The sequence below is a fragment of the Onychomys torridus genome, chromosome 2, assembly GCF_903995425.1.
Source record: "Onychomys torridus chromosome 2, mOncTor1.1, whole genome shotgun sequence".
NCBI classification, from domain to species: domain Eukaryota; kingdom Metazoa; phylum Chordata; class Mammalia; order Rodentia; family Cricetidae; genus Onychomys; species Onychomys torridus.
In genome coordinates this window covers 154368998-154505216 of record NC_050444.1, presented here as the reverse complement: position 1 = coordinate 154505216, position 136219 = coordinate 154368998, and the positions used below count along the sequence as shown (strand labels likewise).

Genomic DNA, 136219 nt, shown 5'->3' with positions numbered 1-136219 from the left:
GTATGGATATTTTCTTTCCATGTATGTCTGTGCACTATGTGTGTGCCTGGTGCCCTGGGAGGCCAGAAGTGGGCACTGGGTCCCCTGGAACTGGAGTTACAGACAGCTGTGAGCCACCACGTGGATGCTGGTCCTCTGGAAGAGTAGCCAGTGCTCTTAACCACAGAGCTGAATCATCTCTATGCTCCAGCCTTTCCACATTAGTTTTTGAGGCAGGGTCTCTCCCTGAACCTGGAACTCAACATTTTAGCAAGAGTAGGGGACCAGCAAGGCCACCCACCCCATCCATCTGAGTAAAGCAAGCCCTTTGCCATGCTTTGAGCCTCTGCACAAAGGTTCCGCCAGGGGCAACCGCCATGACATAGAGCCCCAAGGCTGTGCCAGGACTGCTGTAACATTTTCTTACATCTGAGCTCACGTCACCCCCACGACAGCCCAGTGCAGTGGACAGCATTGTCGCCCTCTCCGAATGTGAACAGAGGCCCCATCAGAAAAGATGTCGGCCTTTGGATATGGCAGACTGGGGTCTTCTGGGGCCCTCTCTGGCCTCTGTGTCTTCCTCTATAAAAGAAAACACTCACAGTACCAAGTCTGCGTGATTGCAGATGGTAAAAATGATGGGTGGCAAATGGCTCAGCCTATGGTGGCCTGGCACAGGACAAGTCCCGCTCGCTCATAGTTAGTTTCTCTGCAGATGACCCTTGTCTGATGGTTTTTCAAGAGGGGCTTCTGACTGTGCTGTTTTATTAGACACTTGGAATGTCCGCAGTGTGAGGGACAGCCTGCTCCCCCTTGTGAGTCCTATGAAAGGACTTGGGTTCTATCTTAAGGTCATGGGAAGTCATGGAAAGCTCCAGAATGTGATGATGGCATGACCTCACTTGAGGAGACTCCCTGTGGAGACAGGAATCCTGGCGGGAGACCAGGGTGCACTTGAGATGGAGGCGGGCATCCTCCCCGCTGTGGCTGTGCCACGGGACCGGCAGGCCTGGCCTTGCGTCACTCCCTCACATTGCCCCTTTCCCCAGGAGAGTCCTGCTTCTTCTCTTTTTTTAGGGGTGGGTAACCAGCTGGCTGGTGAAAGAGAGGCAGCTGGGGATGGCGGGGATGGCGGTAATGGCGGTGATGGTGGGGGAGGCTGACACAGCACTTGGTGGAGTGAGCCACATTCTGCAATTTGCCAGGCATCCATGGTTGGAATGCACTCTGAGATTCCGGCGAAGGCTGGAAGAGGTGATGGCCACCAGGTGGCACCAGGTCCCCATTTTCGAGGCACAGGAAGCCAGTGTTCTGAGTGGGGCTGGGTCACCTCAAAACTAAGGTGGAAGGCCTGGAACAGAGATGATTCAGCTCCGTGGTTAAGAGCACTGGCTACCCTTCCAGAGGACCAGCACCCACGTGGTGGCTCACAGCTGTCTGTAACTCCAGTTCCAGGGGACCCAGTGCCCACTTCTGGCCTCCCAGGGCACCAGGCACACACACAGTGCATAGGCATACATTGGGATAGCTTGCTGCTGTCCAAGCTTACTTAGCACCTTCTTGTAGCACCCAGGACCCTCTTGCTCCTCAGAGCTTGGGTTGCGATCCAGGGACTCCACTTGCATCAGGCCAGGTCAATGCCAGGTCCCCCAGATGAGACAGGCTCTCTGGTCAGAGGAACAACTGAAAAACCAAACGGGGCCCCAGTGACCTGGCTGACATCACTCAGCACTTCGGGCAGCAGAGGCGAGTCCCTCTAGGCCTATCTTATTACTTTAATGTGTTTGTTCAGTGAACCTGGGCTATGGGCTCATTTTTAAAGTTTAATTAACTTTTTAAAATTTTGTGTTCATGTGTGGATATACACGTGTGTCTGGGTGCCCATGGACGTCAGAAGTGTCCAGGTCCCTGGAGCTGGAGTCACAGGCGATGGTCAACCACCTGACGTACAGGTGGGAGGTGGTGCTTGAGGTAACGGTTGGATGAGCTTACAGAGGAAGTGTGGAGATGAAAGAACTTTCTGGAACAGTTCCTGGAGACTTTGGAGCCCAGAGCCCTCTCTGACCCTTCACTGAGCAGAAGCTTCAGGCAAGTGCTATGGACCTTGCTGCCAGCAGGAGGCACCAGGAACCTAAGGAACGGGGCCTCAGCCCTTGGGAGGATGGTGGAAAGACTCCTGGGAGCCGGGTAGTCCCAGGATTCCTTCCTCAGAGACGGGAGCAGAGCCTAAGATCCAGCGTGACATGGCCTAGGATCTCAAAGTCAGCAGAGCCTGGATTTGAAGCCCCAGGCCAAATGTGCCTTTCGGTGCCTCCGTTTCCCTGCTTATAAAGGTAAGTGGTGAAAGTTCTATACATGATTGTTACAAGAACGAAGTGAGCCGACACAGTTGTGCATGTTTTTAGTCCTGGCGCTCAAGAGGCAGATCTTTGAGTTTGAGGCCAGCCTCGTATACAGAGTTCTAGGACAGCCAGGGCTACACAGAGAAACCCTATCTTAAAAAACCAGACAGAGAGAGAGAGAGAGAGAGAGAGAGAGAGAGAGAGAGAGAAACACAGAGAGAGACACACACACAGAGACAGACAGAGGATGAAATGAGCTAAGGCACACAGAACTGAGTCATGACCTCTGGGTCATGTGGCACCGCCTGCCCTGAGTCAGCAGGAGTGGGCGACTCCACTTCAGTTTCCACAGCTGTTGTTTCATGGACATCAGGGTGCAGTTTTGACTCCCTTGAGGCTTTCGTGCTGAGAATAGATGGTCAGTTTCCTTTGGTTTTCAAAATGAATAGTCAGTTTATCAAAGCCACACACCCACCAAAACCCTTTACGCCAGCAGTTCTCAATCTGTGGGTCACAACCCCTCTGGGCGTTGCATATCAGATATCCTGCTTATCAGATATTTACATTAAAATTCATAGCAGCAAAACTGCAGTTATGAAGTAGCGATGAAGTGATTTTTTGGTTGGGGGTCACCACAGCATGAGGATTGTACTCGAGGCGGCAGCGTTAGGAAGGTTGAGGACCTCTGCTTTCCGCTGTGAGTTCAGGTTAAACATCTTTTCTGAACACTGTCTTCTCTCAGGCATGTGAGGCACCCCGAGGAGTCAGAACAGTGGCAGGAAGGAGGTTCCTGAAGAGCAGTCCTGTGCCCTCCCTTTGGCTCTGGAGTACTGTCGCAGCTCCCTGGAGGAACTGCAAAGTCCCCAGAGTCTCAGGCTTCAGAAGGAAAAGGTGGAAACCTGGTCCCAGCCAGAGGAGGAACATTTCCCAGGGAGTTATTCCACTCGGTTCTGGCAGCTTGTCAGACCACGGTTGGAAGAGACAGGAACAGAGATAATGATCAGCCAGTGACTAGCAGGGCCGCACCAAGCAGGGAGTGCTTGGTTATACACACCTCTTACCCTCCATTTAAACCCGAGCCTCGCGTTAGAGGTCAGGACCCAGAGGATGGACTTTGCAGGGAGGAGTCCCTGCACATCTCTGTGTCTCTTCTCAGTGCTGGGGTAGGGTGGGGGGCATGCAGGCTCTGGCCTTACAGCTCTGGCACCCCAGCTCTCTCCCAGTTAGTCCTATTCTTTCAGAATAATCTTTCCAGAACTTTGCATGAAAACACACTAGCATTACTGTTTCTCTGGGGTTTTTTTTGGCTCACGAAGACCCTAGTGTTATATACAACTTCCATGCTTTTTTGTTCTGTTGTTTTGTTTTGTTGTTGTTGTTAATTTGTATGTTGAGGCAGGGGATCCCTTAGATTAAGAACCTAAAAAATTAAAGGAAAAAAAAAACACTTTGAAACAGGGTCTCTGTGTAGTCCTGGCTAGCCTGGAATTTGCTATGTAGGCCAAGCTGGCCTGGAACTCACAGAGATCCTCCTGCCTCCAAAGCTGTGCACCACCATGCCTGGCTTTTTGCCTCTTTTACGCTGAGTTATGGAGGAGGAAGCGGGCTCAGAGAGCAGTTGTAACCTGCCCAAGGGCACACAGCCAGCGAATAGGAGAGTTTGGATTCAGACCCAGGTCCACTTGTGTTCCACTTTGAGGCTCAAGGACGGACCTTGGTATGGACCAGACTAAAGAGTATCAAGGGTTTAACACATCACCAAGCTAACAGTGAGTGCTCACCAAACACACCACGCTTCTCCTTGGAGGCTTCCTTGACTTTCTTTCTGAGCAAAGGCCTTAGACACTAGCAGGCTGGATGATTGATACTCCACCCCAATGATGCCAGTGCTGAGGGGGTGGGAATTATGGGCTGACCTCCTGGCACAAAGGGGTTGCCTGATAGCAGAAAGCACCCAGTCCTCTCTCTGGGAATTCCCTGCAGTGCTGCCGCTGCATATCAAATCATATCATCTGTTTTTCCGGGGCTTAGGTTCAACCTGTCCTCCTGGCCCTGCACTATGTGGGAGACCATGCGCTTGCTGTGACTAGCCAGGGCTCAGTTCTGGGGCCTCCTGAGGTGTCATCTTGTTGATCCCTTCTGTACCTGGCTCTGGGTTGAGTGTGTCCTCACCCCATTCTACAACTGCCCTTGAAGGGATGCTTATTCTCCCCATTTATTGGATGCCAAAACTGAGGCTCTTTGACATGAATTGACATGTAGGTTTGAAATGGCCTTGTGTTAGGGAGGCGGAGGCCAATCCTCACGAGATGAAGGACACAGGCTGGGTTGTGTGGAGGCATGGGTGGAGGTGTGGGGGCCTGATAAGTGCCTTCATGCGGTGAGGGGGAGAAGGAGGCTCCAGGTGGAAGAGGAGCTCTTGATGGCGATTCTGGGGGGCAGGGCAGGCTCCAAGTTAGGATGGGCAAAGGGTATGATGGGACCCAGAGTCAGACTGTGGGAACCTGGGCTTCAGCCAGAGCTGGGGACCATGTTCAGCTTCCAAGAGGTGGGCAGCCCGTGGGGCCTGCTTGTCTGCCTGAAGATCAGGCGGGGAGAGAGGGCAATGGGGTCAGGAAGGACTCAGACCCAGTGTGAGGTGTGTCCCAGTGGGGAGATGCCCAGGGGTTATGCTCTTGCAAAGGTCATGAGTTCAGCACCCATGTCAGATAGGACTCACAAATGCCTCTAACTCCTGTTTCAGGGGATCCAATGCCCTTTCTGGTCTCTGTGAGTACCTACTCACACGTGCATGCAACACACACACACACACACACACACACACACACACACACACACACACTAAAAATAAAATAAACCTTAAAAAATAAAAGGAGTGTCCCTGGCATCCAGGTGTTCCCTCCCACCCAGCCCTTCAATATTCTACTGTTCCTCAGGACCCAGCTGAAACAATTACAGCATTTAAACGCTTTTGTGGGTATGTTGAACCCTTCCTCACACTGAGATCCCTCATCAGACCATCACCAGGGTCCCAGTTCCAGCATTTCTTCTACTCTAAGATTCTCTCTAGTTCTCTGTAGTTTGCAGGTGCTGAGCCTTGGCTCAGACTCTAGAATGTGGAGATTCTGTGGTTACCTTCAGGAAGGTAGCCAGCGCCTGGGTGGGTGAGTCAGGGCCAGGTCTCTGGGCATAGCCTGGGGCCTCCCTGCTAAGGTATCATTTCTCAGGGGCCTAGTCATAAATGGTTGACTGTCGGGCTGTCCCAGGAAACAAAGGAGAGGGTGGCTTCGGCTAGGGTGGGGTCTGAGAGTTCTGGGCCAGTGCAGGATTGGTAAAGGGGAGAGGCAATGGTCAGTTGCCCACATGAACCTGCAGAGGAGTGTGTGAAGGACATGGGATCATGTGGCAGCAACTAGGAGGGAGGTAGGCTGCTGAATGGAAGTTATAACTTAAGAGGTTGAGGCAGGAGGATTGCTGTTGAATATGAGGCCAGCCTGGGTTACATAGTGAGTTCTAGGCTAGCCTGAGCTACAGAGCAAGACTCAATGTCTTAACAGTCCTATTCCTGATAGAAGATATTTTTGACACATGCCACAGTGCAGGTGAAACTTGACATTATGCTAAGAGAAGTCTGACACAAAAGGGAAATGCCTGTGGGTTCTGCTCATGCCCGGTGGTACTGAGAGTTACCAGGTTCTCAGACCATGGGCTGGAAGTGTAGCTACAGGGCTTGCTTGCTGCGCGTGATGTCCTGGGTTCAAGCTGCACCACTACATAAAATTGGGTGCATGTCTATAATCTCAGCATGCTGGAGGTGTAGGCAGGAGGTTCAGAAGTTCATGATCAGTCTGAGCTACAGGAGACCCTTCCTTAAAAACCAAACAAAAATGTCAGATTCATAGACAGCACGTAGGAACAATGATGCTGGGGACAGAGAAGTCTATGAAGACATCGTTCCCTGCTGCTGCTGCTTCTCCTCCTTTTTCTTCTCCTCCTCCTTTTTTTTTTTTTTTTTTTTTTTTTTTTTTTTTTTTTAATACAGGGTTTCTCTGTGTAGTCCTGGCTGTCCTGGAACTTGCTTTGTTGACCAGGCTGGCCTTGAACTCAGAGATCCACCTGCCACTACCACCCTGCTGTGTTTGCTTCTTCAAGATAAAAATGGTTCTTGGGTGGTTGATGGCAATGGTTGCACAATAAAACTATTGAACTGCACCATCAAAAACAGTTAAGATAGTAAAATGTATGCTATATGTGTGTACGTGGGTGTACATGTTCCTTTATGTGTGTGCACATTTTCTTTTGTGTGTACACATGTATATGGAGGCCAGAAGTTGATATCAGCTGTTTTCCTCAATGCTCTCCACCTTATTATTATTTTTTTATTTCATTTAGGTTTTGGTTTTCCAAGACTGGGTTTCTCTGTGTAGCCCTAGCTGTCCTGGAACTCTCTCTATAGTCCAGGCTGGCTGTGAACTCAGAGATCTGCCTGCCTCTGCCTCCTGAGTGCTGGGATTAAAGGTGTGTGCCACTACCGCCTGGCTTGGCCACCTTTATCTATCTATCTATCTATCTATCTATCTATCTATCTATCTATCTATCTATCCATCCATCCATCCATCCATCCATCCATCCATCTATCTATCTATCTATGTAGATGAATTTGAGCTCACTGGTTTGGTCAGACCACCTGGCTTATTTATTTATTTATTTATTTATTTATTTATTTATTTATTTATTTATCCATTTATGTATGTGTATGTGTATGTGTATGTATGTGTGTATGTGTGTATGTATGTATGTATGTATGTATGTATGTATGTATGTAAATGAATCGGAGCTCACTGGTTTGGTCACACCGACTGGCCAGCGAGCCCCGGGATCCTCCTGTGTCTGTCTTTCTGGCATTGAGGGTGCACATTCTGTTGTGTGCCTGGCTTTTATGTGGGGATGGAACTCAGGTTGCTAGGGTTGGTGGCAATTGCTTTCACTCACATTGTTGACCCCAACCTTGGTTTTTAAGGCAGGGTCTCTCATTGGCACCTGAAACTCACCTGAGTATGAGGTCTGGTGAGCCTCAGGGGTCCTCCTGACAGGCTCCACTTCCCCAGTGTTGACACGACAGTGATTGATATCACTGTCAGCGTTTTACTTGGGTGCTGGCGAGCCAAACCCAGGCCTAAACTCATTTTTGTATGGCAAGCACTTTACTAACTGTGAAATCTCTAGCCCCTTGGCTTCTGGTTTGCTCAGATTACAGACATGTGCCACAACTCCCTGCCAAGTGTTTTTAATAGTGGATAATACTGAGATATTGAGATGAAACACTCTCCTTCCCAAATACCCCACGAGAAAATGTCAACATGGGCTAGAGAGATGGATCAGCAGTTAAGAGCACTGTCTGCTCTTGCAGGGGACCTGGGTTCAATTCCCAGCACCCACATGGCAGCTTACAACTGTCTGTAACTCCAGTGTCAGGAGATCTGGCACCTTTGTAAGACATATATGTTGGCAAAACACCAATGCACATAGAAATAAATAAACTTTAAAAAATAAATTAATTAGAAAAAAGAGAGAAATTATCGACATGATTATGCTGGAAGTAAGTTATAGTGGATTTACAGCCTGTCAACTACAAGTTTAAAGATTTATGGAAAGTACATGGAGTCAGTTACTATTTATGCACCTCATTATCTTTACTAGTCACTTAAACATTTTACTTATTTTTATTTGTGTGTGAACATGCATGCAATGGAGACCTGAGGAGGCTGTCATATCTCTGGAGCTGGAGTTATAGGCAGTTGTGAGCTTTCTGATTTGGGTGCTGGGAACTGAATTGAAGACCTCTGGAAAAGCAGAAAGTACTTTTAACTACAGTGCCATCTCTCAGCTCCACAGTACTTCCCTTTCTGTCTTTCTCTCTTCCTTTCTTTCTTTCTTTCTTTCTTTCTTTCTTTCTTTCTTTCTGTCTTTCTTTCTTTCTCTCTCTCTTCCTTCCTTCCTCCCTCTCTCCCTCCCTCCCTTTCTTCCTTCCTTACTTCCTCTCTTCCTTTCTCGCTCCCTCCCTCCTTCAATCCCTTCCTTCCTTCCTTCCTTCCTTCCTTCCTTCCTTCCTTCCTTCCTTTCTGTTTTGGAGACAGTTTCACTCTGTAGCCCAGACCTGAAATTGTGCTTTGCCTTCCAGTGCTGGGCTTACACATATGTGCCACCACACCTCCAGAAGTTTCCTTTTTCTTATGGTCCTGGGAATACACCCAGGGTCTTATGTATGTTAGGAAAATACTCTGCCACTGAGACGCTTCCCAGTCCCACATGCCTGTTCTTGAAAAGCCAGTTTCAGAGAGTTGGGCAGATTCTAGAGGCTTCTCCCGAAACACAGCTGAAGCATGTTGTTATTTAAGAATTTATGTTCAGATGTGTCTGGCCCATTGCCATCCCTATCATAGATGCTGCCAGGACACCAGAACTCCTGCATGTACACACCGGGTACTGTGTGGGATCCCGGGACTCAATGCATAGAAGCAGGTTCTGACTCCAAGGAAAGCCACATTTTGTGGGGACACCCACACAGGCTGCAGCATCACACTCATTACAACAGAGAGGGTGTGTTAGGAGGGAGCACTCAAGACAGATATTGAATGACTTCCCAACATGAGCTCCATCTCTGGGACCCACATGGTGGGAAAGGGGGGGCCTCTGAACTGGGTCTTGAAGGCCAGATAGAAGTAAGCCAGGTGGGAGACACAGAAGAACGCTGCTGGGACTGAAGAGCTGATAAAAGCTTTTGCAGGGCGATGGTGGTGCACACCTTTAATCCCAGCACTCAGGAGGCAGAGGCAGGAGGATCTCTGTGAGTTCAGCCTGGTCTACAGAGTGAGTTCCAGGATGGCCCAGGCTTTGAAATTCTGTTTCAAAAAACCAAAAAAGAAAAGAAAAGGAAAGGAAAGGAAAGGAAAGGAAAGGAAAGAAAAGAAAGAACAAATGAGACTAATTGGTTGGACTGAAAAGCTTAGATTCTGTGGCAGTTGACTATTGTTCCTGTGAGGACCAGCTTCTGAAGCTCGGGGATTGAGGGGAATCCATGGAATCAACAAACTGATCCCTCAACTTTGACTTTCCTGAGTGTGTAAAACTTAATTCTCTGGGGCTAGTGAAAAAGGGACACACACACACACACACCCCTTTAGGGTCTCTCTATCATCTCTCTCATCTCTTTATTTCTTTTTCTTACTTCTATCCAGATGTATCCCCTCTGTCTCTCTCTTGATGTCTTTCTTCTAACTAACTTTATTTTTTTTCCTCTTATACTTTATATATTCCAGCAAAATCTTTCAAGCAGTATAAAAATTACAGTGTGATTGCATTTTTTAAGTGGATGGTCACAATGACAAGTAAAAGACAACATGTTTTCCATATCCTTTATTAAACATTTTACTGTTACAGGTGAAAAACAAGTTGTTCCAAGAACCCACATGCATCCATACTCAAGCAACCTGTTATTGATTAACAGAGTGTAAGCAAGGAAGGTGTTTTTCTCAGCCAGTTCTTTTACTGGCAGGCTGCATTTTGTGGTTACAAAGAAAGGACCAATCACTTTATTATTTACCTCAAAAGGTAACCTTACAAGAAATCTTAGAAAAATCGCAAACTTAAACTTTTATATATGAAAAACAGTCAGCTCTACTTTAAATGAGTGCATACCAACTCATCAACAGTTTTTATATCAGGAAGCTGAGGGCAGAAATGGGTACAAGATATTAATCATCACCTTTGATCCCCAACCCATCCTAACAAGAAAGGCACGTCAGCTAATAATAACTGGGCTGCTTTGTTCTTGTTCCTTGACCTCAACAAGTCTCTCACTCAACTATGTGCTTTTTTAGATTTTAGATTGTTTCCTTGGGTTTTTCACCTCAAAGCTATTAACAAAAAACAGCTCAATCTAACCTCAAGTCATATTTAAAGCTTTGTTTTAGCTATGACGCACACCGAAACTTGTGAACACATCCTCTCAACATTAAGATTAAAAGAACATGACCTAACTTAGCTTCTGGGACACAATTGTTTTTCTTAATCATTAACATAAGCCACTGTCTACATGGCTCCTCAAGAGAAACTAGCTGTGTGACATTTCCTTGTTCTTATTTTCTATCCTCTGCAGCCCCTGTTTTATCAGGGGCAGAGGCAACACCATATCTTGACTTGACCTATATTAGTTTCCCATTAAGCTAACCTCTATCATAATCCCTTACTATATTTATTAAAGACACCCAATCATCAAAGTCCTATTTAAACTAACACTATTATTGTATAAAATTATTGCTTCAGTTAAACAGTACAGCTTAGGAGGAAATCATCTTCATAATAATCCACAGGTAAAAATGCCCAGTAGAATGGGATATTTCCATGAGATAATCACACTATATTAAAGGCAGTGGGGATACCCCCCCCATTTACACCATGTCATATACCAGAGAAAAATGGCAGTGGCAGACATATAAAGGAATAGCAGTAGGAGGAGACATTCTGGAGCCGGAGCCCTCGGGGGCTATCTGAGACTCATCCATCAGAGCTTTGCTTCCCGGTGGACCGACCTCCTGAACTTCAATTGCCACCTGCTGCTCCTCTGACATGGACACTAGCAGTTGACAATGATGGACACTTAAGGAAAGCCCATAATCTTTGAATTCTGATTGGTGAAAATTTGTAACTGTAGCTTGACATGGATGTTTGTGATTTTTGTGCTTAAATACTTGCTTCAACTGACATTCAGGGTCACAGTTGAGCTCCTGAGTCTGTTCTGTGGCCCTGATTGGTCAGTAGGAGCTTGACTACAATAAATTTCTGTCATCTGAATTGACTTGGTGTATGAGTTGTGTGGGCTCCACACAGACTCCATAGCACAACTCACCCGGACTCACCTTGTCATCCAGGCCTTGAAATACAAAGCCAAGAAACTGTCCAGCTACAAAGTTACAGGAGAAATGTCTTTATTGAATGTTGCATGACCTGGGTTTGTCTTTGGCTTACAGTGAGACTATGCTGAGAACTGCCAAAATAGTTCTGTGGATAGAAGAGCGCACCCATTTTAACTTTCTCTGGTTTCATAATAGAATCCTGTTGTGGAATATTGCAGTAACTAGGCAAAGATGTGTTACATTTGTTTATGCTGTGGAATATTACTTTAACTATGTGAAAGTGTGTTACATTTGTTTATGCTGCATTTGTTTAATTATGTAAAGATGTGTTGCATCTGTTTCAGTTTGCCTGCCTAAGGCACCTGATTGGTCTAGTAAAAAGCTGAATGTCCAATAGCTAGGCAGTAGAGGGATAGGCGGGTCTGGTGGTTAGAGAGAATGAGGAGGAGGAGAAATCTAGAAAAGGGAGAAGAAGGAGAGAACGAGGGAGAAAGAGGGACATGTCCAGGGCCAGAAGCCGGGCAGCCACTGGCCAGCTAGACACAAGAAGCAGTGAAAGAAAGAAAGGAAGTGAGAGAGAGGGATGGAGAGAGAGAGGGATGGAGAGAGAGAGGGATGGAGAGAGAGAGGGATGGAGAGAGAGAGGGGAAGGTAAAAAGCCCTGAGGCAAAACATCTTATAAGAGCTAGTGTGACAAGCATAAGATATGGCCAAGCATTCATAAATAATAAGAAGTCTGTGTGTTATGATTTGGGAGCTGGTTGGTGGCCTAAAAGAAGGAGCTAATTACAGAATCCTTCCTGATGAAAGCTGTCATGGCTGCAACTTACCTGCAGATGGTTTGGGTTAATATACAGGAGATACAAAACATAAATGTCTCAGCCATCTTTTTACTACTGTGATGAAACACCATGACCAAGGCAACTTATAGAAGACTTTATTTGGGGCTTCAGAGGGTAATTCCATGACTGTTGTGGCAGGGAGCATGGAAGAGCTCACTTTCTGAGACACAGCTATCAGGCAGAGAGAGAGAGGGAGAGAGGGCAATAAAGACAGACTGGAAATGGCTAACAAGGCCACACCTCCTAATCCTTCCCAAACAGTTCCACCAAATGGAGACTAACTATTCAAATACAGGAGCCTATGGGACCATTCTCAATCAAACCATCATACTAAAGATATTTGATTTATTAAAAACATACTGTGTATGAAATGTAAATATAAATATAGACAGAAAGTAGAAGGAGAAAGGCAGAGGGAGGAAGAGAGAAAGAGAGGAAAATGGAGAGGGAAAAATGTAAAAGAGAGGTATGGAGGAAGGGAGAGGAATAAAGCTAATGTTAGAATCTGGGGGATCTGGAGATGTGAATGGGGGTAACTGGGACACTGTTGTATAATTCTTGCACTTTGGGATAAATCTGAAACTGTCAGGAAAATCTTTATGGCAAAGTATAGACTTGATCATTACTATTTTTCAGGGACTGAACCCAGGGCCTGTTGCATGTGAGGAAAGAGCTGTACTGTGGAACCACACCCCCAGGAACTGTGCCACTGAACCACGCCCACAGGGTCTGTCCCACTGAGTCACACCCCCAAGTGCTGTACCAAGTGCTGTCCCAGCTCTGTTCCATTGAGCCATTCCCTCAGGGTCTATTTCACTAAGCCACACCCCCAGACACTGTGCCACTGAACCACTTCTCCAGGGTCTGGACTGTGTCTGCATTTCTCCCTCTGTGTAAGCAGGGATGTACATCTGGCCCTGGCCAGATGTGCTGGGACCTCCTATGCTTAGGAACTCCAGGGAGGGAATTCCAGCTGTGCCTCGCTGAGGCAGCCAATGAAAGAGAGTGCTTCAAGGAGCAGGGAGGGCCGTTGGGAGGGCAGAGCTTTCAAAAGGACTTGCAAGGACAGAGGAGTGACGGAGGAGATCTAGAGCAGGCAGGTCACAGCCTTAGCAGATGTCGGCATGGGAGCCACTTGGAGTGGGTGGAGCAGATGAAGGGAGAGCATTGGGGAGACATAGACCTCCCCACTCAGTCAGGAAGTTTGCAGAGAAACAGGGCAGGAATCAACTCTCTCTCTCTCTCTCTCTCTCTCTCTCTCTCTCTCTCCCTCTTGCTCTCTCTCTGTGTGTATATGTTTGTGTGTGTGTGTTTGTGTATCTGTGTGTGTGTCTCTGTGTGTGTGTGTCTCTGTGTGTGTCTGTCTGTCTGTGTTTATCTGTGTGTCTGTATGTATTTGTGTTTGTGTGTCTGTCTGTATCTGTGTGTAGGTGTATATCTATGTGTGTCTGTCTTTGTGTGTCTGTCTTTGTGTGTCTGTCTATGTGTGTCTATGTGTATCTGTCTATGTGTGTCTGTCTTTGTGTGTCTGTCTTTGTGTGTCTGTCTATGTGTGTCTATGTGTGTCTGTCTATGTGTGTCTGTCTTTGTGTGTCTGTCTATGTGTATCTGTCTATGTGTATCTGTGTGTGTCTGTATGTATTTGTGTTTGTGTGTCTGTCTGTATCTGTGTGTAGGTGTATATCTATGTGTGTCTGTCTTTGTGTATCTGTGTATGTGTGTCTGTCTATGTGTGTCTATGTGTATCTGTGTATGTGTGTCTATGTGTATCTGTGTATGTGTGTCTGTGTATGTGTGTCTGTGTATGTGTGTCTTTGTGTGTCTGTGTATGTGTGTCTGTCTTTGTGTGTCTGTCTATGTGTGTCTATGTGTATCTGTGTGTGTCTGTCTATGTGTATCTGTGTGTGTCTATGTGTATCTGTGTGTATCTGTGTGTGTCTATGTGTATCTGTGTGTGTCTGTCTATGTGTGTCTATGTGTATCTGTGTGTGTCTGTCTATGTGTGTCTGTCTATGTGTGTCTATGTGTGTCTGTCTATGTGTGTCTGTCTATGTGTGTCTGTCTTTGTGTATCTGTCTATGTGTGTCTGTCTATGTGTATCTGTGTGTGTCTATGTGTGTCTATGTGTATCTGTGTGTGTCTGTGTATGTGTGTCTGTCTGTGTGTGTCTGTGTGTGTCTGTCTATGTGTGTCTATGTGTGTGTCTGTGTGTGTCAGCATATGGGGATGATTCAGAATAGAAACTGGTGATGACAGAGAGAGCAGGCACAAGAGAGAGAGAGAGTGTCACATTCTCCTTAGGTAACCCGGACCAATCCTATGGTGTCAATCTATTCAAGCACCAGGCACCCCACCACACAGCTCCTGTCACATTCATATGCTTGCCTGTCCCATATCACCCTGCCAATGGTCACTGTACTCTCAAAAACAAAAAGACCTCCCAATTGTGGATAGCTGTGCACAGGCCTCAGTTTCCTCACCTGTTCAATGGGGACAATCAAAGAAATCACCCTTTCAGTGGCTGTGAGGGTTCTGTGAGAGAATGCTTGCACAGCAATGGTCTAGGCCTGAAAGGTCTAGGCCCTCCCAAAGGGCCACATGGCAGGGTCCAGGAGACCTTGGACTGACCATTTGGGGACTGTCCTAAAGAACAAAGAGGAAGAGGAGGAGGGGGCGGAGGAGGGAGAGGAGGAGGAGGAGGAGGAGGAGGAGGAGGGGGCGGAGGAGGGAGAGGAGGAGGAGAAGAGAGGGAGGTGCTGATATTTGCCGACCTATGCAGATCTGTTTGGGAGACCTGGGATTTGAGGAACTTAAAAAATGGGGTGGACTACAGCCCAATATAGACAACTTTACTGTTATACATGAATGTAACAAAGAAAGCAGTGATCCAAGGCAGGTTGTTTGAGTCCAGTAAAATATGATCAGAAAAATGTGTAAATAAACGTCAGTAAGCACATACTAAATATTCACAGAGCAGCCCTTTCCAGAACTTTCTCAGGACAGACCAATTTAAACACAATGCCTGGCACATGCTATGGATTATATCTAGGAAAGCAGGAAATCAATGCAGAGGCCTTATCCAGATTCACTGACCAGATTTGGTTCTATAGCTGTGCCCTGACATCCAACAAGAAACAACGTGTCTTATAAATGTTTGTCACAGGTGGCATGAAATCACATCCAAGAACATTCCAGAGAACAAAATACACTTGAGGTAAAAAGCCTCTGCCTTTTTTTTTTCCTGGAGCCTCCTCACAGTTCCCCAAGGCAGTGTTCACCATGGATCATTCTTGTGACTGACAGAAGGGAGGAAGAGAGAGAGAGAGAGAGAGAGAGAGAGAGAGAGAGAGAGAGAGAGAGAGATATTTCTGAGGAGGAGAGATGCTGCAGTCAGCATGGCCAGTTCAGAGGGAATTCTCAGCAGCTGGAGCTCCATTGGCAGCTCTGGCTGAACCTGGCCCTCCAGGCTTGGAGCCGACCAGACATGGGAAGGATCAATTCAATGATATTAAATGTAGCGTCAGGACTGTGGCACCGAAAGCCCTCCTTAGAGATGTAGTTCAATTAGACTGAAACAAAGCACAGACCTGAGTTCAAATCTCAACACTACCTCCATCCAGCCTTGCTTGGGTAGATGTTGTACCGCCTCTTCTCTTTACCTAGGAAACAAGGATAATGTCTGCATCTTGTAGGAGTAAACACACTATGAAAACAAATTGCCAGCCCAGGGCTCACATGGAAAATTGATTTCATTCCTGAAGTGAGAGGAAAAGAATGAAGGGGCTGGACAGACAGCTCAGCAGTTAAGAACTCAAACTGCTCTTACACAGGACTTGAATTCGGTTCTCAGCACCCAGGTGGGTGGGCTCACAACCCTCTGTAACTCCAGTTCCAGGGCATAATCATGCCCTCTTCTCGACATATGGGTACTGTACTCACAAAGTGTCCATACCCACAGACACATAATTAAAAACAAAAAATCATATCTTTTAAAAATTGAAAAAGGAGTTCCATAAACACCAAGGGCTGTAGAGCCTTCTACAAATTCCAAAATATTCTACCCCTCACTTTCAAGTCTTTAGACCACAATCTTTCCTATTTTACCAGTTCGCTGGAGGGTTCTGTATTGTCCTTCAAAGGGCCAGCTTCATTTATTTGGCACTCAGTGAATGCTGTGATCCAGCACAAGCCTAAATTGGAAGGCTTGAGTTTGGTCCCTAGAACACCCCTGTAGTCTCTAGCAGAAGAGGGAGACCAGCCAGACAGCCAACTCTCCAGGGCTTCTGCATGGAGACCAGCTCTGCCAACCACGGGCAAGTTCCTTCCTACCGGGCCTTGGTTTTTCCCACGTGACCCAGGAAAGATGGCATTCTTGCGATGGCATAGTGTAGGTGGGGGCAGGGCCTCCCTTTTGAAGTCCTAGGCCTTGGGAGGGGGGTTCATGTGGTGTGAGTGGGACAAGTCACGTGTACTTGGCCCTTTGTGACCGTGACGATCACCAGTGGCATGAGCTAGCAGTAGTACTTGGCAGGGATTAAGAGGATCAAGGCTGGCTGTGAGGTTGGAAGTGACTAATGCCATCATTCTAGTCCAGGGAGGGGACCTGTAGGAGAGAAGGCTTGCATGACAGTGGTTCTCCAAGGAAAGCTATGCTTCCCAGCCCCCCTCCCTCCTCCCGTGGGTGGTGCAAACATCCTACACAGACTCTGGTTCTAATCACTTCCATCCCCTGGGCTCCACAAGTTGAACTCTCCTTACAAGATCCAGGTACATCTCATCTTTCAGCACAATAGTCATAGGGTCATGATAGAGTAACAGAGCACCTGCCTGGCATTCACTAGGCCCTTGGTTTGATCCCCCAGCCCCACCAGGAAGTGAAGTTGAGCAGTGAACGCTCAGTGGAGAGCATGGGCACTCCATCAAGCTTGGTCCTCTGAGGACCAGCATCTTACATCCCCACAGAGAGACCTGGCTGGAGGTGCAGCCTCAGGAGCCCTGAAAGACCTGTACAGCCAGACTGCATCTTAACCAGATCCTCAAGGCTGAGGAGCACACTGTGTGTGCTGGAGTCCCAAGTCCCAGGCTCTGGCTTCTGACTCCTTCTGGGTCAGTCTGGGTTATACTGGGGTGTGGCTTCCTCCTTTGGAAAGTAGAGATGAATAATAGTTCGTGTGCCCACACAACGCGCGCACACACACACACACACACACACACACACACACACACACACACACGGGGGCAGCAAGCTGATGAGCTAATACAACCTAAAAATGGAAAAACTACTAAGAGCGTTGGGTCCAAAGTGGGGACTTCATAAATAACTCTGGGGCCAAGGAGCCCTGGTCACCCATTTCTGCTTACCCTGTTCAACCTCCCCTTCCCTCCCATCTCCCTGGTGGCCAAGGCAAAGAAAGGACTGGTGTGTGTAAGGGCTTTTACATGGTAGTCAGAATGGATGACAGTATGCAGGTGGGGCTTAGCACATTCCTGGCTTTCTAACCCTCAATAACTGTTTCTTCCTTTCTTTTCTTCTTTTGAGATGGGGTTTTCCTTTTTTCTTTTTTTTTTAAAGATTTATTTATTTATTATGTATACAGAAGAGGGTGCCAGATCTCATTACAGATGGTTGTGAGGCACCATGTGGTTGCTGAGAATTGAACTCAGGACCTCTGGAAGAGCAGTGAGTGCTCTTAACCTCTAAGCCATCTCTCCAGCCCAAGATGGGGTTTTTCTGTGGAGCCCTGGCTGTTCTGGAACTTGCTCTGTAGACCAGGCTGACCTCAAACTCACAGAGCTCCACCTGCCTCTGCCTCTGAAGTGCTGGGACTAAAGGCGTGTACCACCACTGCCCAGCCCTCGATGACTATTTTGTGGGATTGTCCTACTGCTTCATAAACAGCTCTGGAAGGTGTGAAGCTCTCTCCTTACTCCCTTGTTCAGCCACGAGGAAGCAGAGGAGGGAGGAGAGTGAGAGAGAGAACATCTCTAATACCAGATGGCTCTGCAATGCTCTCCCATCTGCAGTTACTAAGGCTGGACCTCACCGTCTCCATGGATGCCACAGCCAAAGCAGACGGTGCCCACTGAACTGTCCCTTGAGCTCATTTCTGTTCCCCAGTGAAACTGCCCTGGCGGGGATGAAATTATGACTGTCCCCAAGGAATTCAAATTTCCGCTGGCAGTTTCATGCCGGGAGAAGGAAAAGGCTGAAGGCTGGCACAGGCAGAAGGAGGCACTTGCCTCCTAGGAAGAGATTCTATGCCCTCTGGCAATTTGCCAGGCCCTCTCACAGGACAGAAAAACTGACACAAAGATGGCCAGTGATGCAGGGCCACATCCTGACTAGGACTTAACCTGTGCATACTTCTGTCCCTCTATTTAAATGACACACATCAGACCACCCACGCTACATACGTGAGGGTCAGAGGACAACACGCAGGGGTCAGTTCTCCTCTTTTACCGTTAGAAGTCAAATTCAGATCAGGCGGTGGTCTTTAATCCCAGCACTCAGGAGGCAGAGTCAGGCAGATCTCTGTGAGTTCGAGGCCAGCCTGGGCTACAGAGCAAGATCCAGGACAGGAACCAAAACTACACAGAGAAACCCTGTCTCAAAAAAGAAAGGAAGGAAGGAAGGAAGGAAGGAAGGAAGGAAGGAAGGAAGGAAGGAAGAGAGGGAGGGAGGGAGGGAGGGAGGGAGGGAGGAAGGAAGAAAAGAAAGAAAGAAAGAAAGAAAGAAAGAAAGAAAGAAAAAAGAAAAAAAGAAAAGAAATCAAACTCAGGATGTTCAGCTTGGTGGCAAGGGCCTTTACCCACTGGGCCATCTCTCTGGCTCCCCATCTCCATTTAGGAACTGGAAAAGGATGTGGGAGGTCACTCGACTTAATTCCTCTCCCCAAAGTGGCCACATGGGACACACATCCTTCCCCTGCTTTGCACTGCTGCTTCTGTGTTAATTTGCATATTGGGGACAAATGGCCGAGCCTAGCTTGTCAGGGATGCTGGGCTCCAGCTCTGATCCTGACAGTTCCAGTTATCCCGGCATTCTGGCTGCAGGTGGCATCTCACCGCCCTGTTCCTTCAGTCCCTGTCAGAGCTCTCTTAATCCTTACTGTTTCTGCCTGGCTGGAGATCAAAGTCCTAAGGAGGAATGAGGTGGTACTGGGCTCCACAGCTGCTGGGGAGCAGACAGAAGCCTCACCCTTGGGCCGCCTGTAGCAAGCACCTGTCGGAAGCCTGGGTTTGAACTTCAGGCTTGGTGGAGTTGGAGCTGAGCTCAGATGGACCCTGTAGGATTCCATGGTGGCTGGTAAAGGCCTCCTCTTTCCCAAGTGAGGAAGATGAGGCTGGGGACCAGTGTTTGTTTTTCTTCTTCTTCTTCTTCTTCTTCTTCTTCTTCTTCTTCTTCTTCTTCTTCTCCTCCTCCTCCTCCTCCTCCTCCTCCTCCTCCTCCTCTTCTTCCTCCTCCTCTTCCTCTTCCTCTTCCTCTTCTTGTTTTTTTTTAGACAGGGTTTCCCTGTGTAGTTTTGGAGCCTGTCCTGGAACTCACTCTGTAGCCCAGGCTGGCCTTAAACTCACAGAGATCTGCCTGGCTCTCCTTCCCAAGTGCTGGGGTTAAAGGTGTACACCATCACCGCCTGGCCCAGTGTTCGTTGTATATATATACAGCTGTTGTAATAAATCACCACACATTTCGTGGCTCTGTAGTAGTTCTGGAGGTCAGAATTCCAACTGGGGTCTCTCTGGGCTTACAAAGTCACTATCCCCTCTGAGCAGGTCCCCTCTCTCTGCTCCTAGAGACCCCTCTTCTGTTGCGGAGCCCCCACTCCAGCCTCAGAGTGAACACAGCTGAGTCTCACTGGTTCCCGTCTACCACACCTGGAAAGGGTCTCCACTCTCTAAAGCTGCTGTGGTCAGCTTTGTACCCTCTTGGTCATCTCTCCTGCAGCAAGGTTCTGAGTCTTTCTGTTTATTTGTTTTTTGAGACAAGGTCTCTCTCTCCATGTGTCCCTGGCTGTCCTGAAACTCACTTTGTAGACCAGCTGGCCTCAAACTCAGAGATCCACCTGTCTCTGCCTCCTGAGTGCTGTGATTAAAGGTGTGCACCACCAGCATCTGCCTAAGGAACTGGAGTCTTAATCCCAATCACAAAATCCCCTTTGTAGACTTCAAAGATTCTAGAAATTGGGAGGTAGACAGCTTTTTTGGGGATGAGAGTGGGGTGAAGGATCTCATGTGGCCCAGGCTGGCCTTGAACTCCATATATAAGCAAGGATGATCTTGAACTTCTGACCCTCCCATGGCACCTTCCAAACTCTGACATCTGTGGCATGGGCTACCAGGTCCAGTAGACATGCTGCTAGGGTTCGAACCCAGGGCTTCTTTTATGCTAGGCATGAATTAGATGGGCCATTATTCTGCCCAGGACAGAGAGGTTAAGCAATTTGTCCCTCCCCCCACTCCCCGGCCCTCCCACCCCTGCCCCCGCCCACCTTCCCAGGCTGGAAGTACTACAAGTAGGGGTCCCTTCCCCCACATTCTTCCACACCGGTTCTGATATCTACAGACTGGGTCAGGGCTCACGGCAAAGTGGTCACAGGAGTCTTCTAACTTGACAGTTAAACTTCAGAAAACTGAGACATCGTCATAGGTGTCCAGGAGAGAGGACAGACAGGCTGAAGACAGAGAGAAGCCCAACTGCCTAAGAGCCACAGAGAGTCTGCCTCTACCAGGCTGGCTAAAGGCAGGAGGTCCTTTGTGTGAGAGAAGCGGCTCCTTGCAGGTGGCATGGGAAGCCTGGCCCACTCCCCCAGCCAGCGTGCTGTCCGGCTGTGGAAATTGGCATCTGAGGTGTAACCTTGAGGTTGTTGCTCTGAGCTGTGGAGGGAGGTGGTGGTGTAAATGGAGCTGGTGGAAAGGGGGTCCCCCTTCTGTTCTTTTGCTTTGTATTCAGACAATAAGAGGAATCCTGAGACCTCTGTAAGACCCCTGTGTTTAGAGGAGACAGGCTTGAAGCCACTTAGGTTTGGTAGGATATGTTCAGCAGTACTCGGGTTGAGAAAACCCTGCTCAACTCAGAGGGTATTTATTGTCTCATGGTACTGAAAAGCCAGAGTTTCAGGCACAGCTTGATCCAGCAGCTCATCCAGACCCAAGTTTATGGCTTCAATGTCAGTTTTTTTTTCCCCAGGTGGAATTTCTCTTGGGCTCCTAAGACGGCTGCAAGAAGCACTGAGATTTAAGTTAAAAAAAAAAAAAAAAGTTTTGGTGGCTCAAAAAGCTTTGGAACAAGACCATGTTGGTGCCATTGAGCCTATGTCTTGCCTCAGGACATCTCTCCATTTCCCTATGGCTGCCTGTCTTCAGAAGGACCCGGATGTGTGGGTTGGCTTGATTTAAGTCGACCAGCACTGGGGCTGAAGTTGAGGGGTGGGTTCACGCCTCACAAAATACTAGGCTGGTGAACTCAGGATCCGCCTGTAAGATAGAGTGGGTGGCTGCATGTCCCTCCAGCTGTCATTTCCCTCGGGGGAAGTCATCCAGCTTGTTCCTTCTAAGCAGGGAAATTCAACCTTCTGTTGAATGTCACCTAAGGCTTGTGTGCTGACAGCTTGGTTTCTAGGGTGACAAAACTGTTGGGAGAGATGAGTTCTTCAGGTCCTCACGTGTGTGCACCTGCAGCCACAGTGGGCCCTGCCTCTTCATGAGTGGGTTTCCTGGCTACTTGATTATGAGGAGACATGACTGACAAACCTGTAGACACTGGCATGTGAGTTCAGACAGTAAGTAAGGAGGAACAGTGGAGGTAAGGAATATAAAACTGGGGAGAGCCGTTCATGGCTAACTAGCGCATGCCCATGCCTTGACTGAATCTATTTCCTCATCTATAAAATGAGGATTCAAACCCCTGGAGCATGAAACCAAGAGGACAGGTTTGTAAAAGTGAATAGAAGCAAACAGCTGATCATCCAACACCATTTCTTAAGGTGCCCACTGTTTGCCAGGCCCATCCTGAGGACCCAGCGATAGGCCAGGTAGATAGATACAGGTCCTTGTATCTAGGGAACTAAAGGGATTGTCACAGTAACTGAAAGACACTGGTGTCATAGGAACATCTGCAGCTGCCACAGATGGGTGATGGCCTTCCCAAAGATGTTTAAAGATGGAAGACCTGGGACTTGAAGAGCTCAGAAGCCCCGAGGGCCCTAGGGTGGGTCCCACAACCTCTCCCTTTACACATAGTCGTACAGTAGCTGCCTCTTGGTTAAAGGGTTGAATTTCCCTGTGGTTTTCATTTGAAGTTGCTCTTCCTGGCTCCAGGAGAAACAAGCCCTTCCCAAATTGCTCTGGGTAATTGGGGCAGAGAGTGAGTCAGGGCTCTGTGACTCTACTTTCTCTGCCACCTGTTCGAGTGCCTTCCAGGGAGGCAGGCAGAGGATGAGGGCCACATAATGAGTTTTGTATTCTGGGATGAAGCCACAAGGAAGGGAAAGGCCAGTTTTGCTGTGGCTGTTTCCTTCTGTGACATGCCATGTGGGCAGGTTGTGTAAGATGGTCTGTGACCTCTCTCCACTGTGCCCCAACTTCTCTAAAGCTGAGCTCCCTTCTTTCTGGGCCCCGGTTTCCCTCCCTGTACGTGGGAGCCTCTTTGCCTCATCCATTCCTTGACTTCCTCATGAGGAAGAGGTCTGCTAATACTGAAGTGCAGAAGGGTGAAGCAGGGCAGGGCGGGACACCGGGGTGGGGGCAGATGGCCACAAGGTTTGGGTGCCGATGCCTCTGTTCTGGTTCCAGCTGCCTGTCCCCAGCCAAAGGCATATGATGGTAAGAATAGTATGAGAATCCAGCTGTGGATCAGGCCACCTGCAGCCCTTCCCCTCTCATGACACTGACAGGCACCTGCTGAGACGCTGTCTGTGTGTCCCCAGCTGACAGACTCCCAGGGGCCAAGGTCTCTCTTCTGGGAGGTGAGTTTACATCAAAGTGGGTACTGGTGGGCACATACTGTGTTCCCCACCCCATTCCTGCTTCCTACTTGGGAACCACAGAGCCTGGCTGCAGGCCTGTGATGTGAAACCTCCACTAGTCTCAGAAGAGACCTCCATCCCCCACCTGCTTCTGCCATGTGGACCCCGGTTTCCTCCTCTCAGATACCCTGCTGTGCTGTCTATCATGGCATTAACAACCCCCCTTAGCCCCAAGGACCTGCATCAGTGTCCCCCCACCTTTTTCTTTTCTTCTCTTTCTTTCTTTCTTTTTTCTTTTTTTTTTCTTTTGGTTTTTTGAGACAGGTTTTCTCTGTGTTGTCTTGCTTGTCCTGGAACTCACTCTGTAGGCCAGGCTGGCCTCAAACTTACAGAGATCCACCTACTTCTGTCTCTCCAGTACTGGGATTAAAGGCGTGCATCACCAACACCCAGACATCAGTGTTCTCTTGAACCTGCATCTGAAGCCTTTCAATGACTTGGATTTTGCCTCTCTGGGCCTTAGTTTCCTCGCTTGCAAAATGTGAAGATGGAGAAGGCAGTATTCCACCAAGTCTAACACCTAGCATTCTACACACACCACTATTTTAAGTACAAGTAAGGAAGCCAGCTGGGGATGCAGCTCAGGTGGTAGAGAGATTGCTGAGCATGCAGAAAAACTGGAGTATAATCCCAGGTGGTGGTGCATGCCTGTGATCCCAACACTCAGGGGTGGAAGCAGGAAGATAAGCTGTTCAAGGTCATCCTTGGCTATGTAGTAAGTTTGAACCAGCCTAGGCTACATGATGTAAGTGTTACAGCTCTGAAGGCAAAGTATCCTGGTAGTCAGAAGCCAAGGAATACCTACAGCTCTGCAGGGAAAGGTATCCCAACAAGTGTTACACCACTGTTCCAGTGGGAACAGTTTCCCCAGCAAAGTGTTAAAGTCCTTGCTCAGGGCAAGGTTTCCCCAATGCAAGTATGTAACGACTCTGCTTCAACAGGGGAGGATTTCCCCAAGGAGGTTGTTGGAGCTCTGCTCCACTCTGCTCAGGAGAAATGTTACAGCTCTGCTCAGTTTCCCTGGAGTGTAACACTTTGCTCCAGCAAGGGAAAGTTTCCCTAGCCAAAGTGTTACAGCTCTGCTGTACTCAAGCCAAAATTGTTGCTGCTTTGCTCTGCTAAGGGAACTTCTTCACAGAAATGTAGCAATTCTGCTCTGCTCTGGCAAAAGTTGTTACATCTCTGCTCCATCAGGGGAAAGAAAGTCATTACAACAACCTCACTCAAGAGATTTATTGGAATGAAGAAATCCAGGAGAGTGACTGCCTCTACCAGGGTGGAAAAAGGGCAGTCCCAAACTAAACAGGTACAGAGCTTATATAGGGTTTTTAGGGGTGGAACTTCCCAAGGTAGAGATTTTCAGGGTAGGAATTGGTAGGATCTCAATTCCTGAGCCTGGGACAAGCTCAGAGATTGGCTGGTTTTAGTGCTCAGGGATTGGTTGGGTTTTGTGCTCAGGGATTGGTTGGATTTCAATTCTTCAGTTGGTTAGGGACAGGGTATTTCCTTGGCTCTGGTCTCAGGGCCAGGGTGTTATTTCACTGGCCCTTTTTACCCTACACATGACACATTTTTTTTTTAAAGGTGGGTCACAAACCACATGCCATGGGCCTCTGAGTCCACTTGGATACAGACATCCCCAGATCCATTCAGTGACAGTCTGTTAAATCACTAACTGGAACCTGGAAGCTTCAGTGAGAGAAGGAAAGAGTTGGGGACAAGTGAGAATTCCCTCCCACCCCATTGATTTGCTCAAAGGCAAACATGTCCTGCTTGGCTGAAAGCAGCTCTGAAATGGAACAGGTCATGGGCTTTGGAGGGAATAAGGGCTTGTGCCACACCCTGCACTTGTCGGGTCTCCCAAACTGGAGCTTGTGTCCTGGGAAACCCAAACCCACCATACATCAAACAGTCATGTACCTTTGCTAATGATGATTTTGGTCAATGACAGACTGTATGTAGGATATTGATGGCCCCAGATTAGATTTCCTGGCTTTGTTGTTGCTATCTAAAGTGTTTGCACATGTACACAACAGCCTAACACTGAGGTTTTTTTCATATACAAGTCTGTCAGGAAGTGACATATAACAGAACACGCATCTCAGTAAATAGGTGGGCACTGGTGTGGGTGCCAAGATGGAGTTTCGCCTCCTCTTCATGGGAGAGCTCTTCCCACGAATCCTACAAACACTGAAACCCAAACAGATCTGTCTCCTTTCTGGGAAACACTATAGTGTTTGGGTTTAACCCCTAAACATCCCTTCAAAGACCAAAGACCATAGACCATAAAGAAACCTAGCTAGGGTTTCTATTGCTGTGATGAAATATCATGACACAAAACCAAGTTGAAGAGGAAAGGGTTTATTTAGCGTACACTTCTACATCCACAGTCCATCACTGAAAGAAGTCAGGACAGGAACTCAAACAGGGCAGGAACCTGAAGCAGGAGCTGATGCAGAGGCCATGGAGTGGTACCACTTACTGGCTTACTCAGTCTGCTTTCTTATAGAACCCAGGACCACCAGCCTAGGGATGGCACCACCCACATTGGCTGGGCCCTCCTCCATCAATCACTAATTAAGAAAATCCTCTTCTTAATTATTTGCCTATAGCCCAATCTTATGGAGGCATCTTCTCAATCAAGGTTTCCTCCTCTTAGATGACTATAGTTTGTATCAAGTTGACATAAATCTAGCTAGCACATATCTCTAGACGACTTAGGCTACCAAGCACAGGGTAGATATGTGAGGAGAGCTGTTACCCTGCACTGTTTGGGGAAAAAAAATGAAAACCTGTACTTGTCCAGCACAGATACAATTTTTAAAAAAGGAGAGACAGCAAATAATCCTTCCAAATGGGTTGTCAGTCGGCTGTCAGTAATTGCTGTCACAAAGATCAGAAAGGCAATGGCTTTAATAAGAGAGGGGATGACAGAGTGGGACATGTGTTGTCTAGAACTACGAGGGAGATGACTGATGTGCTAGGGACCCAGGCTCCTTCTCTCTTGTTGCTCCACCCACCTTATACTTGGCTGGTACCTCATGATCTAAAGTGACTGCCTAGGTCCCTTTATCACATCTGCATTCTAGCTAATGAGGAGGGAGATAGGAGGAAAGTGAAGTGACTTCCTTCCCTCCCCCCTCCCTTCCTCCCTCTTTCCTTCCTTCTTTCTTCTCTTCTCTCCTTCCCTTTTCCTCTCTTCCTTTCTTGGACACAACAGAGAAACTTCCTCTCATACAACTTGGACAAACTGGTTACAACAGTTGCCACAGAAGTGGAAAGAAAGGATTGTCAGTGGAAGGGCCATATGTGTTCCTCTGTGTACATCACCTCCAGGGAAAGGGTAGCCCTAGAGACTTCTTAGGTGTGACTGAGGCCTCTGTTGGAGTCCCCAGTGCTGGCTTCCTCCTCCATTCACCCAAGCTGTTTCCCTTGTCTCCCTCCATGATGATTCTGAATACACCTGCCAATTAATCTCCTCATCGTCTTCCCAGGATCCCAGGCTGACACACAGCTCCCTCCATCTGACAATATCATCACAGGCAGAAACATGATATTTTCAGTCAAACACACAGCACAGACCAGTCGCTCAGCAAACGATGAACCTGTGAGCACCTACGTGGAAGGCAGACAAGTCCGGCTCCGTGCATCACCTGCTGTGTGGGAGCTGCCGTTCTCCCATTTCACAGATGAGGTAGAGCAATGTGTTCCAGACACCCTGCTCATAAGGACTGGTATAGCACAGACCTGTCGCTTGCCAGTTTGGGAGCAGGACGCTATGCCAGTCCAGGAGTGTGTGTCTCTGGAGTCTGCAGACAGCCTTCATCACTGTCACCTCATAGGCCACCTCAAGGCTCCCATGCTCTACATTGTGCTTTGTAAACCAGAGCTTTGGGCTTCAAGGCGTGGTCCTCTCTTGTGATTCCTTTTTAATGATGATAACAGCATCCATTTGAGGGCCACTCACCAGGGGCTGGTCCTAGTTAAACACTCCACAAACATTGCATCACTTATTCCTTGCCAGCCCCTCAAGGCAGGTGGTGGCTGCAGGCTCTGGGTGTGGGTGGGGTGGTGGTAGCAGATTGTTTGGGGTCCCACAACTGAGAGTCAGAGTTTGCCTCTGGCCTTGTGCCCTGCAGCTGTACTCAGGTCCCTATGGTGACTCCAAACAGGAGAAGCTTATCTAGTGTCTCAGGGCAGGAGCCTAGACGTGCCTGGTGCTGTTGGGGGCAGGATTTCTCTGAGTGCCAGCTCGCATCTGCCCAGGCAGAACTCTGGGGTGCCAGTATAGAGGAAAGGATTGACTGTGTCTGGGAGTGGACTCTTTCTCTGTTCTAGTGAGGAAGAAGAAGTGAGAAGAGGGGGAAGTGGGTGGGATGGAGCTGCCCTTGGTGGGAGGGTGACTGGGGAGGGAGGCAAGGTCAAGGCCTACTTTACTGCCCTCCTCCACTGCTCAGGCCTCAACTAGACAGTGAGTAACTTGCTGAGTGGCTGGTCAGGAGGACATGATGGGGCCTCATAAGGAAGCCACATGGGGCCTGGGGGGTGACTTGTGACTCAACACTACCCAGCAGCACTGTGCCTGGGGGTGGTGGGTCATTCATAGCTGCTGGAGCTATCCCTCCCATGCCTCTTGCTGTGTGGCCCAGACCACTCCTTCTCAGCCCCCTGGAGGATGTCCTTGTTAAACCAATAGTCCCTTTTTGACCTTACAGAGGCTTTGACCTCATGACCTATGTTCTCCCTGGGTTAGTGGTGGTACTCTAGGTTCCCAGTGTCAATCTTTATACCTCATCACTCTCTTTATGATGGCAGGGTACAGGGGTGGGGACACTTGCTGGACTCAGCTATCTCTCCTAGACACTCATGGGCTTTGCCTCTGGGCTCACTCCAGATATCGAACAGGAGAGGTCACTCAGATGTGGCAGGTTGTCTTGTTTAGGCCTGAACCACACTCCATCATGAATAAGGAAGCCTTTGAGTATTTCTACCTACGGGGCCTACAGCCAAGCACCACTGGGACACTGTGCTAAGGATCTGGTATTGTGTATATTTCATAGATTTTTGTCCTGGGTTCCAGACCATGGCATGTTCTAGGTCTTCAGTAAATATCTATGGCCTGTGAGTGCCTGCATGATGGATTCAATGCCTTGGGCATCGTCATGTATACAGAGGGCCCATGGGGAGGAGAGGGGAGAAGCCCTGGGTGGGTCAGGACTGAAAGGAAAAAAATCAGTAGCCATCTTGAGAGACGCTCCCCGTACCCCCTCTGAAGGTATTTGCTGACCAGCAGTTTTAGAACTGACCAGTAGTTGAACTCATGGGAAGATAAGGCTGAAACAATAAATCTATATATCCTGGACTTGGTAAAACAGGATATGGGGAGTAATGGACTCAACTGACTAGAAATTGAACTTATGAGAATATAGGACTGGAACAATAAATCTGAATGTTTATATCCTGGGCTCAGCAAAAGCAGGACATAAGGAATAAAAAAATTTATGTCTCTGCAGACATCCTGCATCCTGTTAGCCACAGTAACCTCGTGCTTATAGTTCAGCCAGTAACTTCAAAGAACTACCTCACCTCTAGCCCCCTCATCCAATCCCAAGCTGCATGTAAACCTTTCCTAAATTAACCCCTTCGAGTGAGTGCTCAGGGCCGACCTCCTCCATCAGCTGTGTCAGATGCTGGACTCTCAGACCAAGCCCCGGCTTGCTTTTGTTATTGAAAACCTCTGTGTGCTTGCATCGGATATCGGCTCTGTGGTAGTCTTACTTCGGGGTCTTGTGACCTGGGCACAACAAGGACCAAGTTCTGTCTGTCTGTTGTTGTCTGAATTGAGTGTTGTCTGGTAGGGCAGAGCGACAGGAACTCATGTTTTTGCCTGCCTGGACTCTGTGGGCCTTGACTCAGACCTGGCCTTGGGGATGAGACAAGACCAGCATCTGTCAGACATGCCAGTTCCCTGAGGACTTGTGGGCCTCTCGGACCCCAGGGCTGTCATTCAGGGTCCACCAGTCACAGAGAGTGCCCCTTCAAGAAGAACATCCCCAAAGAACAGAGCTGCACAGGTCTCTCCCTGTGAGTCCTGGGGCCTGGCCAGTGTCTGGGAGTGTCCAAGTTTCTACCAAGCTGTGTGCTGCCTGGGAGGGAGTTCTGGCTGGCTGAGAGAGGTGATGCCTGTGTAGACCAGAGTTTTCTAGACTCGATGCTAGCTCCGGACCTGGTGACCGGGGAGAGCTCTTTAACTATAGAGCCCCAGTCTTTCCCCTAGCGACAAGGTACTCATGAAGTATTGTGAGGGGATGCCCCCAGAGTGGGTCACAACACTCCATGCTCATGATACTGGCCCACCTGTGGAGCACCCAGGAAGCAGTGCCCAGCCCTAAGATTAATTATAAGGTTTGGTTTCGGCCCTGAAGGAACTCACAGGACACCCGAGAGCTGGACCAGCAGGAAAGGGAGCAGGGTCTGTCACTCCCATTACAATATAGGTCCTGAATTGAGGGAGTCAGGGAGTAGTTATCCAGCAGCTCATCTGGGTGGGCCTGACGTGATAGGCGGTGTGTGTGTGTTGGGGGGTTCCTGGAGGACAGTGTCCCTGAGAGGATCCCTGAAGAGGGATGAAATGGGGACAGGCTGACAGAGAACTGAGAGCCTGTGGGGAGAGGAACAGGCATCATAACTGTGGAAGAAGCGGCAAGCCAAGCCTGGGAACAGTATGAGGGGTGCTGGTGGGGAGGTCTGAGGATGTAACAAGAGTGGGGTGAGAGGCAAGGCCCACCCTTTCTTGGGGTGGGGAAGGTGCTGAGGGTTTGGTTTGAGGAAGATTTATCGCTCCCGCATCTGGTTGGGCTAGACTGGAACTCAGTGGCTCAGGCGAGAGGACAGGGCTTCCAGCCCCCACACAGACTTGGGAATGCAGATCTCCAACCTGGCTGGGCCCCTTTGGTACCAGTCTCTTTCCCACTCTTTAAGCCAAGTATCCTGCCTAATCTCCTAAATTTTACCGGAACCCAAAGCACCTTAGCACCAACCTGCCTTGTGCCCGCCTAGAAAACTCCGAATCCCTAAGTCTGGGCTGGCATAGCCTCCACCACGATGACTTCCTCAGTCTACACAGAAGGTAGACACCCTGTTCCTCAGGGGTCCAGGCAACTCCTGCCTAGAGCCAGCAGAACCCATGAGCTCAAATAACTGGCCAGAAGACCTCAGGTGAGCTGTTAAATTCCCTGTTTCCTCTTCTATAAACCAGGGTGCATAATGGTTCCTGCCTTGAATGGGTTGACGCTTGTAAGCTCTTCTGAGAATGCCAGCTATGCACTAAGTAAGAAATATTCCCCATTATTAAAGCAATTACTCTTACCTCATACAGCTGGCATGGGGATTGGTGTTAAGGGATTAGTACCTCGCTAGGCTCATGGTAAGCACTCAGAAGGCGGCATGATCCTCTCTTGTCACTGTTGCCCTCCCCACTCCCCATCCTCCCCCCCCCATCCCTACCTCCATCACCAGCCCACCCATCTCTCTTCCTAGGTGGGAACCTGAGGGCAAAGCTTTGCCTGGTTCTTCAGTCTTGGGGGCAAGCTTGGGACCGAGTTCAGGAGAATTAAGGAAGCCAGCAGTGGAGGAAGAAGTGTTGTGCCCAGGTCACAAGACCCCCAAGCAAGGCCACCACAGAGCCGATATCCTATGCAAGCACACAGAGGGTTTCAATAACAAAACAAGCAAGCTTGGTGTGCCATCCGACATGACACAACACAGTGACCCAGCAGTGAAGGAGGACGGCCCCAGCATGCACTTGAAAGGGTTAATTTAGGAAAGGTTTACATGCAGCTTGGGATTGAAAGAGGGGCCTAGAGGTGAGGTAGTTCTTTGAAGTTACTGGCTGAACTATAAGCAAGAGGTTACTGTGGCTAACAGGATGCAGGGTGTCTGCAGAGATAAATTTTTTACTCCCTATGTCCTGCTTTTGCTGAGCCCAGGATATAAACATTCAGATTTATTGTTCCGGTCCTACTCTCCTCTGAGGTCAGTTGAGTCTATTACTCCCCATATCCTGTTTTACCAAGTCCAGGATACATAGATTTATTGTCCCAGCCTTATAAGTTCAACTTCTGGTCAGTTCTAGAACTGCTGGTCAGCAAATACCTTTGGAGGAGGGGAGGGGGAAGTGTCTCTCAAGATGGCTGCTGATTCTTCCCTTTCAGAAGATTAAGTGAGATTTTGACTATCACCTCTGTGGCTGGAGGGGCACCAAGTTGCCCCTAATCTGGGGACACGACCAGAAGTTTCAGCCTTTACAGAGGTCTCATGTAGCCCAGGCTGGTCTTCAATTAGCTTTGTAGCTGAGGATGGCTTTGAACTTTTGATCCTCCTGTCTCTACTTCCTGGGTGCTGGGATGTCAGGTGTGGACCCCTATGCCTGGTTCATACAGCCTGGAGACAGAACCTAGGGCCTCATGATGGGAAGCGAACCCTCTATATGGAATCAGTGGAAACAGGGCCCCTGGAGCCAGCTTGTTCTAAACCTCTGATCCTGGGCATTCTCTTCATTCTCAGACTCCACCCTCAGTGAAGCTATTAATCCTGTAGTTGGGAGGGTGGTGCTGAGCAACAGGGTGTGTGAAGGACTCTGGGAGAGTCTCCTTCCTCTATGGGCAGGGGGTAAGAGAATTAGGGAGGACTTTCCTGGAAGAGGTGGTTAGAGCTAGGAAATTAATGTTGGAGGAGGCCCAGTGTCGCTGGTGAACAGCAGGATTAGAGAAGGAATCCTGGGTGCTCACGCACTTGACCTCTCACCTCGTGCCCTCACCCCATCCCAGCTTCTATCAGGCCACCAAGACCCCTGCATCTCCCTCTTTTCTGCCCTCATCCTCAGCATCCACTCCCTGCATGGTGGCCTGCTCCCTCTAGGCCACACTTCAGGGTTCATCTTGGGGGGGGGGGGGGGGGGTGGGTGGGTGGGAGGGCTGCTTGTGACCTGGCTCTCCCTGTTGCTAATTCCTTACCCTCATCTCTCCCCACCTTCATGATCCCTGGGGTCTCATGCATCCCCTAAGCCCTCAAGATGGTTTCTAACCCCCTCGTCTGTGTGCACTCTCTTCTCCCGACGTGGACCCCATTCCTGACACTGTTCTGGGCTTCTTACACACACGGCTTCAGCGTGCTTGTGTGCAGAGGCTTTCTCTGGGCTTTCCTATTTGTGTCTTTCGCAGACCGAATTGCAATTTGAAATTATGTTTCCTGCTTTTGATTTTACCATCCCCCTCTCTACTCGAACACCAGCTGCCCCGGGATGTGGCTGAAGGGTCCTGTCCCTGACACATAACCAAGGCCCCCCGTGAACTGAGGCAGGTGGGGGAGGGGCCAAGGAGGGTTCTCTGGAGGAGGTGTCTGTGTGTAAAGCAAAACTGGAGGAGGAGGGGGCGGGTAGCAGTGAGGAGAGGGTGGGTAGCAGTGAGGAGAGGGTGGGTAGCAGTGAGGAGGGGGCGGGTAGCAGTGAGGAGGGGGAGGGTAGCAGTGAGGAGGGGGAGTGGGTAGCAGTGAGGAGGGGGAGGGTAGCAGTGAGGAGGAGGAGTGGGTAGCAGTGAGGAGGGGGAGGGTAGCAGTGAGGAGGGGGCGGGTAGCAGTGAGGAGGGGGAGTGGGTAGCAGTGAGGAGGGGGTGGGTAGCAGTGAGGAGGGGGAGTGGGTAGCAGTGAGGAGGGGGAGTGGGTAGCAGTGAGGAGGGGGAGGGTAGCAGTGAGGAGGAGGAGTGGGTAGCAGTGAGGAGGGGGCGGGTAGCAGTGAGGAGGGGGAGTGGGTAGCAGTGAGGAGGGGGTGGGTAGCAGTGAGGAGGGGGAGTGGGTAGCAGTGAGGAGGGGGCGGGTAGCAGTGAGGAGGGGGAGTGGGTAGCAGTGAGGAGGGGGAGTGGGTAGCAGTGAGGAGGGGGAGTGGGTAGCAGTGAGGAGGGGGGGGGTAGCAGTGAGGAGGGGGAGTGGTGCTCAGAGCCCTGGGCTGGCAGCTGTTCTGTCCTTCCTGTGAACTGGAGCCTTGCGGTTTAAAATCATGGCCAAATTTACATGTACGAGGGGCACAAGGGAGCCACAGCCACATCCTTGTAATACTTCTATTCCCATCTAGGTCTAGAAACTTCTTTTAGAGCAAGGCTTTGCTTCCAGTAGGCTGTCCTGTGAGGTTTTAGACCAAGGCATACCCATTTTGCAACCCAGCAGCAGTGTGACTCTGGACAGGTCCCTTATTAGCACCCAGGTTACCTCACCTGTTAAATGGGTGGGGGTGGGCTAATGATAATGGCAGGCAGGTGCTAAGTGCCTTTTACACAGTGGCTAATTGGACCTTCCCACTGCCCCAGGAGACAGGTGAGGCTCAGGAGCTGTCTGGGGTGAAGGGCTGGGTTCCATCCTGCTCTTCAAGAGCACCCCATCCGGTCAGCTGCCAGTGAAACTGGCATTGTGGATTTTGTTCTCTGGCACAGGCCTGGGTCCCTGGGGATGCTCAGTAGAACTGAGTCAAGCCCTTTCTCAAAGATTTGACCTTAATGCCGCCCACGATAGAACATCTTCAGATCTGCTGGGCTCTCTCCAGAGCCTGGCCAGCCACAGGCCCCCTGGGCCGGACCTGCTGCTCCCTAGCAGTGTGGTGAGTCACAGGGTACCACCTCTGTGCCTGTGGGCCCAGCTGGCTGACTTCTGTGCATCACAATTTTATACCAGCTAATTATGGCCATTAGTGTCATCCTAGACAAGGGATGTGACCTTCTGGAAGCTGGAGAGCAGCGATGTGTGGAGGCCAAAAAGGGGAGGGGTGCTCCTTCCTACCCGCTGTCTCCTCTTTGAGGTTCCCAATGGCATTTACCTGGTTGGCTTGGAACTCTGCACAGAGATTTCCAAAGCACATGACAGGACAGCAGAGGCATGTTCACAGTGTGCATGTGGGTACACGCACGTACCCACATGCACACACAGGACTTCAGCTGCCCCCTCCTTCCTATGAACCTGAGCTTTGCTGTTTAAAGACAGGGCCAATTTACAGAGTAGAATCCAGGATAAAATTCTCTGAGGGTTTGTGTCTGTTATTGTTATTACTATTTGTTTGAGACTTTACTATATAGCCCAGGCTGACCTTTAGTACAAGACTCTCCTGCCTCTCCCTCCCTAGTTCTGGGATTACAGGTGTGCACCACCCCAATTGGTTTATGCAGTACTGGGGGTGGGACCTAGGGCTTTGTGTCTACCAGGCAAGAACTCTACATCCTCAGCCTCTCTCTGAGCTACATCCTCAGCCTCCCTCCCTTTGCATTTTGACCAGGATTACCCATTGCCTTAGCTAAGGTAGTTCCCCTCCCCCAACCTGTTTCCCTACGTGTTTGTAGTCCCGCCCCTTCTCAACTCCAGCCTCCACAGATACCCAGTTTGCCTTCCTGGTTTGATTTTTTTCTAGGATTGTACACTAATGGACGCGGACAGCTCCCCATCTTGGGAACCTGGTTCTCCTCAGTGCACCAGCAACTCCTCCATGTTGTGTGTATTTGTGTGCATTGGTACTGTGTGGATGGATGGTAGGGTGATCTGAGCGCTTATTGAAGGATGTGGGAGGTTGTTTTCTGTTCTTTACAATGAGTGAGACTGTTACCAGTGTTCATCCTCAGGTGAGCTGAGGTCAATAGCAGTTGGGAGATTGCTGAGTTACCTGGGAAGCCTTTGTTTGACTTGAGAAGAAACTGCCAGACTGGTTCCTAAAGCAGACGCGCCACCTTGAGTCCCTTCTCATGACGGTGGGGCTTCACTTTCAGTAGATATTCATGAGATAGGATGGTGGCTCAGACCTGAGAAAGAGTGATCTGAGACCTCTCTGGTATTAATTACTTTCCTCGTTGCTAGGAGGGTTTGTTGTGGCTCACAGTTTAAGGGTGCACAGTCAATCACGGTGAGGATGTCATGGTGTCAAGAGCATGTGTTGGCTGGTCACATCACATCTGCAGTCAGGAAGCAGAGAGAGATGAACGCTGGGGCTCAGCTCGCTTTCTCCCTTTATGTAGTTGGGGACCTCAGTCTATGGCATGGTGTCGCCCAGCAGGACAGGTCCTTCCTTTCTCAGTTCAGATCTCTTAGGCGATTGCAAATCCTGTCAAGTTGATGGTAAGAATCACACTCCCTGAAGTGTGTGTGTGTGTGTGTGTGTGTGTGTGTGTGTGTGTGTGTGTGTTGTGTATGGGGGCATCTATGTGAAGAGACAAGCTTGAGAGATGTTTAATGGAGGAAGGGAGACACATCCTGAATATGAGCCACACCATTCTCAGGGCTGGGGCCAAAAGAGGTGTCTACTTGAAAGTGAGTGCTACCTAGAACCAGCCCTCAGGGAGCCCAGAGCTCAGATCCCCACTTCTTGGTTGTCTTGATGAAACCTGAAGCCAATGGTTTATTTATTTATGTACTTTATGTATATGTATTTTTTTCCTGTATGTACATTTGCACACCAGAAAAGGCCATTAGATCTCATGGGACTACAGTTACAGATGGCTGTGAGCCACCATGTGGGTGCTGGGAATTGAACTCAGGACCTCTGGAAGAGCAGCCAGTGCTCTTAATCACTGAGCCATCTCTCCTGCCCCAAGCCAATGGTTTAGTAAAGGAATCTCTTCCTGTATCCCTTTAACTCCCCTAGTCTTTCTATCCGGTCTCAGTACCACAAAAAGGCTCACAAATACACACTTGACAAGTTCGATGAAATGGACTAATTTTTCAACAGACACAATCATGCACACACACACACACACACACACACACACAATATATATATATATATATATATATATATATATATATATATATAATAAAAACGATAAATAAATGAAATTAAAATGGACTTTTCCAGTTCTTGTGAGGGAAATGGTAGTTTTATGTGTCTCAATAGTTAAAAAATAGAGGGTTCCAGAAACAGAGCAGTACAGTCCATAAACCCAGAGAAGCTAAGGAACAAGGAGGGCTCCGGGGCAAACAGACATGCGGGTGGACAGGGGAGGGGTCTGGTTGCAGGAGGGATGGGAACAGGAGGGGTCGGTGGGGGAGGATGGAGGGAGAGAGTACTGGGAAAGACAGCTGGATTGGGGGGGGTGCATCTCTGGGAAGAGCTAGAAACCTAGTGCAGTGGAAACTCCTGGGGATCTGTGAGGGTGACCCTAGCTAAGACTCCTAGCAATGGGAAATATGGAGCCTGAACCAGCCATCTTCCGTGGAGGGACTGGGACACCAACCCCACCACACAGCTTTCCATCTACAATTTGTCCTGCCTACAAGATGCGCTGGGTTAAAGATGCACAGAAATTGTGGGAGTGGCCGACCAATGACTGGTCTAGCTTGAGACCCATGCCAGGAGAGGGGGTCCACCCCTGACATTGCCTACAGTGCCAGGACCCAGAGACTGGATAGCCCTGAAAAAGTCCATGATTCCTAACAATATTCTGCCATACTCATAGATTGGTGCCAAGCCCAATTGTCATCAGAGAGGCTTCCTCCAGCAACTGATGGAAACAGATGCAGAGACCCACAGCCAAACATTAGTCCAAGCTCGGGAATCCTGCTGAAGAGGGGGAGGGAGGATTGTAGGAGCCAGAGGGGTCAAGGACACCCCAAGAAAACACCAAGAATCAACTAACCTAGGCTCATAGGGGCTCATAGAGACTGAACCAACAACCAGGGAGCCTGCAAAGGACTGACTTAGGCCCTCTGCATATGTTACAGTTGTGTAGCTTGATCTTCTTTGGGGACTCTTAACAGTGGGTGCAGGGGCTGTCTCTGACTCTGTTGCCTGCTTTGGGGACCCTTTCCTCCTACCTGGTTGCCTTGTCCAGCCTTAATAGGAGAGCAGGTGCCTAGTCTGTAAAAACAACAATAAATAAATAAGTAAATACAAAAAACCAAACCAAAACAATACAGTTATCACCGGAAGATTTCATGGACACAGGTAACAAGTCCTACCCAGTCAACACAAGGCGGGCTCAACATAAGCCATGAGCAGGGCATGGGACAGCCTTGAAAGCCGAAGCAAGTTTCAACAAAACTGAAATAAATCGTGTCATCCCGACCACATCCTCTGATGCATCCACCCGGAAACGTCAAAAGCATGAAATAACTCACTCTTCAAAGAAGACAGCAGGCCAGAAATTACGGACTGAGCAATGGTAAGGAGACCGCAGGGAAACCACGCACTCAGCAAAATGGTCCTGAGAAGAGAAGGGAGGGAGTGTGGACGCTGACTGGAGCAGAGCAGAGTGGCGATGGGTTAGGAGTTTGGGAAGATAGGAAAACCACAAGATGAACCCAGAGAAGAGCTGAACAGTTGTCTAATGGAAATGGGTGGGGAAAAGGTTTTGGGTTTTTGTTTGTGTGTTTGTTCGGTTTATGTTTTCTTTTACAGTCAAAATTTTTAGAAAAGATTTGGTGAAACTGGTGAATCTCTAGAATGGATCCCTGGGCAAAAAGAGAAGGTACAAATAAAGGAACGTAACAAGTCAGGGCATGAGTTGGGATGTAGCTCAGTGGTACAGTGCTTGCCTAGCATTCACAGGTCATGAGTTCAAGCCCCAGCACTGAAGAAAATATAACCAGAGCCTGGAAAGATGGCTCAGCCCTTAGGAGCCCTTGCTAAGTTTATCTAAGTTGTTCCTACTACCGATAAAGACTGGGGAGTTAGATATTAGGGTGAAAACCTGATAGATCAAAGAACGGTGGAGGATTGAACAGCTGACCTTCTCTCCTCACGTCCCGGACCCAAAGCCCACGAATCTCCAAGTCCCTCCCTCCTCCGTCCTGTGACTATCTGTAATCTCCCTATCTTCTATGACTAATCCTTGTCAACTGGTTGCTGGCTCTGCCCCCTGACTTAAGGTTGACTTTATTAACACAGTCTCTGGGCATCACAGTGCGATCAAATATCCTGAAATATTTCCCCTTTCTTGTTTACATAAAAAGGAAAGGTTTTAACTCTAACTCAGAGACAGATGGCTGCCTGGATAGTCACCCAAGTTTCCTCTTAACATTGGGGCATCCATCATCAGCCTACAGGCCTAGAATATCTGATAGACTTTTCTGTGAAGCAGGAATTTTGAAGGACTGTTCTGCCTTGTCTTAGCAAAGTTTGGCAGTCACCTTCCTTTGTGTCCTGCTTGTCCAATTTGGACAGCACACTGTCAGTAGTTGAGGCAAGGGCAGTTTCTTTGCCCAATGACTAACTTTGCTACATTGAAAGCAAACTCCATATGGAGTTTCTTTGATGCTCATCATCTTTACTGAAGTAGATTGGTGTTGCCAGGAATAGACATGTCTCACTGTCATGAAAATCCTTAGACATCTTAAATACCATACTCTGTAGGTCTCTGAAGTGTTTGAAGAGACCATCTATCTATCTAAAATACATGAGGCTAAATAGAGTTTTTTTTTTCTGTCTACATATAAACCCTTAATAGAAGTTTGATTATTATCTTAATTATCTTAAACAGTTTGTAATAATAGCTTACGAGAACTTTACACTACAACTTTAAATGAGTTGCATAGTACCTTACAGTATGCTGTAACAAAACAACCTTAAATTGTTTCAATATACAAAAATCCGTAACAATGTAAAATATTTGAGACTAGTAGTTGATTTTTAGTCTAAAAGTAGATTCAATAATCTACTCTTTTATTCTCATTCCTATATCCCCCTTTTTCTCTTTTCAGAAAGAAATCCCTAAATCTAACCTCTTTTTGCTTAGTTTCCTCCTTGACTGTGACCAATAACAACATGCAACTAACACCCCAAACAATGACAAACATCCATAACCCACAAAATGACCAAAAATCACCCACCACACCCCTTGGGGATGTGGGCATCATGTTCTTAAAGTTACTTCCTGTTGTCTGGGGGTGATGGCATCTTTAGGGGACCCTGAGAAAGTTGGGATGATGGTCAAGTCCTGGGAAATATAGTTGTATCATTTGTTGTCCAATCACTGTGTAAAGAGAGAGTGCAGAGCTCATCTGAAGTTCTGACTGGAGTAGTCTGTGAGGCTGGACCATCTTAGCTAGCTGTGTTGAAGTTGTCCTGAGAAGTTTGCAGTTTAAGCTGATTTTGGGTGTGTTTCTCAGCTTAGTGGTGTTATCACAATCCAGGTGGATTCATCATTGTAGGCCCCCAACTTCTTCTTGGAGACCTCAAAGGTCAGTGCCAGGAATGGTCACAGTTCACTGCAGAAAACTTCAACATTTTAAAAGTCAGGTACAGCAGATGTCTGAGATGTTAAAGGACCACAATCTGTTAGATACATATGAGGTACACAAACTTAGGTCCTAGTTACCTGCTTCAGACTCAAGCCCGAAATCACATACAGGAAGCTGGATGAAGCTTATTTCTAGAATTAGTTAATACTCTATATGATCATTGATACCATGACAGAAGAAAAAAATATATAGTCTTATAAATTTTGAAATAATATTTATATCTTAAGAATTTTAAAGAATCAAACAGAAGCCAAGGGATGACAAGATTAATGACAATAGCATAGTCCCATATTTTTTGCTTTCTTCTGTCCCATACCAGGTGGGTCTTCTGACATGAGACAGAGATTTTGGATCTCCCTTTAACAACTATACATGGGTTTAGAGAAGGAGAGGGAACCACTGTTGGGGAATATTATTTTAAGGTTTGTTACTTTTGTTTATGTTGCATTTGTTTAACTCTGTGAAGCTGTGTTACTGTGCCTGTGTAAAACACCTGATGGTCTAATAAAGAGCTGAATGGCTAATAGTGAGGCAGGAGAAGGATAGGCGGGACTGGCAGGCAGAGAGGATATATAGAAGGAGAAATCTGGGAAAGGGAGATCTAGGAACAAGAGAAGGAGAAAGACATCAAGGGCCAGCCACCCAGCTATACAGCCAACAATGGAGTAAGAAAGAAAGGTATACAGAAATAGAGAAAGGTAAAAGCCCAGAGGCAAAAGATAGATGGGTTAATTCAGGTTAAGAAAAGCTGGCAAGAAACAAGCCAAGCTAAGGCTGGGCATTCATAATTAAGAACAGGTCTCTATACGTGATTTATTTGGGAGCTGGATGGCAGGCTCCCCCACAAAAGAGTAAAAGAAAATCTAACAACAAACTATACTCCAATTCCAAAGCCAGGTTTAAAATTTTAATTGAACTGAGACCACAAAAAGAACCATTTACCTTATATGTTTGTAGACAGCAACAGAAACAAACATTTGTGGAAATTTACAAAATTCCAACCTGTTGGAGGTGTGCTGTACCATTAGGCCAATTTACTCCTTTTCTTGGGACATTTTCTCTGTATTATTCATCCCTCTTCTTCAGATGTCTCATTTTTCCAGTGGTTTTAGATTCCTTAGTTGGATGCTTTTATTCTCCTGAAAAGACAAAAACAAAACCCTGTCCCTACCCTAACTTTTTGGAGTTCCTTTTTTGGCAGGTTACATCTTTGTTAAGACAAAGTGTTTTTGGCAACAGAAAAAGTATTATCTTTTAATAATAAAAATTTATTATTTTTTATACCTGATCAAATAAAAGGCATTTGTTAGTCTTATAAGTTAGTTTAGATTGAATGGTCACATTGTTTGATGAATGATTATCACCTTTCCTTATTCAGGAGGTCTCTCCTGTTTGATACCACCAGTCTTAATAGTATCCATAGCTTTTCTTCTCCCATGTAACACATATCCTCCCATGTAACCTCTTCCCCAATGTAGCACATATCCTGGTTTCCACTCTTAGTTTAGCACATCTTTAAAGTATATAGGCTGATTTAATTCAGTAGTTTTTTTCTGTTATCCAATGTCTCTCCACAGCTGTCGTTTCTTTCTCATTAGCATTTAAAAATTTTAAAGTTAATAAAGCATGTGTAATCTATCTCTCGGGTCTTTATTACCCCTTTTCTGTTTATTAAACATATCTTTTAAGTGTGATTAGACCTTTCTATAACTGCTTATCTTGTAGGATTGTGTGCCATACCTGCAATATGCTTTATGTTATAATATGCAAAAAACTTTCATTTTACAAGACACATATGCTGGAGCATTGTCAGTCTTAATTTATACAGGTATCCCCGTGATGGCCATAGCTTCTAACAAATGTGTGATTACAGAATCAGAACTTAAAACTGTTGTGCACTGAAGTCATGAATATGTATCTATGGTGTGGTGCACATATTTTAATCTTCTAAACTTCACAAAATAAAACACATCCATTTGCCAAATTTCATTTATTTGAGTACCTTTTGGGTTACTTCCTGCAGGTAGTAGAGTTTGGTTATACAAAGAACAAGTAGGACATTTCCTTATAATTTTCTTGGCTTGTTGCTAAGTGATAGAAAAAAACTTTCTTCAAATCTTTGCTATGAACATGGTGTTTCTTGTGAAATTCTGAGGCTTCTAGCACATTTTCTACCAATAGCTGATCAATTTTATAATTACCTTGTGCTAGAGAACCTGGTAGACCCATATGAGATCTTATATGTATTATATACAATGGATTGTTTCTATTTCTGATTACTTGTTGTAGTTAAATAAATAACAAAGTTAATTCTGATTCATGTGGAATAAGTTCAGCAGTCTCAATGTGTAAAACAACCCTTTTTGCATATTGACAGTCAGTAACTATATTAAGAGGTTCTGGAAAATCTAATAATACCATGACAATAACATACAACCCTGATTTTTGAACTGAATCAATAAGGGTTTTGAGCCACTTTACCTATTTTTCCTGACTTGTAACCTGCTTTTCTTTTGTTTGCATCAGTATAGAATGTAAGGGCTCCAGAGATTGATGTTCCTCATACCATGTGAGGAAGAGTCCAATTATTTCTTTTTATAAATTGAAGTCTCTGGTTTTTGGGATATTTGTTGCTAATCTCTCCCAAGAAATCACTGCAAGCTCTTTGGCAATGCTCGTTTTCTGCCCATAATGAGGAGATTTCAGCATTAGTAAAAGGTACCACAATTTCTGCTGAGTCTATTCCTGATAATTGATGAAGTCTCAATTTTCCTTTCAGAATCAATTCAGAAAACTTTTTTTAACATAGGTCTTTAATTTTTTTAATCCATTTGTGTGGTAAAAATGTCCATTCTAAAATATTATCTTCTCTCTACATAAGAATTCGTGTAGGAGAATGAGTGGAAGGTAAAATAACCAGAATGTAGTCAAGCTCTGGATCCAAGTGATTTCTTTTCTATCAGAGCCAATTCTCTCTCAGCCTTAGCTAGTAATTTTCTTGGACTATTTAAGTTCTTATCACCTTTGTAAGCTTTGCAATAAATTACTTAGCTCTCAAGTTGTTAATCCAATTGTAGGCCATAGCCAGTTAATGTCTCCCAGCGATTTTTGAAAATCATTAAGAGTTTATCATTGATCTCTCCTTATTTGTACTTTATGTGGTTGGATTTTCTGTAAACCTATCTTATATTCTAGGTAATTAACAGAATATCCTCTTTGTATTTTTCAGGAGCAATTTGTAATCCCCAATGAGGCAAAGTTCTCTTTATTTTATCAAACATTTTTCCTAAGGTATCTGCATCTGAATCAGCCAGTAAGATATCATCCTTATAATGGTAGATTATAGATTGAGGAAACTGTTTACAAATTATCTCTAATGGCTATTATACAAAATATTGACACAAGTGGGTCTGTTTAACCAAGACCCTCCACTGGTGTCTGCTAACAGGTTGAGAATTGTTGTAAGCAGGCATTGTGAAGGCAAGTTTTCCTCTATCCTGTTCTTATAAAGGTATAGTTTTTTTTTTTTTTAAAGGGCAGTCTTTTAAATCAATCACTGTAATAGACCATCCCTCAGGTAATAAGGAAGATAAGGGAATTCCAGGCTGTAAAGAGCCCATTGGTTGGATCACCTTATTTATAGCTATCAGATCTGTTATCCTTCTCCATTTTTCAGATTTCTTTTTAATGACAAATATAGGAGAATTCCAAGCACTGGTCAATTCTTCAATATGTTGAGCATTTAGCTGCTCCTGTACCAGCTGTTCTTGTGCCTGCAACGTTTCTTATGTCAAAGACCATTGTTCCACATACACAGGTTAGTCAGTTAAACACTTTAAAGGTAGGACTGTTGGTACCTTTAAAAGACCAACAACTGTTGTCCTCTGTTTATGTACAAACTGAATGGTTTGTGACTGTTCTTGATCTTTTAATATTTCTCTCAGAAGTATTCTTTATTTTACGATTTGTTTCTGAGATTGGAGGAGTGTTAATCTATGTTTTTCATTGTTGTAACAAATCATGTCCCCATAAATTCATTGATATGTTAGCCACATATGGCTTTAATTTTCCTCTCTGTCTTTTTGGCCCTATACATTTGACCCATCTTGTACTTTGTTTTACCTGACATAAAGTTCTACTCCCTAGAAGCTGAATATTTTACCTCCTGAAGAGGCCAATCTGGATGCCAAGATTTTGGTTGAAATTATTGTTACATCTGTGCCTGTGTCAATCAGAATGCCATTTATTCATATTTTTAGCTTTGGTCTTTGACCGTTTATAGAAATTTGCAAAAAATATTTGTTTTATGGTCTCTCCTGAATTTTTTATGTTATCTACTGAAGCTGTTCTGTCCTTGATCACATCCAAAGTAGTATGGTCTTTAACAACAGGCATTAAATCTTTTAATTGCTCTGTGGATGAGTTTCTCCAATGCTGACAGGTAATGATTGAACCAAATTTGATATTTGGGTTTGCAGGAGGCCTCCTAAGGTATTCCCCAATGGCAAATGGTTACCTTACCTGACCCTTGTTGATCTGTATTCATTAGTTCATTGCTAGTCTTTGTCACACCTTCTGCATACTACAAAAGGCTGGGGACTTCTATTTCGATTATTTCTAGAAAAAACATTGTTTCTAAGAATGCCTTGCCTACAATCCCTTTTCAGATGACCTTGCTTACCAAAATTAAAACATCTGACATTTTGATTTTTCTTAAAATTTTTAGAAATCACTTCTCCTATCCAAGTAGCATCATAAGTGTGAGATCCAATATCAGTTGTAATTCTAATCCATTCATCTATTAGTGCTAATCTTGCCTTTAAAGGCCTAACTACCCTTCTGCATTCTGAATTAACATTTTCAAAGATTCAATACCTTTCCTATTTATAGCTGAAGTCAATCTTTGCAAAAAAAGTCAATAAATGCTTCTTTTGGGCCTTGTATAATTTTAGTAAATGATTAAGACCTCTTTTCTGGTTCTTCAACCTTGTCCCAAGCATTAAAGGTTGCTAAACAACATAGAGCACTGGTCAATTTTTCAATATGTTTGATTTGATCATCAAATTCAAACTGTCTTTGTAATTCAGCATATTGACCTTCATCAAGAAACTGGTCTTGGGAAATATCAATACCTCTAGCCCTATTTCATTGTACTATGGCCCTACCTTCCTCTTTGCACCATATTTGCTATTGTAACTGAGGACTAGCTTCCAATATTGCTGTAGCTAAATCTTTCCAGTCTTGAGGGGTAATTCTGTTCTGAGTTGCCCATGAATTTAACACCTGATTCACATAGGGTGAATGCATACCCTTCCTTAAATCTCCTCAAATCTAACAGTTCTACAGGATTCCAGTTAACTTCTGCATAACCTTGGGGATGCATATCATCTGGTGGTCATTCTTGTATGGTAATCAGACAAACCAAGGTTGGTTTTCTAATAACTGTGGGCTGCCTGTCTTGAGTTTTATTATGTAGTGGTGCAGTAAGTTCTGGTCTAAATTCCTCTGTCTATGTCTGAATATTTTTCTTATTTTCATTAGTAGGTCTTTCTAAGGTGTTATCAGTCATTTTTTCATATTTGTCAAAGCTATCAAACCACTTTTTTAAGGATAAAATATAAATTACTAAACTGATGTAATTGTAATTGACAGTATGTCAATCCCAGCTAAGTCAGTTATCCATTCATTTATTTTTTTCCATTTTCTAGCCATCCATAGCTGCATTATACGGAGTCCTAACTTCCTGCATTGTGATGTTCCCCAATCTTAACATGGGAAAGATTTTTCTTTGGACTCCCCAGGTGTCTTACCAAACCTGCTGACTTTCCTTTCAGTTTGTCCATGGCAATGGTGGCTGTGATAGCAATGATGGGTGACATGGGGGTGGGAGGGAGGGAGGGAAGGGAGGGGTGTGGCAGGGTGCCCAGGTGATGGGGGCATGGGTGGCAGGTGCCTAGGGCATGGCAGGTGTGGGGCTGCCTAGATGACAAAGCTGGCTTCAGGTGAGGCATCCTCAGAAGCAAGCAGGAACAGAGTGTCCCATTTGCATGCATGAAGGATTAGCAGCAGCAGAAGCCAGAGCAGGCTCTGTAGTGCAAGTGGGTATTGTGTGGTCAGTGTGGGTGGTGTCTGCCCATGGAGGGAGCAGACACAGGGGACCATGGCAAGAGAAGCCTTTGATCTGAGGGAAGGGAGTGGGATGGTGGCAAGAGAAGCCACTTGAGCAGTGGCTGCAGCACTGGGGAGAAGTCCTCATGTCCCATGTTGGGTACCAATTATTGTTTATATAAGTTGCTCTATTACCAATAAAGACTCGAAAGTCAGGTATTAGGGTGAAAACCTGATAGATCAAAAAACTAGTGGAGGAGCGACCAGCTGACCTTCTCTCCTCATGTGCCTCACCAAAAGCCTGAGAATCTCCAAGTCCCTCCTTCCTCCTTCCTGTGCCTCTCTATTAGTATCCTGGGTTCTCCATATCCTCCATGACTAATTCTTGTCAACTAGTCACTGGCTCTGCCTCCTGATCCAAGGTTAATTTTATTAACACAGTCTTGGGGTGTTACAGTGTCATCAAATATCCCTCAACAGTTGCTCTTTCAGAGGACTTGGGTTCTGTTCCTGTGAAACTCCAGTTCCAGGGTATTAAATGCCCTCTTCTGATCTCTTCAGGCACCAGGCATGCAAGTGCAGCATAGACATAAATGCAGGCAAAATATTCTTACATGGAAGATAAAATATATAATCTAAAAAAAATCTAAAAGGTAATAAAAATAACTATAATGAAAATCCCTTGGGACTAGGGGTATGGCTCACTTGGTAGAGTGTATGTCTACCATGCATGAAGTTCTCTCCCAGCACCTTATAAAACTGGGAGCGAAGGTACATGCTTGTCATCCCTGTACTTAGGATGCGGAGATAGGAAGATCAGGAGTTCAAGGTCACCTCTGGCTACATTGTAAGTGCCATGCCAGACTTGGATATATGAGACTGAGAGAAAGGGGAAGGGGTAGGTTATAAAGATAAGAAACAGAGAGATAAAAGAACTGGTGGTACCTGTTGGGACCAGAGTCACATCAGTTTGGTGGCTTCTAAGAGACCTGAAGACACATCTGTGAAGGTTCCCAGGGAAGTTTAGCTGAACAGAGAAGACCCACCCTCCCATCCCATGGGCAGCACCATCCTGTGGGCTGGGGTCCTAGGCTGAATAAAAAGAAAGCAAGCTGAGGACCAGCTTCCATCTTTCTCCTGTTACTACACCTCCCCCACCATGATGGAACCCTCAAACTGTGAGCCAAATAAACAGAAGTTGGTACCAGGGACTGGGGTATTGCTGTGATAAGCCTGCCCATGTTTTTATTTGGAGGAATTTGGACTTTGGTGCTTTGGGTTAGGAAAGCAGTGGGAAGCTTTAAGCACTACTTTATGGGCCGTACTAGTAGGAGCATGGAAGACAGTGGTGCTGAGAATGATTTGGACTGTGGAGCTCAAGATTTTTCAAAGGAGAAGAATGTTAGTGTGTGGACTAGAGACCAGTCTTATGATATTTTGGTGAAGAATGTGGCTGCTTTTTGCCCTTGTCTGAAAAATCAGCCCTAAGAATAAAGTGAAGAGTTTTGGATTATTTCCATTGGCAGAGGAAATCTCATAACAACCTAGTATAGACTCTGTCATGTGGTTATTAGTGTTAACTCTGAAGAAGATTTATAATGAAAAGGAGCAAACTGAGCAAATAAAAAATACAAAATGTACAGATTGAGTAAAGGGGCACCAGGAAGTGGAAGAGAATTAAATCCCGTGTTCAAGGAGATAAACAGAATAAGAAATGGAATAAAGGGAGTGGTGACCTCAGGACAAGATCTCACCCAGCTAAGTTTCCTACTTGTGAAAAGGAATTAAAGAAAAGCTTAGGAGGGTTGGAGAGATGGCTCAGAGGTTAAGAGCACTGACTGCTCTTCCAGAGATCTTGAGTTCAATTCCCAGCACCACATAGTGGCTCACAACCATCTGTAATGAGATCTGGTGCCCTCTTCTGTGTACATAGTAAATAAATAAATCTTAAAAATAAATAAATAAATAAATAAATAGAGAGAGAGAGAGAGAGAGAGAGAGAGAGAGAGAGAGAGAGAAAAGCTTAGAGCCAGGAGTGGTGGTCCATGCCTTTAATCCCAGCACTGGGGTGGGGGTTGGGGGCAAAAGCTGGCAGATCTCTGAGTTGAGGCCAGCCTGGTTTACTGAGCAAGTTCAAGAACAGCCAAGTTTAGGTAGTGAAAGAAAACAGAAAACTGGTAAAGATGTAATTAAATAAGGGGGTTATGTTCTAGCCCCAGAAAGCTGCAGAACTTGACAGCTTTGGCCACGTGGTTCTAGAGTTAAGGATGGAAGGAAGGGGCTGTGGAATTTGTCTCTGTGCATAAGAAAGCTGCACCAGGCCCAGTTTATGCAGTGTTTGGGGTTGTTTATGCAGTGTTTGTTTGGGGTTGTTTATGCAGTGTTTGTGGTTGCTTATGCAGTATTTGTTTGGGGCTGTTTATGCAGTGTTTGGGGTTCAAACCTAGGGCTTCATGCATGCTAGCCAGGCACTGTACCAGCTGAGCTACTTCCCCAGGCCTCAATTCCTATACCTCCTGAGCTTCCAATGTCTCTTGTCTATCTACAGAAGAGACCCCATCAAGCTGTCTTCTACACTGGGGGAGTGGCTGATGCTGCAGCAGGGGGATGCCACAAGTTTGGCCCAGCTCTCTCTCTGTCTCCTCTTTTCAATTTTTAAAGTTTCATTCATTCATTTGAAAAAATGACAGGCTCTCACTGTGTAGGCTAGGCTGGTCTAGAATTTGTGATCCTCCTGCTTCTGCCTCCCAATGCTGGGATTTCAGGGGTGTGTGTCTACGCCAAATTTCTTCCCTTTTCTTCACTTCCTGGGCACAGAGAGGGAAGTCTCAGAGAAAGCCAATGACATACCCAAAGTCACACAGCAGGTCATACATGGCAGTGTTCAATAAGCCAAGTGTCTAGCCTGTGCATTCTGGCCCACAAGTCACTGCCCCCACCCCAACTCCCTTCTGCTGCCCTGAGCCTCCCTGGCAATTCAAGCAAACCCCAGGGTCAAGTGCACCTCTGCCCACCCCATTATTCTCAGGGGGTCCAGGAAGGAGATACAGTTTGTGGCAAGGCCACTTGTGAGAATCTGTCCCTGCAAGACCAGGCCTGTGGAGGTGCAGACAGCCCCAAGAGGAGGGAGATAAGGGAGAGATAGAGAAATAATGTGGGCTTTGGAAGCAGGAAGGAGTGCTCACCTCCCTACCTAGGTGTTGTGCAACCTCAGGTGAAGCGTCTAGGCATCTTTGAATTACCTTGTTCTCTTGTAAAGTTGTGTGGTCTCAGCAGCTGCAGATCTCAGCAGTTAGTGGGTGATATATTCCGGTGTCTTACCCTAGCTATGTCCAGAGGGGCTCAGTATGTAGTAGGGTCCTTCTATTTCCAACATATCACAGCTAGACCATCTTAGAGGATCCTGGTGACTAGTTAAAGAAAGGGTGGTTGATCCTCTGTGTACCCCAAACCCTGACTTGCCAGGATCATACAGCTACCTCCTACTGAACCAGGAATTGAGATCCATAAAAGGTAAAGCCCATCATGTCCTCAATACAGCTCTTGCTGACATCCTGAGCTGCTCCTACCAGCATGAAGACCTGTGTCCACCTAGCTTTGGCACTATGCAAGTCCTGGACAGAGGCCAGGGGAACAATATCAGGACCAAGGTCTGCTACCGGTGTGCTGTGTGACCTCAGTAAGTTACTACCTATCTCTGGTCCTTCCTGTTCCCTTCATATGCTGACTCATCCCTAATCTTGGCTTCCAGAGAAGCTGGAGTCAAGAGTCCAGGTTGCACCTAAGTGGGTACTTTTGTTGGCACATGCCAAAGCTGTGCCCCAGGCTCTCTGGACCAGACCCATAAACCAGGCTCATAAACTCCTGATGAGACAGCAGGCCTCCCTCAAATAAAAAGCTTTTCCAAACAGGGTTGGGAAAGGCCAGCTCTGGGCAGGCCATCTAGAGGGCACTGGGGCAGAGGGTGCCTGGCAGCCCGAGCCTTCTGCGCCAAATGCATGGGGAACCCAGCTCCCTGAGTCACCGGCTGCTGCTCCCCACCTCCCGGCTGTAGTAAAACTGGGCCCCAGTCTGTGTGGCCTTGTCCTTAGGTCTCCTCCTTCGAGGTCTGGTTCTCTGTCCTGGAACAGGAAAAGTGGATGTCTGGCTGGCCACACGCATGGGCAGCCAGCTAGTGCAGCTGGAGAGCCGGGGCAAATGGCTGTGCAGTGTGGGAGGGGAGTCTCTGTCCTGGATGTGGACCCTAGCACATCTCCCATGTCAACTCTGGTTTGTACTTGACCCTAACCCTGACCACACTTGCCAGGAGGGAGCCTGAAGGCAGGGACAGGGACAGCCTGGCAATCAGCCAGGAGGCTTCCAAAGGACCAGGCCTGAGTCCTGTCGATGAGACCAGGTCTCTCAAGGGCAATGGGGCTTTGTTACCTTGGAGTGGAGACTCAGCCTGCAATCTCACAGAAGCTCTGCCTCTACCATCAGGCTCCCACCCCCACCCCACTCCATCTGTGAGAATGGCACACAGGAGGCCTGCACTACTCTGTAGGTGGCTGGCACTAGGAGCCACTGCTTGGGTGTCTGGGAGAAGAGAGCCACACATCCTCTGGAGGAAGTAAGACAGGAAGCAATAATTCTTCTGAACCAGATGCTGCCCTGTCCCGCCAGGCCGGCAACCCCAGCTCCAGGGCTGGAGGCCAAGATCAGGTTGAGTGATTCAGGCCTGGGTTGGGCTGTGGGTGCTCAGACCTAGCCCCAGTCTGACTGGCCTCATTCTGGAGAGTGGCGTTGAGGCCGGGGTGCTGCTGGGCAGAAGGTGGGGAAAGGTCTCCCTTGGTCTCATGGAGTCAGAGTGGACTAACCTCAGAGCTTTAGCTACCCAATGCTTCCTTTCACAGAGTCAAAGAAAGAGAAGACTGAGGAGAGAGAGCCAGAGGACTCTAGCAATCTGTGGGGTACCACTAATGGGGCTCAAGGTTCCCTGTGTTCTGCCCAGCAACCTCTTGGAGAGCTCTAGTTTGTGCTGAGGAGGCCCCTTCCAGTCTGGGGATACATAGAATCCTTATACCCCTGATTAGTCAGCTTTCCATTGCTGTGATAAACTACCTGTTGAGAAAGCAACTTGCATGATGACAGGTTTATCTTGGCTCAGGGCTCTGGAGGTTCCACCCCTGGTCACCCTGACCAGGCAGAACATCACAGGCAGGGAGCATGTGACCAAGCTAGCTGCTCTCTCCAGGCTGGCTGGGAAGCAAAGAGAGAGGATGGCGTCAGGACAACCATCCCCATTCAAAGGCACACAGCCATGGCCTAAAGCCTCCACTGCCTCCCAACAGCCCATTAAGCTGAGTCCATTGATGGATTAACCAATCAACTATGTAAGAGTCTCAGTGATCTATCACTCCAGCTGCCCCACCTCTGAATCCATGTACAACACAGGAGCAAGAGTCTCAGAGATCCATCACCCCCAGAGGCCAAGCCTCTAAATCCCCGCACACACGCATGCATGCACACATGCTGGAGCTTTTAGAGAATGCTTAAGAGCCAAGCCACGCACTGAGCCTATGATCCTCTCCCCCACCCTCTTCCTCTTCTTCTGATTGCAGGTCTCCTTCATCCTTCTCTCACCATCCTCTGGTGTCTATGAGGCTGAGGATGCTTTACATGGTACCTTCTGAAGGAGACTCATGGAGACATGGCTGGGAGGAGCCCAGGCCTCACAGCCTGGATGCTAGCTGCAAGCTCAGAATCACATTGCTGGCCCCTGCTTAAAGCCCTGTGCACTTTAGCCGGGCAGTGGTGACTCACACCTTTAATCCCAGCCCTCGGGAGGCAGAAGCAGGCAGATCTCTGTGAGTTCGAGGCCAGCCTGGGTTACAGAGCAAGTTCCAGGACAGCTAGGATCAATGAAGCTCTGTCTCAAAAAGCAAAACAAACAGCAAACAAACAAACAAAGTCTTGTACACTTTGAATCCCTCCCCACAATGCACCACGTAGGCTGCTCTGAATGGTTGACCAGGTTGCTTACTGCATACAGGTATTCGAGGTAGAGTTGGGGTAACCTTTCTTTCTGAACTGCTCTTGCCTCCTGAGCTCAAAGGGTTCACTTGACACCTCCCCCTTAAGGAGACTTCTTTAAAACTCAGGGGAGCTGAGAAGCCAGTATTCCATGCCTTCCCATCTAGTGAGCTCTGTTGGCCTGCTGTTTTCCTCAACTTGGGGTACAGAGGCTGGCCCCATGGGGCCTGGGGGAAGCCTTATCTGCAGAACCTGGTGTCTGGGACTCAGTGGGGCTATCAGAAGAGCTGGGGAGGATAGAGGCTTTGGTGGGGGTGCAGTGAGTGGGGGTGCAGCCTTGAGGAGCTGATGCATGCCCAACTCAGATGAAGGCAGAATCTGCTTTGAACCTGTGGTTGCTCCTGCTGAAAAGGACTCAGGAGACTTGGAGCCACGTGGGACACAGAGGACAGACACATTGGCTGTGTGATGCCAGACAGGATGGCTTATTTGGGAGCCAGGCTCAGGCCAGGAAAGACGTGTATGCCCAGTAACTGAGCGGCAAGGATCTTGGCAGATGTGGAGGTTAAGAACAAGTCCAGAGAGCACTAGACCCAGAGCCAAGGACCCTGGGTTCTCATCTGCCCCTTTTCTAATGAACTCCCTTCTAGATGCCAAATGTCTCCCATCTGGTAGCTTGGGTGTCACTTGGGGTCTATAGTTTACCGAAGGAGGGGCATTATAGACACCCAACCTTGAGCACCCTGAGGGAGGTCGGGAGAAAAGGGGAATGCCTGACCTAGGTCATAAACCCTCCCTTGCTCAGGTCACCACCCCAGTGCTACCTCCCACAGAAAGGCCCCACCCTGAGCAGGCTCTGGCAACCCTCTCTCTGCATGCCTGTGGTGAGTGACCCTACAGTTGTATGTCTGGCACAGATCACTAGACCCTGCTCTTGGGCACTCGGCTCTTCTCCTGGGGTCAGGAGAGTCGGGCGAGTCCCAGCACCTTCACCTAGATGACTTCTTCCCATTGTCCTCCGAAAGGTCTGGAAACCTGACCCTTGAGGGAGAGAAGAGAAGTCTCCAAACCCAGCAAGGCAAAGGGCAAAGGAGGCTGGTCTGTGACTCTGAGGCCATTGAGGCTTACCATCTACCTGTGAGATACAGGCAGGAGAATTGTCATGTCTGAGGAGACATCGCTAGAGAGTACCTGTTCCAGCCTGGTGCACCTCAGGTCTGGCTGCATGTGGAGGGGGAGAGGGCACTGCAGGTTGGCCACCCATACCTTATTCCAGGAAAAGAATGTGAGCAGGACACAGGAAACACAGCTGGGGAGTGGCAGGTGGCGACTGTCCCATGTAACCCACATGAGCCAGTGGAGGCATCCTGTGTCGCCTGCTCATGTGTGCCCACCTATGGGGTGCCAGAGACACAGGGAACCTGGGCAGATGCCTAAGGCAGATTAGGACCCTCTCTGCCTCTAGAAGGCAGGAGCTGGGAGCTGAAGACATCTCACTGTTACAGCCACTTGCCTCTCACCGTCTCTGCATGGTGGCCTAGCTTGGACAGCAGGGGTGGGGAGGTGTCATTGCCCTGAGCTGGGGACCCAGCTCCAGCTTCACACAGATGAGTTTGGGCAGTCCCCAGCTGCCTATTCCAGAAAGTGAACAGGGGGAGGCAGGAGGCAGGGGAGAAGGAACAGGATGGGAAGTGTTGACAGATCGAGAGTGTGAGCCATCGCCCATCTGATAAATGTTGCCAGAGACTTAATGAGATTTTCTTTGTTTTCTCTGGAGTCAGGCTTTGCACCAGGGGAGGCAGCTCTGCAGCTGCCTACTGTGTGACCCAGAGCCTGTCACCACCTGTCTCTGGGCCTCACTCTTTCTGTCGTGACTTCCCAGCTGCTGTCTGCCTCTGCCTTCCTTATGCTTGCTTCTCCGTTCATCTTGGAACGTCCCTTATTTCCGCCTCAGCTTGTCTGTCTGTCTGTCCACCTGTACCCTGTCCTTCCCTCTCCCCACCCACTACCACTGGGATGCGGGGCCAGGAGAGGTAGGGTTATGTTGAGAGTTCTGCTCACAGGCGACCCTGCTCCCCAAGAGCCACTGCCCAGGGCACTAGGGGACCCTGGGGACACTGTCTACCAAGGGTGGTGCTGCTGCCCAGGGCTTGCCTGATGGCTCAGAACACTTATAAGACTGGAAATTGTGAGGAGGAAGACTGAATCCATGAATGTCCAATCGAAGCAAGCTTTGTTCTGGGGTGCATTCAGGACCCATCCGGCTGCTTCTTCCTAAGTTGGGATTTTAGAGAGCAGTCCTTGCTGGCCTCTTGAGGGTCTTTTTATAGGAGAGATAAGGTGTTCCCGGGGGTGGAGACTTGGCTGTTACACACTGTTAGAAGAATACAGTGAAAGGGAAGATAGGCAGCATGTGAATGGGATTGTGAATTTAGTGTAGGTTGAAAAAACCTGTTTTTGGTTTTTGTTTTTTTTTTGTTTTTGTTTTTTTGAGACAGGGTTTCTCTGATTGTCCTGGAACTCACTCTGTAGACCGGGCTGGCCTCAAATTCACAGAGATCCACCTGCCTCTGCATCCTGGGTGCTGGGATTAAAGGTGTGAACCACCACCCTGCAAAAAACATCTTTTGTAGTTTACATCAGATCTAAGAAACAGGAACATATTCTACAAATATAAACCTTCACTTGCAAGGACTTCCACAGGACAAACAGGGACTTACTCTTAACTGTCTTGACTGCAAACAGAACCCTTAACCTGCAAGGTATATTGTTCCTGTTTTGGTCTCACAAGACCTGGAGTTTAAGACTTTCTTCACATGAGCCAGCCTGTCTGAGCTGGCCCTGTGTCCGTCCATCCATCCATCCATCCGTGGAATGTGAATCCTGCTAGAATGACAAGTGATAGGGCTGAAGTCGAGTTTTCCATAACAGAGACGATGTGGCTTCAAGAACAGAACACTTCTTGAGAGCCAGGGACAGCTGGGAAGGCTTCCTGGGGAAGGTGGACCATGAGAGGCCAGCATGCATTTTGTGTGTTCATGGCCAGCTCCCTGGTAGGTGCTGGAAGGGCATGGTATAAGGCCCTGGTACTTGGACCAGGTATGCAGCTGGTGTTCCTAATAGCCCCCCCACACACACACACAGAGTACACACATATATACATACAAACCAAAAACATTTTTTTAATGTTCCCGTAGAGAGTTGGGAGATGACTTGGTTGCCACACAAGCATGAGGACCTGAGTTCAGGTCTCCAGCACCAGCCACTAGATTAAACATAGATGCCAGGCAATGGTGGCACACACCTTTAATCCTAGCACTTGGAAGGCAGACACAGTGGCACACGTCCTGTAATCTCAGCACTGGGAATTATACACAGCCTATACTTTGAGCATGATGGCTAATTGATGTTGCATGAATCCTATATGGTCTTAATAAAAACCCGGAGCCAGATATTGGGGTAAATGCTGAGAGATCAGAGAGACAAAGGAACAAGCCACTAGAGAAACTTCTCACCACTACCCAATCCTCAGGCTGAATGGAAGGCAAGATCCTGTCTCCACAAATCCTCTGACTGAGAGCCTCTGAGTCCTCAGCCAAAAAGGGGCTAGTGTGGTGATGTATTGTGTACCCCAATAAAATGTGCCTAAAGATCAGAGAACAGAACAAGCCACTAGATTAAACATGAGGCCAGGCAGTGGTGGCACACACCTTTAATCCTAGCACTCAGGAGGCAGAGATCTGTCTGGACCTCTGTGAGTTCAAGTCACCCTGGACTACATGAGATTGACTCAGTCTAGGAGAGAAACAGAGCCAGGCAGTGGTGGCACACACCTTTAATCCCAGCACTTGGGAATCAGATGCCTTTAATCCCAGCACTTAAGATCTCATGCCTTTGTTTGGGAAGCATACATGCCTTTAATCCCAGGAAGTGATGACTGGGCAGAGAAAGGTATATAAGGTGTGAGGAGACAGGAACTAGAGGCTTTTTCAGGCCAAGGAGTCAGTGAGGTGAGAGGTGGTGGCTGCAGCTTGTTCCTTTGTCCCTCTGATCTGTCAGCATTTACTCCAATATCTGGCTCCGAGTTTTTATTAAACGACCACTTAGAATTCGTGTTACGGGCTAGTTCCTGTTTCCTCACTCCTTATATGCCTTCCTCTGCCCAGCCACCTCACTTCCTTCCTAGTGCTGGGATTAATGGCGTGTGTGCTTCCCAAATGCTTGGAGCAAGGTGTGTGACTCCCAAGAACTGGGATTAAAGGTGTGTGCCACCACTGCCTGGCTCTGTTTTTCTCCTATACTCAATCAGCCTCATGTAGTCCATGGTGGCTTTGAACTCACAGAGATCCTGATGGATCTCTGCCTCCCGAGTGCTAGGATTAAAGGTGTGTGCCACCACTGCCTGGCTTCTAAATTTAATCTAGTGGTTGGTTCTGTCCTCTGATCCTCAGGCAAGCTTTATTTGATGCACAATATATCACCATAAATTAGCATATCAGTGACTCCAGGTTCAGTGAGAGACCCTGTCTCAAAAAGTAAGTCAGAGAGTAATGGGGAAGACAGCCAACACCAACCCCTACCCTTCACAGGTACACACATGCGCATACTGAAAAGATTTTCACCCCAATAAGCCTCTCCACTGACGCAGCAATCCAAATCAGACCAAATTAGAAAAAGCCCAGGCTTAATGGGTAAAGTGTTCCAGGGTAATCTTCTAGCACCCCAGAGAGGAATTGAGAAAGAGAAGCCGAAAAACCATGTGTCTGTTTTGGCGAGGGTGGGGGTGGGGGTGGGGGGACAGTTTAAATACCCTGTGAGAGTGGTCTTGAGCATCTTTGGGGGAGGAGGGTTTTCTAGAAACAGTAAGTGAAAGGCTTGGACTAGTGAGGGGCCAAGGAGGGAGAGAGAATGGCTCAGAAGGTCTGAGAAGGGGTGGATGGAGCTTACTGTGATTGCCTGCAAGAGGGTGATCTGGAGAGCCTGCCACGTGAGTTCAGCCACTGCTGCTAGGACTCTCAAGCATGGCTGCCATGCGCAGATGGTGGGATCCAGTTGTTTGGACAAGAATGTGACAGCCCAGTTCAAAGACTCCCCCCCACCAATGTCCCAGTATTCATACCCAAGGTCTCCATGAGACACCCACACACACACCCTGAAGTCAGGACATCACCAGCTCCCCCGCCTCAACTCTTGGTCTGGATCAAGGCAGGTGCCCAAGAAATGGCTGCTGAACAGATGGTGGGTTGCTCTGGGAAAGGGGAGGAGCCCTCTGTGCAGTGGAGGCTTGGGGAGTCACTGTCTTGCTTACATTGTCTTGGGAGAGAGCAATGGGGTACAGGTGAAAACAGTGGGCTGTGCCTGCTCTGGGTTATCATGTTTTACAAAGCAGCGGTTTGTCATGAGTTACTCCATGTTGAGTGCAGGTGCCAAGACAGAAGGACTCCGCCTTGTTTATCTAAGCAAACAGCTGCCAGCATACCTGGAGCCACAAACTGATAAAGGTTTTATCTATGCCAATAAAGAATGGCTGTGAGCACACCAAATCACAAAGAAATGCCAGTCACAAGGGCTTATCCACGTACCAGGTGTCACCCCACACTAGGACTACCAAGGAACATCACAAAACTGCGATGTGACCTTGCATGCCAGCCCCTCACTCAGTCACCTCTCAGGAAAAGCATCATCTAAGCAGAGAACCTGCCTGATGACCTCTGTCCCTTGGCAGCTTCAGCTCGGATGGGATGAATCCTTGAAGGTGACATGTAGAACACAGGGTCCTCTTCAGACTGACAGCTGAAGCTGCCACTTAGGTGGTGTTGACAGCCTTGTGCCCAGGTTGTTATATTTCTCATCTGGAGGGGCTCAGCTGTCTGAACCCTGAAGCTCCTTGAACCCTGCCCTGGTCATTCTGTAGCCTGGATACCATGACATGTGACATGTGTGGCATGGGAGCTGAGAGTATTTGATGGTAGTAATTATGGTAGGAATGGAATAAAAGACACTGTGATCGCCCACAGTTATGATTACCAAGTGCATCGGCTGCTCTCCTTGTGGCTACGACCAAATACTTATCAAGAAGTCACTTAAGAAAGGGAGTCTCAGCCTGGTATGATGGCACACTCTTTTAATCCCAGCACTCAGGAGGCAGATCTCTGTGAATTGAGGTCAGCCTGGTCTATAGAGCAAGCCAGGACAGCCAAGGATTCACAGAGAAACCCTGTCTCAGAAAACCAAAATACAAAACGAAACCAAACAACAACAAATGAGAGAGAGAGAGAGAGAGAGAGAGAGAGAGAGAGAGAGAGAGAAGAAAGGGAGGCATTATTTCAGTTCACACTTTGAGGGTACAATCCATCATGACGGTGCAGGCATGTCAGCTGAAAGGTGAGGCTGCTGACCCATTGCATCTGAGCGAGGAAGCTGAGGAAGAGGGTACTGACTCAGCTCATGTTCTCCTTTTTGTTCAGTCTGGGACTCCAGCTCAAGGAACAGTGACATCTGCATTCTGAGTGAGTTTAACTAAGCTCTCCCTCACAGGCAGGCTGATAATATCAATCAGCACGACGAGCCAAATCAGGAGTAGCCGATGCCACTGGCAAAGCTTGTGGATTTGTTCTGACGCTGTAGACACAGGCAGGAGACCTCCATAGTGTATGGATGATGAGAGCCCAGACTTCCCATTGGGAAGTCTCTACCAGACCCTGTAGAACCTAGGTTATGGGGTGTCAGGAATGGAACCCAAGGCTTCATGCATCCAAGGCAAGTGCTCTGCCAACTGGGCCACATGCCCAGTTCCCTTGCTGTTTGTTCATGGCAAGTCACACAGCCCTCCTGTGTCTATGTGGCCCATGAGGCAGGTGGGGCAAGTTTCATGGAAAGGCCAGGTGAGACACAAAACCTTGTGTTAGAGGGATGCCCAGCAGAGGCACTGTGCCTCCTCAAAGGATATCATGGCTCTGAGAGTCTGTGGAAGGTTCTGGATCTGGGCTAAGGTTTAAGTGGGATGTCCCTGGAGCCTAGGTCTCTGCCCTAGCAGTTTCAGGGAAGACGGTCTAGAATCCCTGCCATATTCTCTTTACCCAAAAGTTTGCTTAAAACAAAGAATTCTAAAAGAGTTTAAGAGAGACCGAGCATGTGTGTCTACAAATTCAGTCCCCCAGATAAGCCTGGGGGTCCGGCCAGATGCAACTGTACGACTCCCGTGAGCCATTATGGTTCAGAATTCTTCCTTGGAGTCATTTATTAAGCTCCACCCAGAGTCAGTCCTCTGGGTCAAGAAGAGTTGGGCTTCTCTGCCTCAGCTGGCTTAGTTTTATCTTGTGAATACCATGATTCATGAAATCCATGCTACTTTCTCTTTTTCCTGGTCTACTAGGGAACTCAGAGCTAAATCTACCATACAGATAAATGCCATAACAGGTCCCTTTCTTATTTGACTTAGTATCTTCACTTGGGGAGAGAAAAAAAAAAAAAAAAGCCCTAGAGCAGTGTTTCTCAACCTGTGGGTCCCAACTCCTTTAGGGTGTGTGTGTCACATATCAGATATTTACAGTACAATTCATAAGAGTAGCAAAATTACAGTTATGAAGTAGCAATTTAATTATTGTATGGTTGAGGGGAGTCACCACAACATAAAGAACTGTATTAAAGTTCGCAGCATTAGGAAGGTTGAGAATCACTGCCCCAGAGCATGTATTATGTAGGCATTCTCAAATTGTTTTTCCTAGGATGTGAGTGTGACCCCACCACGGTAACGGATGCTAAGTCTTCTAGGATGTGTGACAGGCTAAGAGGTGGAGGTGAGGGAGTACTGGGAACCAGAAGGCAAGAAACCTGTGGAAATCCCAGGTCTGGGAGTAGGTCCCAAGCAGGAGCAGCAGTAAGGCCCGGATAGATTTGAGGAGGTTCCCAGTCAGGAGGGCCATTGAGGGGGTTGGTTTTAGGGGCCTTGAATGCCAGGTCAACCTTGTTCCTGAACATCAGCCATAAGCCCACCACTGTTTAATGTATGTCTCTAAACTTGTGCATTGTTGAAGATTTTAAAAATTAAAAGACAGAGAAATTTAGAAAATTAGAAACCATGGAGAAGTCCAGTCATGTGCCCAGAATCCTGGCTTGGCCAAGCCCAGGTTGGAATACAAGGATCAGGCCCCAAAATTTCCTTGCTTCCCACTCAGCCACTTCCTGCATCCTGAGGGATTTTGGATTTTTTGTTTGTTTGTTTGTTCATCTTGTTGCAATAGGGTCTTTCATAGCCCAGGCTAGCCTCCAACTCCCTATGTAGCTGAGGATGACCTCAAACTCCTGTTCCTATTAGCTCTACCACCTGGGTGCTGAGAGTACAGGTCTGATCACTGTTTAACTGGTGCTGGGGATCGAATTTGGGCTCAGGCATGCTAGGCAAGCATTCTACCAACTGACCCACATCCGAGGTAATACAGAAGAAGGCTTTCAGGAGAGGAATGACATGATTGATTGCAGCAAGCCAGGGCCTGGGACACCAGGAGCTGCGGAGGTCTCCAAAAGGAGACAGCGGTATCCGGGTCAGGGTGGTGGTGAAGGAAGTGTGAAGAGGAGCCTGCGACCAAGAGAAACTGGGAGCCAGAGAAGATGAGCTGGAGGGTGACCACTTAGAGTCTGAGTCGGAGAAAAGCAGAGACTGAAGATGTGGCCGAGGTGTCCCTTAAACACCATTTTTAGAGATGTGGAAGCCAAGCGTGGCCTGGACAGGGCTGATTGATCTGAGGTCACTGAGTTGGCCACCTGTGGGGTGGCACTCTTGAACCTAAGCCCCTGAGGGCAGCATCCTCGTGCCTGCTCAGCTGGTGCCCAAACCTGACCCAGCCCCAGCAAAGGTATCATTTAGCACTGCTCATATGGTCTCATGGACCTCAGGTGTCCCTTAGCAGAGAGCTGGGCCTGAGCTTTGGGCTCTGTGGGAACAGGGCTGACAGAGTCACATGGCTTTTGGCCCTCACCCCTTCCTGCCACTACAGCCACTGGCCCCAGGGTCCCTTGTGCTTAGGGAATTGGTGGGTACTCAGCTTTCTCATGACAGAAGAGTCAAAGCGTCTGGGGACACTCCCCAGTCACTAGCAAGCCTTGGATGGCAGTGGTACAGAAAGAGGTTAGAGGATATGTAGAAGACCCCAATAAGAGTTGAGAGCACTCACCTGCTCTGTGTAACTGTGGATTCTAGGGTGGCACCTGGAAATAACAAATTCCCTCTAGATGTCTGCCAAATGAGTGAGTGAATGAGTGAATGAGGAATGAATGAATGAATGAATGAATGAATGAAAACACTGGATCTTCCACTTCCTGTGATTTCTCCCTTGGGTAAGTCATTGCTCCCTTCAAGCTTTGACTAACCTGACTGGAAAATGAGCCCAGAGACCATGACCTTCTGATGGTGACAGAGGACCCTTCCAGAGCAAAGGTGGAGTCCAGGAAGCAGGTGGAACGTCCCTGCCGTGCCCTCGGGTCCTGGGAAGGGAGATGAGAACAGGAAAGGGGAGGGGAGCTTCCCTGGAGCTAGGGGCTCTACAGATGCTCTCCCCACTGGCTGCCCTGGAGAAGCACCATCAGGGGTGTGACCCTCAGGCCGGAAGAGCCACATCTGGGGTTGGCAGTCGCCAGGCAGCCTGGACTGGCCATTCCTATGTCTTGCTGGTTGCCAGAGCTCCCCTGGCCCAGGTGCCTAACCTCACAGACATCCAGTCACCTCCCCAAACAGACTTAATCATACCCTTACCCAGATCCCGCACCGCAGTGCAGCGCATCGCGGGTTTTTTCTCAGGGGATAGCAACTTGTGATCAGCCCAGGCAGGCTGTGTCCCTGGACACAGTAGCCACCCAGCCCAACCATCTCCCTTCTGGCAATTCTTCTCCTTTGAGTAGCCTGCCTGACCCCTGAAGGGTGTCTTGGGTGAGAATTCTGATCTAGTTCCACACACAGGGAGCTGGTGGCCTAGAGGGAGCAGGAATCATAGTCTCTAAACTCAGCAGCACCTTGGAACTTACTAAGATTGTGTGTGTGTGTGTGTGTGTGTGTGTGTGTGTGTGTATGTATGTGCATGTATGTGCGTTTATGTGTGTATGTGTATGCATGTGTATGTATGTGTGTGTATGTGCATGTGTATGTGTGTGTGTGTGTTTATGTGTGTATGCAGGTGCATGTGTAGGTCTGTGTTGTTGTTTTTCCGACTTACTCCCAAGTCATTTGTACAGCCAAGCCTGCCCTGATCACCATGCTCTGTATAATGCTCCTCACCCCTTTTGGTCTTCATCCTCGCTTGCTGCCTGGCTGTCACTGTGTGTACAGCTTGTTGCTGTCTGTGCTCCAGGAGGGCAAGGTCTTATTGGTTGGCTCCCTGCTGTACCACGGCACAAAGAAAAATGATCAGCCTCCACAAAGCTAGCGAAAAGATGGGACGTGGATGTCATAGCCCAGACCTAGGCACCTGCCCAGCTGCCGTATCCCCGGCTTGTTCACGGGGCATGCTGGAAACACCTCTCAGTCCCACAGCTCCTGGGCAGCTGTCCCCTGCATGGTGTTGTCTTTTCAGCTGCCCAGTGAGGGCAGGAACTCTGAGCTGAATATTTCATCTGTGGAGGGGGTGATGAGGTCACCCAGTTTCCACCCCCGCTGCTCCCAGGTCTGACCCATCAGACCTGGACTCTCAAGTTCAAAGAGACCACAGCCTGGATGTGCAGGACGTGACTTTGTGGGGTGAGGGTAGGGCAGGGGCCTGGGCAGGTCATGCTGTCTCCCAGGAAATGTTCTCAGGTCGAAGAAAAGGAAGGGGGTGAGGAGGGGTTCAGAACCCACAGCAGGGCCTGGAGAACAGACACGTGGGTTTCCTTCCATGAGAGAGTCATGACAGTGTGTGCTATTTCCTAGAACAGTGCAAATGGCTGTTCAATTTTCTCAGGAAGCCTATTTGAGCAAAAGGGGAAGTACACAGAAGGAGCCTAATGTTCCCCCGGCAAGGACCTGTGGACGCTCAGGAGCCCAGGTAGAGGTGAGGCGGCCTGTGTGCAGAAAGCCGGCCTTGTGAGTTCATCTCAGCTCAGGCCTCGGTTCCTACCTTTGTACCCCCACCCAATCCTCTCCAGCCCTCTCTGACTCCCTTCTTTTCCCTTAATCCCAAGAGTGACCCCTTGGAGAAGCCAGGCCCTGCTGCCCTGCCCTCCACACACTGGCCAAGAGCATAGCCGGGCCCTGATCTGTCTGAACTCAGGTCTTCAGGATTGGTCACCTGGAACTGCTGGGAAGGTCAGATGAGCAAATATACGGAAGAGTCTTACAAACTGCCTGGCACAGGTGAGGTTGGGTCTGGGATTACTAGTGTGGCAGACCTCGTCGGCATCAGCACTGCCCCTGTCCCATCATGTCGCCACCATTGTCTTATACACCACACCTCCCTCCCCACTTTCCTTTTTCCCTTCTATCTGTCCACTCATCCCCTTGTTCATCTATCCACCAGTCTACCTCTCCACCCCTCCAACGCCCAGTCTTCCTCAGTGGAAGCCTGTGCACTTTGGGGGAGCTCACTCGACATTCTTTACTCTATTTCATGGAAAACGGACATGTTTCTACTAATAGATGGGTTTAGACAAAATCACTGGGGTCCTGGTTCTTCTGATTTGGGGAAAAGGTGGTGGAAAGGATGCTCCTGCAGGGCTGTTTTGCTGGTTTCTCTAGCCAGGAGGTGTGGGGTAGGGGAGTGGTAAACTGAGGCTTAGCCTTGATGCCTATAGGTATAATACATTTTTGTTCTTCAAGACAGTGTTTCTCTGTTTAAGCCTGGCTGTCCTGGAACTTGCTCTACTAGACTAGGCTGGCCTTGAACTCACAGAGATCCACCTGGCTCTGCCTCCTGGGTGCTGGGATCCAAGGTGTGTGCTACCACTGCCTGGTGCAGAATGAACTTTCAAGGCCAGAAATATCACACTCAGTTATGCTGACGGAAAGGACGATCATTCCAGAAAGAAGAACCAAATAAAAGTTTATGCTGTTTTCCTCCGTTTGTTTCCTGCTTCCTAGCCAGGCTGGAGGTTGCTGGGGGCAAGCACCGTCAATTAGCCCTCCTGCCAGGAATGCGTCTCTCCTACTTATCTTTGCTGTCCTCTGCCTGTGGAAAGGATTCTCAGCTGTGTGTTTGCTGCTTGGGAGGCATGTCCTGTGGCTCCAGAGAAGTCTCTCATCATGAAGGGGACATGTCATCCACCCTCCCCAGTCAGCAAGCAGTCCAGTGGCCTCTTCATGTTTACGACAGACTAGCCAATCCCTAGACCTACACCCAGCCTTCTCCCTCCATCCCTTTGCTGACTCGGGGCCCTGAACACTGTGGCCCTCCTTGCATGCTTCCTCCGAGGCCACTTCCAGCTCACCCATGGAGGTCATCAGCTGCCTTGGTGCCAGAATTCAGAGGGCACAAGCCAGTGGGGAGCACCCTTGACCAGCCACAGGGGAGGGGACTCGAGAAGGGCCTCAAAGTGTTGGCCACCATGCCTGGCTTTGCTTCCATGCCTTTCATTCCCACAGTGGCCCTGTGAGGAGGGTCTGAATTGTCCCCGTGTGACTGTGGTGAATGGGGGGTTTTCTCAGCTGCCTTACCCAACCTTCCCAGAAGCAAAGCTAGGGTCAGAGACGGCGTTACGTGACTGTGGTCCACACAAACCTGCTTGTGCACTGTCCCAAATATTTTTTTTCTTATTCAAAGAAATTTACTTCTTTAAATAAGTTGAAGACGACCTGAAGGGAAATATGAAGAAAATAACAGTTATAGAACGTGTTTGTTAATTTTGACGTATGTTCTTCCAATCATGTATGTGTATCTGTGTGTATGAGAGAGAGACAGACACAAACACAGACATGATTGAAATGAAGTGGTTTTGTAATTTGACTTCCTTCCTTCCTTCCTTCCTTCCTTCCTTCCTTCCTTCCTTCCTTTCTCCCTCCCTCCCTCCCTCCCTTCCTCCCTCCCTCCCTCCCTTCCTTCCTTTCTTGCTGAAATGCCAACCTCAAACTCACTATACAGCTCAGGATGGCCTTGAACTCCTGATCTTCCTGCCACTGTTACAGGCATTCACTGCGGAGACACCCAGTTTTATGTGGTACTTGAGATCAAACCCAGGGCCTCGTGCAGGCTAAGTAAGCACTCTACCAAGCAGGCAACATGTCCGTCCTTCAATTTTGTTTCTTCGTGAAGTACTGTCAGTGTTTAATAAAATTCACTGTTTTCACAGGACGGGAGGGAGGGAGGGAGGGAGGGAGGGAGGGAAGAAGGAAAAAAAAGCATATAGAAAAACTCCTTTCTGAACTCAGGAGGCAGGTTCTGAACCTGTGGAGTGACGGTTCCGGGGATATCCTGTGCTCACACTGGTATTGCTGGGCTCCCATGTGCTCAGCACCTTAGGAGGTGCAGGAGAGACCAGGCTCCTTGATCCAAGGACTTGATGGTCTGGGAAATAGACCCCTCCCTGAGGCAAGAGGAGGCACATGACATAGAGGGCTGCAGGCTCTTCATCCTCTGGGCGGAGGTGATGGTGCCTTGGCCCTGGGATGTCAGTGGACAGAGAAAGAGAATTTCGAACCCATCTTGAAGACTAGAGACCTGAACAGCCACCAGCACATCTTTTAGACAAGGCTAGCTCTCTCCTGCTGCCCTGAACTCTCACCCCATAGGTCCTCCTGTTACAGCAGCTGTTACACACATGGGGTAAACGGAGTCATGCATGGAGCATGCTTAAGCATGGATAAGCTTAAGTGACCTTATCCCCTCAGTGGCTCTGAGTGTCAGGGCTGGGATTTGAACCACACAATGTTCATCCACTGAGCTGACCCTGAAGACTGGATTGCCACACAAGGAGACAGGATCTACAGATAGCTTAGCTGGTGGCTGGCGTGGAGCCCTCAGAAGGGCTGTCACAGTATGGGTTCAGGCACGAGAGCCCATGAGTGGGATGACATGACCCTCTCAGTTTCCTGTTGGCAGCTGAACCTGGCTATTCCCAGGGCCCCTTCCCACCCCACAGAGAGCTTCAGACACTTCCCTCCCAGCCTCCTAGATTGACAGCCCATGACTTAGGTGACTGGGCGTGGAGCCAGGAGGTGGGGACCAGGCTCAGGCAGGCTCCCCAGGTTGCAGGGTGAAATTAAAAGGGAGGAGGGAGCACCAACCCATTAGAACGCACGTTCCTACCCGGCAGCCAGGTGTCCCCAAGAAGAGTTGGGGAGCCAGGGAGGCCGCCGGGGCTTGTGGCTGCTGGGCACCCGAGCTAGCCCGACCAGAAGGCTAGGAGCTCGGCACATGATGGCCCCACAGAGAGCTGTGCAGCTCTCTCTGAAGAAGCCCACTCATGCCGTGTGTGGGGTAGGTGAGGAGACCCCGGTTGATGTCTACAGGTAAGAGCTGGGACACTTTCCTGTGCTTAGGTGGGGGACCCCTGGACCAAAGAATATGCAGGAGGGTGTAGGCTGGATGTTTGGACACCAGAGAAGGTGGAGCTGGCTTCAGAGTTTGGGAGGGAAGGGAATAGGATCTGCCTGGGTGCTCTGGGATCAGGACATTAGGTCCAGTGTCTGGATGAGAAGATTACTCTGAGTCCTGGGAACAAGCTCTGTCTGGGTTCTACATGCCAGTCTTCAAGTAGAACAGCAGAAGGAGCTGGGGCTCAAGCCAGAGAAGAGGGTTGGACCCCCCCTCCCTCTCTCCATGTCTTGCCAGTTTTCCGCCTCTCTGCGGTTAGGGGTGGGTGTGCATGTTGACATCTTGACCCTTGGAGGCCAGCCAGGGACAACCAGAGTGACTGGGATTAAGAGGGAGCGGCCAAAGGATAACTCAATGACTTAATTTAAGAAGTGATCCTGGAGCAAAGCTTGGGACTTAGGCTGGCAAGAGATGGTGGTGGTAATGGTAATGATGGCGTGGTGATGGTAGGGACGGTGATGATGACTGTCGCAGCAGCCTTGATGGTGGTTGTGACAGTGGTAGCAATAGAGACATGTGAATAGGACAACTATGACATCAGTTTCCCCCATTGACCCAAGTCTTCCCTGTCCTGGCTGTTTAGACAGGGATGCAGGGACCCAGTAAAGCCTCAATTCTTTACCTGGCTGCTGGGGAAGTTGGCTACAGTGATGTCTAGGGCCTCTGGAGCATCTTTCATAGGGAGCTGAGGGCTGGGGGTTCCCAGGCCCCATCTGAACTCAGATCATCCTTAGGGCTCAGTTCCTGCACTTGCCCAGGCAGGTGGGTGAACACTGTATTTTATGTCTACCCTGAATTCCACTGCCCCCTCTCAAGCAGTGGTGGAGGACCCCCGTGACTGAGATGGGGAGAAATAGACAGAAGCCCCAGAGGCCAGACCTTGACTACTTACTTCTGGGGACCAGAGGTCGGGCTGGTCTCATCAGACCTATGTGGCTAATGGGATCATATCACTCTATTTAGCATAGGATTCTAGATTTAATGAATAAAGGGTCCATTGAGTAGAGCAGGGAGAGGGGAGGAGGGGAAGGAAAGAGAGAGAGACAGAGGGACGGACCTTTTGGGGAATTCCGGAGGCCTTACACATGCTGGTCAAGTGCTCTACCCTGGGCCTGGCCCCCACTAATTTTTTTAGGGATGGCATGGGACATCCATATCCTGCAGCCTGCACAGTTTAGCTGAAGCTCAGCTGAGACTAGTCTTCCTGTACTGCATCTGGCAGCCCTGATTTGACACTGACGCCAGGGAAGAAGAGCCCATGAGTCCCACCTGCCTGATCCCAGGCCCCTGCTCTCACCTAGAGACAAGATTGTTTCTAGAAGGTTCTTTCAAACCTCAGCCTTGTGTTGTTATTCTACTAAGGCACTTGGTAGGGAACCAGGTCTGCCCTCCCTCACCAGTTAATCTCTGGCTGTGTGCACTGAACCCTGATTGGATGTGCTGGGCCCCCTCTGAAGCTCAGCGTGGAGGTTATGTATGCCGTTAGTGTATCCTGGTCATGTTGGTCCCTGGCTGTGTGACCTTGGGCATGCCACTGCACTTCTGTGAGCCTGCCTCTGTCTGTCTCTGCCTCTGAGAGTCAATGGGAAGGCAACAGTGCCACCACCATGGGTTGGGGTAAATGAGATGTGTGTATGCAGAACCCTTTCTGTGGTAGTTGCTCAGTAGGCGAAGCCAGCTGTGGGCACCCCCACGTCTTTTCTTCCTATTGCTCCTCAGAGGTGGGAGGGGACAAGGACAAGGACAAGGTGGGGTATGTGGTGGGAACACCATGCCCTGAGCATCCTGCAGTGTTGCGGGTGCAGAGGAAGCCGCCTTGGCTGTGGTGTCTCTTGGCTGGCTCTAGGAGGGACTGACAGGTCATTCTGCACCCCGAGTGGTGACCAGCATCACAGCTACCCAGAGTTTACGGGGGAGCACAGGAGTTTGCTCTGCGTCACTGAGGAGGGATCTCCTGCCCAGAACGCAGTGGCAGTGGGGAAGGGTGCCTTGGATGGGCAAACCAGTGGGGCTTCCAGGAGCCTGAGGCACTGACAATTGAGCCTGACACTTGACAATGAGAGACGAACTTGGGGCTCCCCCACCCCTTTGCTTGGTGACCAGCTCCAGCTGAGGCCAACCAAGGGGCTTAGAACTGGTCTTGCTTGTTGATAAGCCTGCGAAAGACCCCCCAAGTGGTTGGGGTGCCAGTCATCTGAGCTGCCCAGAGTTTGAGCTTCCAGGTGATGGCACTTAGGGTGACATCAGAGGAAGTGATTAATTCCCCAGGGCTGCATGGCCTGGCTTTTTGGAAAAATATTTGTGTGGGGGGTTAGCTGTGTGCCATGGGGTAACCAGATTCAGCAGGTGCTGTAGACCACCCCCCATTGGGCTAGCTCAGCACCTTTACCCCAATATCCTCATGGGGTATCTCAGCACCTTGATGCCTATCCCCCAGCAGGCTGTGACTCCCACCCTGACCCCCTTACTCCAGTAGGCTACAGCAACACTCTTACCTCCCTTTCAGAAAAGCAAAATAGAGTCTTCAGGTCCTATAGCTCTGGGGTTTGGGATGTGTGGAGCACTGTGAGCCTCTCAGATGAGCCACAGGAAGGAAGGACCATGCCTGAGCATCTCCTGGGCTTCCTGAATTCCAAAACCAATCATGTCCTGCAGCGTGTCTGTCTGACTGTTTCCACCGCCATGTAGACAAGTGCTCCCGGAAGCATGGGGAAGCTGGGCTAAGCTGCCAGGAAAGCAATTATAGGATTTATGGGATCCTAATTCGAGGGACTGACAGGCTGTGGGTGCCACTGGGACCTTCCTGTCCTTGGACCTACAGAAGGGTCAGTGCCCTCAGTTGGAGGTCATGTTCAAATGCTTACGTTTTTGAGTTCCTGGACTTTATGAGGCCACCGAGAGGAGACCCTCTTTGAGGTTCATGGTCATCTCAGGGCTATCAGATGTGGGACAGCTAGTGGACAGTGGGCATCTTCACAGCATAGAGTGTTGGTATTAGGCAGGATGAGGGATCACACGCTTGTCATGCCACCACTTAGGCTGAGGCAGGAGGATTGCAAATCCAAGGCAACCAAGTAAGACTCTGTCTCAAAGACTAAAAAGAGACCTGGGGGTATAGCTCAGGGGTAGAGTTCTTGCCTAGTGTGCCGGAGCCCCTGGGTTTAATCCTCAGTACTGTCAAAATGAAAATCCGATATTGGTATTGGCCTCAGAGGTCTGTTCCCTCAGTTCCACAGACACAGTTCCTCAGTACTAGCTGCCACTTACCATGCTGAGCTGGCTGGGGACCCATCCCTCTGACAACCTCATGCCTCTTTTCTCTGTCACTTGGGTTCTGATGTGTGAATTATTCTTTGGGTCCTGTCCTCCTGGGTTCTCAGCAACTTCACATTCAAGCCCTGGTTCTGCTCTCTTGTCCCTGGACCCGAATCCCTCTGCTCACTGGGGGGCCAGGGCGGGGAAGGGCTGTGACCAGCAGGTCCAGCACTTGCTGTGCTGAGCAGTGGACCTGGAGAGGGCTGACTGCCTAGGTATAGATGCCTCCCGCCATCAGGATGCATCCTTTTGACAGGGGTGCCCTCTACCTGTGGTCCTGCTCCCCAGGGAGGTGTGGCCTGGGGACCTGCCAATCTGGGTGAGGACCCTAAATACCTGTCAAGGACAGGGATGGAAGCTGGCTACAAGTGGGAAAGGCCAGAAGGATTCCAAAGCACCCAGGGCTGGCACTGAGAAAGTGCCATTTGTGGACATGGGCTAACCTGGCCTCATATAAAAGACAGATCTGTGTTGGGGCCTCCAAGTGCACCCTGGGCCCCAGAGCAGGATCCCAGTCATTCTGTGTTAGAGTTCAAGGCCACTTGAACTACTACTAGCAAGTGCTTCCAACATGCCCTTGGAGCCATACATCTGTTCAAACTTCGTGGCTTAGGTCTTGGGCATAGTGCTATTAGGTGGGACAGAAGGTAGGTCACAACTCCACAGGGGACTCTGCAGAGGGGCAGCAGGCATGCTGTGAGCCAGGTTGGCCACCAAGGCTTTGGACATGGTGAGTGTGGGCCCAACCTCTGGACTTAGTGAGGAAAGAAGCCTAGATCTTCCCCTCCCCAACCCCACCAATACTCACCTGGTCGCACTGTATAGGAAGAAGTGCTCAGAGGTGGCCAATTTGGTGGCTTCTCAGAACAGAATATCTGAGGGATCATACTGGACCTTGCAGGCTGTGTGACATTGGGCCAGTCCCTCAGCCCCTCTGAGCTTGCTTTCTCTGTGTCTGTACAGCTGGCATCCATAGCCTCCCATGTTACTAATGAGGAATTCCATCACCCACAGGCCTCAGATCGACTTTGGCTAGAGGAACATGACTCACTGCACTAACTTTAAACCAGGACCCATTCTGGTGGAGTTTTTTGATCCCAGGCTCTAGTCTTGCTCTGCTCTGAAGACTAGGGAGTGACAGCTGCCACTTGTATCCAATGTGGAGAGGCCTGCCTGTCTGGCCATCCTCCTGGGCTTGCTAGGCAGCCTGTCCTGAGCAATAACAGGGCGTTGCAAGGTGCCCATGAGCCACTGATCACTATCTTTGGAAAAGAGAGGTCACAGACACTCCCAATATGGTGTAGACCTTAAGGAAATGTGTATATATGGTGCCGGACCAGCCAAGGCCCTCATGACCCCTGCTAGCTGCAACCGGCTGAAAGGGACAGAAAGTCAAGGCTGGCTGGTGTCTGAATGGTACCTCCCTGCTGAGTGCTCCCTTCCACGTGGTTGAAGAGCCCCCTGCTATCTCCACCCCCTCTGCTCCATCACTTAACACAGGCTCACACCTACTTTGCTGGGCTCTGCTGAGGGGAACTTGCTGAGAGACAGCATGCCAGATGTTTCGTTCCTGTTTTTAAATCAGTCTCTCTCTCTCTCTCTCTCTCTCTCTCTCTCTCTCTCTCTCTCTCTCTCTTGCCCCTGTATGTGCATGTGTGTGTGGAGGATAATTTTGGGTGTATTTCCTCAAGAGCCATCCACCCTGAATTTTTTTAGACAGGGTCCTGGAGCTTGCCTATTAGAATAGACTCTCTGGAAAGTGATCTCTAGGGATGGATCCTCCTTGTGAGTCCTCCTGGGTGCATGAGCACCCAGGTTTTTATTTTATTTTAATTCTTATGAGTGTTTTGTCTGGGTAGATATGAGTGTGTGTGTGTGTGTGTGTGTGTGTATACCACATGCATGCAGTGCCCTGAAGGTCAGAAGAGGGCATCAGATCTCCTGGAAACTGGAGTTACAGTAGTTGTGAGTTGTCTAGTGGGTGCTGGGAACTGAACCTAGGTCCTCTGAGAGAGCAGTAAGCACTCTTAACCACTGAGCCATTACTCCAGCCCACAACCAGGTTTTGGTTTGTTGTTGTTTTTTTTCTTTTATTGTTGTTGTTGTTTTTTGTTTTTCGAGACAGGGTTTCTCTGTGTAGTTTTGTGCCTTTCCTGGAACTCACTTGGTAGCCCAGGCTGGCATCGAACTCACAAAGATCCACCTGCCTCTGCCTCCTGAGTGCTGGGATAAAGGTGTGCGCCACCACCGCCCTGCATGTTGTTGTTGTTTTTAATGTGGGTTTTGGGCATTGAATTCAGGTCCTTATACTTACAAGGATTTACCTAGTCCCTGGTTTTGTTTATTTATTTTAAGATGGTTCTTGCTACATAATCCAGGCTGGCCTTGAGCTCCTAATCCTCCTGCCTCTGCCTCCTGTGTGCTGGCATCTTAGATGTCAGTCATTGCTGTAGATTCTGGTTTGTGTGGCGGTCCAACTGGTCTGTCTCCTTGGTCTGCTAAGAGAGAAGGGGGTCATAGCAGCATTCTCATCCATGGGTCCCTTCTCTCTTCCCGTGTGGTGCCCACTCCTCATGCCTCTCAGGCCCTGTTCATAGCAGCATTGGCCATGGCTGCTGGGAGTGCTTCCCACAATACTCCTGTTAACTCTCACAGAAAGCTTGCAAGGCAGAGATCTCTATAATCTCCATTTTGCAAAGAAACCAAGACACAGAGAGATTGAGAGACTTTCTGAAGTCATAGAGCCTGTGATTGCTGGGACTGAGATTTGAACCTGCCTGATTCCAGATTCTGTAATCTCTACCTCAGGGGAGCCTGATCTCTGGGAATTAGCCATGCTGCAGACTCTGTGTGAGAGGTGGGGTGAGGACAGGGCAGTGGGCATGCTCTGGGCCTGAATCTCATCTCTGCATGGTATAGCTCTACATGACTACTCAGAACTTCTTCTCTGCTCTGTACAGTCTGCTCTGTACCCTTGTTCTGCAGGTGGCTGGCTAGGAATGGAGACAGAGAGCAGAGCAGGGACCATGTGCCTCCTCTGGGTGCCATTCTTCACTGTGTCCTGTGTTGCCCACGCTATGCAATACAACAAGGGTACTCAGGTTGAGCCGAGAACATTTCTAATGGAACACCACTGACTCTAAGGACAGAGACTTTGGGGGCCAGGTCAGCCTGTGTCTGACCTGCTATCAGACCAGATCCCAGCCACCTGGACCTGCGGCCTTCCCTGTTTCCGTCTATGAGACAGCATGCACCTCCTGCTCCTGCTGGGCCACTGCCCAGCCCAGGCCTCTCATAAGCCCTAACTACCCAGCTCCTGCCCCAGTTGCTGGTGATGCTCCAGTTGCTGGTGATGCCCCAGTTGCTGGTGATGCCCAAGTTGCTGGTGATGCCCAAGTTGGTGTGTGTGGGTGGCACAGAGGTCTTGTTCCTCTTTCTCCCCCAGAGACCAGGTGGCAAGCTTCCTAGCTGCAGGGCTACATATGGCCTGGAAGGTGGAAGTCTGCAGCCTAGCAGGAAATGTAACTGAAGAGGAAGGTGTGGGAGCTGCCTGTCCTGGGAAGCGCTAAGGCTGTGTCCTGTTGGGGTGGGGGCTCCACATGAGCTCCAGGCCCCTGTGACCCCAAAGGACACATAAAGTGTGTGCTCACTGTTCTCAGAACCAGAAAGTCACAGACACCATGTTCTGGCCTGCACTAACCTTGAGAAGTTCAGGTGGATAGGTGGGGACAGAGACAGGGATGGTGGCTTTCCTGCTTGGTCCTCCAGGCTTGCTCACAAGGAAACCATCTATGAGGAGCTTGTATGGGAGTTTGCCATTCCATGTCCTTCCTACAACCTCCCATGTGTTCTCCTTTCTCCCCTCAGAGGGACATGTCCGGTCCCATGCTCCTTATAGCATCAGCCCACGTAAGAGACGGGAGATAACTGTGCGGCTCCCTGCTGTGCGAGCTGAGGAGAGTTACCTCACCTCTCTGAGAAGATGTCTTCATCTGTTAAACAGAGACAGAACCGCCCACCTGAGAGGGTTGTGGTGCAGTAGAGACAGGTCAAGAGTGTCACAAACGAAGAGAAATGAGGTGCTTGAAGCTCCCCACTCCAGCAGTCCAGACAGATGCCCCAGCAGGCAGGCAGGTACACCTTGACTGAGTGAGGGGCAGTCTGGGGAGGGCCGGGGTTCCACTCCATCTCATACTCCCTCATACACTCTCAGTGTTGTTCTCTAAGGGCTCGCTAGGCTCTGGTGGCCTCCACTGCTGCTGGTCTGGCTGGCCCTCCTCCAGGCACCAGACAGAAGACCCTACAGGCTGGCACCCCTGCTCTCCAGCATACAGGCAGACCTGAAGGGACCCCATCCTTGCAGGCTGCAGAGGACGAGGGGGCCATGGTGCTGGGCCGGTGCAGGTGGCTCAGGCCAAGGAGGGTGACAATCGCAGTCACAAAACACAGCACACTTTTTTACAGCATTTCCAGAATCCTCACCAGCCCGGGAGGTGGCTCTGTAGACGTGGAGACAAACCGAGGCTGAGCAGGCCGTTTTCTGAATTGAAGTTCCCTCTGCCCAAATAGCACTCTTGTGTCAAATTGACAGCAAACTGACCAGTACAGCCCCCTTTGGTTCCTCTCTATTGTTTTTGAGAATGGGTTTCACTTTGCAAGCCGAGCTGGCCTGGAGGTGGCTATGTAGACCAGGCTGGCCTTGAACTCACAGAGATCTGCCTGCTTCTGTCTCTCTAGTGTTGGGATTAGAGGAATGCACTACCATACCAGTCTTGTCCCTTCATTTTAGAGAGAAGATTTTCTTTGACTGTGAGTCTGGGGATGTGCCAGAATGTCACACCATCAGGAGCTTCCCAGCAAGATGCCTCCTCACGGAGAGGAGCATGGGGAGGCATCGGGTGGCATGGGGAGGCATGGCTTTGTATGCCGGAAGCAGATCCAACAGTGGATTTCCTGGGCTTACCCCAGCTCCCACACATGCCTGTCACTTAATTCATGGCCCACCCACAGACCTGTAGTGCCAGTCCGGTGCCTGAGGCTCTAGGAGGGGTAGGCCGGATGCCAGGGGAATGAGAATCCAAGGACACACAGCACCCTCCTGGCAAAAGCCGCCTCTCGGGCACCACAAGAATAGCCATGACTCCACTGCCACCCTGGGGCCTTGCTGAGCACCTGCTTCTGACAGGGACAGGGTGAAGGTGGCCAGAGCCTTGAAGGCAGCAGGATTGGGTGGGGCAGGCCCCTCCATGCCCCCAGGGAAGGGCCCGGCAGGCCTGTTCTGCCTATAGCTGCCTCTCAAGGGGAGCCACAACTGGCCCCTACCTGTGAGGGTGGCGAGACAGGGATGTGGCATCTTGACACCTGTGACAAAGCACCATGATCAAGGCAACTTACACAAGAAAACATTTCATCTGGGATTCATGGGTTCAGAAGGGTTGGAGTCCACGGCTGTTATGGCAGGGAGCATGGCAGCTCAGGCCAGCATGGTGCTGGGGCAGTAGCTGAGAGCGCACATCTGCTCCACTGGCAGGAAACAGTGAGAGAGCACCAACAAGCAATGGTCCAAATCTTTGAAACTTCTGAGCCCACCCCTAGTGATTCACCTCCACCAAGGCCACGCCTCCTAATTCCTCCACCACCTGGGGATTCAAATACACAGCCCTATGGGGGCATTATCATTCAAACCACCACATCTTCCTACACTGAAAGTTGCAAAGTTACTGACCCAAGGGGAGACACTGGGTACACACACACACACACACACACACACACACACACACACACACACCTCAAGCCACAGTCAAGCTGCCCATCAGATTCAATGACAACAGCATTGTTGGTGAGATAATGATCAGTCTGGGACAGACACTACTGCCTTGTCCAACTGTGGTATGAGCTGCTGCCACAGCCCGCCTCAGTGAGGAGAAAGGGGTTCTACAGACTTTACTAGGCACTCGCCAATGAGGAGTAACATACAGTGTTACAATCATAGGCTATACTTTGTGTTAATAAGCTTTACAGTAAAGGTGATTGCCTATACGTGCCCCAAAAAGCTGTTAAACTTTTGCTGCTGGGATAGGGCAGCCAAGGATGCATTAGTGAGGCTGGGTGGAGGGAGAGAAAGTGGAGCCTGGGAGCTTGCAGCCAGTTGGGGACAAGTTTCCAGCAAGAGGGGAAAGGGTGCTGGGCCCAGGGATGGAGTAACTCTGGTGCCTGGGTAGGGAGGAAGGGCTGAGGCCTCGGTGGAGATGTGTCCCAGGAGCCGTGGGAGTCGCGGCAGGAGCTGTCTTACAGAGGGTGCCCAACAGCCTGGAGACAGTGCCGGGAGCCGTGATGGTCAAATGGGTGACATTTCCAGTGTCCATGAGTTGGGTATGAGGGAGAAGGGAAGGTGGGGGGTGTAGATGAGGCTTGGGTGTGGCTAAGAGACATGTGATAGGGTACAGGTGATGTGCAGGTGACCTGCCCTGAGGGAGAAGGGGAAGGTGACAATAGTTTCCAGAGAGAGAGGGAGAGAGAGAGAGAAAACGCTCAACAGGCAGTGTCAAAGGTCATATTCAAGGTCAGCAGCCACAGACCCAAACAATCTGTGTCTCTAGCACAGCTCAGGAACTGGCCTTGGCAGCTGCTGGAGCTAAGCCAGGCAGCTGGCAGAGGGAAAGCTGAGAGGGTCAGGTGCAGAAGGCCCAGGGGGTTGAGACCTGGTGTGGGGGTGTTGAGATTCAGATGTGGTCCCGTGGGTGCTGACAGCCGTTTGGTCCTTAGTAATGACAGTGTGTGGGGCCTACCCCAGAGAGATGCCTGAGGCCAGATGGAGGCAGCTGCATTGGAAGCGTGGGGTGGGGCCAAGGAGAAGTCAGGGGCTGGTGCCATTGACAAATAAAACCTGGGGACCACAGCATGCTGGGAGCTGGTACCCTCCAGGGGCGGGGGCAGAGTGACAGCCAGCAGGGAGGGAGTGGGCCTTGCACATGCTGACGTCTGAACAATTAACTTCAAGGGCTGGAGGACCAGGAATTCAAGGTCACCCTTGGTTATATAGTGAGTTCAAGGCCAGTCTGGGACAGTGAGGAGCAAGGAACAGCTGAAGCCTCAAGCCATGTGGGCAGAGTGGCAGTAACCATGGGAATAAGGCTTCAGGAAGGCATGGCCACTGTGGGCAAGCCGGCCCCTGGTGCTCGCTCGATGGGACTCTAAATCAAAATGATCAGGGCACCTGGAAGAAGTAGAGGGAGTGGGATGTGTGAGGCTTCCATGGCAATGGGACCGCAGAGTGAAGGATGCTCTGGGAGCAGGGGGTGGGGCAGGGGAGGCCCGTGGTGCTCCAGGGACCTCTCCCCTATGCTTCTACCTCATCAGTAGAGTGGGGCCGTGGTGGGCCACAGGGTGTGACTGAAGGAACTGTGGCCATTTTTGTGAGGAAAAGTCACAACAAAACCCACTATGAGAGTTTATTAGAAGGGAGGGACAGGTGAGGGTCTGCTCAGGCCTGTTGGAGAGACATGTGAGGAGGGGGAGGAAGGAGGAGAAGGGGGAAGAAGAAGGGGGAGGAGTCCGTGACCCGCTTTTTATGGATTGCCTCTGCACATGCGCATATGGGCTCACATAGCTACACCAGGCATGCACACCGACTGCGTGATCACGCTGTGCGCTAATTACATGACCACACAGCGCATGGATTATGTAGGATGTAAGGCCCCTTGCTTGGCTATTGGACAGTGAATGTGCTCTCGTGTAGCAACAGCCATCACCATGATTGTCAAGGAAGACAGCTACTTGGCAGGGACAGAGTGCCTATGTAGGGGGCTGTGGAAGGACCTTTTTCAGAGGTGTGCTTGGATGGATTCTCAGGGGCCCAGGGAAGGGTAGAGGCAGGAGGATGTGAGAAAAGACTTCCCACCTTGTCTATGTGGTCAGGAGATCTCTGTAAGTGGTCATGAGTGGTCAGTGACCTCATCAGCTGTGAGACGCTATGGTAGAGAACTCTGAGCACTGATGGGCAGAGGAGAGAGCCACACAGGTGTGGCCCCCTCTTCTGATGTCTCCTCAGGGCAGGAGGAGGACTCTGTGAGGCCTGAGACCAGGCTAGAGCCTGACAGGGAGGTAGGCAGCTTGTATCCATCAGTCTAAGGACCGTACATCTCCCCAGGACCTGTGTCCATCCCACCACCCAGGTCTGTGACAGCAGAAGGACCCCCAAGCAGGTGGTCCAGCAGCTGAGGGGCTCAGCAGATTGATGGTTCCCTGTCTCTCCAGAGTCAAGAGCTCTGGAGCTTCAGTTGGGTACCAGGCATCAGGTGGACAGGGAGAAGCTGCTGTATGGTGGAGTCCACGTCAGTGGGTACTGTTGCCACACTCCGGCACAGATGGGCTGGAGGGGACCCTGAGGTTGGCAGAAAGTGGGAATCCATTTCTTCCTTCCCATGTGACGGCTGAGTGTCTCTACACCCTCTGAGGGTCCAGCAGCAAGCTAGGCAAACTGGCTGCCCTCCGGAACTAAGCTGTGCAGGACAGCAGGACAGCAGGACAGTGATGCACTGTTGATAAAGCAGGAAAGGACAGGTGTGCAGAAGGACAATGCAGCCTTAGCTACAGGGATGAGGCGGGTGTCTTAGTTTCTCTTCCTGTTGCTGTGATAAAATAACACAATGAAACAGCTCAAAGGAGGAGGGACTTATTCTGGCCCAGGGTTCGGGGTGCAGCCTATCACAGTGGGCAGTCAAGGCAGCAAGAGCCAGAAGTAGCTGTCCAGAGTCAGAAGGGAACCATGAGAGAAGCCCTTACTTCTAAGCTCAGCCCTCTCTCTGACCCCTGTCTGGGGTCATCTGCCCAGGGAATGGCCTCACCCATAATTAAAGTGGGTATCCCCACACCAATTAAGAAATTATGTTTTAAAAAATCTATGTGTGTGCATGTATACAAGTGGAGGTCTATGTGTGTGCACGTACACAAGTGGAGGTCTATGTGTGTGCATGTATACAAGTGGAGGTCAGAGAAAGTTGGTTCTTTCATTCCTCCATTAGGGGGATCGAACTTAGATTATCAGGCTTGGCGGCAAGCCCCTTACCTGCTGAACCATCTTACCACTCTGTTTGTATCAATTAATGCAATCAAGACAATCCCTCATAGGCAGGTTCTAAGGCCCAGACCCCTAGATAGTTCCAGATGCTGTCAATTAACCCTAACCATCTCAGGAGGGTAGTTGAAAAGGTAACATTTAAACAAACCCTAAAGTCTAAGGGTATGAGCCTTGTGGATGTTGGGAAGTGCATTCAGCTATACGAAGGTCCTGAGGCAGGAAAGCTTGGTGTCTTCATGAACCAGCAGGAAGGACCATGTGGTTAGAGCAGGGAGACTTGGAGGCAGGGGCTCCCAGCCCCATCGGTAAGGGGTACCTCCTCCTAAACAGTGACATTCCAGCCTCTACCTCACATGACCACTCTCTGAGCCCCTCAGTCTCTCTCTCCCCACCATTCCTTAGTGATGTGCCCAAGGGTGCCAACACCTTTGGGGTGTCTGGGAGCTCTGAGGTGAAGATCTACATGGTCTATGATCCTGCACGGGTGGCGGAGCCCACAGGCCGGGCCCACTGGCCCCTGGATGCCAACGTGGATGTGGTGGTGGTGGCGGACACAGTCAGTAAGGACTTAAATGACCTCAAGGTAAGTATCTCTTGGGCTGTCTTATATCCCATCCTGAGTCATCTTGGACACATCTCCACAGAGACCCAAACTTCACACACCCCAACACTACACAGCACACTGGAACAACCAGGTCATCCCCAAGATCCACACAGAAACCCAGACCCACAGCCCACCTCATGCACCCCAATATCACACAGTATATGGGAACTCCCTGATCACCACCAAGATCCACACAGAGACCCAGATCCACATTTCACCTCATGTTTCCCAACATCACACAGCTCTGTTACTCCGTCCAGTTGCCCACAAACTTCTCTGCTCCCCAGGCAGGATCCCATGGCGGCACTCATATGCTCTCACACACTCAGCATACCCACTCAAGCCTCCACATGTACCCAGCGAGCCACCTCTGGCTGACCCCTCCCTGCTGGTCCTAGTGTCTCTCATACCCAACGTTCCCTTAGCTCCTGGCCCAGTGCCTTCTCCAGGATGGGACAAGCTAGGACCTGTGTGTAGCTCTGTTCATGACAGGGTCTGTGGCAACCTTCCCTGGAAGGAATCCTGTCACGTGGGTCAAGTGGGGTAGGGGATGGGATTCTGGACTTTGGCAAAAGTCCTGACACTCACTGTGATCATGGACCGGGGTGGTCATTCCCTCGGTACAGAGAATGAACGCTCTCGAAGGTAGAGTTGCCTAGGCCAGTAGGGACAGTGGCCCCTCTCTGTCTGTCCCTCTCATATCCCAGAAGGTGTTGGAGTCACCATATCCCTCTTTGCAGCCCTTGTTTCTCCTCAAATTGCTTGGCACCCTGGAACAGCACCCCAGGTCATAATTGCCAAAGAGCTTTGGCTCTGCCTCAAAACGGGGCTGTGGGTGTGGCCCACATGTCCTCTGCCTTCTCTTAGGACTGACTTCCTTCCCCAGGTAAAGGTGTCGTACTTCGGGCTGCAGGAGGCTGGTGCCCTGGGTCACAGCGTACTCTACCTCACTAGCGTTGGTGGGTCCTGCTTTTGCCTGGCTGTGGACATGGTAGCTACTGGAATATGGTGAAGTTGACTGAAGGCTGTGGAGCCTTGGAGGGAAGGTCTCAGCCAGCCACCTCTCTCCTCTGCTTCCTGGGAACACCAAACATCTCCAAGGACCACAGGAATTGAGACCCAGCCATGCTTAGGGCCATTAGGATCTAGAAACGTCCCTGCTTACCAGCTTGAGTCACAGTGGCTTCCTCATGGGAGTCCCACATGTCTCTGGATCCCTAAGACCCAACCTAGGACCACAAAGAGCCATGTGCCTTTTTCACCCAGAGCCCATGGCAGCCTCCTCTGAGGACAACAGACCCTGGCCATGGGTCCCCAGGGGCTACTGTTAAGGGCCCCCTGCAAGTGGCATAGAAACCCAGGGCCACCAAAACATAGTCACCCAACACACATAGCCAAGCCAGCAACGTGTGTCCCTCCAACACCAGAACCACCAGTGTCACCCTAGCCAGAGCCCCAGGGCCAGCATATGAGCTCCTAGATGTCGAGTCTCTTGAGCTAGGCTTCTGGGTCCTCATCAGTTGGGGTGGGAGCCAAGATGGGCTGGGCCTGCCATCACAGGTACAGAGGCAGGTGACCTGTCTGCCCTTTGCAGATGTGTCCCTTGATGTCGACACAGGCCGCACAGGCAAGGTGAAGAAAGGCTCAGGTAACAAGGTGAGACACTGGGTACCCCAAGAGTGTGGAGCTGACGGGCAGACCTGGGTGATCTTGGCAACAGAAGAGCAGCCAATTCCAGTCCAGGATCAGTGCCATTTATGGAAGCGTGGCCACACTGGCTCAAGTGCTGTGTGACTGTTGGGAAAACACCCTTTCTGGTCTGTCTTAATCTGCTCACTGCAGTTTCTACTCAAGAGGTTGTGTCTGGACCTCTCAACATGGCAGGTGCTTCACGAAAGGTTGTTATTTCCGGTAGAGGGGGACTATGGTATTCAGCTACAGCTAGGCCATGAAGAATAAAGGAGAATGGGACCATCCCATGGGAAGCATGCAGCTCACATAGGGGCAGGAGATACAGCTTGCAGGGAATGACCCAGAGAGGCAGCCTGGATCTCATGGCTTTGTGGGCAAGGTGGGGCAGGACTCCTGAATGGCTGTATAGGTTACTCACTGCATGAGGTTGCTCCAGGGGGTTGCAGGCTGGGGCTACAATGAAAACCATGGTGTGGGCCCTGGCACAGGGTGGCGTCTACTCAGAGCGGTGGGCAGGAGTGCTATGCATGGCATGGAGGCAAGCAGAGGACCTGTGCAGTCCCAGAGACCTGGGTTTGAAGATGAACTGTGCAACCTAAGGGTTCCCTCCCAGAGTTTCCCTTTACTTTTTTGTCAAATGGAGATAACCTATAGGTTATTGGGGACAGTAGTGACCCCAGAGTCAGGCAGCTTGGTCCTCAGCCTGGGAGAGCCTGCAAGTCCCTGGTGAATGCTAGCTCAGGAAAATGCTGGAATGGGGGAGTCTTCTTCATGGAGAACAAGGTGAGACAGCGTCTGTCTTAGGTAGTGCCAAAATGTGGCCATTTCTGTATGTGGTGATGTCACCCTGCTCCTCCACTGTGAGTGCAGAACCACTACATATGGTCCCACAGGTTGTTCACTGCACAAGGATGGCTGTCTCTGGGTCTGAGCTTTACTAAAGTGTTCTGCTCCCCATGTCCATGGTCCCTCTTGAAAACTTAAAGCGAACCCAGAATATGAAAGTTTCTGAGCTAACCACTGAGCCAACCCAGGCCATGTCTAGTCCCAGAACCCCCAGGCTTGACTAACCCAAACCATCTTGTGTGCCACAGGAAACCTGGCGCTGGGGCCCCGGGGGCTCTGGGGCCATCCTGTTGGTAAACTGTGATAGAGACACCCTTGGGTCCAGGGAAGACCTGCATGACAGACATTTGAGGTCACTGAAGGGTGAGTGACCTCAGGCATGGGAGGTGAGGAGGGAGGGAAAGAGGAGGTCTTGTGTCCCAGGCTTTACTTTTGGGCCACCCAACAGCTCCAAAGTCATGACATGGAGACTTCTTATTAGTTTTGAATGCTCAGCCTTAGCTTAGGCGTGTTTCTTGCTAGTTCTTATAACTTAACCTGTTTCTCTTTATCTATGTTTTGCCTTGGGGCTTTTTACCTTCCCTTTCTTCTGTATGTCTTGCTTTCACTAACTTCTCACAGCTGGCTGGCTTCTAGCCCCAGGCATGTCCCTTTCTTTCTCCCCCATTCTCTTCTTCTTCTCTCAAGCTTTCTCCTCCTACTTGTTCTCTCTGCCCGCCAGCCCCACCTATCCCTCTCCTGCCTGGCTATTGGCCATTCAGCTTTTTATTAGACCATTCAGGTGCCTTAGGCAGGCAAGTGAAGTAAATGCAACATATCTTTACACAATTATACAAATGCAGCATAAACAAATGTAACACATCTTTGCCTAATTAAAATAATATTCTGCCAAGTGGTGGTGGTGCACACCTTTAATCCCAGCACTTGGGAGGCAGAGGCAGGCTGATCTCTGTGAGTTCAAGGCCAGCCTGGTCTACAGAGCGAGTTCCAGGACAGCCAGGACTGTTACACAGAGAAACCCTGTCTCAAAAAAAAAAACAAAAAAATTAAATAAATAAATAAATACATAAAGTAAAATAAAATAATGTTCCACAACAGTCTTGGGGAGATGCATTTGTCTCAGAAATCACTCTCTCAGACCTGCAGGACATGTCCCCAATGGTCCTGAGCTGCGGTGGCCCTGATGAGCTCTTTGAAAGCCACAAGCTGGTCTTGAAGGTGTCTTTGCCTGATTCCAGAAGGCTGAGGGTCTTCTGTGCCCGAGGTGAGTGGCGGTGGTCCGTCTCATCCCCTTCTTCCTTCTGTCACTCTCTGCCACTGTCACCTTTTTGACTTGTGTGATTGTGCCACTGGGGAACAGTATGACAGCCAAGGATGGAGCCAACTGCTGGTCTCATTGCACAGACGGAGAAACTGAAGTCCAGACACACAGAGTCACTGTCACACAGCCTGGTGGATGAAACCATTGGCTTCTTGGCCTCCAAGGCCCCTCCTTGACCCCACATGACTTGTTGGCTCCTCTGTCAGCACCGAACTTGCTGTCTGGTGGCCTTGGGTCCTTGACCCAAGCAGAGGCTGGGGCTCGGGCTAGATTTTTCTAATCAGAATCTGCAGCTTTAGGGGACTGGGGTGCAGTTCAGTGGTGATATATTTAATCACTCCAAATAAAAATCCATCCACATCAGAAGCCACTCCCCTCTTCCATCACCACAAATGAGATCCATCCACTGTGTGGCATGCACAATCACTTCATTGCTCTCTGTGGGCGTGTCATAGCCTGTCTGTGGACATACTTTACTTGGTGTAATTTGTTTATAAACACGATGGACAAACATTTGAGTCATCACCTTTTGGGTGATGCTTTTCTCTAGTTATTTGCTATACAGTTCACCTGAGGTTCAGAGAGGTTGAGTCACTGAGCCAAGGTCACAAAGCTTGTGCATTGGAGAGCTGGAAGGGAACTCAAGGAGTGCTCCCCAGAGGTAGCAGGCCCAGACTTCAGCCACACATTTCCTGTCTTCCTGTCCTACCAGCCCCGTCCCCACATTGGCCTGACCCTGTTCTCCTTAGGTGGGACCTCCCTCTCCGACTACAAGCAGGTACTAGGACCCCTTCATCAGGACTATGAAGTGGAGCGGTCTCCCGGGGAGAGCGATATCCAGTTCTATGTGGAGGGACTTGCCTTCCCTGACACCAGTTTCTCAGGGTTGGTCTCTCTCAGCATCAGCCTGGTAGGCACGGAGGTAAAGACTAGATGATGTGCCAAGGGAGGGGTGTGGAGTCAGAGGACAGTCTGGAGCCCACAAAGCCACTGAGCCCTCCTCTCCCCCAGGGCCTCTCTGAGGTGTCACTGTTCACAGACAGCGTGAGCTTCCGAGTAGCCCCCTGGATCATGACCCCCAACACCCAGCCACCTCTGGAGCTGTATGTGTGCAGGTGAGCCGCCCCCAGCTCCACCTTGCCAAAAGCAGAAGAGTAAGCAATAATGCTGGCCAGCCCTCATTCAGGGATGGTGTCACAGCCCTGAGCTGCCACAGGACCACAGCAGGGATCCTGACACAGTCACCAGCACCAGCTCTAAGTCTGCTGGCTCCCTCTCTATTACAAAGGCCCAGGCACCTTGAATGCAGCCTGGGTAGTGGGGCCTATAATCCCTCATTTGGGAGGTTGAAGGAGAAGATTGGCAATTCAAATCCAGCTTCTGCTATGTGATACCCTGTTTCAAAACAAAACAAAATCAGGATGGTGGGGCTGAGCCCTGCATGGGTGCCAGGGACTATAGGGACCTGGCCTCACCCTTCTGAGGCCACTTCTGCATCTTCTGAGGACCTAGGGACCCAGCCACAGGCCCCACTGTGGGTCTTACCCATTCTGGGTGTCCTGGTCCTTTGGCTACTCCCTGGTATCTAGTGGCCTCTGCTGGTTAACCTTTGAGATACCACAGTTTGGAGTGGAAGACAATTCCTGCTGAGCCAGACACAAATGCATGGCTAGAGGATGTGGCCACTCAGGGTTATCTGTCCGTCAGGAACCAGGAGCGTCCCAGCCTCCTGTCTGTCAGAGACCTCACCTTTACTCTCTGTTCTGAGAAGACAAGGCTAGCCCACTTACTGCCATCTCCACCAGTGACATCAGCCCCAGGTCACCTCCATGGCCACCCTGGTTCAGGCACCGTGCCTCTGGGCTCCACAGCCTGGCCTTACCCTGCTCATGCACCGGTCACCTGATGTGATCTAGGGAAGTGACCCCCACACCCCCAAGTCTCCAGCCTCTCCAGGGTAGGGATGGGGCTGAAGCTCAGCACCCAGGGACCCAGGGCCTGGTCCCAGCTGCAGTCTCTGTCCTTGCAGTGTGACAGATGCCCATGGCCGCAATGACAAGTTTCTGGATGCCATGGCCCACCTGGCCCTGAAGGCCAATTGCAAACTGGTGGTCTGTCCCCGGGTGGAGAATAACAATGACCGCTGGATCCAGGTGGGTACAAGGCCGAGCCAAAGAACTGGGTGGGTGTGGGTGACTGGGAGTACAGGAGCCCAATCACATCTACCTGCCAAGCCTGGGGACATGGGCCTGCCTGGCCCAAGTGAGAGCAGCCTGGCACAGGACTGAGGGCCATCTCCAACAGGAGCAATCTCTCCTGTCTCCTCCTGACTCTGGGCTGGGTCTTCCAGATGGAGCCCTGGAGGCCTCCCCTGTGTCCTCCTCAGGTCTTGGGTGATGTCATTGTCTGGGCTCATCTTTCCTGAAACCCCCTGAGGAGGCCTGCTGTAGATCTTTCTTCCTCACACAGGACGAGATGGAGTTTGGTTACATTGATGCCCCTCACAAATCCTTCCCTGTGGTCTTTGACTCCCCTCGAAACAGAGGCCTGAGGGATTTCGCCCTTAAGAAGATCCTGGTATGTGGCCAAGTACACGGGGGTGGGGGCGGGGAGAGGAGCTTTGGTGACTCCTCTCCTGGGAGCTCAGGTAGCGCTTCATCTGGTCTTTTAGGGTCCAGGTACTGGTGGGGGTAGTGAAAGCAACCTGGAGAGTGGGTGGGAGGTCCCAGCTAAGAATGTAAATGGTATGCAAATCGCATGCAAATAGACACCCACTCCCACTACACCTTCTCCATCCTGGGAAAGACTAACAGCAAGTTCTTGGTCAGGGGTCATTCTCAGTGGCCAGGGGTCATTCTCAATGGGGAGTCAACAGAAATGGTGGCCCTGGAGACCAGACTGCCTTTGAGGGGCAGTGTACCCTTAGCAAGCATGCCAGGGACTGTGGTACTCCCTATGCACAGGATGGTGGCAGCAGCTACTGCCACCACGGAGTTCTGGATACTGCCCCCTAGTTTTTTATGGCTTCCCAGGTTCAGTCCATAAGACACTCTGCCCTATTATTAATAATTGTTATTTATAAAGATTCCTTTTCACTACCAAGGAAACTGAGGCTTGAGGAAGTTAAACAACTTGCCCAAGGCAGGGAGCCAGTGGGGCACACATGCACAACCCATACTGAGACCTACAAGACCCCTGTATCTGACAGTTGGCTGCACCTTCTCCCGAGGTGGCCCCATTTCTGTGGGTTTGTGGACTCCAAGTCCCTTCCTGCTAGGACAGTGTGAACCCAGAAGGGCATTTGGGAATAGGGTGTCTCAAACCAGTATCTAGCATACCTGGATGGGGTGTAACATGAGAGGAGGTCTTTCTCAGCCCTACCAGTCAGCTCACAAATAACTACATGGAGACTTATTAATTATGAAAGCTCAGCCTTAGTTTGTCCCACTAGCTCTTATTACTTAAATTAACCCATTTCTATCAATCTATATGCTGCCATGTGGCTCCTTTCCTCCTACATGTCCTGTTTCCTCTGTGTCTGGCTGACAACTCCACTTTTTCCCCCCTTTAAGTCTTCTTTATCCCCAGAAGTCCCATCTAACCTCTTCCTGCCCAGCTATTGACCATTTAGCTCCTCATTAAACTAATCACAGGGGTTGGATTTAGCTCAGTGGTAGAGAGCTTGCCTAGCAAGCACAAGGCCCTGGGTTCGGTCCTCAGCTCTGGAAAATAAAAATTAAAAAACAAAAACAAAAACAAAAACAAAAAAACTAATCACAGTGCCACATCTTCACACAGTGTAAAGGAATATTATGAAATGGGGGTGGTGAATCCTTCTGAGTATGTGTGGAGACTGAAGTGCCCTGGTTCTTGGCTCTGTGACCCCTTGGCCTCTCTGCTCCCTTCGGGTTCATGGTGCTCCTTTCTTCTTGGCTTACTGTGCAGGCTGAGGCTGCTGAATGCCTTTTCTTCCTGACTGGTGTGTCAGGAATCCTGCGCCCTCTGTCTCCTCAGAAGCTCACAAGTTTTAATGTGTGGGGTATTTGTGTGTGTGTGTGTGTGTGTGTGTGTGCGCGCGCGCGTGCGTGCGTGTGTGTACACATACATGTGGAGAGCAGAGGTCATCTTTAAATGTCATGCCTCCAAAGCTGTCCACCTCATTTTTTTTTTTTTTTTTTTGAGCTAGTGTCTCCTATTGGCTGGGACTTGCCAATTAGGCTTGGCTAGCTAATTAGTGGATCCCGGGATTCCTTCCACCTCTGTCTACTATGCCTCCCAGCACTGGAATTGCAAGTGTGTGCTGCCACACCTGGCTTTTATGTGGGTGCTGGGTCCTCAAACTCGGGTCCTCATGTTTGCATAACAGGTGCTTTCTTTACCCCCTGAGACTTCTGCCCAGCCCTGATGTGCTCCATTCTTGCTTCTTTTCCTACCCACAGTCTCTTTTCCACGTCTGTCCATCCACAAGTCCTTTAGACATACGCTGCTTGATCAAGGGCCTGGAGACTCTCTGCTCACCTCTGGGCACGGACTTGATCACGAACTGCTCAGTGTCTAGAGTGAGGGGCTTGTTAGGTGTGGATGGGAGCAGGTGTCCAATGTCCTCCTCTCCTCTCAGCATGACTCACCCCCCCACCCCCCCCCCCCCCCCCCCTGCCCTGCCCCTGACCTTCTGCCCATGCATGCTCTGATGCTGCCTCTCTAGGGTCCTGATTTCGGATACGTGACCCGGGAGATCCAGTTCGCAGGCGCCTCTGGCCTGGATTCCTTCGGCAACCTGGATGTGAGCCCACCGGTGAGAGTGGGCAGCAAAGAGTACCCACTCGGCAGAATCCTCATCGGTGGCAGCTTCCCCAAGTGAGTGGCCTGGGAGGGTGGCGGGTGTGGGAGGATGCAATCACCTCCTCCGTGTGGCTCTCCAGACAGGGAGGTGCTCACCGGAGCCCATGGGAATGACTATCCCAGACTCTGGACTGGAAGGTGCTTTCCAGAACCCATGGGGAATGACTGTCATGGAGTGCAGTCTGGGAGGTGTGCTCCAGAGCTCATGGAATGACAGTCACAGAGAGCATAAGGTCTCAGGGTCAAATTAGTGGTCCAGAGTCTGATAAAGATAATCACCACATTAAACCAGCCTGTCAAAGGCTGGGAATGAGCTTGATTGATAGGGGCTTGCCTACCATGCATGAGTCCCTCCCTGGGTTTGATCTCCAGCTTGGCATAAGTAAGCCAAGAATGGTGGATCATAGTTGTGATCCCAGCACTTAGTGGAGTGGAAGCAGGAGGATCAGAAGTTCAAGGTCATCCTCAGCTACATGGAGAGCTCAAGGCCATCCTGGGCTAATGAGACCCTGTCTGAAGTCAGCCAAGCTGGGAGGTGACACACAAGCAGGGACAGGCTCTTTGCATGGGGACGCCAAAGTCGCTGCTGTCCTATCTTGAAAGGACCCAAAGGCAGAACAGACAGCTAGAACTCTTACGAGAGCAATTCTGTGACCCCACACTGGCCAGCTGCAATGGTGCAAAGAACAAGATGTTTAGGACTCAGTTAAGGTGCAGATGCTGGCTCCGCATTCAGTGAGTCCCTCCCTGCCCCCGGCAGCCAGACGAGGGTGTGCCCCAAATTGTCCTCTGAGCCCCAGCTGGCCACACAGCCTGGGGCTGCTGAATCAGACAAGGTGGGTTTTGCTGGTACCAAGTGAGGCACAAAGTTGGGTGCCCGGATCTGCTGCACTGGCTGAGGCTGGCCACCTGCCTCACATAGTACACTGGAGCTGGGCTTCAGGCCTGGAGGTCCCCAGGGGGCGGCCTGTGAGTCTCCAGGATCCGATGCCCATTGATGTGGGCTGTGCCACTCAGTCAGTGTTCACCACGGTGTCTGGCAAATAGTTGGTGCTCGATTTGTTCATTTAAACAAGGGTCATTTGCCAGGCATGGGTGCAAGTACTGTGGGTGATAGACATGGTGGGTGGTACAACCCAATAACCCCAGGAGGCTGAGGCAGGAGGATCATGAGTTCAAGGCCAGCTTTGGCTCTGTCTCCAAAATGAAAAACCAAACAAATAAAACAAAACCAACAAACTAAAAGGGCAGGGAGACTAAGCAAAATAAAAAATAAGATAAAATAACATACAGAAAAGGAAGTTCTAGAGAAATGGGGTGAGCAATGGTGTTGCATTTTAAATAAATTATTTATTTTCTATTCCATGCCTCATTTTCTTCAACTGTAAAATAGGTTTGATAAAAAGCCCTCTCCCGCCAAGCAGTGATGGTGCACACCTTTAATCCCAGCACTCGGGAGACAGAAGCAGATGGGTCTCTGTGAGCTTGAGGCCAGTGTGGTCTACAGAGTGAGTCCAGAACAGTCAGACGGACTGCACAGGGAAACTCTATTTTGAAAAACAAACCAAAAGCCTCTTCCTTGGGGCTGACTAGAGAGCTTAGTGGGTAAGGCGCAAGCTTCCAAATTGTGAAGGCCCGAGTCTGGATCCTCGGCACCCTGTAAAAAGCTGGGCATGGCCCACACGTTTGTAATCCCGGCACTGGGGGCAGAAACAAGAGGATCCCCGAGGATTGCTGGGTAGCCGGCCCATCTGAAGCAGTCCAAGTTTAGTGAGAGACCCTGTCCCCAAAACTATAGTGGAGGGCACTAGAGGAGGACACCCAATGTCAATATACGCACACACACACACCACACACACACCACACACACACCACACACAAAGAACACACCACACACAGAGCACACACACACACACACAGAGCACACACCACACACACAGAGCACACATAATACATACAGAGCACACACCACACACACATACACACACACACACACACACACACACACAGAGCACACACCACACACACAGAGCACACATAATACATACAGAGCACACACCACACACATACACACACACACACACACACACACACACACACACACACACATACACACAGAGTGTTGGGATGGGGGCAAAAGAGCAGGCCTGTCCCAACCAGGAGCCTTTTGCACACACAAGCAGCAGAGACCCCCTTCTGAAGTCTCTAAGCTCATCTCAAGGACCTGTAAGGAAGGCAGGGTCTCCAGGTGCCCATTGGCTGTGGTCCACAGAGGAGCTGTGCATCAGCCTTTGGGCTGCTAAAAACCAGGAATGAGGCCCTTAGTGGAAGATGAGACCTTGGTACCCAGAGAGGGACAGCCACCTATCTAGAGCCACACAGGATTAATGATGCTCTCCAGGTATCCTCTCTGGATCTCAGTGTAGAATTTGGCAAGTTGGGCTGCTGCTGTCCTGTGTCCTCTCTGACATCTGTTCTGTGCAGTGAACAGAGCAGGCAGCCTTCAAGATCTCAGGAGGTGGCCCACACCTTTAATCCCAGCACTCAGGGGGCAAAGGCAGGCAGATCTCCATGAGTTCCAGCCTAGCCTGGTCTACATAGCCAGTTCCAGGCTAGCTGGGGTTATGCAGGGAGACCCTGTCAGTAAAAACAAAATAAATCCCAGTAATTTTTCAGAGCCATAGCATTCATGTCTACAAAAGGGGGACAGTGCCAGCCCCAACCTCATGGGGCTGCTGTGCCATTAGACATGGCCCTGGTAGAGGACTCCATGCATGGCACACAGTTGATAGATAACACCTGTCCCCTCAGTCTGGGCAAGAATCTGACAGTGAAATGATGTCTTGAAAGAAGAGAGTTACAAACCTGAGTGTTCAGAAGGAGAATGTTTCGAGGAAAGACAAGAGCATTTGTAAAGGCTCTGAGGCAGGAGCATGCCAGAGGCTTTGGGGGGCTGGGAAGAGGGCAGTGGGCAGAGTCTGAAGCTGAGGGAGAAAGGAGAAGCTCATGAGGCATAAGATGAGGAGGCAGTGTAACCCCTAGATGGTGACATTGCTAATATGTATGCATCCCGAGATGATCTTTTAGGTTGGTTGGCTGGTTTCCGAGATAAGGTTGCTCTGTGTAGCTCTGGCTGTCCTGGAACTCGTTCCGTAGATCAGGCTGGCCTCCAACTCAGAGATCTGCCTGCCTCTGCCTCCCAAGGGCTGGGATTAAAGGTATGCACCACCATCATCCAGCTCAGGATGATCTTAAGGACTAAAGGAGGCACTAAGTGTAAGAGCCTAAGCCAAGCACACAGTAGGTACCCAACAAACCAGATCTTTCAAGGCTACCTTGGGTTCGCCACTCGTGTGCTCCAATCATTGAACAATTCTGCCCCCTGGTGGTAGTTTTGGTGATGATGCGGAGACAGTCTGCCCTCTCCTGGGGCTGGGACCCCCTCTTCCTTGCCTCAGTCTCCAGAAAAGAGAGTGGGAGGGAGTCCCAAGGAGGGGCTCCGCGCTGCACCTTCTGAACTGTTTGTTTTTTCTCCATCTCATTGTTTTTAAAGATGTCCTTCAAAACGGCCAGTGCTATATTAAACTAACAGCCGGAAGAATGTGTTCCGCCTGCCACTCACAATTCCAACCAGGAGTTTGACTTGAGTCTTTGTCAAGCTTGTTTGTGGCAGGCTCCAGTTTCTATAAATTATGGACTTTGTTTTTTCCTGGCTGAATTCAAACTCAAAATACAGCCAAGGATCCTCGTACCTCCCAGGGGCTGTAATGACTGGTGTGTGCCACCACACCCCGTTTATGCAGTACCAGGGATTGAACTCAGGGCCTCATGCGTGGCAGGCAAGCACTGTACTAACTTACCTGCCTCTGGAGCCTCTAGGTCCTATTTGTTACACAGCTGCTCCAAAGCATTTGCATCATTCACTAGTGTTTCTGAATCAGATATTGTGTGAGGGGGCAGGGGCTTCAGCAGAGACCAGCTTAGACTTACCCTGCCCTGGTAGAGTGTGCATCCCAGCAGTGGGTGAGACCCAGATGGGTCCAGTTGGATGACCAATGCCATGGAGAAAAGTAAAGCTATGAAGGGGGTTGGGACATGGCTGCCATTTATCAAAACCTCAAAGAGATAAGTCAAGATTTGAGTTACACCCAGAAGAGGAAAAGGGGAGCCATGAGACCATGGGGAGAGGGCTGTGATTCCAGAGGGATGGCAGAGTAGGCACAAAGGTCCTGAGCAGGATTGTGTCTGTTCAAGGGACAAGAAGAGATCAGAATGAGTGGAGAGGAGAGGGTCAGGGCCAGGGAGGAGGTTAGGTGGACTGTGGGCCATGGGGAGGTCCAGAGGAGGTCAGTAGGGGCTGTGCAGTTTCTGGAGATAAGATGGGAGTGACCCCAAGGTTTCAACCAGAAGAGGTACAGAGTCTGACTTTTCAAATCCTCCTCTGGATAGATAATAAGGGATCAAGGAAAAGGACAGGCCTCTGGCCACCCAGAGAGAAAGGCTCCCACTGGCCAGAGAAGGGTTGACATCACTCCTTGCTCAGGGCAGTCTCCATACTAGAAGCAGGTCTGAGAGCTTGTGGGTGGCACAGCCTTAAGCTGGATGGTTAGTTGGAAACAGGATCTTTTTATACAAAATAGCCCTCTGAGTGGGTCCTCTTTCCCAGAAGGTAGACTAAGGCTTGGAGAGCAGAGAAGACAGCCTGGGCCACACAGCCGAGAAAGGTTAGGGCCAGACCTTAGTGATCCCAAGCCCCGAGACTGAGAAGCCCAAGCTGAGACCAGGGCCTGGAGATGTAGTCCAGTTGGTGACGTGCATGAGCCCTAGGTTCAACCCGCAGCAGTGTAGAAATCGTTGAGGTCTTGCACTTCTGACCTCAGCACTTGGAAGGTAGAAGCAGGAGGATCAGGGGATTGGAGTCATCTCCAGCTCTATGGGAGGTAGTGGAGGACACATCCTGCTGCATTCTCCCCAGGTAAGGGGTGCTTAGGAAATGCTAGATTTCATCTCAGGAACTTTTGGGGGTTGGAGAGTGGAGAACCCCAAATCCCCGAGGCAGTATGTGGTTCTTGCACTCTGGCATGAGTAAGACGCAACCTCTCTTCAACGTGGAGTAATTGGCTGGACTCAGAAGGCCTCATTCAAACAAGCTCCGTCCCCTTGCCAAACCTGACCCCTGACCTTGGCCTGCATCTGTCTGCCCATGCCCATCTGTCCCCTGACCTATGGTGTCTGCATCTCTCCTTCTGGGACATCCTCTCCCACTCTGTTCCCAGTGGCTTCAGCTTGGCCTTCAAATCTCTGGGCCTGTTAAGCAGTGGAGTCTGGCCCTGACCTTTCTCAGCAGCATGGCCCAGGCTATGTCACCTTAGCTCACTGAGCCTCAGTTTCCCCTCTGATAAAGAGGACCATGACGGGGAGAGAGGGAGGGTGCATAAGGTGACTGACCGAGCCTCTCTCCCCACCACCAGGTCCAGTGGACGGCGGATGGCCAGGGTGGTACGTGACTTCCTGCAGGCCCAGCAGGTGCAGGATCCCATAGAACTCTACTCAGACTGGCTTTCTGTGGGCCACATAGATGAGTTTCTGAGCTTTGTGCCCACCTCTGACCAAAAGGTGTGTCTCCGGCTTCACCATCCCACAGCTTTCCGATTAAGACACCTCTGCCCCCACCTGGCCTGATGGAATGGATTAGGGTGTGTGGGCACTGCAACCAGCTCGGTCCTATGGGGTCAGCATGCCCCGGGCTTAGGCTGTGTTAATCAGGGAGGGCTTCCTGGAGGAGTAAAATGCCTCAGGCCAGGAGACTGCGTGCTTCCTGCTGGCTTTTCAGACCCAGAACACTGCAAATCAGGAAAGACACTGGTAAGAGCTGAAAAAAGGACTCAGGCACCTACTATGTGCCAGACTCACACCCACTTTAGCCAGGGAACCCTCCAGCAAGTCCATGCTTGCCTCCATTTTACAGGTAAGGAACCCGAGGCTCAGGAGGGTTCTGCACTCTCTCAGATCCATACAGCCTAGGGGTGGCTGGGGAGGATTTTAATCAGGATGTTGATCACAGAGTCCCACGGTCTTGTAGAGAGGGCCAGGAAGAAAGTGACCCTCAGCCTCAGGGAGAAAACCATCTAGGGGGTGGGGCTTCCTAGGGGCCAGAGGTTCTGGTCCAGCGTGGTGAGAGCCCCTGATGGAGGCAGTGAGCAGCTGCAGCAGGACACACCTGGATTATGTGGAAGGCAGGAATGGAGTTCCCTGGTAGGCAAAGTGAGCAGGTAGGGAGACAGGTGTGGGAAAGGGTCTGCAGTTGGGACCCACTTGGGTGGAGGGTGGGGTGAACAGGGAAGGGGAGAAAGGAGCCCAGTGCACACCTGGCTCCTGAACACAGTCCTTGAGGGTCTCTGGCATCTAACGGACCCGTGCTTTGAGCCATGGCTCTCCTCTGTGGCAGGGCTTCCGGCTGCTCCTGGCTAGCCCCAGTGCCTGTCTCCAGCTGTTCCAGGAGAAGAAGGAGGAGGGCTATGGGGAAGCAGCACAGTTTGATGGTGAGTGTCACCCTCTGTCACCTCAAGGGGATCCTGGCCTGTCATCACCATCCCCGGGGATGTTCCTACTGCTGCTCTGGGGCGAGGAGGGAAATTAAGGGGCCAGAGAGTCATCCCAGATGCTTTGATGGTGGTGTGGCTCCTAGGCTGGAGCTTGGGAGAGATGAAGGGGTACTGCCTGGGTTCAAATCCTGGCCTCGACACTTGCTGGAGGTGGAGCCAACCAAGGCTGTGCCCTGACTCTTAGAACCTCCATTCCCCTTTTCTGAATTGGAAATGATAATCATCCTCCCTGGAACACCTCAAAGATCAACAAAAATTAAGCTGGCTCCAGCAAGTGTGGGAGGTCAACGCTGGGAGCCGTGAGGAGCCCTGCGGCCTTTCCCAGCATCTCTGATTCTCCTCTGGGTCTTAGCTGCAGCTGGAACCAGCCTTCCAGGGTCTGATCTTTCTCTGTCACCATCTGCATTTGACAGTGTCACAGGCCTGCACTGTGCTGCTTCAGGCCTGGGGACTCCTGAACTCAGGCATTGTCTGTCTGTCCCTGAACTCCCACACTGTTTATCAGTGTCCCTGAACTCACACAGTCTGTCTGTCCCTGAACTCACACAGTCTGTCTGTCCCTGAACAGGCCTCAAGCATAAGGCAAAGAGAAGCATCAATGACATGTTAGCCGACAGACACCTCAGAAGGGACAGTATGCATGTGCAGGTGAGGGCATGACAGTGGCTGGGTCCAGAGAGGGGGACATGGCCCAGCCTCGGTTTGTCCTGTAGGTTTCTGAAGGTGTGGGGGTGAGTTTTACCCTCAGGGGCTGGCAAACTGGGGGGACAGGCTGGCCGCCCTTAGGCCATGGCAGGGACTGGAGTCGCCTGGCTCTGGGGGTGCAGTCCCCTTCCGTGGAAGTGAACCCAAGGCCTTGCCCTGGGAATGGGAGATGCTGTGACAGGAAGTCCTTGGGGGCCCTGAGCAGAGAGCAGGTGGGATGGTTCCGGGAAGGGGGAGGGCTCCCCAAAGACACTGCCCGCCATGTGTGTGGTGCTGGGCTCAGAAAATGGGGGAGGAGTGCTAAAGGGCCATGGAAGTATACAGCAGATGACAACTCATAAGGTCAACCCACCAGACGAATAAAAAAGTCCTAAGTTTCACTATGCTGCAGCTTGCTCTTTGAGCCCTGTTCTGCAGCCCTCGGAGCTGGTCTCTTGGCCCCTTGGCCCCTCTGCACCAAACCAGGGACTTTACCAAGATGGCTGGGGTGGGGCAGAAGCCTTAGCCACGCAGTGGTTGGGACAGTATGCTAAAGTGACAGGAGCCACCGAAGTGACTCAGCAGGTAGAGGCTCCTGCTGCCTGGGCAGCTGAGTTCGGTCCTGGGATTCATAGTGGAAGGAAAGAATTATTGACTGACCTCCACATGTGCCTGTATTACACACACACACACACACACACACACACACACACACACACACACACCAATTAGAAATGTAATCAGGGGCTATAGAGAGGACTCAGCATTTAAGAGCACTGACTGCCCTTCCAGAGGACCCAGGTTCGATTCCCAGCACCCACAACCATCTGTAACTCCAGTTCCAGGCGATCTGATACCCTCTTTTGGCCTCCATTGGCACCAGGCATGCACATAGCACACAGGCATACATGCAGGCAAAACATCTATATACATAAAATAAAAATAATTTTTAAAAATTGTAATCAAGTGACAGGATCCTTTGGAACCAAACCTCAACTATTCCTAGCTCTGTGCGGTTGGGTAAGCTGTCCAGAGCCTCAGTTTCCCCCACTGCAGATAGCTGTGAATCCTTTTGTACAAGGCCATTGAGAGGCTTGGAGGCGCCCACAGGTGCTCAGGGCTGTACTCAAACACAGTGCATTCAGATTCTTCTGTCCGGGGACACGGCTTCCCTTCTCCCCAGAAATGCATTGACTGGAACCGGGAGGTACTGAAGCGGGAGCTGGGCCTATCCGAGAGCGACATTGTGGACATCCCACAGCTCTTCTTCCTGAAGGGAGCCTATGCTGAAGCCTTCTTCCCCGACATGGTGAGAGTCTCTAGTGGGTGGGAGGACAGGTGGATACAGAGGCTGCATGGAGAGGGGACAGCTTGGTCAGCAGTTCCTAGACGGGGCAGGTGCATGCCCTGGGGCATATCTGATGCCCACAATGAGTTGGTGCCTTTGGCGCCTGGTGGGCAACAGCAGAGAGGGTTGCTAGATACCCCCACAGTGGAGAGGTCAGCCCCACCCCAAGGAGCTTTCATCTTCTAAATGGAAAGGCAGACATGGATGTTTCTGCCTCCTGTTGAGAGGCTCGCTGGCCCCATTCCCACATTAGCCTTCACTTGAAGCTCCCCCAAGGGGCTTCTTTGTAAAAGGCCATCCTGGCAGGCAGAACAAAGAGTGGCCACTAGGCAGCTGACATGCAGGTGAGGCCTAGAGCCCTCAGTCGGGAGGGCCTGAGTGATGCTATCAAATCAGCTGGCCCATAAGCCCATTTCCTGCCAGGAAAGGATATAGGGTGAGGGCCTCAATGAGAGGTGAGCTCTGGAGCAGGAAGTGTCCCTCCTTTTCTGTGGCGCCTGTAGCTTGGGTACTTCTCCTGAGACAAGACCAGAGTAGTACCGAGTTAGGGGGAGGGGTGTGAAAGCTGGAGCGAGGGGTTGCCTAGTTCCTGGCTATCCCTGAGGTCTAGCCTGCAAGCTGGCAGGGCACTGTTCCCCAAAGACGGGAGTTTTCCACCTGCGCCTGCTGCTGCTGGGCGTAGCAGGGTGTTTAACGGCATCTCTGGCCTCCTATAACACCCAATAGCAGGCAGGTAAATCCTTCCTCACTGAACAGCACTGTTTGAAGCTGTGCCTCCTGTTAGAGCTTCCTCTGCTCGGGTGAGCGCTCTGGCGCTCTGCAGTGAAACGCAGCATCCCCTGAGCCATTGGAGCGACATGGTGTGCCACACGTGGCCTGCCGAAACAACCAGGGACAGGAAGTGATTTTAACCTGCACGGCCGTATGTAGCTCATGGCTGCTGGCATCTGGACACTGGGCTCTGGTCCCCATGGCAGGTGGAGAGTGGCTGAGGTTAAACCTTGGGCTGTGACTCTTGACTCCAGGAGCAGAGGCCTGGCCATGGCAATAACCATGGCTTCTTATTCCTCTCTCTGTCCTTTGACACCCCCCCCAATATTCCTCACCTCCCCAGCATGCACATTCCAGCCCCTCAGTGGGCAACAAGGCTTTGTGACTTTAGTAATGTCATTTAACCTGTCTGAAGCACAACCTCAAAGAGGGCTGTGAGGGGAATCTGGGGTTCACACCTTCTCGTAATTGCTGAGGACTAAGCCTGCTGTGAACAGCTGAGGGAGCTATGCACTGCACAGGCATTGCCACACTGGTGAGGACCGTCACCGGACAGGCCCCTGGATCTGTATATTTAATCTCTGGCTGTAAACAAACTTGTTACAATGTGACAATTGTCTGAGAGATGGAAGAAAGCATGGGAGGGGTGACTGCCATTAGGACGGAGTTAACCTGCTGTCAGCTAAGGAACCACTCTACCCTGAGCTACATCCCATGAGCCCCTCCCCCACCCCGCCTTTTTTTAAATGTTGAGGTATGTTTTAGTTACAGAGCCCAGGCTGGCCTCAAAGTCGCCATGTTCCTGTTCATGATTCCCGAATTATAATGGGCTCATACCCCACCCCCTATCTCAGACCCTAGTTCCTGACCCATTCCCTGAAGGAGCCGAGGGTGTGCTACATTCACGGCCAATGGGGCTCTTCCTCTCTCTTGCAGGTCAACATGGTAGTCCTCGGCAAGTACCTGGGCATCCCCAAGCCCTTCGGGCCCCTCATCAATGGCCGCTGCTGCCTGGAGGAGAAGGTCCGCTCCCTGCTGGAGCCACTGGGCTTACACTGTGTCTTCATCGACGACTTTCTGTCTTACCACCAGTTGATGGGGGAGATTCATTGCGGCACTAATGTGCGGAGGAAACCTTTCACCTTTCGGTGGTGGAACTCAGTGCCCTGAGCCTGCCCGGCCACCACCCTTGCTGCCCTTTTAATGGGAGTGCCAGGGCAAGGGTGAGGGACATGGACCAGCCTCCATCCTGCTGGGGCCTGAAAGCAGGCTGGCTACTGCAGTCAGCTGGACTCCAGGATAACACCACATTTGGTCTCTGGAGCAGTCTGTATTGCCCAGGAATACTATTGTAACTCTTCCCTCTCCGGTTCCCAGCCACAGCTCCCAGAGGGTCAAGGTCGGCAGCTGAGCCTGTTAAAGGCATGGCCTCTGCAGGCACACCCCATTTTGAGTTGCTCCCTTGTCTTTGGACACTTCTCTGGAGCTGGAGAAAAAATGGCTTTGGGGCTGTTTCAGAAATGCCCATCATGCCTGGACCCTGGGGTGAGAAAGTACCCTGGTTCCATATGACCCCTGGATTGTGTAAGATGACAAGGAATATTTGGGACATCCTTTTTCCTAAGAGGACCTCAGGTCATGGCCTGCAAGCATCCTTCAGCTCTATGTAGGCAAGCAGGCACCAAAGCCCCTTTAATGCCCTGCTCTATCCACTCCTTCCTCCTCAGGATGCTTGTTAGTTGTTGGGACAGCCTTTAATTATGAGACCTGGTGCTTCCGGTTGGAAGATGCTGCGGGGCATAGGGAGGCCTTCAGAAGTCTGCAAGCGGGGGCGGGGGATAGGGAAGGGCAAACAGGAAGGTCCAAACAGGAAGTCAAATAGGTTGCCCATCTTGGGGCAGGGAACCTGGAAGCCTGGGACTCCTGGCTAGGCGTTTGGGGCCCCTGAATCTGAAGGCTGCTGGCTGTTCCAGATATGAAGTGGGTGGGGCCCAAGGTGTTAGGAGAGGGTGAGGCAGGCCATTAAGTTACATCTGGAGGTGGGGCTTAATTTCCTCTAATAGTCTCTAATTACTCCCCAACCTGCTGCAGGCAGTGGGAAGGGAGAGCCCACACTCCCCCAGCAGCCGGGGACCCTGCATAACACTTGCACTGCCCTAGTAAACCCCATGGCATGCCTGTGTCCTCCTCCCACGGTAGGACAGACAGATGCCCTACAGGCTAATGGTACTGGGTGAGGTCACGAGGCATGTGTAGGCAAGCAGGCAGGCAGACCCGGCTGCAAGGCATGGCTGGTAGAGGGAGCTGCCTGCTCCCTTCCTCCTCTGGTCAAGGAGGCGCGCCGAGCTGCCAGCCCCTTGATTCTGTCTTTGCGTTTTTCAGTAGTTTCTGGTACAATCCCAGACTTGAGGTTAGCTGCTGTCACTTAGTGACCATAGGACATTCAGGTAGCAAAGGCTTCCATGGAACTGTTAGGGTGGACATGGCCAGGTAGGGATTGGCTCCTCCCCTCTGGAAGGTTCTATGGAATTGGAACCCCATTTGTAGGCTCCCGACACCAACACCCTCCTCTATGATCATGACCCAGCTGAGGCTGAGCCATGAGAAGGAGAATAAAATGGAAGAGGAAGAGGAAGAGAAGGGTTGGGAGCAGGGCCTGGCCTCTGAAGAGGAGACCACAGAGCCCTGGCGTGCATGGGAGTGAGTCTTCAGAACCTCATGAGGGATACTCTGGAGTTGCTGCCCAGGCTGTCTGAGGTTCTGGGTGCCTGACCACCCTCTTTCTGATCAATAAAAACATTATTGTGCATTCTTTAAGTGGCTGCTTCCTTTGTCTCTGGGCTGATGGAGGAAAGTGAGGGGCCCTGCTTCCCTGTTCTACACACCCTTCCCCAAGTCCGGGGGCTCAGCCTCAGCAGGCCACAGGTGAGCCCTGTCAGCTGAACAGCTTCCTGGGCTGAGGCAGGTGAGTGCCAGACAGCAGCTGATTCAACAGAATGCTTGGCACATGCCATTTCCACCCTGCCATCTGCTTGAGATACTATCTGAGAGAAGAGATCTGCCTCTTCCTCTCTCCCCATTCCTTGGCTTTATCTTCATCTGTCAGGGAGGATGAAAAGAGGCAGAGAGGCCCTGGGTTCTGCTAGCAGAGGGGGAAGATGCTCCAGATGATGCTCCTCTGGGCCCAGGACGTAGCCTCAGTTCTCAATGCTGAGGTACCAGCCTTGGTGGTCTGATCTCAGGAGCCTGGAACTACCACTCCCTTCTCATCTTTCCCGCTTGCTATGACCCCAGACTGTACTCTTTGACATAGAGTTAGCTTTCTTTTTATGGACTAGAAGGCTGTCCATCAATCATTGACATCTAAAAGCCTGAATCAACCTCGGGGCTGTTTCTGAAAGTTGGTACTGGGCTAGCAAGATGGCTGAGTGGGTAAAGGTACTTGGTGCCAATCCTGATGACCTGAGTTCAATCCCTAGGACCCACATGGTGGAAGGAGAGAACAGACTCCCACAAATTGGCCTCTGACCTCCATATATGCACCACAGCACACATATGTCCATACACACAAAATAAATGAATACATGTACTATAATAAAATGCAGTTTAAAAACTGGTACCAGCTGGCTAGATTTGACAGCAGGGATCTACTTCCAAAGGGAGATATAGACTCCGGGTGTGAGACTCATCATGTTCCTAGCACAGTGTGTCAGCATCCTTGGAGGGGAGTTCCCCATCCTTTCCACCCATTCCCCACAGTTATGGAGGCTGTCTGGACCTTTCTCCAGAACTCTGGTAAAGCTGTCCTTGGGTCCTGGCTACTTTAGGGAATGCTCTTCCCAGACACGGGAGTACCACAGAGGGACAGCCATAGGCTCCAAATGTCATCCTCTGACTGGTGCCAATGGGGACTCTGGGAAATGGATGCTGGCCCCTGCCCTGCCCTGGAGGGAAGCAGCCACAGGAAGGAGGGAAAAGGGAAGGCCCTCTACTCAGCACTTCCGAGCCTCCACAGCCATTATCTCTGCCAGCGCAGGTGACTGGCCACATTTTCTACACATGAGGAAATGGAGGCCCCAGAAGAAGAGATGCAGCCTCATCAGTACATGGCGCAGCCTGATCCAAACAAGCCCAAGACTCCTCTTCCCAGAGTCCTTGTTCTTGATATTCCAGACACCTCTCAGCCTCAGTTTCCCTACCTACAAGTGGGCTTCCTACTCTGACATTTTTGGATCCTAATGATTCGGGATGACTGAATTCACTTCTGCATCATTTACCCCCTTGAGAGGTTTTGACCTCCAACAGCAACCAGGAGGATGAGCGCAGGTCCATGTTAGACCTGCCCACCATTGATTCCTTCATCCCTCATGGCAGCCATTGCTCACAGGTGGGGGGGAGGGGGAAGGAGAGGACAAGGAGTGGGGGGAAGCTCTGCTAGGAAGCCCTGAGGCAGGGAGGAAGCCCAGTCCTGTCTTACAACTCAAGCTTTTAATTAAGAAAGGCAGGGAACCAACAAGATGGCTCAGTGGGTAAAGGTGCTTACCACTAAGCCTGATGACCTGAGTTCTGCTCTGGAATGCGCACAGTGGAAGGGGAGAGCCAGCTCCTCTGACCTCCACACATGTACCATGGCACATATGAGCACTGTCTCCTCCAAAATACATCAATGTAAAATATCATATATATGCATGTAGTTATAATATATTTAAAGAAAGAAAAAAGTAGGCCAGTGGGAGCTGGAGATATGGCTCAGTTGGTAGAGTGCCTGCCTAGCATGCACAAATCTCTCATTATAATCCTTAGTACCAGATAAAACTGAGTAGAGCATGCACAACTGTAAGCCCAGCACTTGAGAGGCAGAAGGATCAGAAGTTCGAGACCATCCTCACCCTCATACTAACTTTGAGGTATTAGAAACTTTGTCTCGAAGAAGAAGGAGAAGAAGGAGAAGGAGGAGGAGGAGGAGGAGGAGGAGGAGGAGGAGGAGGAGGAGGAGAAGAAGAAGAAGAAGAAGAAGAAGAAGAAGAAGAAGGAGAAGAAGGAGAAGAAGAAGGAGACACCTGGGTGGCGGTGGTGCATGCCTTTGAGTCCCAGCATTTGAAAAGCAGAGGCAGGTAGATCTCTGTGAGTTTGAAGTCAGCCTAGTCTACAGAGAGAGTTCCAGGACAGCCAAGGCTGTTACACAGAGAAACCCTGTCTCGAAACAAAACAAACATAATTAATTAATTAAGCAATTAATTAAAATTTTTCTCAAAAAAGTAAAGACCAAGAAAGGTGGGGAGAAGAGGAGAGGAGGGAAGGGAGGCGGAAAAGGAGACAAGGCCAGTATTTCTCACAGGCTTGCATGAAGAATCCAGTTGCCTGTACCAGATTGGAACAGGCCTGGGAACCGGCAGTCCCTTCCAGCAGTGTAGAGAGGAGCCCCAAGAGGACATTAAAGGGCCAGGGAAAAGCCCTACCTGCCCTCCCCCTGCCCCCATCGACCCAGATGTGCCAGCCAAGTGCCGGTGGGGACTTGCATTCTTTCCAGCTAGAAATTAACTCTCTGGGTGCCCTGGGGTGGGAGCCACAGGTTCATATGCAAATTTCAGAACCTTTCCAGCCAATCCTGAAGAGGGGGTTAGCCCTTTGGCCTCTGGGAAGAGGCTGGGTTTCTAGCACTGGAGCCAATGAGCTTGCACCCTGGGCTGGAGGGGTGGGGCTGGGTACTTTTAAACCACATCCTGGGGGACTTCTGGCTAGTGCTGGGTTTGGTGGCCAAAGCCCCATCCTAGGCCAGTATGTCTCTGCAGAGGATTGTGCGTGTGTCCCTGGAACACCCCACCAGCGCTGTGTGTGTGGCAGGTGTCGAGACCATCGTGGACATTTATGGGTAAGAGCTGGCCCTGGAGGATCTGGGTTCTTCATGCAGCATCACTAGGAGCTGTGTGGGTGTTCCTCAGGGCACAGGCTGGGCCTGGCTGCCTAGTCCCTAGCCTTAACCTTAGAACAACAGGGGGAAGGTTGGGTCCCTGCTGATGTCAGCTAGGTTCCAAGCAGGGTTCTTGAACCAGGGAGGTGAGACATGCAGAGCTGAGCTCCGTCCCGGGGCTTGTGGGCTCATGTCTCTCTTCAGGGGTGTACAGGAGAGGCTGGGCAGTCTGTCTATGGCCCACAAGGCAAGGAAGGGACTACGTGTCCCCTTGTCCTACAGCCCCTGGGTTTATGGGTATGGGGAGAATTAAGTCATTTCTTAGACGGCCACATCTGCTCAAGGTGCCACGCTCTGTCCCCAGAGCTGGTCACACTTCTCAAATGCCACCCTGACAAGAAGAGCCCTGAGGTTTAACGCCATCTCACACGACGTCGGCCCTAGAGTGCAAGTGTAGGCGTAGAGATGACGAGCCCTTAGCCCAGGTCACACAGTCACCGGGAGCAAAGCTGGGCTTTAAGCCCATTGCAGACTCACTGAGGACATCATGTCCAGCTGCTCAGCCGCTGGATCACCAGGGCTTCAGACCTACCATCACCAGCTGTTTGCCACCCACGCACTGTGGCTGCTGCGTGCCAGGCTGAGCCTCTACACTCCAGGGTGGTTTGGGTAGCGGGTATAGGAGCAAGTCTGGTTTCTTAGGCTTTTGAATCCCATCCCTGAAGCTGAACTGGGGACAGATTCCAAGGATGCTGAGGTCAGAGTGCCACCTCGCAGGCTCTCTCTACCCTCTTCTTGGACTTGGCTTCAGCACCGGGACACCAGAAGTCCTTGTGGGACAATGCCACACTGTAACACCATGAGGCTCATCCTTGGCCTCCACTTACCAGGGGCCAATGATGCTCCCACCCCTGCTGGGTCAGCCAAAAATGTCTCTAGGTATTGTCAGATATGCCCCAGGGGCCAAAGTTTCACAGCCTTTGAGAACAAGTGTCCAGAACTAAGAATTTAAAAAGGGGGGGAGGGACCTCAGTTGTAAGCAAAGAGGTTCCAGGTGTGGAAGATAGGGAGTGAGTTGCCTCTCACAGGAAATAACCAAGTCTGGATGAACTGCATCCCAGGAGCTAAAGCCTGGCTGAGGGTAGGTGGGCCGTGAGATGTGCAGAGGGGAGTCTGTGGCCTCCAACAAATCAGGCAGGACAGGAGGGGGGGTGGATGCTGCCTGGCGCCACGGCCTGCTCCAGGGCTGCCTGCCCATGGGGGTGACTCACTGCCAGGCTGCCTTGTGCCCGTTGGGTAGATATGTCTCCGGTTTGACCCGTCCAGGGAGCTGGGGATGGCTTCTTCTCCTCCCCTCAGAGGTGCCTTCCAGGATGGGGGATGGGCTGGGTGAGAGGCAGGCAGCTGGTTGGGGGTGACTTGAGTGATACAGAGCAATGGTGGGGATTCACCTAGAAGACTGGGGGTGAGACAGCCATGGGTGGTGGCAGGGCTTTGGTGTCTTCCAAGGTGTCCACTCACCCTGATAGCCAATCACCCTGGGAAATGGAGTCACACACTCATCATGGTCTTTGAGCATTACTGTATGCCTGGCCCCCCGGGGACTCTAGGAAGTGGAAGGCTCTGTTCCTAGCTGGGGAGTTCTAGCATAGGCTAGGCTGCTGTCCAGTGAGGTCTGCAGAAGTATCTCAGAATGGGAGAGCTAGACCAGATATCTTGGAGGGCTCTTCCTGGAGCCCGACCCTGGCCTGCAAACCAGGAGCAGCAGGGTGGTGGCTCAGCCCTGTCTTTGGCCCTGCCCAGCTGCCTCATCTTGGGAAATTCTTTCCCTGTGGACTCTGCTTCTAGCTTTGCAAAGTGGTGGGCCAGTGATGTGAGTTGGCACCAGGCTTTTAGTGGCCTGCACCATCCTACTTACTTTACCCAGATAACGAGCTTACCACAGCCAAAGGGTGTAGGCTGTGCCCACCACTTCATAAATGAGGACAGCGAGACCCAGAGAGTTAACTAACCAGTCAAAGGTCACACAGCCAGTTGGTAGAGAGGCAGGAGGCTGTCTGAACTGTTTGGTCCTTCCTTCAGGAGACACCCGGAGGACGGCACAGATTGTATGCAGAATATAGACTGCAGAGCCAATGCTAGCATGCACAGAACATTTTATTATGGTCTCCATCACCATCATTATCGTCGCCATCATTTTATGACTCTGCACTAATCCTGGGGAAAGTCTCAAGTGTTCCCAAAGCTGCCATGTACCAGCTGGCTAGGACACAGCTCCTGAGCCCTACCGGGAGATGGAGGAATGGATGGAAAAGGTATCAGCATGATGTGAGCAATCAGAGTGGGCTTCCTGGAGGAGGAGCCTGAAGGATGAGGCAGGAGCAGCTCCTGAACAGCCAGGGGAGGAAGGCAAGACTCCAGGCCTCATCTGTTCTCATTCATCTCCATTTCACATGTGTGTGGTGAGGTTCAGGGGCATGAGGCTGACCCGTGCTATGCACAGGAGCCTCGCGAGGACCCTTCTCAGGGCTGAGGTGTCCGCTGAGGTGTAAGGCTGAGACTTCAGCCTTGGAGGCAGAGAAGGAAAAATTGGTTCACACTGGGAAGAGGTAGTTCTGGAACAGGGAGTGGGCTTACCTGGGGCCACAGTTGCCAGCTGCAATGAGGCGGGAAAACAGGATGAAAGCAGCTATCAGCCATTTCTCTACCATGTGACTCACTTCTAGCTGTCTGTCCCCTGGGGCTGTTCATAGGGCTCCTTGTCTGGGAAGCTGACATCTTTATGACATATCATGTATGAGTGTGGAAAACAGTCCCCAGGCTGGTCCAGTGGTAGCCTCTGGGACTCACCCTTCTTCTAAACAGGGAAACTGAGGCCTGGTGGGTGAAAGGATTTACCCAGATATAGAAAGTGAGCTAAGACAGAAACCAGGTCTTGGAACCCAAACAGCCCATGATGACTGGTGATGGCGACCTAGTTCCAAAGGTTCTGTGGGGCTGGTGGGACATCAGGGCCCCACATATATTCAGGTAGAATCAGGTCTGGGCTGCATGGCTGCAGGGGGGCAGTAACCATAGGTGGCTGCCTGCTTCTTGGCCTCTCTTGAACCAGCCCAGGCACCTCGACCTTCAGGTAGATCTAGTCACCTTGGAGAGCGCCCCAGAAGCAGCACTTGGAAAAGCTAGAAGGTGGGGAGGCCATGACTGAGATCCACTAGGGAGGTCTCCATCAACAGGAAGCTGCCCTGAGCTTCCCCAAGGAAGCTTTTCTCTACGAGCAAGTGTCTCTTAAGTGACCACACCTGGTGATGAGGTGGCACCCTCTTCTCTGCAGTGGTGTCTCTACCCCCCCCCCCTGCATCTTTGAGTCATGTGGGACCTTTAAAAAGTACTGCCAGGATGGCGCTCAGTTGATAGAAGTTAATAGAAGGCTTACTTAGCATGGATGAGGCCATGGGTTTTATTCCTAGTACCATTAAAAACCAGCAGATATAGTGGCTTAGGACTGTAATCCCAGCACTTTGGAGGTAGAGACAAGAGATTCAGAAATTCAAGATCATCCTTGGCTCCATAAATTCAAGGCCAGCTTGACCTACATGAGACCCTGTCAAAAAATGAGACCCTATCAAAAAAAAAAAAAAAGTGTTGACTAGGCTAGCTCATCTGGGTGTGACTGGGGTGCCTTATAGTGGAAAAGCACATGCTTAGTGTGTTTAGGGTCCTGGGTTTCATGACCAGCACCTCCTCACCCCCCAGCTGCAGTTTGGGTCTCTTAAAAAAAAAACAAACAAAAAAGTTGACCCCATTCCTTTGTTGAGAGGCATGTTGGGAGGGCAGACAACTCATGGCACCGATGAGTTGCCCAGTGGAGCCAGGAAGGAGCCCTGAGTTGGGGTCCTAGGTGTCTCCAAGGCTATGTCATCCTGAGCTACTGGCTCCTCTTTCCTGGGCCTCAGTTTCCTGGAAGACACTAGAAAGGTTTGGCATAGAAAGTACCTTTTGGGGCTGGAGAGATGGCTCAAAAGTTAAGAGCACTGGCTGTTCTTCCAGAAGACCTGAGTTCAATTCCCAGCAACCACATGGTGGCTCACAACCAAACATAATGGGATTTGGTGTCCTCTTCTGGCCTGCAGGCAGAACACTGCATCCATACTAAATAAATAAACCTCAAAGAAAGAAGGAAGGAAGGAAGGAGAGAGAGAGAGAGAGAGAGAGAGAGAGAGAGAGAGAGAGAGAGAGAGAGAGAGAGAGAGAGAAATTGCCTTTTGAGCTCTGCTCTGAGACCTCAGAGCCTCCTGGATCAACAGGGCAAGCCCCTCTGTCCACATGGTGGTTCTGACACAGGGGTTCTGAGTATCTGTGCAGGAGCTGAGTCAGGAGTCTCAGAGCCACTCAGTCTTTGGAGACGGGTCAGCGTGACCACCACTGTCCAGGATCAGAGTAGGGTGGGTGGGATGTGGGGTCAGATGGGCCCAGAGTCTCCTGGGCCTAGTTCTGTGAGCAAAGCTGGTATGGTAGGGGGATCTGGGGCCCTTGTTAAATGAAACTGCCACTCAGAGCCTGTGCTGTTTGGACTGTGATCACTATCCCCACAGGCCAGCACTGAGGAGACGTTGTCTGGTTTGGTTGTTTTTTTGTTTGTTTGTTTTCTGTTTCTGTCTTAACCACTGAAACCTGTCATTAGCAGTCTTGTTTTGGAGGCCAGAACCTTAACCCAAGAGGGAGGCATCAGGTCGGCTTTGCCTGGGTGTAAGGACAGCACAGCTAAGCTGCATGACATGAAATTGTCAGTTAGCAACTGCTTGACTTTGGACAAGTCACCCCTGAGCCTCAGTTTCCCCAAAGTGAGATGATAGTGTACATGTCATACAGGGACAGCGTCATTTACCAAAGTCACCGGTGTCATCCTCACTGGCCGGGGAGCGGGGGGGGGACAAGGGCACAGAGGAAGAGATGGCTGAGGGTTCCCAGGATGGGGTAGTCCCGCCCCAAGTCATCCTTGTGTTCCCGACAGGGACTTGGGGCCAGCATTTCTAAGCAGTCCCTTTGCCATGAGGCTTAGGCATCAGTAGCCATCAGAAGGGCTTGATGGCCAGGTCCCTGCAGCACCGCTGGCACTGGGAGCTTTGTCCACAAGGTTCCAGGGACTGGCCACCTGTAGGATAAATGAGCTGTCCCCATTTTCAAGGACCACCCAGGAAGAGTCAGTTCTCTTTCTACCATGTAGATCCAAGGATCAAACTCATGTCATCAATCTTGGTGGAAAGCGCCTTTATCAGCTGAGCCATCTCACCAGTCCCTGCCTAGGTCCCTCACCAGATGTTCCATGTCCCAGAAAACATGACTTGGTTCCTGCAAGGCTGGTCACCTTGCTGTGTTCACAGCCGCTATGCACCTAGGCTACCTGGGAGGGCTGTAAACAGGCTCGGTTGGGTTAGAGCCATCTGGAAGCTAGGGTGTGGGATTTGCCTTCCTATCTGTCATGGCGGCCTGGCCCAAGGAAGAGTGTTGCCCAAGAGAGGTTCTAGGCACTTCCTAACTTCCAGGAACAGGGATCTCCTTCCAGTAGCCACCTTGGCCATCCTAACACACAGCTTCCATGCTGGGGCGTCAGCCCTGGATGGGGGTCTGGAGTCTTCCTTTCTGGCTGCCTCAGTTTCCCTAGCAGTAAAATAAGGTTATGTGTTGAGGGCTATTTGATGGTACTGTGAAACTCCAAAACTGTTAATAAAATTAACCTTGGATCAGGAGGCAGAGTCAGCGGCTACTGGACAAGAATTGGCCATAGAGAGGATGGAGGGAGGACCCAGGAATATGGATAGAGAGCCGCACAGGAAGGAATAAGGAGGGACTTGGGGATTCTTGGTCTTTTTTGGTTTTAGATGGGGAGAGAGATGCCTCTCTTCCTGGGTCTCTGGCCAAAAAGGAAGATCAGCTGGTTGCTTCTTGGCCTCTCTGATCTAGCAGGTTTTCACCCCAACATCTGACTCCCGAGTCTTTATTAGTAAATAGAATGATAGAGACTTAGTTAAAACCTACATTTGGTGGCTGTAGTCAAACCAGTGCCAGTGCACTGGAAATCCCTCCAGGCCTTGGTCTGAGTGTCAGGGCGCTGACTACAGGGCTTCGGGGCTCAGGTACAGCCGCTAAGTTGACAGGAAAACAACAGTTATGACTGTCACTCATTCTGAGTGCTTTACAGCCACACCCACTCCTTCCAGATCCTTGTCATCCCAATTGGATGACAGAGTGGGCTGCTGCGGAGGCTGTATCAGCCTCCAGGTGTGAGGAGTGGACGGGCTTTGGACGCAGGCTTCCAGACTGCAGAGACTGTGGGTTTAATCACCTTGCCACACCACTCCTCTCCAGAACCATCGCCGGTTCTGCACTTCCTATGGGTAAAATGGGACTCAAGCCATCACGGTCTAACGTTGACCTCCTGAAGCTGCAGCATGAAACCCCCTTTCCCTCAGATGCAGCTCAGTCACCCCACCTCACCATCCGAGCTGTCTCCATTCTCCTGCAGCCTGCACCATAATTCATCTTAATAGCACCTTCCTTATCCTGGTCAGGAGTGTTCCAAGCTTCTCATGGCTATTAATACACTCGAGCCTCCTGATTTCCCAAGAGGCTAGCCAAGTGTGTGTCATTATCCCATGCACTAGGTGATTTAGTCAAGGTCACCTGGCTGAAATGGGACTCAGCTCGATAGCCACCTGACTGCTGACTGTGGCCATGGCATCACTGAGCCCTTGACTCTGCTGAGGCTGCAGCACCCCCTTTGTGTGTTCCTCCTAGCCAGGCTGTCTGCAGCTTTCCTAGAGACTCTCAGCAACTCATAGGGTGGCCTAGGGAAGAGCCCAGGGGTGCTGAGCTGAGGCAACTGGGGCCTCTGAGCCAAAGGGCTTCACACCAGGAAGGTGTCAAGGCACCTTGGCCCTCCATGGCACATCCAGGACCAAGCATGGTGGTAGGCCTGCTGTAGAAATCTGACCAGCTTCCTGGGTTACTGGAAGCCAGTTGCTTCTGAGAGTGGGGTGTGTGTGTGTGTGTGTGTGTGTGTGTGTGTGTGTGTGCGCGCGCGTGCATGCAGGATCACCAGCACCAAATGAGCTGGATGAAGGTAAGATATTGGATCTCAGCACTTAGGCACAAGAGTGTGCATGAGTTTGTGTGGTACCTGTTTGAGTTCAGCTTCCCAGAGCTTGCTGTGAGCTGCCTGGGTAGTTGGGGAAGGCTTCCTGGAGGAGGGTGTGAGGCTTGACAAGCTCATAGGTCTGAGTAAGTTCTGCTCACATTGCCCATGCTCCCCTGCTCTACTCAGGTCGGTTCCCGAGGGCACAGCCATGTTTGAGGTCTATGGAACACCCGGCGTGGACATCTACGTGTCCCCCAGCATCGAGAGGAGCCGAGAGCGAGCTGACACCAGGCGGTGGTGCTTCCACGAGGGGCTGGAAATCATCGTGGTCATGAACTCCCCGAGCAATCACCTCAACGACAGTCATGTAAGCTCACCCCTGGTCCTGCCTCCCATCTTTCTGTAGAGTGCCACAGCTCCATGGAGGAGCAGCTGGGTGTGAATCTCAATTCTGCAACTTACAAGTCCAGGATATATGTCCTCAGACCTCCAAGTGTCAATCTATAGGGTGGGGCCACTCCAGTCCTGCTCCTAGGGTGCGGTGGAGATGGATCCTGACTGAGTGTCTTCTCTGGCTTAACCAGCCCCCATGAGGGGAGGAGTTAGCGTAGTCCTGCTGTGTTGGACCTCAGTCTCCCCATCTATAGGGAAGGGCTTGGTTAGAGGGTTTCTGCTGCTCTGGATAGAGGAGAGAGCAGAGATGGGAAGGGAAACTGATGCCCAGGAGCTACCAGTTCCATGATGGGTCTCACCTCCCTCCCATCCACCTTCTTCTTGTCCCCATTTAAAAAATAGGAGAGGCCGGGTGATGGTGGCACACACCTTTAATCCCAGCACTTGGGAGGCAGAGGCAAGCAGAACTCTGTGAGTTCGAGGCCAGCCTGGGCTACAGAGTTAGTTCCAGGACAGGCACAAAGCTACACAGAGAAACCCTGTCTCAGAAAAGGGGGGGGGGGGCTGGAGAGTTGGCTCAGAGGTTAAGAACACTGACTGCTCTTCCAGAGGTCCTGAGTTCAATTCCCAGCAACCACATGGTGGCTCACTACCATCTGGTGCCCTCTTCTGGCCTGCAGTCACACATGCTGTATACATAATAAATAAATAAATCTTTAAAAAAAAAAAAAAGATAGGAGAGATTTAAAACACAGAAGAAATGGGCCTTTTGAGCTGGTGACTGGTGATATTTCTTTGAAAGATGGATGGGGACCAGGACCTGTCATGAGGGAGACATTCTTGCATCAAGGGCAAGGTTTCGGGGAGCTAGTCCTTTAAAGAGCACTGACCATTACTAAGCCCTGGGTAGCTCCTATATCATGGGCTGGCTCCCTCCCCTATGTGGGGCATCGAGTAACTGTCAGGGACCCACCCAGCCAGGGAACAGAATTCCTGCACATCTGACTCCCTCTCTGCCTGTTCTTCCCATCTCGCCTCTGAATTTGGCTTCTGCCCTAAGCTCAATGAGCGCATTTTTCAGAGGAAGAAACTGAGGCTGAGAAGGGGTGTGGCTTATCTGAAGTCACAAGTCCTAGTGAGTAGCTGAGTAGTGAGGATTACAGAATCCTTTGGGCTGGGCAACAGGACCTCCCAAGCTGTGAAGGCCCCACCTGGTGCCTTGCAAATTGAGGCTGTATGGGTGCCTCCCCATCCTGAACTCTAGGGCTCATGGACCAGTAGGACTGAGGAAGGTGCTCCTCCCCTCATCCACCTTTGAGATCCTGGTGTAGAATTTGGGGGCTCCCAGACTGAGGAGTAGATGGGGCCCACAGGGTCCTGACACTATGACCCAGATGAAGGAGGATGTCAGAGCCAGGGTGGCGGCACAGGAGTCTGCAGGGCATGCCCCAGGGAGAGGAACGGGTCAAAGGGTCAAAGACAGAGCTGCCGCCACCAGCTTCCCAACATGGCCACCTCCGTCCTCACCCTTAATTGTGGCTGGGAGCTAGGCCTGCACCAGCTATGATGAACCCCCACATGCTCTGCTCCTTTAATCCACCTGGCTGTAACCCACCCTACGGGGTTGAAATCATTATTATCCCCCCACTTTATGGTTGAGGATTTGAGGCCCAGAGAAGGTCAGAAACTGTCTCTGATGATGTCATGATGGTCAAGTGTGAGATCTAAGACTGGGAAGTGCTTCTGTGACCAGTGAGTGGCGAACACAGGCAGGTCAAATCAGGGCTCTTGAGTTTTCTTACCTGCAAAATGGGGGGCTGTGCAGGTCCCAACCTCTAAGGATCTTTAGCTCTGGTCAGCAAGGGTGGGGAAACTGAGGCAGCTCAGACAGGCATCAATCCTTGGCCAAGAGATGCTGGACTCAAGTCCAGGTGCTTGTTGTAGGACTAGAACCCAGATCCCCATGGACCCAGGACAAATGGTGCCCACTTTACAGATGTGCCCAGGGATAGGAATCAATGACTCTGAGGAGCTCAAAGGGGAACTGGCATAGGGACAGAGGTGGCTGAGGGTCCTGTCCCTGCCCACCAGGTCCCATGGGACTCTCCATATGTGACACTGAGCATGTCTCTCTGCAGGTTCAGATAGCCTACCACTCCAGCCACGAGCAGTTGCCCCTGGCCTATGCTGTACTCTACCTCACCTGTGTGGGTAAGTCGGACAGGTCTGAGGGTGTGGCTGGGAGCCCTGTGAGGACCACCGATGGACTGTTAGGAGCTGGCTACTCAGCTCTGCAGTAGAATGCCCTCCCGGCCTTTGCAAGCCGAGCTTGGCCCCAGGATCACATGCATGCTAAAGTGCAGTGCTTACGATGCTTACAGGGTCAGATGCAGTATGTGGGTGGGAGGAGCCCTTCACGGAAGAACAGGTGTGGAGGATTGCAGCCACAGAAAACATGCTTTGCTCCATGTGCTCAGTTATAAACCATACAGAAGATGATCACAGAAGAAGACAGTGTCAGGGTGACTGGGTGGGGTGGCTCTGGGGGCTGACCATGTCCCCACCCTGGATTCAATAATTGCGGTGTCAAGTACTTGGTTTATAACTGCATTTAATGTGCACAGTTGGGTGCGTGAAGTGATTTTGCTTTTATTTTTGAGACAGGGCCTTACTATGTAACCCTGGCTGGCCTAGAACTAGCTATGTAGATCAGGCTGGCCTGGAACTCACAGAGATCTACCTACCTCTGCCTCCCAGTGGTGGGATTAAAGGCATGCGCCATCACACCTGGCTTCCATTTTATCTTTTAAGGTAGGGTTTCTGGATGAACCTGGAGCTCAGCGATTTAGCCAGCCTGGCTAGCCAGCAAGATTCTAGGGTTTTCCTGTTTCCCCCTCCCATGGAGACTGTCCCCAGCCACCTGGGCTCAGTGCTACTGTGCCCCACACAGCAAAGGTTCTGGGGTTTCAGAACATATTACATTCAAGGAAAGCTTCCTGCAGGGCAACCTTGGGTCCGCTCTTTGCTCCAACCCTCCTTTCTCCCCAAAGCCCCTCCCCTTGCCCAAGGATGGGAAGTTCCAGGGCCCCAACCTCTGGGTGTCTCCTGGGGGATGGCACCCATCTACCTGGCCTCAGATGACTGAGATGGACACCATGGTCTGTCATGGGGACTCACCTGCTGCTGCCTCCCAACAGACATCACCCTGGACTGTGACGTGAATTGTGAGGGCCGACAGGACAGGAGCTTCGTGGATAAGGTGGGCTTCTGACTGAGCCTTAGACGGGTGGCAGGTGTGGAGTTCCTGTGCTCCAGGTCAGAGGGGTGAGGCTATATGAGTGCCCCTACTTCCTCCCAGTTGACTCAAAGTTGAGGTAGACTGATAAGTACCAGGCATGGCTGGAGTCATCAGCAAATGTGACCATAACATGGATTCCCAGTCCTGAGCTATACTTGATTGAAGAGAAGAAAGTTCTAGGTGTATAAAGTAGGGCAAGGGTTAGGAAACTTAATAAATAAATAAAAGCCTTTGTCAAGCATGCCTTTGGTCCCAGCACTCAGGGCAGAGGCAGATGGATCTCTGAGTTCAAGGACAGCCTGGTCTACAGAGCAAGTTCCAGGACAGCTAGGGCTATACAGAGAAACATTATCCCCCAAAACAACTAACTAACTAATTAAATAAATAAATAAGAGCCAGATTGTAAATGCTTCAGGCCTTGTGACCTATACTACTTTGAAACAGCCAGTTAATGCATAAACTGATCATGGGACTTTGTTCTGATAAAACTTTATTGATAAAAACAGGCACTAAGCAGATATGTCCTACAGGTAGTAAATATGAGGACCCAGATCTAGGCAGAAAGAGCAGCCTACTGAACAAGACACTATTAAAGGTCTTTGATGCGGTCTTGGTAGTGCTGATGCATTGCGGGTTTAGATGAAGCCAAGGTGCCCGGAATGACAAGGAGGACTTCTGGGAAGGAATGCCTGAGCTGGGTGGGGAAGGGATCCATTGACCAGAACAGAACTTAAGCTGGAGGGATGAGAGAGGAGTCAAGAAGTTACCCATAAAGAAAGAGGGCCATGGCCAGGGGGCAGCTTGCAGCCAGCCATGACGGATTGGACTTGACGGTGTAAGCTCTAGGGTGCCATTGTTTCTGGAGCTGCTGCTTCAGTGGAAGTGAACGTCTCACAGGATAGGTGAAGGCTAAGGAGGCTGACCGGGAAGCACTGAGCAGGAGGCCTGTCCTGGGTCTGTCTGGAGCCCCTGTGGCCAGCTGGGTTTTCTCATTGACAGAGGCAGTGGGTGTGGGGGCCTGATGGATATGGAGCCATCTTGCTGGTGAACTGTGATCGGGATGATGTGGGCTGTGATGCCCAAGATAATTGTGACCAACATGTGAACTGCCTGCAAGGTGAGCATGCTGTGGCAGCCCAGTCTCTGGGTACCCAGGGTCCCTCCTCAGTTACCCCACAGGGGTTCCTACCCCCTGGGAGGGGCTTTGAAGGTAGACAGGGGAGGGTCAGAGTTCACCATGAAATTCTTCAGAACCCAGCCCAGGCTGCATCTCTGCAGTCCCCAGTGCTTGTGACACTCATGCTGGGTACCCAGCCTTTTCTTCCTGCAGGAGAGAAGGGGCTGCTAGCATTGTTTGAGTACCTACTGTATGCAAGGCCTTCCCTCAGATCTTTCTTTAATCATCCAAGGGGGTGAGGGTCACGACCCCAGTTTAGAGAGGAGAGGGCTGAGACTCATAAGTCAGGAGGGTCCCCCAAATTGCACATCCAGCCTGTGGACTGCCAACCCCACATGCAGACCCCTTCCCACTGGATCTCTGATCTGTGTTGGAGTGAGGCCCTGCATTATGCTCACAAGAGATGCCTTCTAAAGCAGGCATCCCCTGGAGATGGAAAGGGGCGTGGCTTGCCTGGTAAGATGACCATGTGGCTTTCAACTCTGCTCTGGGCATATGAGGATATGTGGGCCCACAAAGAGGGCATGGAGTAGGGCAGTGTCACATGTGCACACATGCCTTTCTCGTTCACACCAGTGGATTCTAATATCTCCCTGAGCTGAGGCGGGATCCCCAACCCCTGACACCCAGTGCCTGTGGGGAGCCGCTGTCAACACCCTCTCTCTGGCTCCACAGATCTGGAAGACATGTCCATCATGGTCCTCCGGACACAGGGACCTGAAGCCCTCTTTGATGACCACAAACTTATCCTCCACACCTCCAGCTGTGATGCAGAGCGGGCACGAGTCTTCCACGTCTGTGGTAAGTGTATACTGGGAGCCTCCTCTGTCTCCCTGCCATGGGAAGATGTGCATCTCAGCTCAGGTTCTGGCGATGCCCTGGTGTCAGAGCAATCAGAAGTGTAGGCTCTTTGTGTGTGTGTGTGTGTGTGTGTGTAGTATGGAGCCCAGAGGACAACCTCGAGTATCATTCCTCAGGTACTGTCTTGTTTTGTTTCTAAGTCATATTTCCTCACCAGATTTTTAAACCTGAGTTTTGGGCACAGAACTTAGGTGTGTTCTCATGCTTGCACATTAAGAACTTTATCAGGAGCTGGAGAGATGACTCAGTGGTTAAGAGCACTGCCTGAAAACCAAAAAAAAAAAAAAAAAAAGAGCACTGCCTGCTCTTCCAGAGGACCTGAGTTCAATTCCCAGCACCCATATGGCAGCTCACAACTGTCTGTAACTCCTGTTCCAGGAGATCCAACACCCTCACACAGACATACATGTAGGCGAAACACCAATGTATATAAAATAGAAATAAATTATATGAAAAAAAGAACTTTATCAATTGAGCTATCATCTTTGCAGTCTGTAGAATGGGCTTCTCTACAAGACCCCTGAAGTGGGTTTTTGTTTGTTTGGTTTGGTTTGGTTTTGGTTTTCAAAGACAGGATTTTTCTGTCTAGCCTGGGACTCGCTCTGTAGACCAGGCTGGCATTGTTGAACTCAGAGATCCTCCTGGCTCTGCCTCCAAGTGCTGGTATTAAAGGCGTACACCACCACCGCCACCACCCGGTTGTGGAGCTGCTTAATGCATTTTGCACTCATATATTTTTAGCTTTATTTTTATTTGTCTATGTAGGGGAAGGGTATTGCACATGTGTTCAGGTGCTCATGGAGGCCAGGAGAGGGAGGGTATCAGATCCCCTGGAGCTAAAGTTACAGGTGGTTATGAGCCTTTCAACATGGGTGCAGGGAACTAAACCCCAAGTCCTCTGCAAGAGCAGCAAGCACACTTAACCACTGAGCCATCTCCCCAGCCCCATCTGCATTTTCTTGTAGGAAAGATGGTGAGAGGCAGCGTGCTGGGTTAGGTTAAACATCACCTTGTCTCTTAGAAAAGAGAGCCCTTCTCCACCATGCCCATTGGGGCTGTGCCTTCTTTTCTCCTTCGCTGGGGGTAGGAGAGGAAGGGCTCCTTTGGAGGGCTGTTTGCCTTGCACCTGGGTGAGACTGCTCAACTCTCCTGAGATCTTCACATTCTCTGAGCAGCCCAAGAGTCACGACCACCTCCTCTTCTCATAGGTCCTGAGGATTCCTGTGAGGCCTATAGGTGTGTTCTGGGCCCAGACAGGGTGTCCTACGAGGTACCCCGCCTCAACGGCGATGAGGAGCGCTTCTTCGTGGAAGGCCTCTCCTTCCCTGATGCGGGCTTCCCAGGGCTCATCTCCTTCCATGTCACCCTGCTGGATGACTCCAATGAGGTAAGGGTAGCCCAGCAGAGGGTGAGACAAATGTGCTTGGCAGATGTAATTAAAGGCCTCACACTCCCTCACTACTCTACTGGGCATCTCCATCCTCTAAAGAAGCCAAGGAACGTTCTGTCTTGAGGCAGGGTCTCTTGTAGCCAACTTGGTCTAAAACTCACTACATAACCAAAGATGACCTTTGACTTCTAACCCTCCTGGCTCTGCCTCCTGAGTGCTGGGATTCTAGGCATGCACCGCCATGCCCACTTTTATACAATGGTGGATTTTAGGCATGCACTGCCATGCCCACTTTTATACAATGGTGGACTCTAGGCATGCACCGCCATGCCCACTTTTATACAATGGTGGATTTTAGGCATGCACCGCCATGCCCACTTTTATACAATGGTGGATTTTAGGCCTGCACAGCCATGCCCACTTTTATACAATGGTGGATTCTAGGCATGCACCGCCATGCCCATTTTTATACAATGGTGGAATAGATCTTGGCACTCTTCCAAAGGAGCTACATCCATAGCCCAAACCAGGGGATTTTTTGAGAATCCTAGGGGAGGGGCTTCAGAGAACCAGAAGTCTTGTCCAACCACCAGACTCTTGAGTCCAGCACTCTTAGTCTTGGTCCTCCCGTGAAGGACTTCTCTGAGACCCCAATCTTCACTGACACTGTGGTGTTCCGCATGGCGCCCTGGATCATGACTCCCAGCACCCAACCACCCCTGGAGGTGTACGTGTGCCGGTGAGTCTGGGTGGAGTCCTAGCCTTGGAGTGGGCTCTGTTCCTGGGCCCTGGCTCTGAGTTCCTCCTTCCTCCGGGATTGCTCACAGGGTGAGGAATAACATGTGTTTTGTGGAAGCTGTGGAGGAGCTGGCCAGGAAGGCAGGCTGCAAACTCACCGTCTGTCCTCAGGCAGAGAACCGCAATGACCGCTGGATCCAGGTAAGCAGCGTCACAGGCAGCCCCACTAGGATTGCATCCTGCAAGGAAATACCCAGGAGGACCCAGGGCTCCCAGACTCCATAGTCCTCATTCCAAAATTTCTCTTACCTTTAGGTAAGGCAGCAGAAGACACACACTCCAAGCCCACAGCTGGGCTGAGAGGCAGTTTGTCCCTCAAGGGGACATTAGGTAGCATCTGGAGACATTGCAGTTGTCACACAGGGTGGGGAGAGGGATCGGCCTAAAGGCCTAGAGTCCCATAATGTTGCTAAAACTCCAGTGCCAAGGTAAATCCACAGGGAACAATCTGGTCCAAAACGCGTCAACAGCATGGGGCTGGGAAGCCCCACTGTGGTGAATGACTGTTTCAGAACCCCGAGTCCAGGATATAAGGGGGTAGGTACCAGAGTGCCAAAGGTGACTGGAAGAAGGCTTACTGTTTCTGCTGGGGGAATGGATGGATGGATGCAGGGGTGGGGAGGCTCCAAGGGGCAGGGCTTCTGGGGGAGAGCCTTGGGGGAGGATCTTCCAAGGAAAAGGCCAGGAGGGAGGGGCCAGGGAGGGGCCTCTGTGTGAGCTGGACTAGATCCCACAGACTGGGAATGTGGAGAATATTCTTGGCTGTTTCCCAGGCACTTCCACCACAGGCCCTGAATAGCATCACAACTTCTCTGGCCTCTTGTAATCACACCTGGGTGTTTGCTGATGAGCTCATGCAATGACCACCCGGCCACTGTTTTGACAAAGGCTGGGACTTGGACTGCCAATCATCAGGTGGGATGGGATGGGGAGGTCCTGACAGAGGACCAGCAAATGCCAAGGCCCAGCCAGAGATTGAAACTAATTTGCTTCCTGGGCCAGGGCAGCGGGACAGGTGCTGAGGTGAAAAACCTTGAACACCAAGCTGTACAGGAGCTTCCAGTTCAGCTAGAGGTTAGGTGTGAGGGGATTCTGGGAAGGATCCTGAGGTGAGACAGCTGGAGTTTAGGTTCTTGTCATAGGCAGGCTGTGGGCCCTTGAACAAACAGCTAGCCTTCTCTGTTCCTCTCTGCCTTCATGAATCTATGAGAGATAACAATGTCCTCTATGTATGAGTCATGGAGATGGATGGAGTTGGCGTTTATAAAGAACTCAGGGTCTGGCACATAGCAGGCCTCCTGGATGTGTCATTATGGATTCTGGGCCATCGTTTCCTTAAGAGCTCTGCGGGCATCGGTGGCGCATGCCTTTAATCCAAGCACTCGTGAGGCAGAGCCAGGCGGATCTCTGTGAGTTTGAGGCCAGCCTGGTCTGCAGAGTGAGTTCCAGGAAAGGCGCAAAGCTACACAGAGAAACCCTATCTCGGGGAAAAAAAAGAAAAAAGAAAAGAAAAGAGCTCTGAAGAGGGGGCATCCCTGTCTCAGGTTCCTCAGCAGGACTACCAGCCCTTCACAACCAAGTATGGAGGCCATAGGAGGGGTACATGCTCAGTGGGTGGCCTGTGTGTAGAACTCAGGCCATGCTGTGTCTCTCTCTGTACCCACCCTGCCCTGCCCTAGCACAGGCACACCCCAAAGTCTGTGTCTCCTTAATTCTTATGTGACTCTCATGGGTAACCAAGCCCCCACCCCCTTCTCTTTGCTGACTCCCCCACCTCAAAGGGCAGAGAATGACCCACATGTAGGAGCTGACCTCCCAAGAGCTCAGTGATGAGCACTTGGGGGCGCTGCTGGACTGTCCACAGCTATGGTCTCTCTCCCCGTCTGCAGGATGAGATGGAGCTAGGCTATGCACAGGCGCCACACAAGACTTTGCCCGTGGTCTTTGATTCCCCGAGGAATGGGGAACTACAGCGCTTTCCTTACAAAAGAATCCTGGTGAGTGAGGGGTGCAGTGCAGCCCTAGGGACTGAGATGACACATCCCCAGGGACACCTGTAGGAGCGACAGCTGGCTAGTTACAGTGTGAAAGAGAGCAAGTGACTTTGTAAAGAGACAATGAATTTTGGTATAAGCCTATCCCACACTTAATATGGGGTGGCATTTCTGCTAAAATGTGCGTTTATATGTGCTTCAAACATGTCAGGGTACTGTGTTTTTATTTGCTGAACAGCAGGGGAAGGTGGGTTGTACTACAGGCAAAGCCTAAGGGGCTTTGGTGTCATCCACATGCTGTGTGACACAGTCAGACTTATGGCCCCCTCAGAGCCTCTATTGCCTCAACAGCAGAAATAGCTTCGCAGGCGTTTATAAAGCCTGTCGTTGTCACGGTGATAGCCGCCTGCTGGGAAGAGTCTGTCTGATCAGGTACAGAGTCACCTGTTGTCTGTGACTGGCAAAAAACACTAGTCTGACAGGTCCACCACAGACCTGGGGACTGAACACTTCCCAGCTCCTGCCCTTTTGCTCATGTGACGTAAAACCAGATCAGACCCCATTTCTGACTCAGTATTTCCACCTGAAGAATGTTAGGCTGCTCCCACCCCATCTTTTAGGAGCTCAGAGCCCATCACATGACTTCAGTCTCTTCCTAGTACTCTGCCCCTGCCTGACTCAGTTTTCCCTACCAGGGTCTAGATTTCGGCTATGTGACTCGGGAACCACGAGACAATTCTGTGAGTGGCCTGGACTCCTTTGGCAACCTGGAGGTCAGCCCACCAGTGGTGGCCAATGGGAAGGAGTACCCCTTGGGAAGGATCCTCATTGGGGGCAACCTGCCTGGGTGAGAGGCCCTGGGTGGTAATGGTGGTGGTGGGGATGGAGAGTAAGGAGACTGGGGGTCGGGGTCAGGGGGGCTACTCTCTAGACTGCCTGTGCTTACCCTGGGAAGTCAGACAGTACCTGCCAAGCAGGCCAGAGTGAGCAGGGACCGAAGATGTCATTAAGTCCAACCCTTTCCTTTTATAAGGGGGCCAGAGAGGCTGATTCACACACACAGTCCATTCTAGCTAGACTGAGCTCCTCTGATTGTGACATAAACATACAGTACATATAAGGTAGCAGCTGAGAGCATAGAGAAAAACAGCATTTCAGTCAAACCTTGTTCATACTATGGTGGAAATGACTAATGTCAGGTCTTTTTCTGAGAGCAGGAATAAGGAAAATGTGAGTTAAGATGGCAGTAGCCTTAATGTGTACACACACACACACACACACACACACACACACACACACACACAACACACACACACACACACACACACACACACACACACACACACGTGGGGTATTCTACATGTTACACAGGTTGATGATGGAGAAGGACAGTGATATTTACAGTCAGTCAAGCAAAGCTGCTAGAACAGATGAGCTCAAATAATAGGGGAGTCCAGAGTCAAGCTAGAGAGAAGACGTTGAGAGCGTGCCATGGGTATTTTTCCAGAGGGCAGAGGAGGGGTTGTAAACGCATGAACAGAAAGATCAGGACTGTGAGATCCGCTGGGGCGATCTTGTTGACCTCTCCCTCCCTTTCCCTTGTTGACATCTGGGAAACTGAGGCTGCAAGAGCAGTGTAAACTAACTCTAGGAAGAGCTCCTCAGCTATGTGCGACCCAAGACAAGAGTGGGGGTGGGGGTTCAGTGTCCTGGAGAACGTGGCTCTGAGGACTCGCCTGTGTGGTGCATCATGACTAGCTCGTGTGAAGCGGGTTCATCGGAACCCACCCTGAGTGGAATGTTAAAATACACTTACTGTCTTTTCTGTTTATAAAGTAATATGTTGTTTTGAGATTAAAGTCTTGCTATGTAGCTCAGGCTGGCCTGGAACTCACTATAAATCCTGGGCTAGCCTTGAACCTCTACTCCTCCTGCCTCAACTTCCCAATGCTGGAACGATAGGTCTGTGCCTCTATGCCTTGGAGTCAGATACTGGGAAGAGCGGCCGTCTGGCCTTTCCATTTCTCCTAGAGCGTATGTTTAGTCTGGTGTCTTTTCCTAACCCCGGCCCAGGTCGAGAGGCCGCAGAGTCACCCGGGTGGTGCGAGACTTCCTCCATGCCCAGAAGGTGCAGCCCCTGGTGGAGCTCTTTGTGGACTGGCTTGCCGTGGGCCACGTGGATGAGTTTCTGAGCTTCGTCCCCGCACCAGACAGGAAGGTAAGGACTTGTGGGCATGTCTTGGAGGCCTTGAGAGTTTGGAAGTGGGGCTGAGCGGGGGCTGGTGGACACACAAGGCCGTGAGTTCAGCTGTGCCTGCTCTCTCCACACAGGGCTTCCGGCTCCTCCTGGCCAGCCCCGCTGCCTGCTTCAGGCTCTTCCAAGAAAAACAGAAGTGGGGTCATGGCAGGTCCCTCCTTTTTGAGGGAGTCATTGGTGAGTAAAGATGAAAGTCCCCCCAAAGAAGCATATTGTCTCTCTCCTGAATTGAGCACCCTATGACTTTAGAAAGGAATGAGCATTTTAAAGCCAAGTGGTACCTCAAAAATTCAGGACTGCTTCTTCCTGAAATGGCACACCCTGTGACACTGGTGACCTCTGCCTATGGTGGGGGCAGGGCTAAGGCGGGTGCAGGGCAGAGGGCATGGAGAAGAAGGTGAGGACCAGGTGTACTCAGGGATGTCCCAGCATGCCTCCACTCTGAAGGTCCCAGAGCCCAGGTTTAGTGTTCTTTGGTCGCTGGTTTGTAGTTCAGATTATTATTTTAAGTGATGTCTAACAGGTCTACAAAGCTGCTAGAGACCCAGAACCTCCATCAGTAGCTTTCTGTCTCTGTCGGGGCTCTCTGCCACCCTCTCTGCCACCCTCTACTGCATCTGAAGCTGCGGCTACCATGCCTTCTATCCCTGGTTATCATAGGATGTAGTTGCACCCCCACCTGCGACAGGGCCTGGGTTTGGGGAGGGACCCACAGCCTGGTATCCACTGCCCTTGCCCTTCAGGAGCAGCTGAAGGGCAACTTGGTGGGAGGAGCCTCTTGCCAGCACATCTTTGCCAGGAGGCTGTGGCACTCTGGCCACCCCCAATGGAGGCTGCTTGAGGTGGGCAGCCTGTAGAAAGGAAGGTGCCTGGCTCAGTGAGTCACCCCATGCCAGCAGAGTCAGGCCTCGGGGTTGTGAAGGTCCACGCTGCCCCCATGGATACCCTGTCAAATAACAAAGTTTGAACACTGGGATGAGTCAAGAGAGACTGTGGGAGAAGCATCTTCTATTTACGTGTTTAGCGAGGCTTTTTCCCGTCTGGATTTGAATGAGGAGCCTGTGTTCTCATGATTCAGTGGAACAGTTTGGATGGGCAGAGGTGGCTGGATTGCAGCTAGGCATGGCACAGGCCTGTAACCCCAGCACTCAGGATGGGGTCAGGATAAGTACAGCTGTGGGGATAACCTGGCTACAGAGTGAGAACCTGCCTCAATAAACCAAAAATAACTAAACTAAAATAAAGCCCTTTGGGGCACCAAACTCCTAGATTTTCTTGGCCACATGGGAGGCAGAGAACGTCCTGGCCCAAACCTGCTTCCAGGTCCCCTGCTCAGCTTGTTCGGTCTCCCTGCTCCAAGCACAGCCCTGGGGCCCAGAAAATAAAAGAGCGACTCTGTTCCCTAAGCCGTGGCTCCAAAAAGACCCTGGTGAGGTTTCTTTGAACCCAAAACAAAAACAACCTTAAACCGAGATTTTTTTTTTGTACCAGGTAGGGACAGGAGGAGTGGTCCTCGATCATTCCCTGGGGACTGTTTTTACAGTGAGCAATAGGTGAGCCAGAGTTAGTCCAACCTGCCCAGCTGGGAAGGGCGTGGAGGGGCTTGCCAATGTCAGCTGTATGCAGCAGCCACATCCCCCAGTCGCAGACCCGCCAGGCAGTTATGGCTTACTAAGAGCCTAGGAGTGTCAGGCCCCAGGGTTGAGGTATCACAGGCATTATCCTGGTGACCCTGGCAGGCCCCTGGTGGGGGCGGGGTGGGGCAGGGTGAGGGGAATCTGCTGTTAGTTGAAGCTCAGAGGGAGAAGGCACTGGCCCCAGCGCCTCACAAAGGATGCCACAAGCTGGCCTGTAATGAGACTGTCTGCCTCCAGGTGGGGACCTGGGACCTACAGCTGTATGTGTCAAAGGAGTTCCTCTTCTGCCCTCCTGGCCCTCAGAGGCTCAAGGCTCACACCCTTAGTTTTCTCAGATTGAAAGAGGGTCTAGAAGCCCCCTCCCCCCTTATTTTGGTCCCCCCCTTTTTTTGGGGGGGGGTTTCAAGACAGGGTTTCTTTGTGTTGTTTTGGCACCTGTCCTGGATCTCTGTAGACCAGGCTGGCTTTGAACTCACAGAGATCCTCCTGGCTCTGCCTCCCAAGTGCTGGGATTAAAGGCGTGTGCCACCACCGCCCTAGAAGCCCTTTGTGAGCACCCGACTCCCAGGGCTCCCCAAGCCCTTGCTGTATGACCGTGAGTCACCTGAGCACCCGGAGCCTCAGTTCCCTTGTCCGTCCAGGTGGAAATGACGCATCCCTAGCCGAGTACAGGGGAACGAGGCACTGGCCTCGGAGGAGTCTTCTTTTGGCCTCATGGTCGGGGTTTGGTTAGCTGGCAGCTGAGAGGGCAAACTCAGCTCCCCTGGCCAGCCCTGTCTCCATGATCGCTATTGGGCAGGCAGGAAAGCTAGGCCTGAAGTCGCTCCTAAAGAGCAAGCCAAAGCCTGTTGGTATTGGACTGCTGGGATGGACTGGTTCACTACCTAGAGAACCCATAAACCCGGGGCCTGGGTGAGGGCCGTCAACACACCCAGCTTCTCCCCAGAAGCTGGAGGAAGAAGAATCACCACAGATGCCCGAGGCAACTGCTAACCCCAATTAGTCACCTCCAGCGAACTCATAAAACTCCGCAGGTCATTGCACCCTGGCAGCCAGACTCCTCCAACCCTCTTCTTCCTCCAGATGTGCCCATTGGCCAGGCTGAGCTCCCATTGACGCTGCCCACCCCCTGCCCAGGAGAGTCTAGGAGCCACTGACTCAGCTGTGAAGTCGGCCTCTGGTCTCTAGAGAGGGAGGCCCTCTCAGCCTTGTGCTAGCACCCCCAGGCCTCTCTGTCTCTTTCACAGGTGACAGGCGGGTTAAGACCATCTCCATCAATCAGGTCCTTTCCAACCAGAACCTCATCAACTTCAATAAGTTTGCACAGGTACAAAGGCCATGGGGCTGAGGGTGGGACATGAGAGTGGATGGGGCTGGGGTCAGGGCCAGGGCATGAATCTGGGACCCACAGTTCACAAAAGGTCCGTCAAGTTGAAACAGGCCCAGACTCTCCTTTAACTTGGAGGAAGGGTGTGAGCCCTGTGCATCTGAGAAATACAGGCAGAGCCATGAGCACCCAGGGCTATAAGCAATAAGATAGATACAACTCAACCCCCAGGAAGGATGTGACGTCTACACCAAGGGTATGGCCTGTTAAGTCCCTGAAGGTGGGACTGTGTGAAGACACAGACTGGAGAAAGAGGGGATAAATCAGTGGGCAAAGGCACCGCAGCCCACCAGGCCAGGGGCAGCCTTCAAGGGGAGGCAACAAGGGGAGGGGGCAAGATGGGGACAGATTGAGATGGCACTGTTGGATGTGGAGTGAAAGGAGACGTGGGAATAACAGCAAGCTTGTGACCCCAACAGCCCAGAGTAGGGTGGTCATACACATAGAACTGGAGAACTTGGGGAAGTCAAAATTATGAATATACCTTTCGCCTGGGGATCCATCCGATGCCCTCTACTGGCCACAAAGGGTGCTGCATTCAGGAGTGTGAGTGTGTGTGTGTGTGTGTGTGTGTGTGTGTGTGTGTGTGTGTGTGCGCGCACGCACACACACACAATGATAACATAAATCTTAAACCATGCATTGAATGAGATCCCCTAAGTTGAGGGTCTGGGGTGGAGTTTGCGCCAACATGGGCAGGACATGGGAGGGACATGGGAGGGATCTAGGCAGGTGGGGTCTGTATAGTTGCTGGTGGACACTTGAGCCCCTGCCTCAGCCACACTGGCAAGGTCTCTCCAGTGTGATCCCTTGCCCACCTGCAGAGCTGTATTGACTGGAACCGTGAGGTGCTGAAGAGGGAGCTGGGCCTGACTGACTGCGACATCGTGGACATCCCGCAGCTCTTCAAGACTGAGAGGAGGAAGGCTGTGGCTTTCTTCCCCGACTTGGTGAGTTTCTCACCTGGGCTTCCTCAGATGAGGCTCTCAGTTCTGGGGGAAGACATTCGATTGCCTTCCTGTGTGGAACTGCCGTGACCAGGGGCTGGTGGTGAGGAGAATCAGGGTCCCAGGATACCCAAGCTGACATTGTGGCTTCCTGTGGCTGCGGAAGGGACCTCGTTCACATCTGTGACATGAAGAAAAGTTACATAGGATCATGTGTGCAGAACACATGACATCACCCAGGAGCCGAGGGGTCAGCCCTGACTCTTCGGCCATCACTGCACACAGAACCAGATGTCCCGTGGGAACCAGAGATGGTTAAAAATGGTCCCTGTTCTCCATTGAGGGGACACTCTCCTCACCACTCTGACGGCATGTCCCAACCATCTGCCCTGTAGGGTGAGGGGATAAGGGGTCAGATCACAGACATGACAAAGTGTAGCCAACCTGAGGTAGGAGTGGAGATCCCAGAGGGCTTAATGGAAGATGTGCTTTTAATGGAACTATGCCTTTGCCTCTGCTGTCTCTAAGCCTTGAGTGTCCATCTCAAATGCCTAACACCTGGAACTCCCCCAGGTGTCCTGACTGAGGGGGTCTAAGGGAGGGTCATGGAGTGTGGCTGCCTTCTAACACAGGGCCAGGGGGCCACTGTTGCTGGTCACCAGCTGCTTGCTCTCTCCACCTACCATCCTTAGAGCCTGAATCCACCCTAACCCAATCCTCCTTAGCTTCCCTCTCTGGCTTCTGGCCCTCGCTTGCAAAGCCTCCCTCTGCTCCCCTTCCTTCCTGTTTCCTTTCCTGTGTCTTGTAATTAGTCTACATGTTACCGGAAGCTTGTGTAAGGGTTGAGGTTCTGGAGTTGGTCTGAAGCAGAGGCCCACCCGAGCTGGCTCAGCCTGATTTGACACAAGGACACTATGACATCTGAGGGTGGGGACGGCTGCCTGGAGCTTTCTCATTGCTGTGTCCACATCTCTGCCTCTGTTTGTTCCCCTTCTCTGCCCCTCCCTCCTCTGCTGCTCTGCAGACAGATAGGATGTCTTTGTTACTTTTCTACTATTGTGACAGAGCACCATGACCAAAGCCATGTGTAGAAGGAAACATTTAACGGGAGCTTACAGTTTTACAGAGTGAGTCCCTGACCTCCACCACGAGGGACGAGGTGGGAGGCAGACAGGCATGGCGTTGCCGCAGTAACTGAAAGCTTACATCCGATCCACAAGTGCAAGGCAGATAGAGTTGACTGGGAATGGTGTGGGCTTTTTGAAACCTCAAAACCCACCCCAGGGGCTGGAGAGAGGGCTCAGCAGTTAAGAGCACCGGCTGCTCTTCCAGAGGTCCTGAGTTCAATTCCCAGCAACCACATGGTGGCTCACAACCATCTGTAATGAGATCTGGCCCCCTCTTCTGGCCTGCAGGCATACATGCACACAGAACACTATACATAATAAAGAAATAAATCCTTTAAAAAAAAAAAAAAACACCCCAAGTGACACACCTCCTCCAACAAGGCCATATTTCCTAATCCTTCCCAAACAGTTCCAACACCTGGAGACCAAACATTCATATATATGAGGCTATGGGGCCGTTCTCATTCAGACCAGCACAGTGAACATGGCCATGAGCTTCAGCACCTGTGTAGACAAAGACTGAGATGTTCTCCATGTCAATGCTTTCTGAAAGAGAGAATCTGTTTAACTTGGTCCAATCAGAGATGACCTAGGAGGTTGGCTTTCTGTTGCACAAACAGGGCAGCCACCACAGTCCACCAATGAGGAGGGCAGTGGCTGGGGATGTCACAGGGCTGGGTTCTGCAGATCCTTCTGCAGGTGTTGGATTCACTGGCTCTCTCCAGGTACCACCACACAGGAATGAGAGAGCAGATATATTCAAGGCTGCCTGGAGATGACCCTAGATTCTCCTGGGGCTTCCAGGGTGGGAAGGTGATGTTGAAATCCCACCTCTGATCTGATCTGGGCCCCCCCACACACACACTTTCTCACAGGTGAACATGCTGGTGCTGGGTAAGCACCTGGGCATCCCCAAGCCCTTTGGGCCTATCATCAATGGCCGCTGCTGCCTGGAGGAGAAGGTCCGCTCCCTGCTGGAGCCGCTGGGTCTGCACTGTACCTTCATCGATGACTTCACACCCTACCACATGCTGCATGGAGAAGTTCACTGCGGCACCAATGTGCGCCGGGAACCCTTTGCCTTCAAGTGGTGGCATATGATACCCTGAGCCGTCACCCATCCCCCATTCTTCCCCTGGGATGGGGCATCTGCCCAGGAGATGGAGACTGAGACAGACCCCTGAGCAACAAGCACCGAGAGACTCCCCATTTCTAGATGGAATGCCCAGGGTGACCCATTCCCTCAGAAGCCTTTGTCTTCAAGTGTCTGCACTCACCTGCAACCCATTCAGTCCCCAGGCATGGATCCTCTTGGTGCCCCCCAAAGAAGGGCCTTGAGCTAATGGACTCTGATGTAGATCAACATGACCCATGGGACACCCCTAAATACCATCCCCACTCTATCCAGAATTCCTCTGTGGGTGAATCCATTTGAGTGTCTAGAAGCATTGGTACATCAGCAGCAGCTTGGTCTGTGCTTCCAAAGGTAGAAGGCCCTGGGGTTTTGTTTTGGCCGCCTCCTGTCCTTCAGGGGATGATTGTAAAGTCAGACTATTCCACACAAGACAAGAGAGACTCTACCCACCCCACCCCCCAGGAAGCACCTAGGGGTTCATTTCGGTCCAAGTGTGACCACCATTCCCACTGCAAGCTCCTGGCCAGGACCTAGCCTGAGCTGCCACACAATGGGTGCCTCTAGATGCTTTGGGAATGCCTGGTATCATGGTTAACCTCACACACTCCCATTATCTGACATTTGAGAATCTGGTTGTCCAAATCCTCTCGGAGGTGAAGTGACTTGGAGAACTGTGGAAGCTTAGGAAGACCGGATTCTGGGTGAAGAGTGTCTTTCCTGAGGTCCAGGATTGACTGTGGTTGCCCCGCCGTCTCGAGGAGGATGGTCAACTGGCCTGTGGGCTCTGCGGGAGACCAGACCACTGGCTGACCTAGCCCTGCGCCATCTGCCAATACACACATCCTGTAAGAGAGGCCCAGGGAGTCCCACTACAGGTGCCACCAAGGCAGAACTCAGTGGGACAGATGAACCTCTCCACATACAGGGAGAGGGAGGGGCTTGCTGTCTCAAGAAGTGTGTTCTGTGGGTCCCGGCTGGTCAGTAAATCAGCAGAAGCGCAAATGCCCTGGGTCTAACCTGGCTTTTCTTTGGTGATTAAATGGAGGGGTTCCTTGCAACTGAGACATTTGCTTGCCTGGCTGCTCCTTAGGAATTTGAGGGTTGATAACCCAAACTTGGGTAATATGGTAAGAGTGCTTTGTCTTGGCTACAGGATAAACTGAGGGTTCATGGACACATCGATGATATAGATGAGAAAAAGCAAGCTTATGGGTAGGATGCTGGACTCAGGGATTGAGCAAGCTGCTGGGAACCAGGCCTGCTGGGACTGGGCGCTGGGGCAGGGGCTGGAGGCTGGGGCTGGAGACTGGGGCTGGAAGCTGGAGGCTGGGGCTGGGGCTGGAGGTTGGGGCTGGAGGCTGGGGCTGGGGCTGGAGGCTGGGGCTGGGGCTGGGGCTGGAGACTGGGGCTGGAGGCTGGGGCTGGAGGCTGAGGCTGGGGCTAGGGCTGGGGCTGGAGGCTGGGGCTGGAGGTTGGGGCTGGAGACTGGGGCTGGAGGCTGGGGCTGGGGGCTGGGGCTGGAGGCTGAGGCTGGGGCTGGGGCTGGAGGCTGAGGCTGGGGCTGGAGGCTGAGGCTGGGGCTGGAGGCTGGGGCTGGAGACTGGGGCTGGAGGCTGAGGCTGGGGCTGGAGGCTGAGGTTGGGGCTGGGGCTGGGGCTGGAGGCTGGGGCTAGGGCTGGGGCTGGAGACTGCGGCTGGGGCTGGGGGCTGGGGCTGGGGCTGGAGGCTGAGGCTGGGGCTGGGGCTGGAGGCTGAGGCTGGGGCTGGAGGCTGAGGCTGGGGCTGGGGCTGGAGGCTGGGGCTGGGGCTGGAGGCTGGGGCTGGAGACTGGGGCTGGAGGCTGGGGCTGGAGGTTGGGGCTGGAGACTGGGGCTGGAGGCTGGGGCTGGAGGCTGAGGCTGGGGCTGGAGACTGGGGCTGGGGCTGGAGGCTGAGGCTGGGGCTGGGGCTGGAGGCTGGGGCTGGGGCTGGAGGCTGGGGCTGGGGCTGGAGGCTGAGGCTGGGGCTGGAGGCTGAGGCTGGGGCTGGAGACTGGGGCTGGAGGCTGGGGCTGGGGCTAGGGCTGGAGGTGCATTGTTGGGGTAGGAGTCCTGAGTACTTGGAAGTGCCATTTGCAAAGAGACAGAGACATAACTCCACACTGTCCCCTCAACAACCTGAGGAGTCCCCCTTATTTTTAAGGATCTTGGCTCAGATCAAACCAGGATTTGTGGCTTTGGTGCAGAAAGGAATTTCAGAAGTAGTCAGTATAAAACAGAGCTGGAGGTTTTATTAAAGATAACCTTACTACATGCTGAGTGCTGCATCCGACCAGTGAAATGTGAGATGGGGAAGGACTCTGCTTGAAGTAACTGAAGAACCAGAAGAGGAGGAGAAAGGGGAGGAGGGGGAGGAAGAGGAGGAGGAGGAGGAAAAAGAGGACATGGTGACCTACACTTTTAAACCCAGCACTCAGGAGACAGAAGCAGGCAGATCACTGTGATTTCAAAACTAGCCTGGTCAACATAGTGAGTTCCATCCAGGCTAGCCAGGGCTACATAGTAAGACTGTCAAAAAACAAAACAAAACAAACAAAAAACCCCAAAACAACTAACCAACCAACAAACAAAAAACAAAACCAATCAATTAAGACAAAACCATAAACACAATTAGTTAGGAGACTGAAAGATGACTCAGCTGTTAAATGCACTTGCTACTCTGGCTGAAAACCTGGGTTTGGTTCCTAGCACCTACCTGGTGGCTCACAACCCTCTGTGACTCCAGTCCCAGGGGATGGGATGCCTTCTTTTGGCCTCTGTGGGCACTACACACATGTGGTGTATACATTCATGATGGCAAACACACACAAACTTTTTAAATCCAAAAAAAATTAAGTGAAACACCCTAAAATCAGATATGTTTGGCTCTGAAAGCTGCTTTTCTGCCCTGTCATGCAAGGAGTCTCTTAGCCACTTTTTCTTGGTGTTAAACTTCTTTTGAATGACAGCTGTCTGTCTACAGTAGTCTGAGTACAGCAGAGCTGGGATGACAAAGCGGGTCTGTGTTCCCGGTGCCTGCAGGATGCCAGAGCCGCTCCCTCCTCCCTCAAGAGCATCTCTCACTTCTGGGCCCCAGCCAGGTTCCCTGAGTTTCACTGTTCCCTGGTGGCAGGGATCTGAGATGGCTCTGATAGGATACCAGGGACAAGATCCCCTCAGAGTTCCTCTGTGGCATTGCAGTGTGGTCCTTCTGAGGCAAGGGCATCACTCTGCCTCTGTAGCCAACACTGACCACAATGTCTTTGAAGAGCTTAGGGCCAGCATGAAAGGCATTTCTAGACCCCTGAGGGCTTAAATGAATCCAGACTGTCTGCAAATCTGTGGCTCAGTGTTAATTACCTTAACCTGACACCCAGGACCACGGGCTTAAGCTACCCTGGGCAGTTCCCAGGGCTGCAGCTTCAGCATGCAGGGGCTTGAGCAGCTGGGCCGGAGACTGCCTTTGAGTAAGCCTGCTTCAGGGGAGGGGGTGGGCAGGGCACCATGACGTGCGTGCATTTTCTTTTTATTTAATTTCTATTCCGTCGGTGCACAAGGAACTGAGGCAACATAAAAGGAGTGCATTCTGTAAATTGATGGCTAGAGACAGAGAAAAATAAGGATGCCGAGTGGGAAAGAAATTCAGGAAATTCAAAGTCAGTGGGATAAAGACGGACAGAGATGAGCGTGAGACCCAGGCCGCCACAAGACTCAGAATTAGATTCTTTTTCTCTAGCCCATTTCTAAAATTCATTTTACATCCCAACCACAGTTTCCGCTCCCTCCTCTCCTCCCAATCCCTCCCCCTACTTCCCTAAGCTCCCCGCATACTGAGCTTCCCAGCAGCCCTGTGAGGAAGGAGCCAGAACTGACCCCAGCTTCGGTTCAGCTGGGAGGCAGAGGGCCAGTGAGAGTCTCAGCACTCAGAGACTTCCAGCAGGGCACAACGTGGAGTCCGGTCCTTAGCCACCGCTCTGCAGCTGTGGCTTTGATGACACTTCCTGTGGCCGTGCCTTTCTTCATCTGAAAGTTGTGAGGGACACTAGTCGGTGTTCTTTAAGGAGTATGGGTGCCTGGCAGACACCAGAGACCCAATATATTCATTTCTTAGTTTCCTGTGCCCACACAGTTGCATGCTCTGTCCCCTCCCAGGCCCCATAACTATTATGGACAGTTTCCCACTCTGTGTCAGCTTGATGAGAAAGCCTGGGAATTGGTTTGTTTGTTTGTTTGTTCGTTCGTTCATTCATTCATTCATTCATTTAGACACAGAGTTTCATGGAGCCCAGGTTGGCCTCCAACTTGCTATGTGGCTGAGGATGACCTTGAACTTCTGAACCTCCCAAGTGCTGGGATTACAGGCATGCATCATCAAACCTATTTTACAAAGTGCTGGGAATGGAAGCCAGGGCTTTGTACATCTTAGGCCAGCAGTCTAGCAACTGAGTCCCAGCCCTCATTTGTATTCTGACGGGCCCTCTAAGCCACTCTAGTGTGCTATTGATATTTGAGTACCACTGATCTACAAGAAACCACACTGTTACCAAGCCCAGTCTGTTTACTCACTGCTCAAACAGGCCCCAAGAGGGCTGGCAGGTGTTAAAGCGCCTGCCACCGAGCCTTGTGACCTGAGCTAAATCACCAGAACCCACGAGATCAAAGGAGAGAATCCATTCTTGAAAGCTGTCCTCTGACCTCCACACTCATACCCCCCCCCAGCCCTCCCACACATCATATACAGGACATAAACACATAAATAAACTAACAGTTTAACAAGGGATGCTTGCTACTCCCCGGGTGCAGAGAAGACAAGTCGCACTGGTACTAAAGAGATGAGACCATACAACCATGAAAGACAGCCTGTTGTTACCCAATCAGGTCGACACCCTGCTCCAGAAATGCAACTCTTGGGTACAACTAGAAACCCCCTAAAGGTGTGCTCCAGGGCACATGAATAAACCCAGCGACAACAGTCATGATAACCATAAATTTGCACACCTACTGCTCTTAGGATGTGTAACTACATTGCTACCTATGCATGGGCTGGAATATCAGACAGTAACAACCATGGGCCATCTGTGCCCCACACAGTCACATGGATGATTCCCCTTAACAGCATGGCATTAACGAAACAGGTCACAGAGGCACACAGTATCCATCCTTCAACACAAAGGCAAACCCTAACAATAATGCAAAACCCATAAAGAAAAACAAGGAATAGTAACTACAAGAGGCACAGTTGTGCTGGGGGTGGAGGGGTGTAGTTGGGGAGAAGACTATAAACATCTAAAGGCTCTGTTTCTTTAGCTGTGCGGCATTTGCCAGACTTCACTCTAATATTCTTCAAGATTCCTGTATGTTCACACATATGTGTGGCATATTGTGAGATTTTAAGAGATGATGACTGACAAAGAGAATGTGAAATTCATACATGAGCAGGTCAAGCCTAGCTTGTGGCAGGTAGTGGGCCTCTGGGCAGCTCACAGAGAGGTGGGTGCTGGGATTGGGCTGGCAAGGGTCCAGCTGCCTGAAGCTCCCAGAAGAACAAGATTGCCTTCTAACAATCATGCTGCATGCCAAGGCCGGAAGAGTCCCCAAGTGTGTGGGTGGAGGCCAGCTGTGTGAGTGAGGGCAAGCGGACTGGAGAGGGGAAGACAAGGGTGAGTCACACTGAAAGAGTCTGGTCTAGCCAGAGTCCTCACTCCAAACTCCCCAGCTGGGCTCCAGGGTCATGAACCCATTAAAGTGTGTGTAGAATGCCCCCATACACACACACACACACACACACACACACACACACACACACACACACACACACACACACACACCAAAAATAAATAAATATTTAATTTTTTTATTTCTTAAAAAAAAGTATGTGTTTGTATATCTGTGTCTTAGGGTTTCTATTGCTGTGATGAAACACCATGACCAAAAGCAAGTTGGGGAGGAAAGGGTTTATTGGACTTACACTTCTGTATCACTTACTCACTGTTCATCATTGAAGGAAGTCAGGACAGGAACTTAGGGCAGGAACCTGGAGCAGGAGCTGATGCAGAGGCTATGGAGGAGCACTGTTTACTGGCTTGCTCACATAGCTTGCTCAGTCTGCTTTCTTATAGAACCCGGGACCACCAGCCCTGGGTTGACCCCACCCGCAATGAGCATTTTTAATGGAGGCATTTTTGAATCTCCTTTCAGATGACTCCATATTGTGTCAAGTGGACATAAAACTAGCCAGTACAATGTGCCGTCATGAGTTTACATGCACCCCATGTGTGCAGGTGCCCATGGAGACCAGAGAGCATCAGTTCCCTGGAGTTGCAGATCTGGAGCAAAATTATTTCGTGCCATCTTTAGTGCCCATAATGGCCACTCCTCATCCAGAGGAGTCTGACCTGACCCCTTGTGGCTGTCACTGAGCTCTTTGGGGATGTAACTTAACAAATCACCAGACTCCACCAACTCAGCACTCAGAATGTCCTCAGACAGCATCTGAGGCCTCCAGGGGAGTCCCCTCGCTTCTGTAACCCGACGTTCCCACCAGTATATTTGGAAAATGCCTTGATTTATGAATTTATTTGTTTTTTGGAGACAGTCTCTCTATGTAACCCTGGCTGGCTTACAACTTGATATGTAGCCCAGGCTGACCTCAAATTCAGAGATCCACCCGCCTCTGCCCTCCCTTAAAGTTGTGCGTCACCATGTACCACTCATTTGTGACTTTTTTTTTTCTTTTACTCCCCCACCCCACCGGAGCTGAGGACCGAACCCAGGGCCTTGCACTTGCTAGGCAAGCGCTATGCCACTGAGCTAAATCCCCAACTCCGTGATTTGTTGTTGTTGTTATGTTAGTGTAAAAAGCTTCACAAAACTGTTATCGCTCTGGACCATAGTGCTGAGGGTGACCTGAGTGTTACCAGGCCAAACCCAACCATATTTGTCTTCAGAATAACCTCATTCCCTTTGAGGTGAGAGCTATGTTTATGCACCCACAAGGCCTTGACATCTTCACTGTCAGATCTGGGGGACCTGAGCAACAGCTGGCTTCTCACCCCACATTCTCACAGTTGATCTGTTCTCTCCAGCAGGTAACAGGGTCACCCAGAGCTCAGGATACAACATTGGAATCCCCCTTGGGGGCCTCATGGTGCGGAAGAAGTGGAAGAAGGAAAAGGCTGAAACCTGGCATCAGCCGGAGGGCGAACTTGTCTCCTGGGCAGAGGCTTCCCACAATGCCAACAGCTTACTGGACAGCTCTTCTGAAGAAACTGGAGCCCAGACAATGACGGCAGGTCAGCAATGGGCAGGACCATGCCTTAATCACGACAGGCTTAGACTTGCAGACCCCTGGCCCTCTACTTAAATGTTAAAGATCTTTTAAATTTCATTTTTACTTATGTATATGTGTGTCTGTCTGCGTGTGCCTACAGCAGCCAGAAAAGGGTATCAGATCCTCCTGCAACTGGAACGGCAGATGGTTGTGAATTGCCACGTGGGTGCTGGGAACTGAACTCAGGTCCTCTGCAAGAGCATGAAGATTTCTTATTCACGGGGCCATCTCTGCAGCCTGCTATTTAAATTTCAGTCTCATTTTAGGACCCTGAAGATGGATTTGAGAGGGTCTCTCTATCTCTGTCCCTCTTCCCAGTGTCGCCACACTGACTA

The 136219-nt window shown here is 50.6% G+C and overlaps 2 protein-coding genes across 2 annotated transcripts; both read left to right on the top strand.

The window, feature by feature from the left end:
* The first annotated feature begins 65803 nt into the window (after positions 1-65803).
* Padi1 (peptidyl arginine deiminase 1) lies at positions 65804-98257 on the top strand. The gene is made up of 16 exons (XM_036179153.1): positions 65804-65895; positions 78777-78957; positions 79865-79937; positions 80573-80634; positions 81765-81879; positions 82655-82780; positions 83587-83759; positions 83849-83952; positions 84867-84990; positions 85307-85414; positions 87543-87694; positions 93151-93295; positions 94128-94221; positions 94853-94932; positions 96152-96277; positions 98024-98257. The coding sequence occupies exons 1-16, from the start codon at positions 65804-65806 to the stop codon at positions 98255-98257; spliced, it is 1989 nt and encodes a 662-aa protein (XP_036035046.1).
* A 4610-nt stretch (positions 98258-102867) lies between these two features.
* Padi3 (peptidyl arginine deiminase 3) lies at positions 102868-128511 on the top strand. Its single transcript, XM_036179151.1, has 16 exons — positions 102868-102959; positions 110323-110503; positions 112668-112740; positions 113727-113788; positions 114827-114944; positions 115680-115805; positions 117074-117252; positions 117891-117994; positions 118083-118194; positions 119943-120050; positions 120743-120894; positions 122121-122265; positions 122379-122481; positions 125189-125268; positions 126153-126278; positions 128278-128511. The coding sequence occupies exons 1-16, from the start codon at positions 102868-102870 to the stop codon at positions 128509-128511; spliced, it is 1995 nt and encodes a 664-aa protein (XP_036035044.1).
* The last annotated feature ends 7708 nt before the right edge of the window (positions 128512-136219 follow it).

Excerpts from the sequence above, each read along its gene's own strand:
- Padi1 (XM_036179153.1), top strand. The coding sequence starts at position 65,804 with ATGGCCCCACAGAGAGCTGTGCAGCTCTCTCTGAAGAAGCCCACTCAT. Across the intron at positions 65,896-78,776 it reads ACCCCGGTTGATGTCTACAG|TGATGTGCCCAAGGGTGCCA; the intron begins GTAAGAGCTGGG and ends ACCATTCCTTAG. Across the intron at positions 96,278-98,023 it reads AAGCCTTCTTCCCCGACATG|GTCAACATGGTAGTCCTCGG; the intron begins GTGAGAGTCTCT and ends TCTCTCTTGCAG.
- Padi3 (XM_036179151.1), top strand. The coding sequence starts at position 102,868 with ATGTCTCTGCAGAGGATTGTGCGTGTGTCCCTGGAACACCCCACCAGC. Across the intron at positions 110,504-112,667 it reads ATCACCTCAACGACAGTCAT|GTTCAGATAGCCTACCACTC; the intron begins GTAAGCTCACCC and ends GTCTCTCTGCAG. Across the intron at positions 117,253-117,890 it reads TGCTGGATGACTCCAATGAG|GACTTCTCTGAGACCCCAAT; the intron begins GTAAGGGTAGCC and ends CCTCCCGTGAAG.